The 142400-nt window shown below is 47.2% G+C and overlaps 3 protein-coding genes across 7 annotated transcripts in view; all 3 read right to left on the reverse strand.

Annotated features, from left to right (window-relative positions):
* Positions 1–346: 346 nt before the first annotated feature.
* TBC1D9B (TBC1 domain family member 9B) lies at positions 347–21612 on the reverse strand. 3 transcript variants are annotated; one of them, XM_075715939.1, is made up of 22 exons: positions 21495–21612; positions 18774–18884; positions 15600–15718; positions 14288–14516; positions 13387–13645; positions 12530–12737; positions 12199–12411; positions 11884–12045; positions 11124–11274; positions 10512–10726; positions 9634–9751; positions 8637–8922; positions 7705–7834; positions 6752–6850; positions 5854–5922; positions 4816–5056; positions 4391–4456; positions 4165–4236; positions 3704–3754; positions 2580–2627; positions 2029–2135; positions 347–1111 (listed from the first exon to the last, which is right to left on the reverse strand). In XM_075715939.1, exons 1-22 carry the CDS (start codon positions 21610–21612, stop codon positions 419–421), a joined length of 3765 nt encoding a protein of 1254 aa, XP_075572054.1. In that variant the 3' UTR covers positions 347–418. The 3 variants fall into 3 exon arrangements, with proteins under 3 accessions (XP_075572054.1, XP_075572053.1, XP_075572055.1); XM_075715938.1 differs by having other exon boundaries at positions 3704–3775; XM_075715940.1 differs by lacking the exon at positions 3704–3754.
* A 9069-nt stretch (positions 21613–30681) lies between these two features.
* On the reverse strand, positions 30682–79130 carry RNF130 (ring finger protein 130). Of its 3 annotated transcripts, none has more exons than XM_075715260.1 (9): positions 79058–79130; positions 78693–78983; positions 69086–69280; positions 55467–55717; positions 51740–51811; positions 49773–49855; positions 42843–42939; positions 41581–41785; positions 30682–30791 (listed from the first exon to the last, which is right to left on the reverse strand). In XM_075715260.1, exons 1-9 carry the CDS (start codon positions 79128–79130, stop codon positions 30682–30684), a joined length of 1377 nt encoding a protein of 458 aa, XP_075571375.1. The 3 variants fall into 3 exon arrangements, with proteins under 3 accessions (XP_075571375.1, XP_075571376.1, XP_075571377.1); XM_075715262.1 differs by lacking the exons at positions 30682–30791; positions 79058–79130 and adding exons at positions 36424–36479; positions 39424–39517 and having other exon boundaries at positions 78693–78960; XM_075715261.1 differs by lacking the exons at positions 30682–30791; positions 79058–79130 and adding an exon at positions 36307–36479 and having other exon boundaries at positions 78693–78960.
* Positions 79131–86630: 7500 nt separating this feature from the next.
* FLT4 (fms related receptor tyrosine kinase 4) overlaps positions 86631–142400 on the reverse strand; it is a 56447-nt gene continuing 677 nt past the window's right edge. Inside the window, exons 2-30 of the mRNA XM_075715042.1 lie at positions 120892–120988; positions 114213–114487; positions 109948–110060; positions 108899–109061; positions 108521–108660; positions 107647–107815; positions 106763–106880; positions 105977–106128; positions 105096–105258; positions 103126–103264; positions 100384–100492; positions 99016–99375; positions 98620–98766; positions 97822–97953; positions 97429–97535; positions 96991–97126; positions 96080–96184; positions 94479–94592; positions 94152–94240; positions 93708–93855; positions 93042–93136; positions 92573–92695; positions 92031–92142; positions 91559–91658; positions 90971–91076; positions 89908–90047; positions 89114–89234; positions 88247–88332; positions 86631–86850 (exon numbers count right to left, since the gene is read on the reverse strand). Coding sequence (XP_075571157.1) covers positions 86631–86850; positions 88247–88332; positions 89114–89234; positions 89908–90047; positions 90971–91076; positions 91559–91658; positions 92031–92142; positions 92573–92695; positions 93042–93136; positions 93708–93855; positions 94152–94240; positions 94479–94592; positions 96080–96184; positions 96991–97126; positions 97429–97535; positions 97822–97953; positions 98620–98766; positions 99016–99375; positions 100384–100492; positions 103126–103264; positions 105096–105258; positions 105977–106128; positions 106763–106880; positions 107647–107815; positions 108521–108660; positions 108899–109061; positions 109948–110060; positions 114213–114487; positions 120892–120988 — 4079 coding nt within the window. The remainder of the gene's footprint in view (positions 86851–88246; positions 88333–89113; positions 89235–89907; positions 90048–90970; positions 91077–91558; positions 91659–92030; positions 92143–92572; positions 92696–93041; positions 93137–93707; positions 93856–94151; positions 94241–94478; positions 94593–96079; positions 96185–96990; positions 97127–97428; positions 97536–97821; positions 97954–98619; positions 98767–99015; positions 99376–100383; positions 100493–103125; positions 103265–105095; positions 105259–105976; positions 106129–106762; positions 106881–107646; positions 107816–108520; positions 108661–108898; positions 109062–109947; positions 110061–114212; positions 114488–120891; positions 120989–142400) is intronic.

Below are 142400 nucleotides of genomic sequence, written 5' to 3' on the forward strand. Positions count from 1 at the left end.
TCAGATTGGCAGCCAGAGGTGAACGTCGTTTCAAGCCAGGCTGCGTCTGCTGTGCAAGTTACCCAGGAACCTACAGCAAACAAGAGCAGGCAAGCAGCAGCTACTGCCTGAAATAAAACTTCATTAAAATAAAAGATAGCAAAAGGCAGACATGCATAATTTATGGTGGTAATTCTATATGTCAGGGGCTATTAGGTCCTAATGGCTCTTGAGAATGTAAATCTAATTCTGTCAGCCAGAGTAGCCAAAGAAGCACCTACACAAAACAGTCACTGTCAGAAGCCCCTTATCGATTGGATTCTATTGTAATTGTGTAGTTACTGGTCTCTGATTAAACAAAAAAATACCAAACCATCCTGCCATCTGCCACGTTATCTCCCTGTTTCATCTCTCAAAGACAATTCCCACTTTCTTGAGTTCACCCTGACACAGAGGAAAGTTCATAGTCACTGGATGAACTGAACTGCCTCTCTACCTTCTTTTGATCTTTGATCTTCTGCAGAATGTTGACCTTCTTCTCAAAGTAGTTTACAAGGGCTGTTTCCGTCAGCATGGAAGCCAAGATCTGCTCAAAGGAGATAGACCAGTCAGTATCAATGGTACTGCCATACCTGGCAGCTGAACTACTGCCTTCACAACCAACCAGGACTGTGTCATCTGCAATGTCTTCACACTGCAGGGAGCCTGTGCTGACCATGGAGTAGGAAGACATGGACATATCATCTTTGGTTTCATCATCTGATAGCAGCTGTAAAGGAGAGCCTTGTCCTTCCCCTGACCCATCTCCTAGCATATGGTTCTCCTGCTGTGTTTTTTCAGGCTGAGCATCTCCACAGGTTTTGTCTTCATGGTCAGCTTGGGGTTGCTGCTCCACTGCTAAATTCTGACTCTGTTCAGATATTGGTGACTCCTCTTCACTCACAGGATCTTGGGTATTGTTTGCTTTGCAGTCCTCGGACTTCCTCATGGGCCTGTTGGAGAATTTTTTCCCAACCTCCCCAATTCGCAGAAGGAGACTTGCTACAGTGGCAATCGCATGGTACAGCTCTTGCTCCACCGGGTCCTCACTGAACATGTTGTAAAGGGTCTTGCATAACTCTATGAATTGTTCCTTTAAAAGACAAAGACCAAAAAAATCATACTTCAGGCTGAAAAAAGCTGACAGTGGCAGATCATCGAATCATAGAATATCTCAAGTCAGAAGGGACCCATAAGGATCATTGAATCCAACTCCCTGCTCTTCGCAGGGCTACCTAAACCAAAAACCATACGACTAAGAGCATCATCCAGATGCTTCTTGAGATGAAGCAACAGGCACCATCTTGACTGTTTATCTGCCTCCCCACGAAGTAAGTGGAAACTTACTGTACTGATTCAGAACAGTCCAATACGGGCAAACTCTTCTCTCTCTGCTGTAGCGGCTAAATTGAGACGCAGCTAGCAATTTAATAGCGGTGGGGTTTTTTGCTGACAGATGAACATAGTACTCACATATTCACGTCTGAGAAAACCTAAAATTTTACTTCTGTCCTGCTACTCTTTTGTGGACAGCTTTTAAGCATTTCCAAACTGGTTTAAATAGCACCTATCAAAGAAATTAGAGACAGAAAAGATCACACCAGTCATCAGACTCTCCTGTAACCACATTCTTCGCTCTCCACCAAGCAGCTGTAACTTGAGGCAATGCAAAACCAAGAGAGCCAAGTGAGTTTATATGACTGATGGCATAGTTGAAACATACTGCTCTGGAGGGAAAACACAGATCACAGTTCTTACAGGAAAAATTGGTCTGGGAGGCAGAGAGAATCAAATACATTTGATTGGTGGAAACAAAGCAGTTTGTCCATGTCCACTGAGGAATTCAACACAAACGTGTGGAATTAGAGGCTTCTAAAGCTCACCGGAGCAGAACAGCAGGGCAATCTACAGGCAAGGACTGAGTATGCTGGCAAAATGGCTGCACATACTGCTGAACTCCCCACTAAGCTGTGGGTCATCTAACTGGAAACCTTCACATTCACTTCTTACCTGGCTCATTTTGGGGAGATCTTTAATGGTTTCTTTCCTGGACTCTTTTTCCTTGGCCCACATTCTTAGGTAGTATCTATAGTCCTGTGGACTGGTACCCTTCTCCTCTGCAAGGCAAGACCAAGCCACTCCTGTCAGGTGGTTAATGGTTTCAGACTTAAAAAGTGAATGCTGTGCCAGCAGAAGTCATGCTGGAAGCAGGTTTTATTGACATTTCAGGAAAGCATCTACCAGGAAGGCTGCATTGTCTTCTGCTGGTTTATCTGATCCAGCTCAGTAGAGCAAACATTTTAACACTGCTGCATCAGCTTGACTTCTCATAAATGAGCTCTATGAGTTGACAACTTACCACAGATGATTTACAAATGTTATGATCTGGGTATGTAAAAGAGTCAGAGCAGTAAGGCATAAGAGAGATTTATTTCCCGGCTCACATCCCACTTTACTCTGTCCACACTTTGAAAGGTCTCCTTGATACAGCAAAGGACAATGAACGGTTCATAATATGAGAGAGACAAGACTAGAATGTGGTCTATTTATGATGAAATTACCTTTATCTGGACCATTCTCACTTGTCCTTCCTTTATCTTCTTGGGTTTCTAAAAAATTATGGAATTATAAAAGAATGGTTAATAGCTGATTTTCAGCAGTATGACACATGAATAACGTAAGAAAACTCACATACAAATTCAAATCATACAAGGATACATTTAATGAAAGTTAGATCTCACACTCCCACATCATGTTTGGAGGAGTGAACAGAACAGGATGGAAGCAAGAGGCTGATGGGATGAACTGGATAAAATGCCACACTGAAAAAGTGAGTTGAAGAGCTGAGGTAGAGGGCAGAACTCTTAAGAGAAAGGGTGAAACACAGATATGAAAGACAGGTAAGCAATGTGATGGCTTAAAGACAAAGAAGTTCAGTTATCCAAAGCAAGATAATGAATGGAAAAAACCAAACCACCACTGAGCACATATGTGACTAATATCTACACTCACCATTATTCATTGACCGAACTGACACTTTGGGAGTAATTTGCAGAGTCTAACTTCACAAACTTTGTTTCTGGTTCCCTATATTGTCATTAGACTTTACAGGAAATCTTGGCTCAACTCAGACTGTTAAGTTAGTCATCTAGCACCAAACAGCACAACTACTTACTCAAATTTTTTTTTTTTGAGCATTATTATATTTTGGTAAAAATTTAGCACAAATGACATATTTTGACCTCCTATTTGTCAATCCCTAAAATTATATTTTAAGAAATACAGTAAATTAGTCTACTAACAGTTTTACAATTCAATGGCATGCATCCTTATTCCTTTAAATTAGAAGACTGTGGAGGAGGCACAGGTATCATCTACCCAGGCCAGCAAGCCTAGCACCCCCCCCCACTCCGCTCTGAGCGTATTTCCCCCACCCCCCGCCACTTTCTAGGGCGAGATAAACTCCACTGAAAGAAGCCGGACAAAACCTATTTTGACCAAGGTTGAAACACAATAGGTAGAATATATCGAAAGGTATCTAATTACTTATAGCACTTTATTCATAGTGTCATGAGAGAGGAGCAGCAGCAGCAACTTCAGAGTATTTTAAATAGCACATTGGTGCTGGCAGATGGTATCAGCATTATAGCCATGCTCAATGCATGCATATAATCCATGGACTGACCTTGAGACTCACAGTGCAGGCAGAAATCCAGCTCTGAGACAAAAGGAGATACTTGAGCAGCAGAAAAAGGGGTTGAGGGGACAATATCCCAGATAAAACAGAAGAAAAGGCCAGGCATAGACAGACACAGAGAAGAAAACAAAAACAAGAAGAGAGACAATGAGACTTGCGTGATAACCTAAATCATGGTGGGAGACAGGGGCTGGTAAAAGCACACTGCTCCTCCTCAGCAGTCTGTAACTGTGCTTCAGAGGGGTCCTGCATGAAATGGGCACTGAGCAGTTTAAGCTCCAAACTTCTTTCCCATCATGCAACAAAGACAGCAAACTCAAACACACTGGCAATCTTAACATACTGCCACCATGAGACCATGCTTTGCAAAAAATCACTATTCATAGCACATGGATTTGTGCTGCAACTCCTGGCTAAACTGAGAGGTAAAGGCAGCAGCATTGTATTACCTTCTGTTGTAACATCCTCTGTGAAATAACTTGTGGCCTCCAAAGCAGACTCTGTCTCTTCTGGACTCAGAGCTGTATTTACAGAGAAGAAAATGTTAAGATCTCTAAGCTAATTTAACAGCAGTATCACCCACTTCATTATCAAAATTCATGAGGCATCCCTTTTCAATTGCATGTCAGAACAGATGGTGCTCAATAGTACCAATATATGAAAGCAATCACTCACCAGGAGGCAGATGCAGTTTGTAAAGTACTTTGAGTTTTTCAGTGAGGTCACCATGGTACATCCCACCTGCGAAGAAAAAAAACAACGGTTAAGAAAATAGCAATCAGGATAAAGAATCACCCTCTGCTCACAGGCTCAAACCAGAATGAGTTCACGTGCAATGAGGAAACGCTAACTGCACAAAGCCCTGTGCAGAAGCAGTAAAGAAATCTACAGCAAAGCTGCATCTTGTTGGTTTGCCACCTATCGTTTCCCAAAAAGGGAGACTGCCTAGCAGCAAAAAGGCATCTTTTGTTCTGTCCGAGGCTTCCTGTAAGGCTCTCACCCTCCCCTCATGATCACCATTATCTCCTTTTAGTTCTCTGCTTGGAAAAGGACACAAACAATTTTTGCAATATTCCATCATCTCCAAAAACACCACTTACTCATCCCTGTCACAAACTCCTTGAAGTTAATGAGAGAATCCTTGTTCTCATCCAGAAGCCGGAACAAACGCCCTGCTAGCACGGGCGTATGTGCGCCACAGGACCAGGGGGTCAAGCTGATGAACAGCTCTTTGAACTGCTCCATGTCTATGCGATACTGCTCCAGGTAGGGTAAACTCTGATCTCGGCGGGCAGCTGCAGCACGATTATTTCCCCAGTAACAGCTCATCAGATACTTTGCCTTTGGAGGGAAAGGATTAATAGGTCAGATTATACTACGCTACAACAATCCACAGGAATCAAGACTTTGTTATAGCACTGAGTAAGCATAAGCAAAGAGGAGACATTTCAGGACACACCATTTATCTCCCCCATTATTCCTAGTGTTACTTCACTACAAAATAATATGAAATGAAGGAGGCGACAGGGATTTCACAAAAAGCACAAAGAACAATTTTAAGTGAAAAATACAAACCCCATGGTTTCAGGTTTGAACAAAATGACACTCAGGTTTTACTGCAAAGGGAACATGCAGGTTTTAGAACTAAGCCTCTCCTTCCGAGTCTACAGCACAGTGTGACTGAGTTTGCAGTGACTTTGGTAAATGCAGCTGGGTAGTATCACTCTCTTAAAAACACATACATTGACAAATAGAGGTAAAACACTTAAGTAATTTTGTCACAGTTACAGAGCAAGTGAAAGGCAAACCCGAGAATAAAAAATACAGTCAATCCTAGCTTTCTCTAAGTGCTATGTGACACTCCTTTCCATTGACTCCACGATCTCTTTCTGAATAAGTATCATTCAAATACCGCAAATATGTTTTGGCCATCTTTGAAGGGGGGGCGGCGGGGGGAATCAGATAGTAATAGGGCCAGTTTCACTGGCACCGTGTATAACGATATGTAAAACAATGCAGTATCTGTTTCTGATAGGTTGGATTAAGAATCAAAGCAAAGTCATTGCCTCCCTTTCAGATTACTTTGATATTTGTTCTCTCTGTGTCAGAACACATTCTTCCTCACTCTAGCTTCTTACCTTGAACACTACATACAGCTCTTCTAGTTCTTCAATAGAGAAACCAATGTCACTAGACACAGCTCGGACCTATAGTTAGGAAGAAAATAGAATGAACAATTTATTTCAAAGCTAGAAAAATGAAGTATGACTCACTGAAAAATCCGTGTAACATAGAAGAGAACAAGTGCAAGGAAATATGACACAGGATGGGAGGGAAAACATAACCATTCCAATACCAATGGGAACTGCTATGGATTACAGGTCAGGAAGACAGTTTCTGGTCAAGCAGAAACTGCTGACATTTTGAGCAGCTAGAAAAAAAATTACTGCGCTTATTTCCTGTTTGTGCAGACCTGACTCTGCAGGCTGTGTGGCCCCTCCCTCTTGTTTTTATCTTCATATGTTTGACTGGGATGCGTTGAAAAACAACAGTGAAAGAAACAAGTGGATAAGGTTCTCCACCTAGGACATGAAGGATAATTGCAACAGATATGGATACTCCCCTTTGGCCATGAACCCTTCTGTAAAATTCCCTAACATGCTAGCATACTCTCTAAATGGCAGGAAAATAATTATCTGCTGGCTAGCTCTTCTCAAAGATTCCAGGCAAGTAGTTAAACAGAGCAGTGGAGACTACTACAAAACCTACAAGTGGTTTTTATCTCTCTCCATGCCAAATACCTCATCCAGTCATGCTCTAGCACTTCAATCCATTTTATTAGATTAACTAGAACCATGTGAAGAAAACAGAAAACCCATTATTCCAGTCAGTAAATCCATTTCTTTCACATTAAGTGTAATTCTTTAAGTCACTTAAAACTGGGTCTGCTACAGGGCAAACTTTCGAGATGCTTACAGCAAAACACATTCCATTAATATGCCATTTGGTAGCTCATTCAATCTGGGATTCACATACCACACTCTTCTTGGCTGTATCCTCCAGAGACTGGATCACTTTCAGCCTTTGTTTAAAACGCATTTGTTCAATGTCATCTGCCTTCAAATTGCTAAATTTCTACAAGAAAGGAAGCAGACCAGGTCAGCATCATCTCCTAAAGAAAGAACAATGCCCGTTCAATTACATGTTCTTTAACAAGTGTACTATCCCCTCAGAGATGATCTAAAAGCCCTAGAAACCTTGTACCAGCAGCAAAAAGATGAGGAAAAAACTTGAGCTCTATTCCCTATTCACCCTTGTCCTGCAAGAGGAGTAATTCAGAATTCATGAGAAATCCAACATCAGAGGTTTCTAAAGAACAGCTGAAAAAGCATCTGTCAGGACTGACAGAAATACAGATCTTGTACTGTGGCAGAGATAAGAGAACAGACAGGTGGTCATTCCTTCCAGTCCTGTTTTTTAATAGGACCCATATGAGATTTAGCTTGAAACACCAAAGTTAACAGGCTTTTCTGCTGACTAGGACACTCTTTTATAAAAGAAACCAAGAACAAACAGAGATGGCAGATTTGAAGAAACAAACAGAATACCCAGCAAAATGATAGCTTCCTGGCTGTAAGCAGCTGGAAGGGGACAGGATGAAGAAAAGGAGATAAAAGAGAAATGAATCCGCATTTACCACAGCGTAGCAGAGAAGAACTGTCAAACACCAGTTCTCTTGCCTGTGTTCTTTCCACCATTCATACAAATTTCTTACAAGTTTGTTCTCAGTATGAATAATGAGGTACTCCTCTACCAGTGCAGAGGTGCGTTTAGGGCCACAAAAATGATCCGAGGGCTGGAGTCCCTCTCCTACGAGGACATACTGAGGGAGTTGGGGTTGTTCAGCCTGGAGAAGAGAAGGCTGCGGGGAGACCTTATTGTGGCCTTTCAGTACTTACTCTTGGTCAAAAACTAAGCCAGAACCTTACCTCATAGGATGTTTTGATGAGTTCAAAGATGTCAATTTCAACTGGCGGATCATCTCCACTCGTCAGTAAGGCATGCAAGTGGGGAATAGGGGGAGAGACGCTCTGTCTGTTAACTACATTGTCCAAATATCTGTGGGGAAAAAACAGAACAGATGCAAGACTCCAGGATTAGTGTCCAGGAAAAGAAGTAATATCCTAAACACATCATTCCCAACTTCCTTTGTATCACTAATCTAAACACGTAGGAAAATTTAGTTTTTCCCAGCTAACGTGCAATGCTACCCTCAATGTAGCTGAAGTAAAGTTGATCTTCACCCTATTTTTGGGGTATCTACTCCTTTTAAAGCGGGCTTCAAGTAGTAAGCTGAAGATCTTGCTGCATGTAAAAAAGATTCACATTTCAAACAAGAAATTCCTACATTTACTAGACTTGGGAGATATCTGCTTGATAAAGTTTTATGTTTCTAGAATGCAATTCCTGCCAGGATCTGTTCTTAATAATAGATCAGAATTGTTCTGTGAATTTTGGATAAAGAACCCTTAGGAGTTCAAATTCAAACTGAGAAGCAGGAATGCATTATAGAATCATAGAATCATTTAGGTTGGAAAAGACTTTTAAGATCATCAAGTCCAACCATTAGCCTAGCACTACCAAGTTCACCACTAAACCAATTAAGGGTAGAGTAATAATTAATTTCATGTTTCCTGGCTTGGTGGCTGGATTATTTTCTAATGAAAGTAAAACTAGAATAGAATCACTAAGGTTGGAAAGGACCTCTAAGATCATCAGTCCAACCGTCAACCCAACACCACCATGCCTAAACAAAGCAAACAATTCCAGAAATACAGGATTCCTCCATACTTGAGCCAAAACTTAATTTCAGCTGTTGTGCTGTTACTATTCAGTTATAAATAAGAACAATGAATGGTACCTGCCCAGAATAGTCATGGCTTCACCTTCATCACAGCACTGTAACAACTTCTCCATGTTGGCATCCAGTATGGCCAATGACACCTGCAAGATAAACTTGATTCCCTCATAGAAAAAACAGTCGACAATGACCACAGCACTCTCGAAGGGCATGACACTGAGAAAGAGAGTAAGAAACCAGGAAAGGGATATGGTGGAAATCACTCCCAGGTCCTGCATCTTTTCTGACAGCTGTGGAAGGTACTCTCGTGTAAGTTCTTCAAAGATACCTTGGTCCACCAATGCACCTAGGAAAACAAACAGAAACAATGGTAGAACTCAAACTGGTGGTATCATAGTACTATACCCAAGCTAATCAATTATTAAACAAAATAGTGTAAGTTCACTTTAATTTCATAGAAGTCTCTTAACATTAGAACTAAAATTAACACATTTATTTAGATTTGTTCCTTGTTCTCAATAAAAACATATGTAGATAGAGACTATTCCTACATTGCAGAGCATGCAGAAACAGAATCTCTCATTGATCTATGCATTTTCCCTGAAAGGAGGGGTGGAGGATTACTGATATTATGGTATTTACATCAAACTATTCTCTTTTATACAGACCAACTTTAAAAGCCCATGAAGCAGTGCTTTCACTAACCTTTCCTGGGAGCCTATTCCAAAGATTTAATATATCATTCAGATGGGTCAAAAATAACCCAGTAATTTTCTTCTAGATATGCCTCCTTACTGCTAATGGTCCCTCCTGCTACCAATTTTTAGTGACTTCATCTTCCTTGTTACTACAAGGTAGTACTACTACCTTGGTAGCCTGTAGTGTCTCTTCCTACGTCTCCATCACACACCTGCAACTTTAAAGGGAACAGGGTTGTGCTTCATCGTCTTTAAAACGTACCACATTTAATTCATTCTGAACAACAAAATGTTCCTGAGAGATGCTGGTGCAACTGTAGCTGACAATCCAGGCTCCAGCATGAATTTGACAGACTTACCCACTACTCTTGTGTTGTAGTAATCCGGCAACATCCGCTCACATAAAGCCACTAGGAGCCAGAAAGCCTCTTCCTCATTGCAGTATAGCAACAGTACTGATGTCACAATGTTCATGGCCTATGAGCCGGCAGAGTTAAATATGCAGATATAGGAGAGAAACATGAAAATGTTCATGAAAGCTCTGTCATTACAGACCAGCTAAACTTAAAAAGCATGAATACAGCAAAACTGTCACCGAGACTCACATCTATTTCCACCTTTTAGTGATATCTGAGTCAATAGATGATCTTGAGACAGCTAACCTTCCTGTTTCAGTTCCTTTGTTTGCAAGGCAGCAAATAATATAACTACTTTTTGTCAAGCACTTCCATTAATCAATGTGACTAAGTAAAATTTTCAAAGTTTTCATAAAAAGTTTTGTTACAATTTGGTCATAACAGATAACATAATGAGAACTTCTAATACCAGAGCAATACACAAAATGAATCTGAATTTCTGAATTTCCACCGAGTTGTTTTGCAAACGACCAACTGGTTTCATTTTCAATATACCGCCCATGTGCATCATCATTTATACGATTTAATTGGTATTTTAAATGAAACTAGAAGATGTTTTTGCTGAACTAGGGAAAGCTCTAGCAGGAAAACTAGTAAAAGAGTCTGCCATTACACCTAACAGAAATGTGCAAAGTCTATTTAAATGCTGTATTCAAAGGACAGTTAAGAGATCTTGCAACATTACCACTTCTTTCCTACTCTCACACCATCACATGGACAGCATGAAGGAAAAGTTTGAAACTGAACAAAAAACCGCAGAAAAAGTCCAAGTCAGTCATGGTCACCGTGTAGGACTAACAAGTCTGAGACTTCTTTCTTACCTGACAGTACCCAATTGTTGGATTTCTGAATGCATAAGCAGTTAAGACTCTCCGGAGGGCAGCAATTCCCAACTCATTCTGGAAGGCGGGATGTTCTGGCATAGAACGGTGCAGATCTCTCTCAATTTCCTCTGTAGCAAGATTGTACTTTCCCATTGACTTTTCCACAAGATCTGCATAGTAACCAGGATGAGTCACCATCTCATTCCAAGCCCCTGTAACGACAAACAAATACTGCTTCACCTCTTGAGCTTTGGAATACAGATTTTATGCCCACAGTTTCAGAGAAGAGGCAGCCAGGAAGCACTACATGAACTACAAATAGATACGAAAGTATAGTAACAAACTCATTGTTAAATCATCATGTTAGAGTCTAGGTCCCCACACTGAAACGCAGATAAAGGAGGCCAAAGAGCTACTACGCTCATAAAATAAGTTATCTCAGGAATGCAATCACTGCCTTTTTGGCAAAAACACCACAAAGTATCATTCAGGTGGAGTTAACTTGCAACTAATTTCTTCTGAAATGAGCTAAGATGTGTACCTTTTCCTTTGAGATGTGCAGAAAGCTTATTCCTGCTAGCTGTCAAGGTATCCAGCAAAACCTCCTACCTGAGAAAAGGAGCCACAGCTCTCCACGAAGATTCTCTGGGATTCCTTTTTGCACCAGCTCCCTAGTCTTGGCAGTGCGATACATACACATCCCTCGCCCATATTCAAAGAAATGAATGTTCCAAGATTCTTCCTTCATCTTCTCCTTTGCCTTCACAGGAACAAATATGGCCATTTTAGGAGATTAATGCATTTTTATGTTTGTAGGACAGGTGATTTCTGGGTATACTCAGGCCTACACTTCACAAGAGAAATGCACTGTGACATTTAAAGCCTTTCTTCTTCCTGCTGAATAAAATGGTGTATGCTAATCTACACTGTTCTGAATCAGTCTGACCTTGCTTAAAGTCTTTACAACGCTAACATGGGCTGTGCAATGGCATTACACCTTGCAAATGTCTACATAAATGCAAGCAGAACCATAGTCTGAGACGATTAACTAGCAAGCAGAGATAACAGTTCCCTGCTTGCTTGATCTGAAGAAACGTAGTTCTTCACAGACATGAATTTACATCCCAGAAGCACAGTAACAGTAAATTCTCCCCCTCTAGTCAAGTATTTCAGGTATCTTAGTGCTGATAAAGTAAGCCAATGGTCAGGTTACATCTATGCAGCACTATCATTGTGACAGACACAGCAGTGATACTGCAGGACTGACCAGGGATAAAATGCATTTTCAGAGTCTCAGAACAGGACAGGAAATCTGCAACCTACTGCAAACTATTTAAAGTTAATTGTTTTAAGTTAAAATATTACTTACCCCTTTGGGTCCCATGAGCTCCTCGGAATTTCTTCTGAAGAGTTTGAGTAGTCCCTGCGAGGCTGTTGGCACTTCCCCCGCACAGAAGTTGACAGGTCGATTGCCGAGAGCAGATGTGGGGCTAACTGCAAGCGGGCTGCTGGAAGGCAACTCTGGAACTTCCTGAATAACAGTACATAAAAGCATCTTAGCTCAGGCAGCTTCTTCCCTCTGCTAATTGTCTAACAAAGAGACATTGTGAGCGCTGTTAACGCACTGTAAGGAGCATTACTCTGAAAAGTTGACAAACGCTCCTCCCAGCTATTTCCTTAGTACCTCGCAACCATGATCAGCCAAATTCCACTTCCATTCCCTGTCGCTGCTGCATGGTTTCTTGGATGGCGTTCTCTGCAAGAAGTCAGAGATTCTCTGTACCAAGAAATCTCGGTCTTTCAGATTGGCAAAGAAGAAGGTCATTTTACTTCTAGTGCTGATGGACAGAGGGCTGGGCAAGACACTGGAACTATCTGCTTTCTCAACTATTGTCACCTAGAAGACAAAGACAAGGGCCATTTGGATCTAGCAGATTCTCCATTATCTATAAAGTAGAAGCACACAAAAGACAAGAAGGGCCTGTAGTCTTAATATACAGCTAAGAGATCCCCACCTCCCTGAGAGGAATGATGAGATGACAGGCCTCCTCTGCCTTGCTGGCAAAACAGATGTAATTGTTGGAAACAAACATCTGGCCAGGAATATGCATCTTGTTGAATGGTGTCCACAAGGTACAGTCTGTGTGTCCATCCAGGCATTCATCCTTGGGCAACCGGAAAGTGGCACGGTAGCACTCATTTTTGGCTCGAGCATCCAGGTCTCTGGGGAAAAGTAAAGAGTAGCCCCCAGAGTTTTTTCCTCACTTGAAAAACCCACTCAAACACTAATGTTAAGTGTTTGTTCCAATCACAACCTTCAGACTGCGCTGTGTATTCTTAGTATTCATTTCTCTAACTGAGATGCCACCCCTTATCTGACTCCTCTTTCAGCCTTCAGACATGCTTCACTGACAAGGAATGTCCTGCAATACAAGACAAAATATGCAAGTGCATCTGCGAAACTTGAATGTTACATCAGATTCTGAAACTGCAGAGAACAGTCCCCAGTGGGAGGATTTATTACAATATAAACGTATGTTACTTTTTATAAATCTTGCAACTTCAGACAAAGGGGCTGATGTAATTTTCTTCTTTCACACTTTTTTTTTTAAAAACAGGATTTTCAACAGCCTCTAGTTGAAGATTCCTCCTGACAGTGCCTAGGCATGCATGAGAAAGACATGAGGGTGTGTGTGAATTCAGTACCAACTTGGGATGGAAAAAAAAGTAATAGGCAGAGGGCTAATGACTGAAATAAGTGATGCAGCCCCTAGAGTGAGAAAACCCCAGTGGCACCTGGGAGCTACACAGTAACACAGATTTATTATTACGATCCCCTGTTATCTGTCTTCTCACTGCTGGAAACATATACCTTTTTAATGCAGAGATGTTCTTAAGAGGCTTCCTGGGCTTTGGGAGGGACTTGTCCTGTAGGAAGCTCTCATTATCCAATAGCTGCCGCATAGCAATGTTAGCCAACTGCTCCATCAGCTTGAATGTCTCGTTGATGTTGAGAAACATGGAAAAATAAAGTTCACTGTCCCTTGTGCTTACTTTAATGCACTCGGGGAACAGCAGTGTAGCGTTTTTTTCTAGCTGGGTTACATCCACCCACTGGATCACCAGTGTCACTGGGAAAAAAAGTTTTAAACTATTACAATTTGAGGCAAAACAACAACCAAACAGAAATTAAACAAATTAAACTCAAGCAGCAAGCAAGCTCTCAATGTAGCAGCATTTTTCCCCTCTTACACGTGGACAATTCTTTTCTTCATACTTTTACTGGGTTCTCCAAAAATACTTGGAAATAATCTTTGGGATTAACTAGACTAGAAATAATGCAGTTCCAAAAGGACTATCTCCCATCCAGTAATGCTTTCAACCACAATTACTCAAGATTTCATTCCTTCTTTACAGGCAAATTAGCTTTGGACTCAGGAGTTCAAGCTTTGTAAATACTCGGTCCTGGCAGTGGTTCCAAATAAAACTCACCAAGGTAAAAATACTGCTTGGTTCTCTAATCCAGTTGAAGTAAAACTTCAGGTGTACTTGTACAGCTTGAGAAATGTTTTGAAAACTGACTCAGGCATTCAGTCTAAACATCACTGAAGTGCCTATGAGTGCAAGGACTGATCTATGCATTGAGCTAGAGCTCAAAGGATTCCTAAAAGGAAAAAAACTGTAAGCTTAAAAAGAAGTTCACACAAAATATCAATTGCATCGAAAAGATCATGGGAAACGGCAGAAAAACAACTAGCAAGGTTGTAACTCACCCTCTTTGCCCAGCAGGAAGGAGTAGAAACAGAGGTGATTGACGGTGAGGTACAGCCAACCCTGCCTGGGTACACGCCCCTTCCAATAGCTGCAGGAATAGTAATTGACCAACTTCTCCACCTCGGGCATCCCAAACTGCTTCCGCATCTTCAGTTCAGCCTCTTTGAATTTACCTGGATCCTCTTCGCTCTGGGGCTGCTCATTTTTGTTCTCTTCAGCAATAATTCCCTGAAAGGACATGGGAGGAGAGAGAGAAGAAATGGAAGGGAACATGCCTGCTGACAGACATAATATACAGCAGAAGGTCACAGCAGCAGTCCGGAAGACAGAAAGAAGAAACACAACACAGCAGTTATCGTTTCTCCTGTCACGTTAGAGAAATAGTAAAGACATGTAGAAAGAGCAGTCAGATAGTTGGGGAGTCTACGATCTGGGATCTGCTCCTGAGCGCATGCAGCAAGCATTCATGTTTAGCATTTGACCGAGTTTCTCGCAGCTGGCCTGCTAACACTCTGAACACCCTGCAGGAGAAATGAAGTCTATTTTCACTTGCAAATATGCTTCTTCAACAGGAAGAAGATCATCTGCCAGGAAGGGCAGAACTCCGCGGTCTGTCAGATCTTGACTGGCCAGAATTAAAAACAAATGACCACAATCTCTCTCACACACAAGACACACACAGAGAAAATACAAAGAATCTGACTGGAGTACTGGAAAAGACTCAAGCTGCTGCTGTTCAATAAAAAACTGTATTAATAAGTTTCTACTCCGGAGAATTTGTGGGCTGGGAATCTGAAGCGTGTTAACTGCACAACAAGCAGAGACCCCTGTCTGACTCAGAAGTCCGTGGAAGTTGGGGTGCAGTTCCTTTACAACCTAGACGCCTTTTAGAGCATCATGGCAGGGCAAGTACATTGCTTGCAAACTAGAATTCTCTCTCCCGTATTTGTTGCTAGATGAACCCTCATTAAACATTCTCTCTGCGTCAAAGGTATAATCGGCAAGTATTTTAAAGAGGTATTATATTTTAATTAGTAGGACCGTCCTAAGCAGGCTGTTCCTTGAGATCTAATGCTCATAACCTTTCCCCCCCAAAATATACTTGTCCAGTGTTGTGACTGTAACACGATGCTGATAATACTGTATGCATTCCATGACAATTCCAAATGTATGTATGTCTGAAAAGGGAGCAGAGAGAAGTTTTGCAATGGAGCTCTTACTCCCTCCCTCCCAAGGGTAAAAAAATTCTTAAAACCACCTCCCCACTCTTTCTCAGGATCTGGTAATCCTTCAGGGAAAAATGTCGCTTACATGTATCTTGCCCTTGACGAAGGTGGTGATATCCTCTTCATTATCAAAGATGGATAGGGTCTGCAGTAAGTTATTCTCCAGCCATTCCCAATGCTTTGTGATCTCTTTACGAGATGATCCTAATTGAAGGGGTGAAAGATGATGGGAATAGCAAAGAAAAAAGAAATTAGAACAAGGTCTTTTTTCCTCCAGGTTCACAGCAGGGAAGTAATAATTACCAGACAGCAATCAGGACAAATCAAACATATCAACTGTATATGTATCAAGGGTATTTTATATACACCAACATTATGTTTCTAATGAAACATCTCCACTGTCACCAAAGATAATCAGCACACTACCAACAGATCATCCTATTTGCTTGCGCACACCAAACACAGCTTTTTTCCACAGACAAAAAGCATTCTTACATTCCAGACAAGAAGTACTCTTTTAATTCCTGGTATTCTAGAACAAAAATAATGAACTTGCAGAAGAAACTTGACATTTCAGAACAACTGAAGTTTTTACACCTACAAAGAGGTTCCATTTTCCACAGGCAATGGTCAGCAGAGAGCATACAACACCAAAACAAAAAGCAACCAAACCATTCACATGTCAGAAAGCTCTTTGCTTTCTTAAATAAAAACGTCAGCAAAACTTCTGAGTTAGTTGTCTTTAACCATAAAGTCCACGAGAGTTCACAAAGGATAAGCTTCACTGTGTAACCCATTTAAAGAACTTTTCTATAGAAAGTTGCCTTAGTTAGTTGCCATTAATTACTTCAAAGATTTGTGTTTACTAAAAGATTTCTTCCTCTCTGTTAATGGCTATCACTATATTCTCTTGCAGACAGAAAAAAATGCAGAAATAAAACCAACAGTTCAACTTTTTTTAGCAAGATAAGAAACATCGTTAAATGCAGACAAAAAGAAATCTGTCTAAATGCAAATCAAAGACATTTGTAAGTTTCTCTTTGCCAAATTCCAGTAAATTTATCTTCTGAAGTTTCATACAAAAGCAGTGGGATATCTAAAAATGTTAACAGCATGACTCCCACTACTTGATTTCTCTGTGAGTGCGTTAGACCCCTCCATGTGGTTAATGATGGAAAGTAAGAAAGCAGCAGACAACACAAGCAGGTCCCTACAGCTATTGCTCTGCACGACTTTCTTTTTTAAGAGGCAGCTTCAGCAATGAAATAGTCTTCATGTATTTGTAGTTGGATACCTAACCACAAAACCCAACGCCAACTAATCTGTGGTTTCATAAGCAAAAATAACTCCAGGACCTGAAACCAAGAACTAAAAGCAAGTAAGCTGTCTTGTTTCAAAGGACTGCAGGGCTATGAATTTGAGTTTGTGTGTACAGCCCAATGGATTAGACAACAAATATTTTTAATTTTGCCTCTGTGTATAAGTTTACTTGACATCTCTCCTAGCCATCTGACAATGTTTTTAAAGCATAAATGATTTTGAGTAATAGGAAATGGCTTATTTTAAGGGCACAGAATTATCAATTATAGGATGCTTTGGTTGTGGAAAAAACCCACAGGTCCAGCAACAATGGCAGAGGAATAAAAGTCTGCGTTCTGTTTTGTTTCATGAGCTGCATCTCTCACCAAGTGACAGCAGACAAATTGCTAAAATAAGCCAGGCCTCAATAATTGATGTTTTTCTAAGAACAACATTAGAATGACGTACATGAAGGAGTAAAATTCTGCAATTCCTACAGAGAGAGTTGTACGAACAAAGTGCTGAAGGCCAAAGCTGCATGCATGACCAGAATGCTGCCCACTAGTATTTATACATGATAAATTGTAAATAAAATATATGCATTTTTCAACTAGAGAGCCATGTACATTTTATAACTTTAAGTGAATGCCAATACTCTAACTTAGATAGTAAAATGAGAACCAGATATGATGAAAAAAATGCTTTGGATGCTTTGGATGAAGACAATACATTTACTCCAGTATAATAATTTATCAAACTCCATCTGCTTGTTATATAGCCCATCTCATTTTACCATGCTGTAAAGTTACTTAAAGTTACTTACAAGTTACTTAAAAAAGTTACTTAAAAGTAACTGAGATATAGAGGATATCAGCTAAACACTTGTGAAATTGTACAAAAGTAACACACTCCTCGAGTGTCAAGATACTATAAAATTTCAGATTTGCACTGTATGCGGCCACTAAGTAGTCTGCTTTTTTCTGTGCAGTTTCTGGCCTGCCATTTTGTTTTCTGTCTTTCTTCCTCTCTGCCTCTGAGTGAGGCCACTCCTCAAAAGGGAAACTGAGTTTTTGTGAAACACAGCAACTTCTAAACCTTTCTTCCGCAGATTTTAAGTAGCTCTGCAAGGGAGAATATTGTGTTGGTTGCCTGTGGAGAAGATGGGAACTGGGAAAACATGACATCAACATCTGTGGGCTTAGCAAATGATTACTTCATGATCAGATTTTACGTCTCAACCACAAAATGAGAAGTGAAGATTCTTATTATAAACAACGTTGGTCTAACAAATATGTCTGAAGATATTTTCTCTTTAGCCACCAGCAGGACCTAAAGCCTTAATCAACATCCACCACCAGATATTAGAAGATTGTACCATGATATTCTAATACAGCAGTTACATTTCTCAAGTAAAAGAGGCTGAGGATCCTCGATGTTTTAAAAAAATATCATTATAATATATTTTACAGAGATAGTATATCTATATATCTATTACAGGCCAGAAATAGCAGAAAAAAATAAACTGGATCAAGACAATAAAGAGATTCCCCAAAGAGTGTTTGGCACCTTGAGTGACCTTACATGTTTCCATCTTGTACCGTGTCCCTGGTAAGCAGGTTTTGGCACAACACTCATTGTCCCTCAGCAATCTTATCATCATAGTTTTATTCTCTGAACAATCTCACTGTGACCTTGCAAACAGATACACCTTGGAAGAAGGAAAATTCTTAACATCTGCAGAAACAGAAGCTTTTACAGAGCCTTAAGTTCCTAAACTACAGTTTAAACAACACTGAGAAGTTTTGTCATTTCTGGCATCTTCCACTACCCCACCAGAAGCTCTAGAAAGTTTCCTGAGCAGTCACTGAATACTCCTATGCGGGATAACTGGTCACCTGAACCAAACAGACAACAGAGTAACACCAGTCCAGCCCCTGACAAGAGTCACATCAATACATACCACACGCCACTGCCCAATACACTTGAGAGTCCTGAGTCTGGTGCAGAATACGGTATGGGGCAACTCTAGCACTGGAATCCAAAACCACGTCTAATGTTCCCACAAGAAGACCTAGGAGGGAAAGAGAGAGGAATTAAAACAATGTGATACCAAAACGAAGAACTGGGTTAAGTAAAAATACGGGATCAACACTACAGAAAAATGCCAGTGTTCATATCATGTATGCTGTGATGGAAGAGCAGCGGCACTTGGTCAAGAAAATGAATATATACATCGAGTCACTGCAAGCAAATTACCTATAATCCAACTACAGCCAATCCCACTGGTAATGGATGAAGTTTAGACGGCAATTAAATGTCTACTAAACACCATTATAATCCTCCGCCTTCCTAGGAGAGTTTTCTAATAAAAGAGAAATGTGTGTTCCTCTGTGGGGTTTCTGTTGCTAATAGCAATTTTTAAGCCTACTAAACTAAAACACAGAAGAGTTTTCAACACTGTATCTTTCAGTGTCACCTATGCAAACAGTACGTAAGGTAACTCATCCAAAATGGAATCAAATAGCTCTAGAAAAACTGGTACTCACAGGTTTTAGTGATGTTTCTAAACTACTTTGATTAAACAAAGAAAGAAGGCAGAGAATCAAAATTTGGTAATACAGAAGTTAAAATGTGTTTATATAATGTTAAATAAAAAAGCAGGCATTTCCAGCATAAATGCTGACAGCCACCAGACTTTGTAAAGCAAGTCCATTTATCTCAATTAAGTCTATTTACTAGATAAATAGAAAATCTAAGATGATACTTTGCTTTGTTATTCTAGATAATGTACTATGAGCATCTTTAATGCAAATTAATTTTGCAACATCCTCATGATTACAAGTTTTGTAACATTAGAACTTGGACAGGGAGCACAGTTGCTCCTCTGGATTGCTAGTTTGGAGGCCGAGGCTCAATTTCCTGCTCTGATCCCTACGGTTTGGGTTAAGTCTGAGCAAACTGTACTCATCCATATCTCATTCGTTATCATGAAACATGCTACTTCCTCCCCTTTCTCTCTCTTGGCTATCCAAAAGCAAGTAATAGACTAGGAATATACCACTGATCATACTTCAAGAGAAACGCCATCCTTAGCAAGCTCATCTGGTAATCCTTAAAACAAATACCTATGTACCCAGCACAGCAGGGTCTCAGTTTTGGCTCCAGGTACAGTTTTAGGCAGAATACAGATTAAAAAGTAATTTTGAATACTTCCTGTAACAATACCAAGTGCGTCAAATATCAACATACAGACTGGTAACAAGACATGTTTAAGAACTTGAGTACGACAGCAACTCAAACACATTTCCAGCTTGGCTGAGTATCTACATTCTAACTCTAAAATGTCAACTTGCAGTTGTACAGCTCCTTAAGGAGGACACGTGGCTTTTAACACGTAGGAGCTCTGAAGACGACTCTCTCGCTGAGCTAAACTAGCTCAAGAAGTAAACTGGCTCAAAGATTCAACCATTTAAGAATAGATCAGTTTACATGTTTCCAGAATAGCACCAGGTGTCATTTCTTCTTGTAAAAACCTGGGAAATTCTAGAATACAATTATATGTCTACATGCAAAATCACACAAGTAAGTTATGTTACATAAAACAGAGTAATTCAAAATAATTTTGAACACTGCGAAAAGATGAAATAGCATGCTAAGACGTTTATCAGCTGCGTCATTTCTGTAGTCAGTGTATTTGGTTAAACAGGGCTAATACATGAAACTGGTTGTGCATAATTCACGAACGTAAAAAGCACGTTTTTGTTATTCACTTAACCGTGCAAGCGTTTTGCACGTAAATGGGGCGTTTTAAAAGTGAGGGGATTTTTTGTTATTGTTAACACCGTGCCTTGGTCACAGTCACGTTATTTCAAGTTTGCGCCACCGAACACGGCTATCGGGCGTAGCAGGGGCAGTTTTCCTTGGGCTGCACCCACACAACTTCACCTCCAGCCCCAGCGCAGCACGGTTTTCATACAGATATTAATTAAAAACTCCGTCTTACTTTCACCCCCTAAATCTTGAAAAAACACACCACAGGGCCAAAGAAAACACCTCAGTAATTCAAGGCAACGCGACTACGACGAAGCAGCCGTTTCTGGCAAGGGCAGAAGAGCACCCCCGCCGCCCCCGTTAGCTCCTCGGCCCCGCCGCGCAGCAGCAGGGCTCGGGGCGGCCTGCCCAGACCCCCCCGGCGCCAGGCGCTGCCCGGCCGCAGCCGGGGGGCAGAGGCACGGCCCGCCGCTCCCACCCGCTGCGGGGGCCAGCGGCGCCGGCCCGGAGGGCGGAGGGCCGGGGCACACCGGCGGCCGCCGCTTGTCGAGGGCGCCCCGCGGCCGGGCGCGGCTCCCCGGGGGTCTCACACAGCGGGGAGAAGCGAGGGGGAAGGCGGAGCGGGCTCACCCCAGCCGGCGGGGCCTGCATCCCCCCCCCCCCCCCCGATCGCCCCAGCCCCGCAGCCGCCGCCGTACCGAGGCGGGCAGCTCCCGCCCCGCCCTGACCGGACCCGCGACGCGGGCCTGGGGCGGCCCCTCAGCACCGCCACCCCCCCCGCGCCGGGCCGGGCCCCGCGGGGACACGGCAGCGGGGCGGGAGCGTCGTCCCCCCACCGCTGCCCGCCCAGCGCCAGCCCCGAGGCGGCCGGGCCGGGCCGGAGCCTTCCCTCAGCCCCGCCGCGCCTCACCCGTGAGGCCGCCCCCTTTGCCGTGTCCCCGCCGGCGCTGGAGCAAGAAGAAGGGGTTGGCCCGCTCCGTGACCCACAGCGCGCCGGCCAGCAGCACCTCCTCGGGCCCCAGCCACATCGCGGCGGAGCGGCTCGGCGGGGCCCGGCTGGGCCCGGCCGCAGCGGGGAGGCGGCGCGGGGGGCGCGGCCGGGCCGCGCCGGAGGCTCACGGGGCCGCGCCGGCGCCCGGCGGCCACGGCGCCCTCTAGCGGCCCGGCCCCCTCACGGCAGCGGGGCGGCGCCAACGCTGCCGCTGTGGCGCGGGAGCCAGGGCCGCGGCTCCGCAGCGGGGAGGCCGCGGGTTCGAGCCCCGCTCCCCGCAGTGGGGGGCCGGTGCCATCTCCCCATCTCCCCGTAGCGTCCTCGGTGGGCAGCCGGGGCTCACCTCCGCGCTCTGCAGAGAGGGTCCCCCCAGCACCTCTGCCTCTCGGTGCCTGGGGTGCTGCAGAAGGCTTTCGCTGGGCCCTCAGCCTCCACTGAAAGCTTTGTCAGGGCGGCTCAAATTTGACAAGAGCGATGCGCTTCTATAGTAAAAAATCGGGCGGATGATAAATCATCGAATCGTTTAGGTTGGAAAAGACCTTTAAGATCATCCAGTCCAACCATTAACCTAACACTACCAAGTCCACCACTAAAGCAATTAAGGGGAGAGTAATGATTTCATGTTTCCTGGCTTGGTGGCTGGATCATTTATAATGAAAGTAAAAACTAGGAATCATTAAGGTTGGAAAGGACCTCTAAGGTCATCAGTCCAACCATCAACCCAACACCACCATGCCCACTAAACCATGTCCCAAAGTGCCACGTCTACCCGTTTTTTGAACACTTCCAGGGATGGTGACTCCACCACGTCTCTGGGCAGCCTGTTCCAATGCTTGACCACCCTTTCCGTGAAGAAATTTTTCCTAATATCCAATCTAAACCTCCCCTGATGCAGCTTGAGCCCATTTCCTCTCATCCTATCGCTGACTGCTTGGGAGAAGAGCCCAACACCCACCTCACTACAGCCTCCTTTCAGGTAGTTGTAGAGAGCGATAAGGTCTCCCCTCAGCCTCCTCTTCTCCAGGCTAAACAACCCCAGTTCCCTCAGCCGCTCCTCATAAGACTTGTGCAACCCCGTGGGACCCACTGAAGCTGCCATTAACTAAGACCATTTAAATGCTCCTTCCCGTTGTACACGCTGTGATTCACTGGCAGGGAGCTCCCCGTGCAGCTTTGCAGGGGGCTACAGCCTCCTCTCCAAACTGCTGCCCCCAGCCCCCTGCACAGTGGGGACACGTCCAGCTCTTCTGCCGGGGCTGGCGGTGCTTTCACCGCCCCTCTGGGGAGATGGGAATTCATTTACCCTTTTTGCTGTGAAGCACATGCACTGCCGGGCACCAACAGCATCTCAGCCTTGGCAAGCCAGCCGGCGCCCCGCCGGGACGGGGTGCCCAGCATCCCCCTCCCGGCAGCCAGATTCATTTTGGTCCTCATTTGGTGGCTCTGGAACCCAAGTGGGGCTCGTGACCAAGTCCAAGGACGGTCAGCAAACAGGAGAGTGGGAGATGCGGTTCTTTCTCATCTCTTGGCCGCAGAGCAGCTTGCCAGTAATTTAGTGAACCACTGTTCGTGTTTTAATAACCATTAGAGCGTCTCCCTGCAAACTCTGAAAGCGTTACAACAGCAGAAAACGTTGACATCTACCGTCTCTGTGCTTATTGCCCAGCTCCCAGGAAGGCGGGAATGCCGTGTTTGCTTTAGGCTATAAATCCTTTAACCCTGCGATGATCTATCTTCTGTGTTAGTGCAGTGCCCTAATCCCAGCTGGAGCCTTTGTACACTACTGTAATATAAATATTTATTAGCTGGCTGAGCTTTCAAGGCTCTGCCTTCATCCTGATGGCATGGCTGTGTTTGGGAGCAGCACGGTGGTTTCCGAAGGCTGGATGTGTTGCGGGAAGGATTCGAGCGCTGGGAGAAGATGCTGAAGGATCCTTCTCTGTGTTACTACCTCTGTTCCTGCTCGCTACGTGCCATCTTTCAGGGGGAAAACGCTGTGGGAAGGTGGATTAGTGTCTCCTGTATATTCATAAGCCACTTTGAACCATGTGGCCTTTAATGGCCTGAGTTTTCTAGGCAGTAGTACACCAAAATAAAACAGTATTTACTGCAGAGTGGGAAAGATCCTCTCTGAATATGGATCTTTTGACAATGCTGTTCCACACTGTCCTCTAAGATAGATAGATAGATATAAAAAAGAAATACTGGAGGGACTGGAGTCACTGGGCAATGCTCTCATCCTCCTGTATTTTGAGAGACAACAAGCTCACAAACTCCATATTTTTAAATTGCTTTTTATTGAAATGTAGTACATTAGCAAACTCTAACTAATCGGTATACACTATTAACATATTGGCATATACCACGTAACTACGATACAGTGTTATACTTACATCAAAACATGTCAAGAAGTTCTGCTGCTGTCAAGCTACAATTTCACAAGGGCTGGAAAGATCTGATTGTCGGGAGGGCACCGCACCGCCCGCCGTGCCTGCGTCCCCGCAGAGGCCCCGTCGCTCGGCCAGACCCTGGTAGTTGCTGGCGTTTTTAGGTTATGTGGTCACACCGGTGCGGTCCACCTTGCAGCAAGCCAGTTGAAAGAGACTTTTTATTCTACACGCACGCAAATTGGGGTTTTTTTTGTTGTTTGCTGCAGTCTCCCAAACCCAAAGGCTGGGGTGTCCCCTCTCCGCTGGGATAAAATGATCCTGTTTCGGTGGATTCTGTGCATAGTTAGCCATAGCCTCGAGCAGGTGATCCCGAATAGGCACGGTCGTACAGAGAAGCTTTTAGTATTTAACATCTACTTGCAAACCACAGCAGGGCTGACTGGATAAGCAGAAGAGCGATGCCATCACTCAGGTGGCTCAGAAAGGTCATTTTCCCTTTTATAGGACTAGTGCAACAGATCTCACCAGCGCCAAGAGTTGAGTCTAGACATACGGGGTGGAAAAAGTCTACCTGCTGATGTGGTGGCAATCAAGAAAGCTTCTTTTTCACGTAGCACCTTCCAGTGCAAACACAAAGCGAGCCCAGTCAGGCGACAGGCTGGGACACTGCCTTGCTGGCTGCGATGCAGGAACCGCATGAATCTGCAGACAGGAGCTTTGCTTTAACAGCCCCAAATGCCCTATTAAACTTTCCTGGCTTGAGAACAGCAAAGAGCATCAACTTTATTTCCAAGCCCAGACTTTCCTGTGCTGGAGCACGGGAGGGCTGCTGAGCTGTTTTCCGTAAGATCCGCATAGTGCAGCCCAGGTGCGTGCAAAGGCTGCGGGCAGATACAGCCTTTACTGCCTGAGACAGCCAGAGGGTGTTACAGACACGGGCATCATAGGTCGAGAGCAAATCTAGCGATCCGATGCCGTTACCACAACCCAGTGGAGCTGCTCCGTTGGGAATTAATGGCTCTTGTGCCCCCAAGGGGTTTGGGCAGCTGAAGACCGAGTCAGAACCAAGCAAAGGCAAGCCTCGGAGCACATGGGAAGCAGCCAAAAAAAAAAAAAAAAAAAAAGGCAAACAATGCAGCAAACACACAGAGCTGAGCTCAGGGCAAAGATTAAAAAGCTTCTTGCTCCTGAGGGGCTCAGCTGCAGCGAGCTGCGGGTGGATGCGAGTGAAGGGAACAGCCCGTGCTCGGCAGGAGCGAGGGAGCCTCCACGTGTGCGTCCAGCACCTTAGTGGATTTTTGGGCTGCGAAACCCCAGTCCCAGCTGTATGACACTAGCTCGTGTTATACCTCAGCCTTGCAAAGAAATCACTCTAAATAGCTTCAACTTTCAGCAAAACTCTGTGTACTTCTTACTTTGCAGGAATATTAATACTTAATTATTAACTCTTTAGGGAAGGGACTATTTTTGGGCAACACTTTATACCACAGGGCCCCCACACCCAGAGACCCTGGACATTATCTCCATAAAAAGAATAAACATTCACGTTATTGCACAATCTATGCATCCATCTCTGTTCACCTGGGCATCTCCACGAGGCTAGCGGGCTGAGGAGTGAAAGGATTGCTCCGTGCGGGGATCCACAGAATGAGCATCCTGCAACAACAGCCCACGTCCCACCCAGCCTGCTTCGGCCGAGAACAACCCACCAGGAACCTCCGTGCTCCCACGGACCGTGATGCTGGTTCGGAGCGATGAATCCCCTTCGAGGGGCTGGCCAGCATGCTGACAGCATGGTGACGGGGAAGATGCTGGGGGCCGGGCAGGCGTCAGTGCCTGCGCAACGGGGACCTTCACCCGGCGCCCGGGAAGAGACCGAAACCCGTAGCAATTGGTGGGGTGGAAGGGCAGAGATTAACTGGGGAGAATTAAGAGTGTTTGGGAGTGTTACAGGCTTTTAAAAAGAGTAGGCGAATGAAAGGATCAAACAACTGACATCGATGAAAAGGTGTCGATTAGTGCTGCTTTGCAAAGGCTCACGCGAGCGTCTTTCACACCCTCAAAGCACTTCACAAGCACCAGGTAAACATGACGGGCCCCTGCCAGGTCAGGGTTTTGGCCAACAAGTCAGGACATCACTGATCGGAGGTTACGGAGCACCGCGGCCCTGTGCCGGGAGCAAAATCCCATCCAGAGCCCCGCTCTTGTCACTGCATCCCACGAGGAAAGGGTGGGGGGGGGTCACCACCTTTTCTCTTGATTATTTCAGAGACATTGAAAACAAAGTAGAAGTAAGTCCCAACCGGCAGAAGTACAGTCTAGCTTTCTCCCGATTTCCCCCCAGTCTGGTTAATTGGAACATCCTTCCCCCTCTTACGCCCTCCCCTGCTCAGCGGTTTCCACCCCGTGAGCCGGAGCGCAGGCTGCCCTTAGGGCAGCACCCTGCAGTGCAGCCAGTCTAGCAGGGAAGGGAAAAAAGGGCAGGTATCTTTAAATATAACAACACGTATGCAAGCTGTCACGGCACATCAGGCACTCTTCTGCGCGGCTCAGGTTGGAAAATTAGGTCACATACGGATGCGTAACACGGGGTGAAAAAGGAGCAGAAGCTTCGCCTGGGAAGTTCAAGGCGTTTCCTGGGGTCCCTGCGCTGAGCCCTCCTGCCCTTCCCTCCCCACCCCGCAGGGCCGGCAGCAGCCCTGCGGCTCTCGTGTTTGCCCCGCTGTGCCTTGGCGTGCGCGGCGCCGTGCTATTTTCTTTGTTGTAAAAACCAGATGACTGCTAGCTAGGCAAAAAAAAATAACATATTTTTAATAATTAAATCAACTCACTCCCCAGTAATCAGGCTACAGAGCTGCCTGAACTTCAGCTCAACCCTGGTGCCTTCACCCTTCAGCTCATGACCCAGACTGTGGCATTATCTCAAACCTAAACTGGGCTAAATGAGTCCTGGCGCCTCACCCTTGCCTCTTGCAGACCTCCCTCCGCTTTTCAGTAGCTGGTAAAGCTCCTGGCCCTCCCAAGCCTTTGCACTGCTTCACATGAGCATGTTTAAAGAAAACAGAAGATGTGTAAAAGTCTCATAATATAGTCCTAAACACATTTATTTAACTATTTTTTGGTCTTTCTTTGGCTTATATAGGATATCTGGCTATTCCTATAGCATCCTCAGGTGCCAAGGCAAGCATCCTAGAAGCAAGGGGACAGTGCAAACAGATACCAACACATGAGCTCACTGGAGGGAGGAATCGTGTCATTAAGTGAATTTTAACATGCTTCAAATTTAATACTTAATGTTAGTATTATAGGTAAAAAGCACACTTACAGTCTGTTTTTTTACTGGCAATTATCCTCTAAGAACACAAGCAAACCTTGATTTTACAAATGTCTTATGGGAACATGCAAAACTTTCATAGAACAGGGCATCTGGGGTAGGAAAAGAGAAGGTGGAGTACTAGGGTTAAATAGTTTAGAGAAACGCTTGGAGATAAAAGCTTTTTTAATATGTAGAACGCATAAAATTAATGTTTTCTGTTAAAAAGCACTTTTTTTTTAACCTTAAAATGATTTTCCGAGTTACTAGCACTTACAGCTTTTGGTAGATTACAGTGTATTTTACTTCTACGAAATGACTTAACCATACACAGCACCACTGCAGCAGAACAAGAACAACGATGCTCATCAAGCTTTTTTTATATATAAAAAAATGGTTGAGTCATTTCGTAGAAGTAAAATATCAAGCTTTTTTAATATATTGATTAATATTAAAAGGAAAACCTCAAACTTACCGGCACAGCTCAGAAAAATCACCCATGTTCCTGTGCTGCCTCCTCCCCATCCTAAATATGACTAAGTAGAAGAACGCCTGCTATGGCACGTCCCAGCACGCAGGTAGGGGTCAATTGTTTGAACCAGCTTTTAATTTTTCCAGTGCTGCAAGATTTTCCAAATCCAGGACATCAGTTATAATTGTCAGCTCCCTTATCCAAGATGCTACAGCACGAATCCATTTTTATATCACTATGCCAGACCCTGATCTCCACAATCAGAGGCAAACCTTCCCTCCTCGCCACTGAAACCAAGATGTTAGGTTAGAAATAAGGAGATTTAACAAAATATAAATTACATTATTTATTATTTTGTCTTTGGGGGCTTTGTACTTTCCAATGTTTCTTTTAATTGCTAATCGTTTTTGAGCTTTTCTGTATACTCTGGTACACAGCTGGTGCAAATGGTCTCAGCTGGAGCTGAGAAACTCAAATCTTTTTCGTGCCGAAACCGTGCCCCGGGTGATGTTCCCGGTGGCCTTAGGGCAAATCCCTGCGTTGGGCTGAGGCAGCCCCTACAAGAAGCATTTGCTCAGAGCATCCGCACCCCACGCAGTGCTACGATGGGCTCTCCTACCCAAAACCCCGCTGACGGGGCTCTGCACCGAGCTCGTGCTTTCGCCGCGGTGCCGGTGGCCAGGTTTGCGGCAGAGGGTAGGCTGTCGCATGCTTGTTGGAGGCACCCAGACATTTTTGCATTTAACCATGAACACGCAGGTGTTTGTTGGCTTACTGTAACCTGACTGCCCACCGTGGATCAAACCGAGCCCTATAACATCCTTGAGAGATGGTGATTTTCCTCTCTGGCATTTGTTTTCGGAAGTCCCCCGCTCTCACGTGTCTGCCTGCTGTGATCTCGCAGACGTAATTATGAAAACAGGGGTTGCTCAATCAGCCCTTCTGCCGCCCCCGAGCCCTGTACGGGCCTGAGCGCAGCTTTGCTAGGCTGGGTTTGGGTGCTCTGCCCGGGCTTGCCGGCGCTGTCGGGAGCCTTTGCACATCTGCAAGGAGAGGAAGGATGCTGACCACGACCTGCCGCCGCTCAAGCCACCGGCTGGCATTCTCTGCGACCTTCACTTCTGCTTTGTAGGAGAAAGTGGGTGTTAAAATCGTGCTCTTAAAAAGTTTGGGGTTTAAGCGTATTTCTAGAGTGAGCTGAATGACAATAAAAGTGCATTTCATAAATATAAATGTGGGTATTATGAGAAAAACCTCCCTACGCTTCACACCACCCACTCTTGTATTATCACATTAAATAAAGCTGACGCACAGCAACAAAAGTCAAAGCACGCTCAGCAAAGAGGATCATTTCCTCATTTTACAGAGCTGTGTTTTTCTCTTAACCATCTGTGTTAAAGACACAGCTGCACCACACTTCAGGTAAGGATATATGTCAAGCAAACTGCTATACAATTAAAAAACATAATAAAGGAGGGGAAATTCCCCTGCTTGTAGCAAAAGCAGATGAAAATAAAGCATGGCAGGGTATGTCTTACCTTTCTTTTTGGCTTAACTGATTTCTCAAGATTCCTATACAGAGGGTGAAGCTTTGTTTCACATTACAAGGACACAAATGCATTTCTACACCTACAGTAACTGAGACTGCAACGGAGAAAAATCCAAACATTCATTAAACAGCTATGCATTGTCCGGTAGGAAAGGTGGAGCAGAAGTGCTCACTCCTCCACGTCTGCTCATTTGAGGAATGCTGTGGACAACTTAACTCCAGAGGTTCCTCTCGCTCTCCATTTCTGCATTACTCTTTCAGAAGCTTGCAAACAATATTCATTTCCCCACCACTTTTGTCACATGCTGGTAAAAATTGATTTTTCCTGCAGAGTGTCAAAGTGGTTGCTGCTTTCCTTTCTTCTTCTGCTTTCTGCGTTCCTGTTATTGATGTCGGTGGGAAAGGGCACGACTTAGAGAATGTGTTTGTTACTTAGCTGTTGCAGATCTCAACAGGAGAATGGGATGAGAAGCTTACCTCTTTTCTTCTCTGCGTAATGCCAACATGCTGGCTTTTAAAAAACCTCAGTGAAAAATTTGGTGGATTTTTTAACCCCTCCCCCCCCCAAAAAAAGTTAAGTGACAAAGAAAGCTAATTAGACTCCTGCATATTTCAAAAAGTCTAACGGTTTTCAGGTAGATCAAGTGCTGGTTCTGTGAATGCCCTCTCTATTCAAAGAGACTCACTTGACTGGAGCACACGGAAGGACCAAAAGTATATTCTGTGTAGGCTGTTTTTCTCCCACTTCAATGGAATTGGAGAAAAAACCAGGCATCAAGTTCCTTGAAATCTTTCTGCAAATGCAGGTCCTCCCTGCAGCTTTAACGTCAGACTGGCTTGCTATTGTCCGGGGTTACGTGGGTTGTAGGAAACTCAACGCACTTATAAAGGTCCCTTTCAGAAGGGGCTATTTCACAGTAAGGTTATGGATTGACCAAGATATACGAGTGCTTTTACCAGCCACTGGCCATCTCCTCTGCAACCAGTTGCCTTTCTGACATTGCCCAACCATCCGGACAATTAAAAAAATGGAAACAGCAGACGCCTGTGTAAGAGACGCATTTGCAGTACAACACAAACTCTTAGGACCACCGTAAAACCTCTTCTGCATCGCCGCGGCTGGACCGACACAGCTCCCCATGCTGCTACTCAGCAATTTCCATCAGACAATCTTGCTTGCGCGCAACTCTTTGTCAGGTCAAAGATGCTACCCTCAGAAACCACCACAGCTGGTCTTCATCTTTGCAATCGAGAAGGCGGGTTCGTGTTCTGGAAAAAGCAGCTCTTCTTCAGACAAAGGAGATCCATGGAAAGAGTACACAACAATAGGAATGAGAAATGAAAAAAACGGAAAAAGGGCCAAGAAGGAGCATGGATTCCTTTCAGGTTTTGTTCTCGTCATACATGTCCAAGGCAGGCTCGATGGTTGAGAACTCGCTCTCGTAGACCAGGCTTCGAGGGGACAGAGAGTTACGATGAAAGAAGTGACTGCCTACAAGAGGTAGAACAAAACCTCGTTAGGAACACACGTGAACAACATAAGAACTAAGTAAAGCATCCTTGTACATGGATGCTGACCGCAAACACAGTATGCATGGAAAAAATAGCCACCCTTTAATGCAAACCAAGAACAGCCATATGAAACAGTTCACCTCGGTTCGTATGCTCCCCTGCCAGTTCAAAGCAACTGCTTTCCATATGCATGAACAACCCTACCTCAAATGGTTCTTTCTGATAAAACAGGTCAAGTCTGAGCATGGCTGGGGCAGGCCGGAGTTTCGCAGTCCGTGCTTGCTGTTGATTTACAGCCTTGTAAAGCAGGCACAGGCTTCCTCGAGAAACCCAGAAACCTTTTGTAGGCACCCAGTTCCCTATGCTGTGCACCAGCACCAAGCGCTCCGGCACGGGGTCCAAAGGAATGAGCAGGCTGAGCGAGGAGGTCTCTAAGGATCGTCCGACCGACGCTGCTGAAAGCCTGACCTCCTCCAGAGCTCAGCAACCTCCATCCCCACAGCGTCACCTTCTAGAAATAGGCACCTACGTATTTCCTTACACAGAACCAAAGGAGTCCCAACCCTCTTCTCCCACATTGGCGATACCCGAAACAAGCACCAAGTGGCTGTTGATAGAGTGGGGAATGGAAGTTCATTTTTTCTCTCTGTGGACTGGCATTCCTATGGCTCTCCAAACCCACAGATGTGTTTTGCAAGGAGCCCAGCCCTACTGCTGTACAAACGGTTCTCTCTGAAAGCATCTATCAGATCAGGACCTTGGCCAAAACATTTCATTACCCGGTTTCTCGATCCCAAGGGGGATTAGCTGGGAGCAAGGCTGCTTAGATTACAATATACCAGGCAGCCACATGAGCCAAATTCAAGGCAACTGAAAAGCTTCCAAGTTCATCAAGAAGGCACTCGGCAAACCAAGGTGCCTCCAGTTTCAGGCATCAGTGGAGCAAGACGCTGAGGGGATTGCAGTTTTAGCCCTGGCAGAATTTAGGTGCTTAAATCCTCCTTTCTTTGCCAAATTTTGAGTCCAGCCTATGCCCTTCTGAAATAAAGAGCTTAGAAAAGATATGAGGGAAGAAGAATTCAGCTGCTACTGTCCAAAACACCTTTTTTCCTTCACCACTCACCCAAAAGACAGAGACTCAGAAAAGAAAAAAAAAGAAGTCCTTATTAGGATTAATGAGAAAAAGCTAGAGTTATAATCAAATTTGTAGAATTGTTGAAAGAACAAAAGCGAAGATGAATTTTGCACTTGCAGAGGCCTGATAACACTGCTGGCTGGAAGAGCGAGGGACACTATGGGCTCCATGCAAACTCATTTTGCAAGCTGTGACAGCGAGCTGCCATCCTGATTTGCAGCAAACTCCGACCTGAGCTGCTCAGCAATTGTGTGCCTGGGTCAAAACCTTGTGAAGAACAGCACCAAACTGAAGCTGGGCAACGGATCTGCTGCCAGTTTCCTAAACCCCCTCCAAACCTCTCTTTTATCACCAAAAGCCAGTATACACGCTCACTCCACCATTTGTACTGAGAAGGGGAAGTTCTCATAAGCAAAGTAATTTCTTTTTCATCTTGTAGTGAACTGAAACGAGTGAAATTAGTAGTTACATTGCATAGGATTGAATTGCTCATTCTGCCAGGAGCATACATCAAGCTATTTGGAAGAAATGTACTGTGTTGGAATATACTTTGCAGAAGCAGTTGGTAGGGGATGTTGAACACCCACTTGCTAGATCTGAACCCTCTCCCAAATTTACAGGTTTCTAAAACTGGGCAATACTCAAAATAAAAAAAAAATTAAAAAATAAAAAAAAGGTTGAGTTTTTGAGGGAACATAAACTTGGAACTATGACTTCCAGCTGATCATAGTCTGTCTTCAAACAAAAAACCTGAACCTACTTTGAAATTATACCAGATAAAACTGATTTCAAGATTCTTCTTGAAATGTGTTACGGGTCAGGATCATTTGATTTTTGATGACTGAGTCTCAGCTTGCAGTTGAAATAAGCCGTGGATACTGGATGTTTCACCTCCCTTTCCTCCACCCGCTGAAATGTTACATACTGAACAGTCAATGCTGAAACGAAACAAAGGGGATTCTAAAAACTCAATGTTGCTTTTGTTTTTATTACACAAAAATCAAACAAGGGATTAGGAAGCAGACAGCCCAGGCAGCCATTTCCTCTGTGTGCGCCCAGACTTCCACTCTAGCAGATTCAAGGCTGAGATTTAATCAACACGCAGACGGGTCATCTGACAACAAGTATTTTAAATTAATCTGGGAAAAGGCACTGTATATCCAACACCTCTAAAATTCTCTACTGTGATGTTTTCTTGGTTCTTGGCAAAAGAAATTTAAGCCACCCACTTCCAGGGAGGCTGCATGTTTCCATACAGATACAAATCTCTTGGCTTTCGTACCACTTCTGGGACACATCATTCATTCTTTTCCTAAATGTGTCTCTCCTCTACCATTCAGCGCAGCCTGCCCAGTGCTGAAAATCCAGCTGCTGCTCAGTGCTTTTCAACACGTGATCGTCAGGTGCTCTAATAACCAGGTCTGTATCATTGCCCACAACTTAGGGCTAGAGAAACAGAGTCAGCAGGGCACAGTGACCCAGCTATGCTCATCTTAATGCAGAGAACTGCTAGTGTTTGTTTAAAAATGCGGCATTAGTCCAGCTGATAAATTTACAGAATATACGTATTTTAAGGACAAGTAGCAACATCCACTGTTCCAAATTCAGCTTATGAATCTGCGCTTCCTATTTTGCACTTACCAAGAAAGAGCCAGATTTATCCCTTAGGTATGGAAAACAAACGGGAAGTCTGCATTCACTTTCATTTCATACATGAAAATGAATCCTTCAGTGCTCTCTGCCACTATTCTTCGTTATACACTTACAAAGAACTTTTCAGGTGTCTTGTACAGTCTGAAAATAAACATGCTACCCTGGAGTTGATCTTTATACCTACCATAGGATGCTACAGAAGTGGGCACCACACCAAGACCAAAAATTCAAGAGACACAGTATTGCTGTAGCATTGCAGGTGCATCAGGATTAAGTACCACCTGGTGTTCCCTTTCCATCTGAAAGTATTTTAATGCCCTCAGTCATTAATCAGGGCCATCTTCTGCCACAAGCTGCAGTCCCTTCACAGCTCCTCCAGCACAACAACTTCTTAATGTGGAAATCCCATCAGAGCACTCCCTGTCTCAGACAATCTGGCTTAGACGCCCTCTCGCTTAGGGAACAACAGAGCAGGATTATTTCATAAAGCATCCTTTCCTCGAAGCCAGCTGTTTAGCAAGGTGCTGCTACTCCCTCTTGAACTATACCCTGTTATACCCTTTGTGCCAGCCCAGTCCTGCCATCTTCGCAACATCTGGAAAGAGGAACCAGCTCTTCTCCTTTCCTCTCACTACTATGATTATGCCTATGACAGTAACGTTACTCATCTTTTATGTGTGGATATCTAAAAGCATGGCAGGCAACAAAAACTTTGGGAATCCCCTTCTTGTGTTTGTCCAGAGTAAAAAAAATTGAGTTTCTGGGATGGTGCGGAGTTCATCTTTGAATATATTTATTTCATTAACAGGATAAACTTACATTATTAGCCTGACCTGTAATTAACCTAGCAGATACTGTCTGTATTTTTATTAACACTTTGTTGAGACAATCGTTAGAGGCTCAAAAGAAAGATAAAAAAGGAGGCCCTGGGTTATTTAAATCCTCTACAGAGGGAAATGTACTAGAAGCCCTGTCAACCATTTTGTTCCCAGTATCACTCAACTTCTGCTGCTGCTGTTCTGTAGAAGGAACACGAACAGGAACCATTTGTGGTGCCTGTTGCACCTGGGTCACCACACTGGTCAGGCGGTCCCTGCACATCCCTCCCAACAGCATTAAAAAGCACTTAGGGATTTTTGTTTCAGGAGACAAGCACAAACTTACCAATTTTACTATTGGTGTTGATAGATGGGTGAAAAAAAAAGTCACCCTTTTGTTTCACAGCCTGTACCCTAAATCATGCTCTAACCATGTTCCTCCATTTTTGGCAACAACACGCAGTTGACAAACGCTTTATTTTACAAGGAGACAGTCCTCAGACACAGTATGTTTAAGGGTTTTTTTTCTCTTCATGAGCAAATCCAATGGGGTTTTCCAGTCTTCAAGATGCACTTTACTGCTCTATTGATTGTTTTCATGTTTCCTTCAAAATTTCACAAGGACACACTGAAAAATAATTCTATTAAATGCACTGAAGCTATCACATACTTAATTTCTTATTATAAAAGCTGTCTTCTCAGCCGAAGCCTGCTGGACAGATAAGAATTAAGAAACTATTCTAATGTAGACTCTGGCTGTGTTCCTAAATTCTAAAAGTGCCTATACATAAAAATAAAATTAAATTAAATCCTCTATTTCCCAGTACATAAAAAAATTAAATCTTACAGTAAAATTGGTTATTTGTTCATTTAATTAAATTAGAAAGCATTAAGTTTCAAATGTCTACATCTCGATACAAGAACAACAAGAACAACCAAACGCAGAATAGGTTTTAACATCTATCAATTATATTTTCCTTACCAATTTGTTACCTTCATCTACCCATCTCATTAACTCAAGCATTAACATTTGGCTGTGAATCAGATCCACATGTTTTAACCGACTCTTGTGAAATTACTCATACACTGCTTGCATAAGTAAACTTGCTTGAAACAGCCTGAGTGAGGACAGCGATGAGAGATGTTTTCTCTCTGCCTCCTCACCAGCAAAAAAGCCATGGCAAGAAGGGACTTGTTTGCATAGAGTTTCTACATTACAGTAAAGACCATTATCAATCTTTCATGATCTGAATTTGAACAAAAACTAACCCCTGTCGCTAATATGAAAGGAGGCTTCACAGATGACAGTGGGGGAAAATGCTAATTTTTCACTTGGTATTAGGAAGGAAGAAGTGGTTTACAGTAGCTTCACTTTTATCAGAAGGGTGGGGTGAAAGCAAAAGACAGAAAAGGTTTATGATTTGTATATCAAGAAAACGGTGTTGCAAACCTTCAGCAATGCCTGACCTGAAGACAAAAATCATACTGCAGTCCTTCCAGTGCGACACAGGAGTGTTACAGGAGGAGAACTGGAGAAAACGTTCTTATTTCAAATTAATTCTCAGCTGAAGTCAAGGTAAGCCCCTTCTATACTAGAATGATTGGCCCAGCTTTTTTCGTTAACCAGTTGGTATGGAACAATTGCTAATAACACTCTTGTTAGTCATTCCAGTGCTGGGCGGCATCATAAGTATAGCATGGCATGAGAATTCCACTTGTTAGCTTGTGTGTCCCAAAATGAAAGGAGAATACAGATCTGCAAAGATGAAATTGTTCAAAGGAAATAAAGCACCTTATAAAACTTACAAAAGGCTGTCGGACTTAAGTACTAACACAGAAAGTCCAAGAAAAATAAAATTCTCACAGAGTAAGGTTCCATAATTAAAGGGTTTTTATTTTTCACCTTTTCCTTAATACAAAGCTTTGGCATCAGCAAATTTTATGAAAAAATAGAATGTACTAAATAATTGCTTGTGCTGCATGATCGATAAATGATGCATAAAAATAGGTGTCTCTCTCCAAGGCAATCGTCCGGAAAGCGTTTCTTCAATACCATTCTGCTCTGTGGGGCAGAAAAAAAAGGAACAAAATATTTCTATTAAAGTTTAATACTGCCAATACTCAAAGAAAAAATCATCCTGTAAAAGTAAGTTAGTGAGAAATCACTAATTACACAAGGCCAGAGCATTAAAAGAGCTCTGTACTCCTTACATCATTCTTACAGGAGCAGTAAAACAGACCAGGACAGCCAGAGGTTTGAGCACTTCTAAACTTTTGAGGAAACTCCATCTGCTACTGAAAACCTTTTCTAAGTGGTGCTATCCAACATCTGGGCTGTTTTGGACTTTAAAACACAGTTATACAGCAATTTCTGACCATTCCCTGAGAAGGAAAGCAAAATGTGCTGCTTTTGTTCCTTTAAATCACTACCTAAATCATTTAATGGTAATAGTGCATTAATATTATAAGACCAAGAGAAAGCAGCTGGTTCCTTATTTTCTTATCACTTAAGACAATGTTTACTTTTATCAGGAACTATTTAAAAATGCACATGTGTGTGTATAGATACATACACACAAACATTGTATATACACAGTTAGATATGTATATACACACAACTCCAGAACTTTTGCTCTAAATAAATGTTTAAGCTGTGGGAAAGACACAGGAAAAAAAAAGGATCAGGACATGTTTTTAGGTGAGCTTTAATGCAGAATATTTGGCATCTTTTACTTGCATCACCGTATTACACGGCCTCGATCTTGCTACTGTTGTTTTCTGATAAGAAAAAACCCTCAAGCTTCCTCTTGAAGCACTACCATAACAAATGTAGGGTATGCCAGCATTGCTTTTTGTATGGAGAACAGCATAAAAAGCAGGTATGCTGTTATGACATTTAATGGAAATTGCAGTGAGAGGGAGCTGCCATATATTTGGCATGATATTCAGCACAGGAAATGCTTTGTCTGGCACTGGGGAACATAAGTGTCAATGAAACAATAAATCAAAACATTCGTGTCATACATACACATTTTAAACTGTCTAAAATGAGTAGTTGAACCTAGCAGCACTTGCAGAAGCTGCTTAGATCCCAAGGGATTCAGTCAAAAAGCTGTTGAGGTTAAAGGCTACAGCTAGGTACCTCAGTTACCTAAATAAGTGATTTTTGACAGCTCTGGTTTCTGTGGTTGCTAATTTTCTTAAGTCTGCCTCTAAGTATACGCTTGTATATGGTCTCATTTTCATTCCTCCCACTGGGGAAAGGAGCTCTCCTTACATCAGCACGCCCTTTGTTTGTACTAAGGGAACATCACTGTGAAACACTTCGCTGGAGGCCGTAATACTGCCAATGTGAAGTTTGCCCTTTCAGTAAAAATAGACCCAGATCCGACTGAGCAAAAGATAACAAAAGGAAGAGTTGCAAGGCAAGGCAGAAATGCAACTGCTATCAGTGGCCACATCTGGATGATACTACATGGGCTACAGTTCCTTTGTGTTCTTCCTAATGATGTGGAAATGCCCAGAAATGCAGACATTCCTGTTTCACAACTCATCTTGCTCCATGCTTTCCCAAACTATTTTTCAGTGCAGATTAACCATGTTCAGCTACAGCTATCTTGCCAAGTTGTTGACTGACAGTTGCGATTTCAGGATTTTGACAAATGGGGGGGGAGGGGGTGTCAGGAGACTTGACAGGGCTATTTGATGTTCTAAAACTTTTCTTCACTAAGCTCTTTGGAATTAGCATCTGAAAAGAGGAGGAAAGGAAGATTTGCAAATTAGTGGTAATCATAGGTTCCTGATGACCAAAACCTCTAAGAACTTACTATAGCCCTCCTGAAGATGATTAGCTTGAGAGCGTCTAAAATTTTACGCTGGAGACTACTAGACATGTCTCCATCTTATTGAGAAGGACACCTTATGCTTTCCAGACAGCAGTAAAAGTAAAAAAAAAAAAAAAAAAAAAAAAGCACTTCTTTCTCTTATCTCAAAAAATAAAGATAAAAAGGAGGAAATTATGTTTATAAAGCTACATTCCCAGGCTGCACAGGATTCTGCCTTTGAATCTCACCCCACTTTTGGTAAGAGATCAGCATGTTAATGGAAACTCAGCTGCGTCAAGACGTTCAGAGACAAAGAAAGATGTTGACACTTTCCCTCCCCAAATAAATTGTGATCAAATATATATCATGAGCCCAGATGTTCCGTACACCTAAATGAAAATAGCTAGATGTACCTAGTTAATGTATCTGCAGAACAGATTTATACTTGCCCACACACAGAACTATAAAAAAAGACTGAAAGTCACATGCTAGAGTCATTTCTTGTCCAGCTTGTCTAAAGGGAGGCATTGGGGGTGTTTATAAAAATTAAGAAATCATGGATGTCTTTAAGCACTCCTTTGACTGCAGTTCTTAAGCATACTAAAATGAGAGGTCAGAAGACTGGTCTGCTCTCTTCACTTAGGAGAGAGGAAACAGTAGTTTCTTTCATCTCTCCCTCTCCTAAGAGCAAAAAAGTGGTTTTGTATTTAAATACCTTTTTTCTTAGCTGAAAGTGCGCCAACTAGGAATAAAGACTTTTTTTTTTTTTTTAAAATACAAAATTTGACTAAGAAATTGAGGTGAAAACCAGCAAAGGTAACTGATGATAGTAATTTTTGGCTCTGCCAGGCAAATTTTGAACATGGGCATTTAATGGTGGAAATCTAATGCTTACCTAGACCCTTGATCAAAAACTGAATATTCTCTTTTTTCCCCATTCCATGTCTCCACTCCGCAGAGATTTCCTCAGACAATCCAGCTAAATATAAATTAGGAGGGACTTTAGATGTTACCCTGGAACCTACTGTTTGTACAGAGAGGCTTACATTTGAGAAAAACAGAGCATTTGATCCTTTGAAAACTGCATTTTTCCCCTTCTCTATTCTCTTGGTATTTGTTCCCAATGTTGACCACAACACACACCCACCAGAAATATATAGAAACATCTGAATATTTACTTACTCATTAGCATTCAAGCTAGCTGTGGCTTTGATGATCATGTAGCAGAGTGTAAGGGCACTGAGGAGGCCAAAACTGGCAATAATAAACCATTCTTCTGTTGACAAAGGAAAGGGAGGAAATCACTCGTGGGAGAAGGCTTATGTCAAAGCGATGCCAATACTTCCTTCAAACACCACTGGCAGAAGGCAAGAGGCTTCTAAGCCATGACTGGCACCAGGAGGTGAAGCAGAAGGAGGTTAGCCACAGTTACTGATTGGAGAAGGCTAGCAAAGAAGAAGTGGAGAGAGGTGTGGAAAAAAAGCATGGCACAACAATATTTCCTGGCTGAGCCCAAGGGTTAGTGATAAAGAAAGATTACTTTACATTGTTAAGTGAAATGCAGGAACAAGGGAAAATGTAACGAAAACTCTGTCCACCCCCAAGTCAGAAAAGGTTGTCAGGGTTGGTTTAGATTTGCTGAGATGCAGCTCTTGACATAAGCTTATCCAATATACTTTCACATTTAATTTGTGTCTTCACCACCTCCCTCCTGAATAAATGCTATAGTGTTACTTTAAAAAAAAAAACACCAAAATAGGATAGCTTGTTCAACAGTAAAACATAGTTTTATGTTTTAAAACAGAGTTTTCCATTTAATAGACAGGAATACAACATGGAAAAATAATTTCAACGTTAGTGTATACATACAGACACATTAAAAAAATAAGAAGTAGTATAAAGAAGGCTATTAAAGAATGTTCACTATTCAAAGTTTTCCCTCCTCATGATCAATTTGGCACACAGTAACAGATCGGAATACAAACACTTTTGTTGAATATGGCTTTTGGTCTAACTCTCATGCATCAAAGAATGCATGTGTCATCCATAAAATCCAAACATTTGATCAGCCTTTTCTAAAGCTTTATTTTATAAACATTGTCAGAACGAACTGTTGCTGATTATTTCTTGTTTTACCCTGGCATCCCATCTGTGCAAGAGCAGTACTACAGTTGGGAACAGACAGCAAAAATACTTTCTGTAAAACCAAGTAGTGAAAAGTTTCAGTTAAACTACAGAGTTTTCCCACCCATGACAAGAAAAGCAGCACACCAACAGATTTGCTCTCTGTTCAACAGATCTGAATACAAGATGAATCAGATGTCAAACACTGCATGACAAAGTGACTTACTGGCTTTGTAAAGAATCTAGATTTTTGTATGTGGATTTTTCCTTCTCAGATCAGGACATTTCTGGATATGGACTATGTGTTTCATAAGATGAGATTTTTTTAATAAGACATTTACTTTGCTACAGCATCTAAAGAAACACTCTAATGGACTGTATCAATTACAGATACATATATCAGTGGCAAACAGTGTCACTAAGTTCAAAATCTAGATCATAGATGCACATAAGCAAAACAAGGAGAAAATTAGACTGTTGTACATGGATTCTGTTTTTGCAATTCAGCCAGAAAAACAACCATTCATGCATCAAATTGAGACTGTACAGCATATGGAAAAATGATGCAATTCCACACATATTATATTCATTATAGTGCTGTTATACATTAAAAACCCCAGGTAGAATCCAGTGAGTGGAAGTTTCCCACGCTATTCTTATGGTTAAGAGCTTGCAAGCAGTGCAGGAACAGTTTTCTGATGTCATGAAACACTTGGGCAATACTCAAATGTTGCTACATCAAATACTTTTCTTTAATTCACAGATTTTGGAAGAAAAAAACATCTGCTAAGAGATGTCAGAATTCCAGTAGTAATGTTCTCAGGAGAAAAAACGTCTGCAGAAATAGTAGTCAGCTAAAATATTTGTATAAATTATTGCATGTAAAGTATTCTCAAAAGGTAAATAATGGTTTTGGCAATCCAGCTTCTCATACTGGTTACCAAATTGAGGAGGGTTATTCTGTTGCCATTTTAGTTCATCCAGTGTACTTTGCATGCAGATCTAAACGGATATACCATTAATAATGAAAGCACTGGCACTGTTGTACCTAGAGTTATCGGTTTCAATATGGAGCGTATGCCCCTTACAGAGGCACTGAGGTCACCTTTGTCCCTGCAGCGAAATCTTTCACCATGGCCCCGCAGCACAGAGCTACAGCAAGTGCCACATACCAGCAAAACCACAGAACTGTACTGGAAGCCAAAGAAAACTTACTTGTCACAGCAATGTTGATCTCTCCTGACCTTGGTGTTAGCTCTCCATCCTGTGGAAGCTGTGACATCCCAGAGGTGCGCAGGGGCTCCAGGCTGAGAGAGGTGTCATTGGCAAAATCGCTGAGTGCTGATCGCCTGCTAGCTGGCTGGCCTCTGGTAAGCCTTTCCATGTCAAAGGCTACGTTATCTGTACATGGCACGTTTGGCTGGAAAAACAAGCGATTCCGCATTACAACAGTGAATATTCTACGTGTAACAAACCTATAAATTGAGTAAAGCCACACACACTATTCAGCGGCTGTGGCTGTCCTCAGATCGCACAGGAGAAAACCACACGAATTAGCGAGTTCTATCCGAAGTTGCTCCTTCAGTCCACCTTGAAGAGGTGGAGAAAGAAGCAGAAAAAAGGATTAAGAGTCAAGAAAGGGACTCAAATGTGCCTGTGTCATAGCCTATGCCTGTATGGTTTACTACCATGAGCAATGATGACATGTACTGAATTCTACTGTATCCTCCTCTAAAAATCCAGGTATGTTATTAATTGCAAAAATAGGTCATCCCCAATATATCTGCAACTATTTCTTAGAAAATGTGCAAATTTGCAACTGACACAGCTAAAAATTGAGGCCTCATTATACTCACTGGCTTCATTCAAAAGGTGCTTTAGACAGTATCTTCATACGCTCTTCTCTTTCTTCCTTATTTCTTTCTTCTGAAAAGAGCATCACCCCCCACCTTGTAATTTTTTCCTCATATGGGAAAGATGGAAAAAACCTCTTTGAGGTTTTTCACTTCTATCCCTTTGTGAACTGGTCAACAAAAGCAGTTCTCAGGGATCCCATAAGCCATGAGCTGCTTGAGGAAAACTCACTGGCCTCAGCTAAGGCATGGCTTTTAGTGTGTAAACAAATTTAAGAGTGTCTATGGGAGACCACAACAAGAACAAGAGATTTACAGAGTAAATTTAACAAAGAAGGGTTGAAAGAAGTTGAGAAAAGGTAATATTACAGAGAACCTAGTAAACTTCCAGTAGATAAGAAATTGTTTTAAATGGAAATATAACAATATATTCCCAATGACCAACCAGAGAAAGGAACAACAACAACAGCAGCAAATCAGCTTTATCAGCAGCAAAGAAATTGGTAAAAAAACCCAAACACTTTCTGACTAAGAGTACTGGAACACCTTTCTCCCCTGCAATTATTGCTCCTGTTCTGGGTCTCAGACATGGGAGGAAGAAGAGCTCACAACAATGCAACTTACCACAATTCCCAGTGCCTTCAAAATGTTCAGTTTACACATTGGACACGTACAGTGCTCACTAAGCCATGGATCCACACAGGCTTTGTGGAAAACATGCCTAGAACAGACAAGGCACATAAATAATTTGCAAACAATTCTATTTTATACAATCAGAACTACATTAACAAACTTTTAGATAGTTTCTTTTTTAATTAAGCCATCAGAACAAGTTCTAGCACTGCCAGCATTCTGTGCTGACTGCAATAAGGAAAAAAAAAAATCAAAACCTCTTGCTTGTTGTTGCCACCCTTTACTAACAGTTCAGCTAGGAAGAAACACTTAAAACAAGGATTTCATTTTTTTTTTCCCCTTTTATTGTGGATATGAGTACACACATGGGCAGAATAACTAGGGTAACAAAGTCCCCACCATAACTTTGTGTAAAGTCTTGTCTCAATTTCTATGTAGAACCTGGCCATAAATTGGGTAGGAAGAGCACAGATCCACCAGCAGTCAGTTTTATTCAAAAGTCAGTGCAACCAACTCAAACATGCTTATATTTGATTTTGAAAGGGCTTTTATAATTATCACATCTAAGGAAAAAGAAGGCTTTTCCTACAATCAGTATTTCTTGATACCAGGAAGGAAAACATGTCCATCATCATATGATGGTAATAAAGAAGAATCTTTCAAAGATGAAAAGGCAAACTGGGCTTCTACTTGCACAGCAGGGAACTCTGCAATAGAGAACAGTCTGAATTGCCACCTACATTGCATACAAAATCTTAGTCACATACGTGAATATAAATGTAACAGTGCTGGGATTGATACAAACCAATATAACAAGGAAGGGCTATGCAGAGACCAAAACAACATATCTAAATTAAAGGAATTAAAGGAAATGTCCTCTTGGCTTTTCAAAAGGCAAAGAACTTCTCAGAACGTACTCACGGCACAAATGGGTATCGCTAGACTTTGTACACGATACAGCTTTAGCAAATACTCGTAATAACCTAGTCTGAATAACTGCCTACGATAAGAACCCAGATCTTTCATTTCCAGTGGCACTGCCTGCAGAGCAAAAACCCAGCAAGAGCAGGCACACCCAAACACAACAGACTGGTGATCACAACAAAGATCAGCAATTACAAGGGCTGCTTAGCCAGCAAAGAGCACTGCTCGGAAACCAGCAGGCGAAGGAGCAGTGGCAGAACAAGGAGTTCTTCCCATCTATTTGAGGCATCAGCACGGTCTGTAAGAGATCATGCATGCCCCCAAGGCAGCATAAAGTTGTGATACTCTTCATCCTCTCCCTTCTCAGGTTATACTTGCTGCTCTGTGCCTCAGTAAGCTCATCACAGGCTTTGGGACTTCTCTGCTCCCTATCCCTTGGGACTTTAAAACCAGAGACCAAATGAGGCATGTTACCAGAGAATTCTCTTCTAAGTGTCTGGACAAAAAGGCCTCATGAATTTGTTAACGAACATGGAAAAAGACAGTGTGTTCTTGTTTTGTCTATGGCTACTAAGACTGATGGAGGGACTAAAACTTACCAACATAACTAGGTTCCAGTCAGCTACAACTATGCATCCTACCTGTACTAACTAAAGATGCATAGACCTACAGAGTGTAAGATGGCCAGGGAGCAAAAGAACTTTGCTTATCTATATCCCAGATATTGCAGGAATAGAAAGCTAAGAGAATCTCAGCTAGTCTGGACTGAGTCTTTTAGCAATATGGCAATCATGAAAAACAGGATATATACATAGCTTACTGTTCAAATAATTGCACAAAGTACAAACTCACTTCTATCTCTACTAGATCTTAACGCATTCTCGTTTTTACTCATAAAATTACAGGAATCAATGTTTAGAAATACTGGATGACCAAAAATAGTTTGAAATTTTCTGAAACATACAGAGATGCTCTTTTTCTATGTTAGGCAAATTACAGCTTTTAGTTGCTTATGTTTCCTTTTAAGATTCTGAAGTATGGGGGCTTTTTTTAGAGTAGGACAAACCTGAAAATCTAATATTTTGGGAAACAGCAGACATCAAGACTCCACAGAAGTATGAAACCAGCTTTAATATATCGTTATCGGCTAATCAGTGCTGTAGAAGCACTCGGATCAAGTGAAGCAGGCGACTGATATGGATGCCAACATGCATCCACTAAATATTATGAGTTATTTTAAAGAGTCATTAGCAGTTTGATATAGTTCAAATGCACCAAAACAGCTCAACTATTTTTGTGACCTCTTAATTCTTTGCTTTTAGTTCCTAAACCTTCAAGGATGTTTATTAATGTGTTTCAAAAAAGTGCAGTTCCCCAAAGGTTATTTATTGATTTAGAGCAGCATGGCTCTGCCTACTACTTAGGCAGTTTATCTATTCCTTAAAAAGCTTGCTGATACCATCACTGTAGCTCAGGCTCTGGCTGGATTTCTCTGCTCGCAAGAGTTAAAAAGCAGTTATACAGCAATGAAGATAGTAAACACATGAATTATTTTAAAAACTCGGTCTGACAAGGTAAGCCCTTGCATCTTCTGCTATCATAAACCTTCTCCATCTTCCTATTTCTGTCACTTGTTTTCCAAGACTGTTAAGTCTGAAGAGTTCCTAACGAGCTGCTCTAGGTCACAGCAGCTGACGACATTCTCCATGAGCCACACACCGGGGAGTCAGGTGTGACACAGCTTTTGCTGCTTCTCCAGCCTCGGGGCTGGAGGAAGCACGGCTGGCAGCCAGGCTGGTAGCACTGAAGGAGTCTCCCATGCGGGCATAACTCCAAACAGGTGACCTGCAGGTATTTTTCCACTCTGTCAGCATATCCAAGCAAGTTGCCCTCCAGCTTGTAACAAACACTGTAATGCCAGCTCTGTTGTACAACACAGCTTCTTCGCAGCATTTCACAGAGAAAAAGTGAGTTAGAAATCTCTTTCAGTGGCGTGATGCCTCCAAATTCGCACGTCACACAAGGAGAAGGGTTCGAACGGGTTTACAAGTGCTATTTCCCAAGAGCTCACTACGCTTCCCTGCTCACAGCGCAGCATCCCACCAAGGGGCCTGATCAACATGCTGCCTGCAAAGTAGCATCCTTTGGCTACTGCTGGAGGCAGCTGCTCCCCTTGCCCTGGCGTACAAACCTCCCAGCCGGGCCAGCAAGCAGCACACAGATCCTTCCTGCCCTGCTGCAGGCAGCCCGTCACAGCTAGCACAGCCGAGGAGAGACGGGCGGCCGGCTGCAGCGGGGAGGAAGGTGCCATGTCTGCACCCCCCAGCAGGCAATGCTGGGGAGAACCGTCTCAGTGCCTTCCACAAATGCGTAGTATTGCTGGGGGAAAGAGAGAGCGCCCTCGCAAGCAGGTAGCAGAGGAAATGGGGGTGGTGCAGAGGCACTGCAGTAAGCAGAAAGGATAGCATTGAGATATTGTGTTAATTTGCTCTTAAAAAAAACCCCAAAAGGTGCTATTTGCAGCAGCACAGAATCAAACTGATGGAAATCTGGCTTAGTTGCTTTTGCCACTTTCCCCCTTCTTGCCCAGTACAGGAAATATTAAGAATTTGACTCAAAAGCCATTTATTTTAACATATTCACTACTTTAATTCTCTTCCTACCTTGAAAATTCCTTCCTTCCCAGGCCATTTTTCTGCCCTTTCCAATGTCACTTTGTGCTTTTCTCTAACCTGTCACTTTGCTCTCCCCTTATCTCTCACTAGTCCTTCACACTACCCCCTCCTGATCACTTTTCACCCAGTGCCCCTTCATCTCCTAGACGCAGCGGTGTGATGGTAAAGTAAAACTATCTGAATAAAGAAAATCGTCCGTGAGGTTTGTCCTTTGCTAGAATCCTTCTGACATTTGCTTACACTACTTATTTTTAACTTACATAATTATATTTACAAAAGACAGAGACATTCCTCTAAGTCTAAGGCAGATGGCTGCCGTATCCCTCTGTGCACTAAAAGCTATAGGTATGTCCATAGGCTGCTGGTACTGAACATATTTCTCTCTCTGAAGCACAAAATGAATGACAGAAATTCAACTGCATTATTCACAATCATTTTTATTTTAGTTTATTTTTAAATTGGCCACAATTTCCCACCTGCCACAAAACTTTACATCACAAATACGGTGTTTCACTACCGAATTGTAGGTGCTGTGTGTCTGCCCAAACCAGACTCCTCTCTGCTGAGGCACAGAGTGACAGACCATACTTAACTGCAGAGAACAATTGTAGTACCAAAGCAAAATGCTACTTTTAAACTGATGAAAGCAGCAAGGAGGTCGTATGTCAGTGATTCCTACTGTCTAATGATTACAGCTTGCTCAACAGGCACAGTAAGAAAAACTTTTAGCCTTTCATTTACTTCCTCTTGGTCGAGCCATTTTCTCCATGGTTTTCTTGCAATTTGTTTTCTCATCTGGCTTAGAGACTCTGTTGTAGGGTTTTTTTTGTGTGTGTTTTTTTTTTTTTAAATTAACGTTGCATGTTGCGCTAAAATGAGAGGTTGAAGTATCATGAAGTAGAAAGGTATTAAACTTCCAAAACAAGATCTGGGGAGAAGCATCTCAGATGCTGAAGACTGAGAAGTCTTACATGCAACCAGAAATTTATTTGGCTCATCTCTACAGGTACTGGTTGGCCCTTCATCTACAAATGTAAAAACGTCTTGTGGAAAGCATTCATCTCAATGTTTCCGTCTAGCCAAGATGGTTTTGCACTCAACTCAAAGCTGAACTGCAGCAGATGAAAAGTGAGATTTTAAAAAAGAGAAGTAGAAAAAGTGAACATAAAAGTTGTCATACAGACTTTGGCAGGAATGTAATCTGGGCCTTCACTGACCCTATACTCTTGTGAAAAACAGACCAGAAAAGGATCTACACAAGAGCCTTGATCTCTCCTTTACACGGGAGATTGCATGGAGGAGGTTGTGCTGAGACGGCAGCCAGGTGCACCTTCACCCAGCTCCCTGAAGCAGCTGTAACTATCCCTGAGAGCAGGGAGCTTCCTGTCTGCAGGACTGTGGCTCACCAAAGGTGTCTGAAGGAAATGGACTTTAAAACTTTTTTTTTTTAAATTAAAAAACAAATACCAATGATCATCTTGGTTAAATGGTCTGATCACATCTGCTGATACTAGCAACATATCCATTGCTTGGACAGTGGCAGTTGTTTAACTAAGGAAGTTCACTTTTAGTCCCAATTTTGCATTGTCCTTATGGGAGAAGATGCTTTCCTACCAAATGAAGACTCATTCTCTTGCTGTTGGCAAGGACCTCCCTCTGACCTCTGTTCAGTATCAAAGAGAAAGGCACAGAGGAGCAGGACTTGTGAACCTCCATTCCACATCCTTAAGCCTCAACAGTACTACCGTGAACTACACAAGTAAAGCTTTCTTAAGAGGCAATTTTTTTAAATAAATCAGCTTAGTGGTCCAAAACTGGCGTGCAGTTTCCAGGAGCTCCTCCTCTAATTTCCAAATAATCTTCTACATAACACAAAGACCAGGGCTTAATTCACATACACAAGCTTTACTTGAGACTACAATATAGGACATAAACCTCTGGAATCTTTACTTAACACTTGGGAGTACATTTCTATGGGCAATAGGACATCATCTTTCAGTAAAAATGACCAAATTCTAGAAGAGAAATGCACACACATCCACATGACCAAAAGCTCCCAAATCTTTACAGATCTGAAACCAAGCTCTTCTATTCCCAAATATTTTAATGGGAGTTTCTAAACCAACATTTGTAGGGTACATTAACTAAACCACAACACTGAGAATCTCAAACAGTTCATTGTTTCCCCACAGTCCAAGAGGCAAAAGAACATAGAGGAAAGTAAACAGAATTAAACTTCTGGCTTCAGAAGTAGAATGCACACATATTTCGATCAGTAAGATATAAAATAATACTATTTTCCTTTTATGATGATAGAAATTCATTATGCATTAGAAGAAAAATATTCCAGCTCTTCAGAGCAGCCTGCAGGAGGATTCAGAAGACCAATAATGAGCTCTTTTGTGCTGCTGCATGACTGAAGCTCCAACACCATGATTTTTTTGCTTCTGGAGTATCATGCAGAACACTTTATATACCAAGCACAGGCCAAATTACTGCATCTTAGCTGCATATATACAACATAACCTGCATGTATTTTTTGTCTGGAGATAACGAGAAAGCTTTGCATTTCAAAAGACAAGGGAAAGATGTCCTTGGTAACGCTTAAGGCTATCAAAATGTACCAGTTCATCAAAACCAGTCATCAGGTGGAAAAGCCCTTAAAAGCATCTCTCAAAGAGCAAATATCCTGAACCAACTCAAGAATGGAAGTGGAATGGAAAGAAACTGAAAATCTCTAAGTGTCAAGAGAATGGCACACAAGGAGAAGGAAGTTGTTACATTTTAAGCACCAATGCAGAATATGTAGCAAGTACGAATCTTCAGGCACAAGCCAAGAATAAACTGCACTGGAGAGACCAAAGATAGATGACAGCACAGCGGCTGACTGATGTCAGAGGAGGTATGAAGGTTGGAAAGACTGCATTTCTGTTTCCTACACTGTTTCAGAAACCAGCAGCCAATGTTGCACATCTACTGTGCAGAATGCTGCAGCTGTACCTGGTTCACTGTACTTAAATTTTTTGTGTCTGCCCACCTTAAGTCTGCATCCCCCGCTTACAATCTTAATAGCTCTACTGCTGATATGTCCAAACTACCCATCTTCAAGATCATAATCTTTTGTTTAATGTCCACTGTCATAACAGTGCCAGCACCCACCTTCACACCTTCTGGTATCGTAGTCTGAAATAAAGTGGCTGTTACTAGGACTGGAAACATACAACAAACGTGTCTGTAAATTACAATGCACATACTACATGAAATGTAGCAAAGGAGCACAAAGAAAGAATAGTTTCCAAACAAAGCAACTTTACTAGCTTACTTGCATGGTAAAATGCGAACAACATCATTCTGCTTGTAACTCTCAATGCAGACAGCACAATGATCAAAGTCTGGGTCTGTTTCCTAAAATGAACAGAATTAAAATTCAGTCAAGAATTGAGGCTATGACAAATGTAAAAGTAGTTGTGACTAGTACATGAACTGCATTATGCCAAGTGGCTGTTACTAAAAAGATACAAAACCAATGACTGGGTTATTACTTTTCTTTCTCAAGTCACATTGGAATATATCTCATACATACAAAACTTTCCCCTCATTTGGAGCTGGTAAATGATCATCTGAAACATATGCTAAGGCCTAAGATGACTCTAATATTCGGTTGAATCAGTATAAAATATAGTGGCAATTTTCCTAGATTTACCTTCAGTGGGAGCTAAAACGTCTATTTTATTCAGGGTTTTTTTTTTGGCAGGATAAGAACCCTGGAATTCTCTTTTATAGCCGGAACTAGCAATTTTTACTTATTTCAGAGCAGTCCCATATTTTTGTCCACTGCTTACTTGCAGCATTATCATCATTGTTATCCAGACATGAGATGAGGATCACTGACTGGCTCCTCTCATTCTGTTTTCCAGCTTAAAAAAAAAAAATTTTTCCTTTTTTTACAACATGAGAATTTAAAATTTCTAATGAAAAAAGTCTGACTTCATTTGGATATAGATATGGCATCAGCAATACATATTTAAAATATTTTGGGCCTGTGACACAAAACCAGACTGTGCATTCTCTTGATTCAAGTTCATTACTCTTTTCGATGCCAGCAAGCTACTAGCAAGACACAGGGAGAGGAACCACAGCAAGACAAGAGCCACTCCCTGGTCAGCACCAGCCAGTGCTGCGTGCAGAGAATCCCGACGGGCTGCTCTGATGAAGGACAGGTTTTCTCCCACCCTCTGTTCACCTGCGTGTGCATCTCATGCTGTCTGTACTGCAACCTACACATCACTTGCCAGTTTTGAGTTTATGCTGTCGAGACGACAGCGTCTTTTCTTTTAATATGGAAAAGTTCCCGTTATCTATATGTACTCCCATACCTACAGAAAAGATTTAGTGTAGTAGGCTGTCTTGAAATAAAACTACACAAGGAGGGAGAAAAAGCAGAAAGACATTTTTTCTGCCTTTTCTCTGGAAGCAAACTCTTCCATCAGTCCCCAATCTTCCATTGCTGATAGTGTTGATAAGAAAAAGGAATTGCACTAAAAAGGCCCAAGGAAATAATCTTCTCTTAAAAAAAAAATCATAGCCAGAATTCCCTTGCCTTTTGCAAATTAAAGGGCAAAAATTAAGCACGATTAAGTGACTATTTTTTCCTTTCAGAATCAAAGACAAAGCAATACTGCTCATAAAAGTGGAAAAAGTTTAGGAATCTTTTACGACAGCATATATTTTATTTTTGTATACTGGCAAGAAATATTCTTGGAGTAACATTTACTATCTTTAATGAAATGCCTGTTCATACTCCCCCTCAGATTACTGGATATTCATATTTTACATAAGAGAATTGTCCTTCATTTGTCTTTGTTGTCACTGTTGTGCTCATTGTCAAATGTCCTTCACATGCCTTTTAAATTTATATTTACTTTACACAACTTACACATGGAATGATTCTAAGCTTACAGAATTCCACATAAAAAAAAGCTGACTCTATATACTCCTAGCAGCAACCCCCCCCGAGCCAGCTAGCGCACAAAACCACTCTCCATCACAGTTGCCAAATGGAGTGCAAGTACTATTTAAGCAAGAAAAACTTCTTTGAAATGTACAGACTTACACCATGCATTGATACTAAAAGTTACACAAAATACTGTGCCACAGGACAAAGTAAGCCTCCAACAAGGAGGGCAAGGTCATGTATCAGAAGCAGAAAGGAAAAACTGAGATTGTTTTCCCCCAGCAAAAATTAAACACGATGCTCAAGTTTACCACGTTGAAATCTTATTGTTATACCTTATCACCCTTCTTTACTGTCCTGGTTGTCAATTTACCGATGGCTTTCTTGGCAGCATCTCCAAGGCGACGCTAATAAAGTGACAAAGAAAAGAACACAAATTAACCCCGATAATCAAGCTTCATTACTGTCCTTTATAATGACTTATTTGGGCTCAATACTAACATTGCAATACATACTATGGCAGTAGGCCAACACATAAGACAAAAAGCATACACAGCAAAGCCCACAGTTAGAGATTTGTCAGGAAGAAAACGATCCAACAGCTGAGCCCGCAAATGCACTCAGTAAGCATGGGCATAAACCTCATAGACCATATAAAAGTCCACAAAAGTGATCCAACATTGGTGTGACAAAACTAATCAAACCAAGCCCATAGGATAAAAGCTGAAGCAACATGCCCTCCCGATGATTTGTTATATTCTGTTCATAGTGCTTTTTATTCAGTCTGCTGTAGTGTAGTATACCTTGCTTTTTATTCAGTGTGCTGTAGTGTAGTATACCCCTTGTTCTCAAGCTTGAATTATTACTTTTTTTCCCCCCCCCGAGCAGGCTGATCTTATTCTGAGGCATAAAAGATCCTCTCAGTGTAACCTACTTTCTTGCTTGCTATTATCTGAAACCACCAGGATCTCACAAAGAAAAAAAAAATTATGGGTCATGAAATCTAAATAAGCCAATACAGTCTTAAAGAAAGCCGAAATGAACACTGGTTCGAAGATTAACCTCAATCTGAATGCAGAGGCCAAGCTATTTTTTTGTTGTTTATGCTGGTTTTATGACCACCACTGTTGGATGGAAGGAGCCATTTCTGCAATTCAAGCGCCGATTCCTACTGCAACGCCCAGCTCCCAGCCAACGAAGAAGGGCTGTTTGCCAGCCGGTCCGTGGCATCCCAGGGACCGGGCACTGAGTGGAACAGAGCTCAAGCCGCCTCGTTTCAGGAACCCGAGGCATCAGATTGGGTTTACATTGGCTGGAACGAGGGAAGTTCATGCATTTCATCCTTCACCTCCATCTTGTACTAAAGTACTCTGCCTTTGAAATAGACGGGCTGTTCCCCAGAATGTAAACTGCACCTATCAAATCCTCCAATACAGCTTGAAACAAATGTGCATTTTTTTGTGCCCACCTCCTATACAGCTGAAAATCAAATCCTTCATAAGGTGTACCCCCCGTATCATACACTTTCTCTGCACATAAACTGAAACTAAGGCAGCTGCTTTTGAGAAACAAAGACCTCAGAAGGCCACCACAACTGTATTTGTTGTGTCAAGATCACTAACTGTACCACCATTATTCTAAAATTACATAAATACTTTTTTTTTTTTGTGGTTCTCACAGAAGAACAGCTCTTTATTTTATATTTTTTATATATATAGTGTATGGATTTGAAAAAAAAAAAATCAGATACCTAGTCCCAGCTACTGAAGCATGTACCCATGTAGGAAATGCAGCATCGGAAACAGAGCTGGGATAGGGAAACTATATGCTTCCTGAGTCAGAAATCTCACCCTAACTTCAACATGCAAGAAATTGGTCAATTTAAGCACATCTAAATTACACGTCCTGGAACAAGCATATCGGCCCAAGTACTTAACGACACAGAACAAACACTGGCACACTGCTGGACTAGATAATCATTGCATAGCCAGAAGTGGGATTTCTGAGGGAGGAACAAGGCTGAAAAGGCATTTAACTTAAATGCTCAACACTACCAACTAAGAAATTGTGGGTAGTATTTATATTTAGTTGTACTGCATATCATTGTATATGCACTACAAGAAATCTTAAAGAAAGATTATTTTCTTAGCAGGAGCATAATATTTCAGCAAAACTCTTCCATAATATATACATGTTCTCTTATGTAAATAAATTTGCTAAACAATAACTTTCATCTCTTCCATTTAAGAGATCCATCTCTTCCATTTTCTAATTTTAACAAATATTTTTTTTATGCTAACAGGGGAAATGCTCAGGATTTGCTATTTTAATAAGTTAGGGCACAGGCATACAGCATTATGCTTGCTTTTAAAACCCAGAACTGTCTTGACAGAAAAGGCCACCACCACACGCAAAAGTTTCATACCTCTGGCGGAAGTGCACAAGAGTAATGATGTGAAATACCAGTATCTACTTGCGTTATCTACAAAGCACAGCATGTTTTTGATTTTTTTTTTTTAAAAAAAAAGTGTGCCTCAACATAACTTAAAAACAAGATCATAGCCTAAACCAAGTTATTTCATCACTAACAGTACAGCCTTCTCTCTGTAAAAGCTCTCAAAGCTCTTTAGAAATAAGCAGTAGCTGTCGCCACCTTCTTATTAAAGTTTAATAAGTTCAGCGTTTTATACCACATAAAATTTTCATCAAGTTTCTCCTGACCTTTGTAAAAATCTAAAGAAAGAAAAAAGGTCGTAAGAACCCTTTCCCCATGGAGCAACTGTTTTGAAACACGGACATTTGGAAGAAGCCTAGAACCATGTAGGGGATGCAGTAGGCACAATTTAGTATTCCACAGACATTCATTGAGTAATAGTTATATTTAAACTTTCACCATCCCAAGGGACCACACTAAGTACCGGTTACAGTGTGGTCATTTAAGAATGACATCCTTAGAAAAATCTACAGGATGCCCATGCGACCTGCAGCATCAGACACTATTTATAGAAACTAAAAAGGAAATCCTTTGTCACAACCGAGGCTTTATAAGTTTGCATTTGTTTTAGGTTTGACAAAACATCTTTAAAGATCCAGAGCACTGCTTCACAGTGGGCTCCTGTGTATTAGCTCTAATTTAGGGGGAAAGGGGGCAGAGTGACTAGAGGTCAGCAGCTTTGTAACTTAGCCTTGACAGAGAGATACAAAGGCAAAGAGAGCACAGCAGATTTCCTGGGGTTTACCGACTCTTCTCAATAAAAGCCAAAGCACACTATGGAGGCAGTGGGTCATTAAGTCCACACTAGTAAAGCATTTACTTCTGAAGTTTAATCCATATTTGAGTTGATGACTTGATTTAGTTGAGATCTCTGAGTTTAGCCATACTTAATTCAGTTCTTAAACAAATCAGAGTTGAAAAAGAATGCAGAAAAGGCATATTGGACAAAATTTAACTTACAAATGTAAGACCAGGAGAATTAGGCAGTCCATACTAGGTGTGATCTTGAATAAAGCCGAAAATTCGTGCAGGTCACTAAGGAGCACTATACCTTAGTTTTCTTACCCTAACATTCATGACAGATTATAGTTTGGAAATACCTTTATACAACTTCTGAATTACCTTAACTATTACTAAAGCTGTCCTTAATAACACAGATAGAATTCATAACATCAGTTCTGTGTTTCCCTACACTATACAAGTTCATTTGGAATTTAACTTTCCTCCCGATTCCCAACATACATACGGCATGTATTACTCAGCCAACATAGATTCTGTCTTCCTCTTGGACTTATTAAAACCCAAATATTTTGCTTCAATTCTGTTCTTTCCTATCATGTAATACAATCTTGTACTGCTGCTGCTCACGATGAAAAGTCTTTGCTATATAAAAAATCCTTGTCCAGGAACATGTTCTGCCTTGGAACAAAGAGGTTCTGAACACTAGTGTGATGGACATCCCTTAGAAATTATTTGTTCTCTATTGACTCCTGTATACAGAAATATCACCTCCAGAACTTACAGAAGAGGAGAAAAAAAAAAAAAAAAAAAGAAAAAGAGTCCCTTACCTGATTCCTGTCACGTGCACTTGTGTACCTGATCTTCTGGATGAAGTAAAATATTAACCATGCTGAAGAAATTATCATCAAAACAATGAATGATATTGACACAAAGACTAGGGAGCCCCGACTGAAGTTTTTTGGAGGAACACGGGACCCCACTGCTATTGCCATCAGGACAGAGATATTCTTTTCCAAATAATTCAGGATCTCCTTAACCTTTGATTCTGTAATCATGACAGCAACAATGTCTCCAGTTCCTATAAAAACAGAAAAATATTTAAATTAAATTTAAAATTAACATGGCATGCTGCTCACAAGATTTTCCAAATGCAAAGCCATTTGACAACTTAGAGAATTTAATGTAAGCCATCTATGGCACCAGGAACATGCTACTGGGCATTCAACTCATGGCTTGTCCTTCAAACCCAGATTTTCAAATTAGGGCATTAACATGCAAACTGTGCAGCTCCACACAGTAACAGATCTCTACCAGTGGTTACACAGCACTTCCCACATTATAATTACTGTGTGCAGTCTGAACTAGCTTTAAAAAGTACATTTATTCCAGATTTGAAGCTGTGAATACCTAAATAGGTAACTCACAGAAAAACATTTAGAAGATGAGTTCAATGATACTGCTAGAGCGGTCTTGGTGGTGGTCTTACACAGTGCTGCGTACAAGTTGCTCTGGAGGGTTATGCAAGTTCCCCTGCATGGTTATGAGGCTTTCACATGCCACCAAGGTTGTCAAGGACCTGTAAATCACAATTTCTGCACAGAAGCAAAGCAGCCAAACTTCTACCTGCATCACTTCAGACAGAAGCAAAAGTAAAGCGAGTAAGCCTGGCTGCAAAGTAGAAGAGAAATTAAAAAAAAAAAACCTGGCAGAAATTTGAGTGCTGATTTTATCACCCATACAAGGACATGCTTGATAAGATCGCAAAGAGGCTGTCAGCTTCATCAGCTCCATTTTGAATGTGTAGCCCATCTGGTTTTCATAGTGTCCTGCCTCTAGACTACCTCCTGTCCCAAAGGGAAAATTCTTGGCACAAGGATAGTAAGAGAATTAAACCACGAGACTGCTGAAAAAGAACAAAATCACCTGCAGAAACAGAGAGCACACCTATGTTTTAAAAGCAGAGGACCCATAAAAAAAGAGCATCTTGAACTCAGGGCAATTCTGATCTAAGTTCAAAGAAAGCAAACTATAGGAAAGCCAAAGCCAGAAAGAAAAAAAGCCTTATGAGTGCCATTCTTATTAATCCAGATCTATTTGCTTCCTATACTAAAACCCCTTCCAAGACCTATTTTCAAAATGCTTGCAAAGTCTGCTCATCTGTTTGCTCCATCTGCTTGCTCCAATTCACATTCCCTCAGAGAGGAACTGTATAATGCAAGTGACTTCAGCACCAAGATTCTGGATTTAGAGTGGATTTAAGTTACAGAGAACCTAGTGCGACAGTGAAGAGAGAACACGAGGTCCTATTTTAACACAAGAAATTTGTTCAAAGTCTTTTAATCAAAATCTGATTTTTAAGAAGTTATTGTATCCACAAAATGATGTAGAAGACCCAAAAGAGCAGCACCTTTGAAACCCAGGGCACAATAAATCAGGGTGACAGACCCAGACAGCTACATAATTTTCCAAAATGGGGGCTTTAATAGAGTTGTTCAACAGTCTTAAAAGTTACCTCATTACTCTTTCCATTCACCATGCCAAATAGTAACTTTTACAGTCACTATCCTCAGTTTCCAGAGCAAATTCCCTATCATTGGTGGTGTTGATTGTGCTGACAGAACTACTCAGAAGAATAAAAGCTGATAATCTCAGAAATTAAGACTTGCACAATAATTTAAAAAAAATATTCCACAGCCCCAAAATTGTTTTCCCCAAGAAATTCCAACTTTTCTTTATTTAAAATTGAAATGGTAAAGACATTCATGCTTTGTCCTAGTAACATGGGTCTAAGTAGGAAAAGAATGTTCAGGGTTTCCTTCTGAATGAGTATTTTTGAAACAAGTGTCACAGTAGCTCAAAAGCTTTGAACAGCAACCAAAACCCAGCACAATTTATGGATACAACTTTTTTCATCACTAGTATACCACAGATTCACACAAGGTCCCCGTTAGTCCAGCTCTCCAGAGACACTTCAGTTCGAGATGTACTGAGTTTGGTTTCATGCAAACTAACCAAGATATTTAATAGGCAGCAAAGCTCAGAAACTGAGTAAAAATCCACCACTTGCTTTATTTTTCAGAGGAATTCTACTCAGATTTGTCCAGCTGGGAAGAGAGTCCCTGCCCAGACTTGCAGCACTTAATTACAGGACAAGAGCCACCCTTCCTGCAAGATTCTGTATGTAGATGCAGCACATGCTCCTGCAACCCCCAAACCCTGCAGCTCAGAGCAGATAATTTATACTGCTCGATATTTTCCCTAGGCTTCACTTCTGTTCTTCAAATCCAGTTTGGATAGTGAGGAAAGGTGGGGAAGGGTTCAGGGGGACTGTATTCCCCAGAGCACGTGTTCTGCTGAGCTTCCCCAGTAGGTATTTATTTGCACCGAGGAATTATGTTAGTATCAAAATATCAGTCAGAAGCACTCAATGTAGCATTCTGACATGATTTACAGTTATCTGCAAAGCAAAGCTGACTAAGATCTTCTGATACTAGTCCAGTTCTGTCTGAATCAAAAGCTGAAGCCTCTACCTATTACCTGCTGCCCAGGGAATGTGACAAAGCTGACAATCTCTTTTATATTAAGCCCAGCACAAAGGGAACCTCTGGCATCACTGCAAAGTGATTTGCATTCCAAATGACTCAACTGGGAACAGCCAAAGTGCCACTGCTGCTTCTGACCTAGCGAGAGCCAAGGAGAAATGCAGAAAAGAAAAATAAATTGTGCCTGTTTAACATACTGAAGCTCAGTGGAAACTGGGACTTGGTTCATCCGTATTTTTGTCAGGGGCATCACCCTAAATAATTTTAGCAAGAGCTCTCTGAGAGCAATTGGGGGCAGGAAGAGACAGTGACTCATTTATTTTAAGCACCTTGAAACCTTGCACTTCTGAAACTTAAGCAGAAAAAAAAATCCTCAGGTGAACACAGAAGGACTAACAGTGTTTGTAAAAGTTAGAATATAGTCTTACTACATAATCTTATGAAAAGCAATACTCTCCTCAGCCAAGAACACAGTGTCCAGAGAAAAGACACTGGAATGCTACTAAAGCCAATGAACTACACACTCAACCATAGATGACAAGCTAGGACAGATGGCAGGCATAAGAAATATTGATGCCTGCACATATAAATCATTTAATTGCTGTCATCCAAGCCCAGGCAGCTCTTCCTAGCTTGAAATTTTACCATGTGTGTGTTTAATTAGGATAGTTATACAACTCTGTGTACAGAAAGGGATGAAGTTACAATTAATCATTAAATCTGACTAAAATTACATTGGGAGAGGAGAAGAGAGAAGGACTTAAAAGTTGAGAAGACACTAAAAACAAGAAGATGGGAAAAACAGCAACATCCTGAAGTTTCCTGTAGAGCTCCTAAGGAAACTGCTTTGCTCTCTCACTGACCTATCCATATCTCCCAGCAATTCTAAAAAAGCACATTTAGAAAGTCAGTAGAAAGTCATCTCAAAGAAAAATTAACTAGTCTCATCACAAGCAAATAATTGCTTCCTTTTGCATTTGCTTTTTGATTCTTGACTACCAAATGTTTGTCTGAAGCTCAATATGGACAACTATGTCCAGGGTGCCAAGCGAAAGACAGGCATGGTTCAAAGAGCAGACTTCAGGCACCTTCCACCCATCTACTGTCCCTTGGAGGATGCAGGGAATGGCAGCCTGGCAAAATGCAACTGCCGAACAGCTGATTTTTTTTTTTTCTCCTTGGGCTTGTGAACAGCCCAAGCAGCTGTTTGGTCAATACTCGGGGAGAAGGACAGGTGAGACAATTCTTCCTGGGCATCTGAGCAACCTGGCACCAGAACTGCTGCTACTGCTGCGATGCTTCAACCACCTTCTCACAGATGGGAAGGGCAAAACCCAAGATCCCATCTCGAGCGTGACAAACGTTGGACCACCTGTAAGAGGCACTGAAGTATTTTGATTTGATGTAACAAGGTTTGCAGAGAAGTGAGAATTAAGTCAGATGCTCATAACAAAGGTTAGCACTTTTTTAATGGCTGATATTTTCAGTTGAAGCCCTTGTAACTTCTTAAGTATTTGATAGTGCCTGCTGATGCTGCAGACAGCATGAAGCAGATACACTGCACCCATCTCATGCTTGTGAAAGATCATTCCCTCTTTAAATAGCAGACAATATTTAATTGTAACTGAATCCTTTCATGACTTCATCTGGAAAACCTAAACTTAACATACATTTATCAGAATAATTCTGCTGGTGGAAATTTCAGGGTACTTCCTTAAAAAAGCAAACAAAATCCCCACCTTCCTAATAAAGGTAAAGAATGGCGCAGACAGTCACAGAATCCAGCAGGCTGGATTCAGGGCATGATTCAGACATTGAAATGCCACTATTTGACTGCCACAATCGGAACATCATAATGATAACGTAATTGGAAATAAAACTGCCCATCTTCACAAACCAGACTTCCCTATTCTTCTATTAAAATCCTGTAACTGTACGCTAAGTATTTCTGAACACGTTATATCAGAAATAAAAACACAGCAACACACACTATTCAGTGCCCAGAAACGGGATCAGTCCTATTACTGTGAGCGACAGATTTCTTGAAATAACATTAAGGAACACTGAAACCACTCCAGCAGGATTTGGGAGCCCACAAAACGTCAACAAAGAAAACAGGAAAGCACAAATGAAGTGCTACGGTTATATATATATGAAGTTTTGAGAGACCGATCACAAGTTCTGTGAGAACACCAGAAGACATCCGAGCTGTAAGGGAACAGAGGCAGAAGCAAGACTTACCCCTACAAGGTAAGGGATTTAGTCAGAGAATATAATCCTTGGAACCTACAAGGTGAAGCGAGGGAAAGGGAAAAGGCATACCGAGCTGTACGCAAAGCTGCACTGCTAGAAAAGGTGGGCTTGGGGAACACAACTTTTAAATATAAATTCCATAGTACTTAACAACATTGGGGAAAAATACACAAATTATTCAGATACCTTAAAATTTTAGTCTGATACGAAACAGAGAAATTCGTCGTGAAGAGAGCCTTGCATTCTAAAACAGGCTTTTGAAAAAGCAGACACCAACAGGAAGAGCCTTGGCATATCTTCAGAGTGATTAAAACAGGTCTAGCTGCACATATTTTTGTTTTGATCTAATCAGAAAGTAAACAAGAGCACATCCAAGCTGTCAACACACGAGTGCAATCTCAAGAGTAAAATATGTTGTTTGAGATGTCCCAAATCAAATACTTCTGAAAACAGAAAAAAACTGTAATATTTGTCAGTTATTTAGTTCTAAGCAAGGCAAGAATTTAATGCCAAGAATGTACATCAATTTTAAAATGAGACTGGATAGAATTTTAAAACATTTTTCTTCTTGTTGCCTTTATAACATTGAAAATGTTGAATTCTTGTCTGTACGTAAACATTTACTTTAGGATGCCTATTTTATATAGTGTCAGACACTAGAACAGATGTTGTAACACTACCATGAGAAAATTGTAAGGGACAGCAGTATATGAAACTGTTACCTAGAAGTTAGGCTTTCACAGGATGCATGTTAAACATAGCCAGTGGAACAACTAGCTATCCCAAAACACTGAGCAGATATATGCAGAAATCACAAGTCTCTTCCCCAGGTTGTTTTGCATAGGTTTGTGTAGCAAAGAAAAAAAAAAATCATTTGAGGCTAAAACTTGAATTCTGACTGTCTACTTAAGAGGACAAGGAAGTAGATATTCAGGTTCAGTGACGACCAGGCTTCTATGAATTACAACTGAAATACAGTCAGGTTATGCCTGAAGAACACTCAAACTTTTCTTTGATTGCAACAAAAAGAGCTTCAACAGATTTTACTCTGCCAGGCTAAGAAAGGGCACTGCACTATACCCTCTAAACATGCCTACACACACTTTCGTATTTTGAAATGTACCACACACCAATACGTGTACACATCAATGTATTGCTAATGGACATGTGACAGACATTCACAAAGTTCTGCTCCTTTAAGAAAAACAGGCATATGATTGAGGCGTATGATTAGAAAACTAGAAACAGCAAGAGCAGCTTTCCAAAGATGGGTGTGACACAATTAACTTCAAAACAAATATTAAAGCCTAATCAGATTCTTGTTGCCCTAGCCTGTATCACATTAAATTATTAAGTCCATAGGTGGTAAATAATAATCTTCCAAGCAGGAACCATCTTTCCAATGCCCGCCCTCCTTTACTAAACAAGAAAGGATGCTTCAGTATAATGTTCCTGCCATATTTTGCATCAGCTTTATAATTTACTATGGCCAAGAGGTCCTAAAAGAGAGCTAAATAGCAAAATCAGTTGAGGAAACTGTTGGGCCATATTTAGATTACAACTGCTGACGCATTATTTCATAACCAAATTGCTCTATTCTGACACTCAGAGATGTTTCTTAAGGAGAAATCTGCATAAGATCAAACCAGGTAGTCACGGCTAAATCCTCCTGCTTCATTCGCAGTCCAAATCACGCCGGTATAGGTGGGATGGGGGAGCTATGCCCCGCACTTCCTCAAGCCTGACAAGTCCCACTGTCTCTGCTACACCCAGCGTACCCCACTCAAGAAAACCGACACTTAGCAGTCTCTCAAAGATACGATACAGTATTAGCATGTAGAAGAGAGGCATTAGACTTTGGCCTCGCTGCAGATCATTTCCTCTCCATCAGCCTCGCCCAGAGAGCTCCTTTTTATCTTCTATCGTAAGTCATATGACACTAAGCACTGTAAGAAGAATTAAGAGCCTTTTTATTAAGCTACAAGATGCACCCACCTCTTAGCTCTAAGCCTCCCCCGAGTTCCTGAATGTCTGCCCCATCTTGATTTGTGAAAGCAAAAATATGCTACTTCAACGCTTCTGATGGACACCGGGAAGAGAGATTCATGGCTGGGCTGAGAAGGGGGAGCACCAGAAGGGAGAGTGTATACATCTCTGGTTCCAGAGATACAGCAGAGTTCACTGAAAATGGTAAGGACACTGGGTTTTTTCCCCCCTTTGCTTTTCATTGCCTTGACCATTCTACTTATATTGCATATTCCCTTTCTGTAGAAGGACTTTTATCTTGTGGAATTATATTTATGTGTATTTTTTAATGCATGTGACCTTTTGGGTTCTTTACACTAGGGAAAAACAAGCCTAGATAAGGGGAAAGCAGACAGATGTTGCAATGATTTTACAGACATTTCACACAACATTTTTCTTTTTAGCAATGCTTCTTTGCATCTACTTGCATTACACTTCTTTTTGAAAAGGAAACGGACATTCCATTTAAATAATGCCAGCAGAATACGAAAAAAACTTGGTACAAAGGAATTCATCATTCTATCATGCCCTTTCCACAATCTGTATGCAGATATTTTATTTCATTCACATAGTTTTACAAGGCATTTAACTATGTATTATGGCAAGTAAACAGCATTTGCAGTCCTATTTAATGAATACTTTTACTGTTAAGGTATTAGTATGATAACAAAGTAGACCAAATTTTATATTCAAACTTTGAACAAATGCAAATTAATAAAAACCAGAAGGGTCATGTTAAGTTTTGACTAGGGAAATGGCGTAATCCTAACACGACACACTACCGAAAAAAGGTTCCTCATGTCACAATTTCATGTATTTCCGAAATATGTAAATCTTTATCTTCAAAAGATATTTCTGCTTATTTGAAAACAACCTTTCTTCACATATACTTCTGAACAATGTACAAAACCTGTAACCTTAGATCTCGATTTAATACCCAATCACTGACTACAGTGTCACATTCTTGATTAATCAATAATATTCATGTAAAATTGATGAATGGACCAGTAGGGTCATATAAGACACACTTGGGTTTTGATAACTAAAAGTCTCCGTAATCTTGCATTCTGTAATGTGACCAGGTGCTAGTAGGTGGCTCCCATTTTGCTATTTCTGGACAGCAGTTTGTATTCCCACTAATGGAAGTTGGAGCTAAAAAACCCAGGGACTTCTCATAAAGGTAGCCTGTGATGCTCATAATTTCTTCTGTCTACAGACAACTTCCACATAGATTCATCAATCTGGACAGTCATTCCAAACAAATTCAGCAAAACCCAAAAGAGAAATGGCAAGAGAGCCTTACCCAAGGACACTACAAAATATTTTTAGAGATTCATAAATAGCATATTCATAGATTAATATAATAAATTTGATTCCACCAAATCCATAGATTTTGGGAATTACTCTGCTGCTGGAGCTCAGACTTTGGATAAGAAAAAGAATGTAATTACTTACAGTCACTAACAATCCCATGGGCCTTTTCACAGTCACAGAACTAATTACCCTTTCAGCTGGCTAAGGAAAAATGAGCCTAACTGCTGTTATTTCAGTTGTGGACGAGGCTTATACACTGGTAAGAAGTTCTGCAAGGCACTGAGGCTATGTTAGCCAGGGGTTTCCCTGGCTTATCTTGGAGACAAATGCTTCCTTATGGTCCAGAACCTGTACTTCAAACACATTCCTCTCCACATCTCGTTAAGCGTCAGACACCTCCATCTACCGTAGGACAGATTTTCCTGATGGACACACCTCCGAGAAAACGCAGTGGGAAACAGGATTAACTATAATGCTGTTGACACTTGTTCCCCACATTTTCAATTAGCAAATATAAACAATAAATGATATAAAATGATCAAAGATATGTAAGCCATGGTTAGACTATTGATTGTTTTGCCTTTTTTGAAGCTTCAACTCTCATGACTCATCCCTCCTTCCTTCTCACTAATATTCCAGGGTAAATTATTAATAATAAGTTATAACAACAGTATTGTAATATACAATAAAATTAGTTTTGATCTGTGGATTAAAAGTAGGTCTCTAATCCAGGGAAAGTCTTGCACTGGATTTGGTATAGAGCTGAAATATTTGTCAGCACACATTTGTGCAAAATAATCTGGAATGCACCCTGCCATAGCTTTCACGCATCAGTTCAGCTTGCAGTTACATAAAGAGACATTTGTGAGAAAAAGGCAAGCAGCAGAGGAAGAGCTGTGCTGCACGCAGCGAGAGTGCCGCAACAGCGGAGAGCGGCGTTTTGACTGCGGGATCTCTGCAGCCTGCTCTACCCACTCCGAATTCGGGCAAGAACACAGAATAGCCATTAGATGGCAACAACTCCAGATTACTTCCTGTCCCTCCTGCCTCTGACCCAGTGACCTAAAATAATCCGCATAAAATACGTTCAAGCTTTATCACAGTTCAAAGCAAGAACAGACCTTGCTTCCTGTGCTAGCGTGCTTTTTAAGCAGAGAGAGGGCCATCAGAAGCCCTCCCTTTGAAAGGAAACCGTTTCTGGGAGCCAGCGTTGGGCACCTCTCCCACAGTACTACAGCAGGGGAACGTCATCTGTGCACATCACTGAACAGAAACACCTTCCCGCAGAAAACGAACGTGTTGTTTCTTTATAAGTGCAATCAAGATTGATCCCGATAAGATGTCTGCAGCTTCTTCTAAAGACTAAAAGATTTACGTGTATCAGGTAAATCCTCCGAAAAAGGTGTTATATTAGGAGTTGTTTAAATACTTCACGAAATTTCTTCAGCACTGATGAACAGTAGTTACTGGAATCCAGCAGCTTCATTTTGACACTCTCTTCTATACTTCCTTATATTTTTTCTGCTTATATTTGTTCCATAAATTCTGAGTATGAAATTTTAACTTTAGAGGCTTCTTTGGCTTATATTCTTTTCAATAAATCCAAATAAAAGTCTAGATTTTAACAGAGAAATTCAACATGAAATTTAACTATTTTGTACTTGACAGGACTGTCTGCATCACACACAAACAACAAAAGAATTAAAATGCTATTTTACCTGCACTTCCTTCCTATTCCCATAATTGATTATAAAGGAGACATCTACTACATATTTTCTCTACCACATAGGCTCTTTTTTACATTAGACAATATTTGTTCTGCTTTAACAGAAGTAGCAAGCAAAACCACTCATAAAACTGCCTTCCTGCCAGTGATATCATAGTCTAACATAACCTATGCTGGGAAAGATGTCCTTCACTTAGGTTGATAAAGGACATTTACAAGAATGTGTAAAATAAACTTGTTTTACATGCACACAGTAATACATACGAGAATATACAGAGAGAAAAGAAAATAATGTGCAAATAACATTAACAAAATTTTTTTTTTTTTAAAAAAAGTTCACCAGCTCCTTAAGGTCAATACCTACTTTAAAACTCAACTTGAAGGGGCAGAGCCTTAGTGGACTATCACACAAGAACAAGCAAATTCTGACAGTAGCAACAGAAACTGTCCATTTGACATGGTGATGATAGACTGATTCAAGAGTGACAGCTGTTATCTTGGCACCAGAAGGAATTTATATTCTGCTAAGTAATATGTTGAGTATGAACAAATTTCCACAAGATTAAAATTCTCAAATGTGTGCTCAAGCATAAAATAACCTGGATAAAATATTAATCCCATAGGTGAGAACTGCCTACTGAGCTCTTTTCATAGGGAATCACCTCTCTGCAGGTGGGCAACATACATAAATCTATATAATATTTTACTTACTTTTAGCACAGACATTGCCTAAGCTGGTGATTGGGATTCAAGCAAATATCAAAGCAGGAAAGCATGCAGTTCACAGAGTGTGCGTTATCAGCAGTTGCCGCTTTCCCCTCTGCTTCACCAGGAAGACAGAATGTTCTTAAGGCTTGGTACGCAGCAGTATAAAAATTATGTTACAGTGATATAAAATGACACAAGTTCTATTTTCACCTGTCTATGGAAAGAAAATGTAGAGCCATGAACCTGGTCATCATAATACAGTTGCAAAATTGTCTTGTGAAGAATGCATTTTTAAAAGGATAGAGGAATACTGCACCACCCGAGACATCATATGAATAAGACCAACTGGTGGCTCACCTTCATTTTCACTTTATATCAACTCTATTTAAGACGTATTTAATCAAATCGGCAGCAGAACAGCTATCAAATGCACAGGGTCAACTCCTCCTGGCCTTTAGGGATAGAAAATATTAAAAAGAGATGTAGCATACTGCAATATCTAATTAGCGGATGATGTGGTCGGTCACCACCTAAAAAGCATGCAAACAGTGATATGGCTGAAACGGTAGAAAAAAAAAAGACCAGAGAGCGCCTTGAACATGTGTAAGACTGCTTTACACACAACATTTGTTTGAATAGGCTCATCATGATAGCACAGGTTCATGAATCTATATCCCGCTTGGAGAGGGGAATGCTGGATCCCAAACCCTCCCTGTGCTGAGGCTAACACCAAAGGGCTAGTTTACATCTCAGTTACACACACTTGCAGCTCTTACATCAAGCAAACAGGAAGTTATTTATAGGAAGCTCTGCAAAGCGCAGACTGCTAAGGAGATCCCTTACATGACCATAATGCAATCAAGACAAAAGCTGTGGAGCGACTTTCCTCTTCATTACGGTGTGGTGCGAAGGTGGTACTTCAGTTCTAGATAATTACTTTTAGTCTGTCGTGTAGTTCGAACACTTCGACTCCAATATTGGGATAGTGCTTACAGCCCAAATCAGTGACAGAGATTCCAGTATACCAGGGACTGAGTACACGCAGCTAAAACCCAGTATGTCAAATACTCAAAGATAAAATACGCATCGTCTCTAGTAATTACATTTTTTTTTTAAAGCTTGCCATGAGTAAGAGTAAATATTTGGAAGTCAACATGCTGAAGACAGTATTAGCTTTTTTCCAAGTATCAAGTATCCAGTTTCCTGCCTAGCTTACAAGACACCATTTTACCCACAGCAGCTCTCGCGTTTCATTATTTCAACCTACCAGAACCACTGTACCTATTGATATAGTTTCAAAGGCAACAAACACAATGGTCTTCAGAGCTGAAGCACTGAGTGAACTAGGATTTCCTAATAAAGACAGACACCGTCCCATTGCTATGAAAGCACCTGCCAAATCTAAAAGCATTAGAAGAAAGAAGGTATTAAAGTTATAACCAAACCCATTATGATTTAACACGTAACAGAGCAAACAATGCTAGAGCTGTATTGTTATTGGTAGGGTTTTTTTCTGACACAGTAAGGTATTCCAGGCCACAGGAGGAGTCACAAATCATTGCTAAACAGAGACTGCAGACCTTACAGTCCTACAGGTATTTCAAAGAGAGACCAGAGCTGAAGCTTTAGGAGGGTACTCTATCAGCAGAGAGAGAAGTGGCAAAAAACCACAAAAGGAAGGTGGTAAAAAGCATTTCACTAGAATATGGGACTTTTTACTTGCACATTAGTTGCAAAAACGTCTAAGGAAGGTACCTAAGATAAAAACAGATTGTCAATGGGCTTTGAATTGCTACACAGAGGTCAAAATCTCCCTGGAAAATTCCTGTGGAACTGGGAAGGTCAAACCCCACTAAACCAGAAGAAGCCACAAGACATTTCCCTTGTGTAAAAGAGAAAGAAGCAACCATAGCACTTTAGTAAAAGAATTCAATTCTAATTGTGTGACAATATACAGAGCAATAATTAGGAAATTCCAGTATCCAAGCAACCCCCTATGCGTAAAGAAAAAGGACTGAAAATATTCGGGGGGTGTGGAAACAACATCAGCCAGCAGTCAGTACAGCCATCAAATATAGAAATATGCCTTTTCTGATTAAGCTAAGTAACACCAAACAGAGAAAACTAACTGGGAAAATAAAAAATGTAGTTATCAGAATTGTGAAAATAATTTTTAACCAAGGAAAGTTTTTATGTATGAGGCTCTCACCAGTTAAAGTAACTCACTAGTATCAGCAAAATTTTACACATAGATAGCCCTAAAAAAGTAGAAATCCAGAATTTCATCATTACTCTAGACCAGCAATAGTCTAATTCTAGACAACTCACAGAGGCAACTGCTCTCCAAATCACTAAGTTTTGTGGATTCCTGTATGGCACTCAAAGACACATCGTAGAAAGAGGACCCTCTGTAAACTGTCATTAAAAAAAGCATGCAAGCTCAGATCCTGATATAACTGTTAACATTTGAAAGTCCCCACCATAACAGCCAGTTGAAGGCATGCTACTATAAAAATTCTTCAGGTACAGATGCTTTGTAAAATTCTAGACCTTCTATTATGTTCGCTTTTCTTCTTCAGCAAGGTTTGAAACAGATTACTCCTAAGATCTTATAGATATTTCCTCACTCCAAAACGCCCATATCCCCACTGCAGAGGAAAGTGTTCCTCATTAGCTAAAACGTACACTAAAGGAAAATAACTTTTCAGAATTATTGGCTTATTTCGCTATATTGCATACCTGTAGACATCATTAGAGAACAGGCTATTTCAAATAGCATCATCTGTGCACTGCCAAGAGCTCTTTAGCAATAGTTTGTATGGCAAAAGAGTACTCAGGCAAAAAAGAATTATAGTGAAAAAGATTCCATTTTATGTACCTTGATGAGTCATTGTGACAGGCTCTTCACTGGATATATTGTTGTAAATGACCACAGCTGTGGCATTATGTGAAGCTGCTCGCAGTATTTTCTCTCTAAATGTACAGTTTCCTCGCTGCAGTAAAGCAATCCACTGCTTGGTGTTTGGTGGAACTTGGAAACGTGTTCGAGGGTCACAGCCCAGGCGATCTGCAACTGAAATGGGAAATACATTTACACAGATGGCAATTTGTTCAAACAGACAAAAAAAAGAAAAAAGCTAACTCCAAGTTTTGCTGAATTACTTAATCGTTATGCACTAGGAAGCCACTATCCTCTTGTTAATAAAGCCTAAAACTAATTGTATTCTTATGAAAAAAAGTCTTTACATGTCTTGCACATTGAAAGCTGTGACTATGTGCCCGAGAATTAGGCTCACTAACACAAGCTATTTTTAACTCCAGTGCAGCTAGAACAATGAATTTACATTTGAATCAATACCTGCCTACAGGCTGAAAAACATTAGAATATGGTTCATATACCATAGGCATTTACGAAACAGCTGTTTATCAGTCATTCTGGGGAGTATAACTTGTTTTTCTTTCTCATGCACTCATAAATATCACTGCAGTGGGAGGTGTAACTAAACAAAGCAGGTTGTGAAAACAAGATTTCAGAGTTATCTGCCACGTGCAGGCTACTGTAAAAAAAGGACGATATTAAAAGCTGACGTTGTAAAACCCCAGCAGCCAACATCAGCTTTTTATGTATGCATGTTTTGTCTACAAGGAAGTGCATTCAAATTCAGAGAGAAACAAATGGTTTTGCAAACACGATGCACTCAAGTTGTCAGCTAAACAGGTATTGATGGTATAAAGAGTAACAGAAATGGCAAATGCCAGATGCCTGAATTCAACAGTATGCAAAGCTGCTCTTTTGTCCTTTCTGATGCTGTAATGTATCCTGAAACAACCCAAACCCACACAGAGCTATGTACAAAAGGCACAAAATGCAACACAGAAGATAACTCCACCGCAGCTGAAACCGATGAAAGACATTTCTGTTTACACAACTGGAAACATCCAGCTTGGTCTGGTACACTGGTCATATCATTAAAGGATTTTAGAAATGTAGAGTCAACAGTAACTTACAATACAAATATATTTACCCTTTCAAAGGCCAAGAGTATAAGAATCTTTGGCTACTAAAAATGGTTGGGATAAACAGTGATTTTTCAAGACATAAACGCAAAATCTATTTGCATAATAGCTCTGAAAACATTACAGATCCTAAGAGCAATTCAAATGAAGTGTCCCATAAAATTTTCCTTTTAAAGAAGTGAGTTCTTCAGCACAGACTATGGGATTTCAGCAAAAAGTCTACCACAAAAAAAAAATACCTAATTTAACATATCAGCTGGAAACAAAACAAAAGATCTTTTTAAGCATTCTCAGCTTAACATAGCTCAGGTTAAAACCTCTAACAAAGGAGATTCAAACAGCTAAAGGACCTTTTCTGAAACAAGAAAGAAAATCTTTTGCTTGCCTGAAGAAAACCAGTGCCGATGAATCTATATTGTGGCAGTCGTACAGGAAGTCGTTGCACCTCTTAATTTGGACAAGAAGTGCCTCTCCCTGTTCCCCTGGAAGGAGGGCGGGCAGCCAGATGTAAGCACATCCTTTTCACAATTGTTTCCTCCAGGCTGTATTAGACATTTCAGACAGGGAGGGCTATTTGCTGTAGTTTTGTATTTGTGCTTTTGTTTTATACAGGGAGCAGGGAAAATCTGAAATATAGATGCCTGAAGCTGAATTTTTACAGAGTGTTTTCTTCCACTGCCCTGACATTATTACTCGAATCCCTTTGGAAATTGCTAGCCAGCACTGATGCACACGCATTGTTTTGGAGCACTTCTGATGGCCATCACAAACAGCAACGATCCTAGGAGTGCACTTGCATATCGACTGCACTTTTGTAGCTTGTTTTTGTAGTCTTAAATTTAAGAGAACAGTACGTTTTTTTAAAGGAATTACAGTCCTTTTTAAAATGTGACAGAACCGTAACATGGCACACGTGCAACCCGTCTTGATGTCCTCTATTAAGATAAAAGCAGTTCACTGTTTAATGCACGCTTCCCCCCTTGTTCAGAACATTTCCACTTAAAAATGCAGGAGGGGGAAAGCATCAGCAGACTGCGATAGGAAGTTTCTCAAGCCTTGAAAGCAAAAAATCCCATCCTTCTCCAGTGAAATCAGATTCAAGAATCTCAGGTGTGATACATCCTTTGGAAAATACCATTCAATAAATGGCCACAATTCCACAGAATCTCCTCAAACTGCCAAAATTAATTCCAAAAGTAGACACTACGGCCAACATAAATTTACTTAAAATATATGGGATAAAGAGCAGTAATCCTATGGATTATGTACAGTTTGCTTCAGTCCAATCATGCTCAAAAGTAAAATACCAAGTGAAAACAAAAATGGCCATAAAAATAGGGTGATGGGCTATTAGAATGAAAAAATCATAAAAGCAATAAAAGGCAAAAGGCACCTTGAAAAGGAAAGCAGCATTCTCAAAAGTCTGTTATATAGTTCAGTTTTACAAAAATTTATGTAGGCACCTTTAAATTTGCATGGCTTGAAATTTTTAGCTTAAAAACTGACAGAGAAAGTAAGAGATAACAGAAACTGCATGTGTGGGAAAAGTAGTACAAAATTTTCTACCATGGTAGAGATCAAAGTCTCTTTCAGCTGTGGACAGAGCTATGAAACATTACTGATTGAGCAACAGGATTAGGAAACAAGATATTAAGAGATAAAAGCTTTCCAGATATAGACCAACAAACACCACTCAAATACATACAGCACGTTATTCCTGATGAAGTGGATTCGGTATGGCCCGATGAAAAAACAACAGCTGAGAATCTTATTTTGGCACTATTTAAGCAATACAAAGACATTAAGGAAAATCTGGATGGTTTAGATTAACCTGAACTGACTAACTGCAAATCAGTTCAGATTTAATAAAAAGTCACAACCCACTTTTCTTTACATTAGTATCCTATTTAGACCACACAAATGTTAAGTAATCTTTTCACTTTTAGCTAAATAAAATTCAGGAACAAAAGTGGAAAGTCCGAGTTTTTCTGCCCATCTTTTCAATAGACTTAATACACTCAGAAAAGAGCGAAAGCTTTATAATCATGGTCACCCTTCAAGCACAGAGAGCTGGCTCAAATAAAACATCTGCTATACACCTAACGTGCCAGGCACATCAGTTGGCATTGTAAAGGACACAGACAAACGAACAGTGTCAGCAAGAATCACCATCGATAGCACTCCATTATCATGCCATCTATGCTCCATTGTCCAAAGTCCAATTAGGATCTAAAAGACCAGGGCTTGCAAGCATTACCTGGATGATGTCCATGCCAGAATGAAAAGCAACTTCAGATTAAATTAAAGTTATTCTAAAACAAATCACTTGCACATAAAAAGATATGATCAGAAGTCACTCATGTAATTTCATAATTTCAGAAGATACAAGCATACAGAAAGCCATCTGTTTCCTTGTAGGTGTGCTACTCTTGTGGCTTATTTGAAATAGAAGTTATTTACTCTGCCTTTCCTTTCTCCATGTCTACCTATGTACCGTGAATGTGTTGGCAAAAAACCAATTTTCCGTTAGAAGTGGCAGCCTGCTGGGTTAGAGCGCTACGTACAATGTCGTTGTAGGTATCTCCTTTTCTACTGCAAGCCCCAACACCACAGAAGAGCCTCTCTACAGAAGGATCAGCTGCGATTTAAGTACCCACAGTTAGGCTGCATGTCTGTTCTCAACTTCGGGAGCGCTTCACTTTCCTCTTGCAGAACACACAGGACTGCTCAACTTGCACGTAACTGTTTCTCCTTAAGCATTTTTTTAAATTCAAGACCCCTTCCTGCTGAAAGACTAATGTTTGTGACAACGTTTTAGGGATTCATGTGAAAGAAATAGTTAATAATGCAACAGATCCAACCAGGCTTCCTCAACTACTGAAGAAGTACTGGCAAGCTTACATTAGAACACCAACAGTGCTTTCCTCCTCATCTTTTCCCACTGCTTGACCAGGTCCTTTAGCCTTCCCCCTATGAAAGGGATACCCATTTTGTAGGAGCAAAAATGAAATTAATAGGTCAGCTCTCAGAGGCTTTGTCAGAAGTAAGCACACACCTGCCTGAATGCAGACTGTCTCCTTCTACTTCTGAACTGCGACTGGGTTTGCCTTCTCTCATATACCGGGTGGTTATGTTGCTCTGGCATTGCTTAAAACGTAGCTGTGACATCCCACTTCAGCCAAGGTTGCTGCATTGACTGTTACCAGACTTTGTCCCCTTTTCACAGAAAAAGGCCAGTGCCATGATCCCACACCCTGGGCATTAACTATTTTATTCCATAGCTTGTTTGGTTTTTTCCTTTTTTTCTTTCTTTTTTTTTTAAAAAAAAAAAAAGGTCAGGTATCTTGATACTGATTGCATCTCAGCTAATACTCCACTCTGAGGCCAGCACCAGTTGCCAGAGCTGGTCTGTCTCAGCTACACATACAGAAATAACTTTAAATCCTGACCTTCAGTCATTGTGATACAATAGGTGGAGAGACACCATCAACATTTTGAGGGGCAGCAGATCAAGAGACTCGTTGGGAAGGAAAACAGCACACGGGAAGATGCAGTCCGTGCCCCAAAGCATTCCCTCCCTCCAGCAGGCACTGCCCAGCACACCTGACTGGCAAAACAGCCAGCCTTGTGCAACACATTAATTATAATCCTGTGATAAAATTTCCAGAAAAGGAATTGAGCTGGGAAATTCACAGAAGCAACACAGCAGCACTGTTTCTTTCTTCTTTCAAGGAAGGCTATTTGCTATCCCATTAGGGTTTGATATGTGTAATATATATCTTTTCTTTCAACGTATTACTACTTGTGTTATTATCAATATAGTCCTTATTCAAGCCAGTTATAATTTCCACTTTTTAAAAGTTGTGTCAATGAACTATGTACTATAAGAGCTATTTCAGGTAATTGCTTTGACTAAAGCTGGCTTTAACACTAAAAGAAACTCTTTGAACAAGAGATAATCTTGTTTCAGGGAAGAAGTTAAACAAAAGAAAATCACTGAAGCTTAGAAGAGTCCTCTAATAGTTCAGATTTAATCTTGTTAGCTCAGTAAGTATACTACAATTATGGCTATAAACTCCAACATATTACCTCCACTTTTGTTATCAATTAATGACTACTAATTAAGCTAGATAAATGGAAAAGGATGGATGGAAAAGGATGGATGCATGCACAAGATTTTTCTTCTACTACTCTATATTTATTGATACATTCACTTGTTGCATTTTCCTAAAGCTTATTACTTTGGATTTTGGGCCAGAAAGAAACACAAAATTCTGTCTGAATGTTACCTAAAGCTCTGCAGTTACCAGGAAACTGTCGTTTTAAGCCTTCTGGAGCTAAAACTCGTTCACACAACATGTTTATGAAGTGTCAGATGCTACAGAATGCTATAGTTACAGTACCACGCACAAGAAATACCTCCATTCCTAACATTGTGCCAATATTGTTTCTTCCCCACTTCCACCTTTTCCTAACATATGTTTTTCCTCAAACTCTCAGTCTCCTTGCCCAGCCACATCCCTACCACCCCTTCAGCAGAGATCTCCCCTTTCTACAAGTTCTTCCTCTAATGCAGCTTTCATACAACCATCACCTCCCCACAAGCCCTTTAGACTCCAGTCCCTTTCCATCCCCCCTCGTCCCTGACCTGTTGGCTCAGTGAGTCTTAATATTTTCAAGTTTAGCTTTGAGCCTGCTGCTATTTCACTTCCTATCAGTCCCAACTCCAGTCCTAATCACCCTGCCTGCCACCCAAGCCAGCCAAGGTACACAAAACCTCGCCTCCCAGCAAGGTCCGACCATCTGCGAGGGGACTCTGAGAGCACACGGGACTGACATTTCCAGTCCTCAACTGTCTCCAAACCCAGGATGACATGCAATAACCCAGACTCAACAGTTACAGAAAAGTCCTGTTCAGCATGGAGAACATTTTTGAGGGAACTAAGCCACAAAGCGTTGCAGTTTCTACCAAGAATCATTAAAGTGAGTTTTCGGTGGCTTCTAGCTTGGTTTGTCATAGCAAGAGGAATATGCCTGACACCTAAAAGTCGGCACCACAACTGGTGTCAGGCACGTAATACCAAAGATGCTCAAAAGCAGAGGTCACTGGAGTAGCGCAGGGCTGAATGCTTACACGGTGCATGTACAGACACCGCCACCAGCACCTACTGGGAGGAGTTTGGGCTGAAGCGGCTGGTTCCACAAAGGCACAAGTAACAGAGTAAGGGACTGAATGAGAAGTGCTCAGTAACCTCACCGAAGAGATAATATAAACCTGAACTAAACTATCAGAAAAGCTACATCAGGCTGTGAAGATGCATTTCACTATTATCCTTCCATGCAGAACGAGAGAAGCATTTTTTGCTCATCTGTAAACATTCATATGCAGAAGCTGTTTAAAAACACTCTTCGAGCAGGAAATTATTTAAACTATGATAAAAGATTAACAAGTTAGAGGAAGTAAGAAAAGGAACTAGAAGTGGAAGAACAGAAGAGAGATTAATAGAGAAACTCTGCTGCTAGTGTGCATTTAACGCACTTGGAAAGATATGCGCACACAGGTGCTGTATTTACACCCAGCAGCCAACTGTGACCAACAGCTCGCTGGAGCTACACCTTCAGAAGTCACATTCACAAGCGGTCATGCAAATTACTGCCATATCACTTCCACGGGAACATTGCTTTTGAAAGCCAGTATCAATTTCATACAAGGGTCTATAAAAAGAACAGGGGAAGGGTTTTAATACATGCATTAACATGACAAGATTGAATTTGATTAAAGAAATTCTGCTAAAGAAACAGAAGTGATTGAATATATTATTCTGCACCGAGATTTAAAGCATGTGTAATCACATGGGACTGGCAACTTCAAAGAGCAGTATATAAAATATCGGGCATATTCAAGAACGCAAGTTAACAAAAACACATCACAGAGCACAACAGTTAAAAATCACAGGCTGTGCTGTTACAAACGGTGTACGTTCAGCAGTAGATCATTGGCCCTAAATCTTGAATTCGTAAATTCATTTATTTCCCTGCAGGCAATGAATAAGGCATCTTAATGCAGCATGGAAAAACGTGACATTAAGGACATTAGAGCTCTAAAGCAATGATGCCTCAGTCTACCCCATCAAGATCACCCACGTCCATGGAAATTTCAAGGGATAGCCCATGAATGGGTGAATGTTTGACATCAAAGCAGTCTCAGAGTCAAGGTACCTTCAAACACAGTTGCCAACAGTTGTAGAGTCCTTTTCTTCTTAGGATACGTGAGAACTGGGGTAGAGCATTTTCTGCTCTAACAGCAGAGGCTGGTGCTAGCTACTCATGTTAAGAGCTATTAAAAAAAAGTATTTTGCAAACGAGTTCTACAGCAGTATGAACAAGCTGATAAAAAGGCATTAGAACAATTACTTTCAGCAAGACAGCATCGTCTTTTATCAAATCTAGATATAAAGAAAGTGGAAGAATATAAACATAAGACCCTTAAGCATTCAAGAACATCTTAACTAAAAGCATAAAGTATTCCAATCTTTCCTACTACATGAAATATTTTTAAGCCACATGAAGCATGCCTTGGCAAAAGTAAAATAAAACATATACTATACAACAACCTACACAAACAATCCAGAAGAATTTCAAGTAAGACAACTGCTGCAATGTCTGCTTTAACAGTCTTCTGTTGACAAACAGGGCAGAACTGAATCTCCCCAACTCATGGCAAAGTTTTAATGACTGCAGCATGTCAAAACTGCAGAAATTGAGGTCTGCAATTTCATGATTCCTGATGTGCTTTCTCACTGAAGTTATTCATCATACAATACTTCACAGCAAGGTATAAAAATGCTGTTTATGGATGGCTCAGAATTTTATTCTTCTCTCATTATTAGCTTCCAGTGAAAATGCTGTCAGCCCCCCTCAATGTTTTAATCACACTTTTAGTAAAGACCATATCAAGAAGATAGTAGAAAAAGTTACAGAAGCAGGTAAAAAAGTAATTAATATCAAAAGTTCTTCTCGGCAAATAATGCAGCTACTAAACAAATCAAGTGTTTTGACACTGTGCATAGATTAAAAGGCAGCAATTTTAAAAACCTTAAAAATACTACTTCCAGTAACAGTGTTTACGTGCCTAACACTTTCAGGACAGCCTCCTGATTTCATATGGCAGCTGGTGTGTGTGTAAGTGAGGAATACCGGCAAGCAGAAGGAAACACTGAGCGTATTTGATGATAGCTGACTCCGAAAGCACAGTGAAGGTAGGATTTGAAGTACAAATGGAAATCATTTTACAGTAGACTGGCTCAACAATTTCTGCTTCCTCACCCTTCTACCCAAAATATGCTATATTAATATAGTCTGCTTAACATTTTGTAGAGCTAATGAAACCAGTAAGCATCTACTGATGCACAGTCTGCTTCATACATACTAGAAGCTTACAGCAGGCTGCCTAGCAGGATGCATTTCATTCTGAAGAAGCATCAAAGTATTCTCCTGATCTTAAGGTTTGGTAAATTCTCAAAAGCTTTTAATAACACAGTAGTTCTGCGTTATCAATTCTTTCATAAAAACCTCTTAATATTCACCACTTAAGAAGTCTAGTTTTAACGGACTACATTATTTCACTTAACGCATTATTCAGAGGTTTACTGTTCAGGAGACAGGCTGGGACCACCGTGATCCATGAAGTAGTCCATTTCTTAAAGATGGCAGTTTAGATAACGTCAAGAAGGATTTTCAAAATAAGATACTACTAACACCGCATCATTATGACTGAAGCAATTGGTTTCATTTCAGGCAAAAATCAAGACGATACTCCCACTTGTTTAAATTAGCCTTCTCTATAAAACCCAACATTTGTCAAAAAAAAACATTTGATGGACAACAGCTTCACTTAATTAAAAGAAAACTTATTTGGAAGCACTACACAGCGTTCAGTACCGCAAACAAGCGCATTTTGGACTGGCCATGAGAGTAACAGCTTGATGGCTTCAGTCCTGCCAAGTCTTGATGGACAGCTTAAACAGTATTTTTAAGATATGTACGCCGAACAATCATGACTTCATGCAGCTGCAAAAGCCATCCAGATGCATACCTATCACAGCAAGATAGCCATGCAGCTGCTCCGAGATTCATGGCAAGGCTGTCACCAAATACTCTTAACTATCCCTGCCGACTCTGTAATTAGTTTAGAAATAACACCTTCATCGCTTAATACGACTGGCCTACTGGGATCCATGCTGGAAAACACATTATGCTTTGCAGAGCCGTTACTAAAGCCAGCGCTCTCAGGCCACGGATTATTTTTTTATGATCCCCCCCCCCCCCCCCCCCCCCCCCCCGGGCAAGTTCTTCCTCCTCTTCTGTCAGAGCTCTCTAGGAAAAGTCTGCAAAGCCCAGACACAGGCCATGCACCGCTAAAGGAGGCCCCGAGAGCAAGCGACCGACGGCGGGGAAGGAAGCGTTACCTCCGTTGATGGGGACGGGAGCCACCAGCAAGCCCTTGACCTCCACCTTGGGGGAATCCTGCCCGTAGCGGCCGCGGTCGATCCTCAGCAGCGTGGGGCCGCCCCGCTCGGGGCTCAGCACCGTCACGTTGATGAGGGCGGTGTAGTACGCCTGGCTGGCGTTGTCGGCGCCGGCCGGCCGGACCCAGCAGTGCCAGAGCAGCAGCAGCAGCAGCAGCAGGACGGAGCAGCCGCCGTTCCCGTGCTGGCGAGCCCACCGCCAGCTCATCTTCGACTCCGGGCGAGCCGACGGCCGTCACCGGTTGCCTCCGCCGCTCCCCTCGCTCCCTCGCGGCAGCGCCGAGCCCCACACGCCCGGGTGTATTTTATCCCATCTGACGGCCCGGGAGCGGAGAACGACCAAAAGCAGGCGGAGGGGGGAGGAGAGCACGGGCTCATGCCATGGGAGGAGCCAGGGGAGTCATGGCAGGCCCCAGCCGAGTCCGATCCGCCGGCCGCGGCCCCCGCGGGAGGCTGCTCCGGGCGAGCCGCGCTCCGCCGGCCCCTCAGGGCGCCGCGCTCATGCCGCCCGCCCGCCGCCGCGGGGGAGCCCCGGCCGCCGCCTCTGCCCGTGCCGGGCGGGGGGAGGAGGCGGGGGCGGCGCCGCGGCCCCCTCCCCGCAGAACCCCGCGCCGGCACCGAGAGAGGCCGCCGGGAGGAGCCGCCGCCGCCGCCGCCGCCTCAGCCGCGCTCACACACGACCGCGGGGCTCGCCTCGGGCTCTCCGCACCGCCTCGCCTCGGGGCTCGCCGCGGCCCTAGTGCGGCGGGCGACGCACACCGCTGCCCAGACCGGCGGCCGCAGCCGGTGCCCGCCGCTCCATGCTCGGCTCGTCCCGGAGGGCGGCGGGGCCCCCGCACCTTCCCGCAGCCGCGCCGCGCTCCGCGCCCGGCGCCTCGACTGCAGCCCGCCGCTCCCCACACTGCGCAGGCGCGCCCCGCCCCGCGCCACGCGGGTGGGAGGCGGGGCCGGGGCGAGAGCCACGCCCGCGGGGAGGCGGGGCTAGCGAGGGGGCGGGGCTCTCGTGGTGACGTCACCAGGGGCGGGGCGGGGCGGCGGAGCGCGGCCATGGCGGCGGCGGGAGCGGCGGTGGCAGGGCCGGGCCGCGCCTGCTGCTGCACCGGCCTCGGTGCGGGACGCTTGGCTCCGGCCCCCCGCAGCTCTTCAAGGACTTGTAGGGACGCGTGCAGGCTGCCATGGCTCCTCAGCGCCTTTAATTTCCGGATCAGGAGCGCTGACTGTCAAAAAGGCAGCGGAGGTGGTTCAGAAGCGTGTCTGAAATGGGGAGAGAAAGGGCTGTGTGTGCGAAAGAGGTGGGGTGCGTTCTGTCTGCCCAGCTAACGCCCAGAGGGCTGCTGGGCAGGGACGGCACAGCCCCCGTGCCAGGATCTGGTCGCTCCTTCCCAAGTTGGCGTTACCGCTGGTGTACTAAACTGGGAACTCTTACAAACACTCATGTTAATAAACATTAATACCATGAAATATTGTAAAACAGGACTTGATGCATTACTCTATCCAACGTAACAGTTTTAAGGATTTCAGCCTCTTCAGAGATTGAACAAAACTTAGAATCATAGAATCGTTTAGGTTGGAAAAGACCTTTAAGATCATCCAGTCCAACCATTAAGCTAACACTACCAAGTCCACCACTAAGCCAATTAAGGGTAGAGTAATAATTTCATGTTTCCTGGCTTGGTGGCTGGATTATCTTTTAATGAAAGTAAAAACTTAATGGCCTTCTCAGATTTTGAAAGGCAAACTATCTGAAAATTATTCCTGGCAAAGAAAACAAGTACTGCAGGGCTGTGGGTTAGGATATTTTTTTAAATTTCCGAACAAATAGCCATGCTGCTATCGTTTTGAGATACGGTCCCCTTGGTGATTTCCCCAGCTGCTCCAGAAGGCCCTCCGATAAGCCTGGTGTTTAACCTAAGCATCTTATTAAACTGTTCCCTTTTGGAAGGTTTTGTAGTTTGTCCATTTGTGATGCACCTGGTCACACGGGCCTGTAAGATAACACTGTCAAAGCACAGCCTATTTATTTCGTTGAGATGCAAGTGGTGGGTCCAATCCTGCCCTTGGAGAGACCTATGCCATTCCCAGGGAAAGCAGCAGGCTTGCAAAGCTGCATCTCGGAGCAGAATGGACCTATGGGCTCTGCTAAAGGCATGTAGCGTGTGGTTCTGTAAAATCCTCTGAGACGCTGTTTGTGAAAACCTCTATAGAAATGTCAGTAGAACCCAGGAAACGTTTCTGAAGCAGCAGCTGAATGTTCTGCTTCCAGTCTAATTTTTTTTTTAAATTTTACCCTTCTTGGTAAATGCTGGGTGAGGAACCACATGCCATTAATGGCCCCTCAGCATTTTACCCAACCTTTCACCCCAGCTGGAGGGTGAGCGTCGTGGCAAACGCGCTAATACTGCACTGTGCAGGACATGTTTCAGGGCAGTCATTCTTATAGTGCAGATAGTAGTTTGATTCTTCAGCACTAAGAGCTCTGCATCGTTTTGATGCAAAAAGGGGCCCGGGTGTACTCAGAGCCTGAAGGATTCCTTGCTATTACTGGATCAGAGAAGGATCTCAAAGCACCTTTGAAAAGCATTGAGAAAACATTTGCTGGACATCTTAGAAGCAAAACAAGCCGAAGGGCCCAGCCAGCGACTTCTCAGTTCCCTTTTCTAACCAGAAGAACAGGCAGCTTTTCATTTTGCCCTGCCCGGCTTCCTGTGGGCTGCGTTTCTGCCGGAGGTAGGCGGTCTGCCGTGCTCGACTCCGTGTGTGAGGGCTGCCAGCTTGGCCACATCCCTCCTCACCGAGCAAGAGGCGGGAGGTTGCTCTGTGCCACATGCAGGGCCACCAGCGCTCGGCTGCTCCTCTCCTGGCTCCCAGCCCGTCCCAAAGGACGGGCTGGGAGCCAGGAGAGGAGCAGCCGAGCGCTGGTGGCCCCAGGAGAGGAGCCCCAGGAGAGGAGCAGCCGAGCGTTGCTCCAGGGTGCACAAAAATGGGGTATTTCACCAGCAGAGCAGCTTCAATCTCTTCATTCCCCAGACGGGCAGGTCCCTGGGCGGGGAGAGGAGTGTTAAAAGGGCCTTTTGGCTGCCTTCATCCGGTGGTGGAGCTGGATGAAGGGATGGCGGCGGAGAGGCTCGGAGCTGAGGGGATGTCCCCACATCTCCCCACACCACACACGATAGACATGTCTCTGCTGGCAGCCGCTCCTCAGGGGACCTTATTTTGGCAGACAAATGGTACTGAGGTCTTCGCAGGTCACCTCATACATGAGGAGAGAGCCGCGCTTCAGGTTTCTCGTCAGCTCCTGGAGTTTTTTTGGGGGGAAATGGTCATAAGTCCACTCGTGTTCCATCTCCAGGGCTCCCTGGGTGCGGAACGTTTCCTTTAGCCCGTGACTCACCCCCGCCCTTCGCTTTCCTGTCATATTTTACACTGCCAAAGGCCCGCGGCGATCCCCGCCGCCATCTTCCCGCCCGGCCTCTGGCCCGGGGCCCGCGGCCGCCGCCGGGATGAGGGCGCCCCCTGCGGGGCGCCGCGGCACCTCCCTCCGCCCGCTGAGGGGCTGGCCCCGGCCTTTGGCGAGCGGGCCCCGGCCTTTGGCGAGCGGGCCCCGGCCTTTGGCGAGCGGGCCCCGGCCTTTGGCGAGCGGCCCCCGTGCTGCCGGGAAGGAAGGGGATGTCCCGGAGGGCTCCTCCGCCGCCGGTCCCTCCCGTCACCGCTGTGTGGTGAAGGAGGGCAAGAGGGGCCGAGGCGGCAAGGAAGGGTGGCGGATCTGGGGGAGATGGCGGCAGGGCAAAGGGCTGGGCCGCCGGCTTCTGTCAGCAAGCTTAACCAAAGCATATCCGGCTTCATCATGAGAAAAGACCGAGTTTCATCCTGGATGGAAATGCCACAAAGGCCAGCTGTTTCCTAGAGGATGCGGGGAAATGCAAAGGGAGGCGAATGTAAAAATAATAAAACCAAAATGTGCTAAGTGCTTGGGCCAGAGTCGGGCTGCCCGGTGCTGCGTGGGGAGGGAGCCGAATGCTGCAGCACCCGTGGGCAGCGGTGGCCTCCAGGAACCAGAGAGCAGCTGCCAGTTATGACTTTATTCATTTTCACATTTAGATATTACAACAAAACTCTTAATGACAAAGGATAACAAGTACTACAGGAGGAGAGGAAAGAAAGCAGTGTTCTAACTGGTTTGATACATAACCGTGAACTTCCAGAGACAAGACTCAACGTGAGTTATAAACACTCACATACGCTCACTGGTAGGAAAACTTCACACGTGCAAACACCCAAACGCTCACCCACAAAACACTCACTCACACACACAGACCACACTTTGTACTCGCACATAACCCATGTTGTAACCTACTTGCTTCAAAGGCAGCCCACTGAAACATTGAATGCTGCTGTAGCAACAACAGGTACCAGGTTAAAATATTGCAATATAAATGAAGTGTTACTTGATACACAGGTTTTTCTTCAGAGACACGCGTGTATTTGCAAGTAGGGGACCCAACGCTTTGTTTTCATGAGGGGAGGAATGTCCTCTCAATACCAACACTTTGTAAGGAAAAATGAGACTGTGCGTAGACTGGGAACAGTCATTTTAAAGGAGGATGATAAATAGCTTAGCTTCAATGTTGAGTTCCAGTAAAAAGCCCAAACAAAATGCAACAGAGAGTGCATTGTGAACGGAGCAGGCACAATTATCGAACCCTGGGTTTTAGAAGTTGAAATACTCCCTTGTCACTGTGGAAAGACAGAAAACACTGTTGCCTCACATCTTAAAACCAAAACAGACCAGCTTCATTTCATGCTCATGCTTATCTGGAGACTGTAAAAAAAAAAAAGGCCAGAAATAATGCAAGAGTGTGGGGAAGGGCATCAGGTTTGTACACTCTAATTTTAGTATACTTTCAAGAGAGCAAAAGTACAACTGTCTCAACACCTCTTCAATATCCCACACTACAATTGTTCTTCATCAGCAGGAGTGTTTGAAGAGGAGCCAGTGTTTGCTCGTATCATGGCTGCATTGTTCATGCAATGCTGTTGACACAGATACAATAGGATCTGATTCCACCCCCCCATCAAGATGGTGCAAAAGAGAGAAAATAAACTTCTGTGGAGTCGAATGAGTTGAATGTTCAAAAATCAGATGTCGCACCAGTGCTTTCCCCAGAGTGAAGCAGGGGATCATTAACAATGGCTCTGATGAAGTAACCTTTCTCCACAAGGATGCTCGTGAGCAATTTACAGCTGAACCTAGAGATGAAGTGCAGCTGTCCTGGCTGGTTGGGAGTGCTGACAGCCAGCCAGGGTGCTCAGACGCTTCTGTCCCCTTTCTGCTGAGGAATCCTGCCAGTGCCCTGCAGGTCGGGCTTTGCTAGTACGTTTCTATCCCTCACATATGGACAAGGACTTGCAGCTACTTTGGAATTCTGTTTTTCAACTATTATTTAATTTACAGGCCTCTTTCTTGGGCCCCCTCTCACATGGGGCTGTTTCCAGGCAGAGAACTGTTTGTGAAGCACTGGAAACAAGAGAGCCTGGGTCCTGTGGTTGCACATCACCAAGCGAGCAGCCTGAATTTAGCTTAGCCCTCTGTCACCTTCCACCCACGTAAATGCCAGTGGAGACCCCCAGCAGCACGGGGCACATGCAGCCTTCCTTCTGTCAAGGGAACTACCGGTTCAAAAGCCAGGGCAAGATGAGGGCAGGAGAATTTGGTCTGGCCTACACCCCGCTGGCTGTCCTACTTCCTTGGCCTGGCTCTCCAGCATCTCCTGCCAGAGGATTCTTACTGAGTCATAACAATTACTTAAAGATGCTTAAATTCCTGGCAACTTCAGGGGACACCAGTAGAAGTCAGGGAATTCATTGTCACATGCAGTTTCCAATTCCACGTCCTGAGCCAGTTTGGCTCAAGCTGGTCTGGTTTTGCGCCTCTTTTCACCATGGAAATCACAGCCATGTCATCCTGCTGACAAAAAAATGGAGGGGAATGTTGGGCGCTCTGCACAGGCTTAGAGAATCTTAATGATAGGCATGCTTTTCCCATATGCTAAATAAATCTCCCCATTACACTTGTGAGGAGAACTATAATTAAGACTTGGGAAAGTCATCCGTAAGGACTCACAGGCTCATGTCAGGAAACGCATAAAACCCTCTGCTGGAAAAGAAATACAGTTTGGGAAAGCAGTACATCTGACAGGAAACACAATTTTAGAAGTCCAAACCAAACCCTTGGCTCTGTGCACAGAGGTGTGGCCCACAAGCAGAAACTCCCCGGTGCTGAGATGCCCGGTGCAAAGAGCTCTGCCAGCCACGGCCATGTGGGAGAAGAGATGATGACAAGCTGTTCAGACCAGCCTCTTCACCCAGACTCCTCTGACGGTGACGTAATCGTGCTCTGTGGCTGAGCTCTTGGATTGTGAGCAGGAGGCAACGAAGTAGGCGGGAAGTGGTGAGGCAGCAGGACAGAAATCTGTAGAGAGGGGCTGTGGAGGTTCCCCAGCGCTCTGAATTCACGTGATATCTTTCAGAAACAAAAGGCCCAAGTGACGAGATGTTTCCTCAGCAAATAAATGTTTCTCCATCCCCCAGAGACATGTACACTGTACTGGCAGCTCTGCAACAGAAACTGGAGAGGAGCCCGTTGGGCAGAGAGTGCCTCCTTAGAGCCAGGGAACTAGGGTGGCAGGGAGGTCATGGTGCAGAACTGTCCGTCCAGGAGAACTGGGGCTTGAGCCCTGGCCAGCTGCTGCCCTCCATGTGCTCAGTGATGCCAACACACAAGGGGATGCAGACCAGGGCACCTCATTGCTGGAGCTCTGTTCCTTCCATTGTTTCCAAAACCCTTGCAGCAACTTGAAAATAAACATTTCACTCCCTACCACTTTGATCCTTTTCCTCCCAGCAAACAACCCATTTTCGCTCTATGTTTAGAAGCCAGCTGAAATTAACACAGCTTTGCTTTAATTTCTCACTCGAGCAACAAATGATCTCAGCACTGCTCTGGGAGAAGGGGAAGGCAAGAGCAGCAGACCTGTGAGTAACCTGCTCCCAGTACAGAGTATATAAAACCCTGTTTTGCACAGGGCCTGTAAAAAGAGTTGCTATTTATCTCACTGGGAGGACTCTAGCCATCAGCTGATGACCCACTCAGCACTAGCTGTGCTGAGATGGCTAAAATAATCCTGGTGATAAGGCAGATTGACAGGTTTCCCCCCAGCAGAGATGAGAGGGGTGTGGGTGTTGCCTGCAGAGGAGATGGAGAGGCTGGCACCCACCCAGAATGAACAGTGTGCATGAACATTTACAAAGATCCCTCGGGATCTCTCCATACACCTCTTTAAAATGTCCTGCTCTTGCTGCTAATACCACTGGGGATTTCTTCCCTTTGATTCTGCTCTGCAGCTCAGCAGCTGACATCATGAGGAGAGGAGGAGGAAGCAATCCAAGGAAAAACACTCAGGCTGCACACCAGGAAGAAACTCAAGACTGAGACAGATCTATTTATATCTGACCTGAAATGGGCTTTCTGAATGGGAAGCTGATCTGAGTGGAGGCTGGATGCTAGGCAGAAGGTACTGTAGTGCTGAACACAGGCACCCACTCGCTGGCAGAATGCATCTGTCTGAGCCACAGGAAGAAAAGAAACGCGAGGAATCAGCGAGGCGCTCTCTCCAGTCCCAGCACGGGGAAGCTGCAGCTGGAGCTGCTGCGTGGGCCACCGTGCTGCGGTTCCAAGGACATTGGTGTTCCCCATCCGTTCGGGGTAGGTTCCCTGCTGGGGTTGGGCATAGGTTGAAGGAGAAGCTCTGAGTGACCCTGATGATGCGCCTGGAGGGTGAGAGGGGATGCCTTGGCAGGCGCCTCCGCGGCCTGATGCCATTAGTACTGCTCGGAGAAGAAGGAAGCGTGGAGAGTGGGGGGGCTGGCCCCTTCTCCGGGCGGGGTGCAGCTGCCGTCCTCAGAGTGTTCTGACAGCTCCCCGTATTCACTGTTGTAAAAAGTCTGGCCTCCGACTTGGGACCCGTACAACGGCCGACATCTGCCCCGCAGGTCCGACTGTTCCCCTGGCAGCTCCGCAGTTCGGCTGGGCCCTTTACTGCTGTGAGGGAGAGAGACACAGATCAATCTGAGCACTCCTGGAAAGCCTCTGTCCTGCTTAGAGAGATCCCAGCTTCAGGAAACATCCTCTGCTAATGCACGGGGCAGAGGCAGGGTCAGGAATGGACCTACACCTCCATTTCAAAGCACAACACCAGGCCGTGCTCTAAACCTAAGCACAGCCTGTGTATTTTATGAAAGATCTGCACATAACTCAGCGATAGAGTTATTTCAGCTCTTCTAGATACCTTTGGGAAGCCCAGGGAAGGGTTGGGCCCCCAATGAGCAGGGAGAAACATTGCCTCAATTGCTCCTAGACCTGGCAGGAGTAACAGAAACTGATACAAACCAACAGCCAGGATGGGGGAAAGGAAACAAAGGAAGATGACAAAGAAGATGCGGGAGGAAATCAGCAACCCCACCTCAGTGCCTGCCAATACTGGCTGACTAGCCAGAAGTCACAAGAGCGAGGGCAGGGACACATTCAAGGAGAGGTTTAAGGGCAGAGTTTTTCAGGAGATGGGACGCCAGGTAGCCCATGGTGTAGCAGACAACGGGAACGTGCCTTAGGGAAAAGAGGACAAGGACAAGAAGCAGGAGACAGTCTGATACAACAGCAGAGAGGCCACAGGGCTATGGCTAAGGGAGAAGACAATGACCAGTCTGATCTGATGTTGGGAGGCAGAGGAGGTGAGGAAGAGGCTTGGCATTGGCTTTGTCTACATGTGAGCTGACATGGCTCACTCAATACACTGTCACGGAGACAAGGTCCCAGCCTGCTCTGGCACCAAGCAGAGATGAGCTAGACAGGTTCTCACCCAGTTTCCAAGCCAGGGGCAAGGACATAACCATCCATAACATCCTCAGCCCCGCGAGTGCCAGCTCAACCTGCCAGGCACAGTACCGGCATGTGGGAAGTCCTAAGGCCTGTACCATCCCTGCAATGCCTCGTCGGGGCCCTTTACCACATGGGTCAGGGCTGGGGGAGGGAGATGGCAGCCGCATAGTTTCCATCCATCCCACCTGCTACTGCTTGAACAAGCCCTGACACGTTTCACCAGAAAATGTCAATAAGCATTAAGAGTCCTATTAACACCGTCACTCCACTGTGCCTCATTATCTTAAGGGGCACATTCTCATACCCCGTGGAACATGTTTTGATCAGTTGAATGGGCACAGTTTATATTTTTAAAGCCTAGGAAGCAGCAGGCAAGTCTCTTCTTCGTGCGTTTTGCTTCTCGTTAATGTGTGCGTAGACTTATCTGGTTCAGGGCCCACAGCCCTGCTGCTGCTGAGAGCCCCAGGAGGCATACCCTACGGGGAGACACCGAGAGCTGCCTCCTGGTCTCACTGCGTTTGGCAGCAGGGAGGTCTGAGTGGCTAGACTTAAGGAGTACCTGAATCCACCTTCTTTTCTGTGTCGGTTTTCTATCCTCTCAAATTCCTCAGATGCCAGAACCATCCCACTGTCTGTTTGATTGTCCTGGAAGGAAGCAACAGGAGTTATCAGTAACATCCCTGTCGGCTGATCAGAGTGGGAAGGGAGGAGGAATCAGTCAGGAGATGAGATCATGTCTATCTGTGATGGGAAAAAAGGAGTAGGGGCACTTTACCAGCATGCTCCATGGTCTTGCTGGAACTGGTTTTCTTAGGTGCCTTCTTAAAAGCAGTAAGGTAAAGGTAGGATTTGTGTGTGCAGTTCAGTGCCACTTTTGGGGAAGAAAAGAGTGCTCCCTGCATGGAAGATGTATTACCATCAAATCTGTGAGAGGTGAGATTTTCCTCTGAGACTAAGGTGATGACTTAAGTTTTGCCACTATAGAAGATATAAGTACCAGCCTGGTTTAGAGAGGCCAGGAGGGCTCCTACTGCACACTGCTGTGGGGTCAAGATAGGGGAGGTGCAGACAAACACTCTGGATTTACCTAGTCCTGGCTGGATTTCAGTATGCTTAACCAGGCCATGTTTACACATACGAGACAGGTGAAGAGCAGTCTCTTCTCTGAGGTCCTTTATCATCCTTGCTTGTAGATCTAACATCCCTATTTCACATTCAGGCAGTATGAGCTGTGCTGTAGAGAAACCCCTGTGTGCCAGGTGGAGAAATGAATGTGCATAGGACTGGACGGACTGAACAGGAATGACACAGACAGACTGACATTAGATAGGAGTGATCTTCCTTCCATGGTCTTAACAGCAAAGGTGTCAGGAAACAGCTGAACATTTCTTTGCCCCCTGCTCAACCCCACTCAGATGCTACTCACCGGGTGTGCCTTGTACATTGTATGTGTCATGGGAAACTCTTCAAAAGTCTTTATCCTGGATGGACACCTGATCTGATTTCCTCCCGTCAAACAACCAGGGAATGAAACACAGTTGTAGTATCTGCCGACAGAAGCATACTGTATTCAGTAAAACCAACAGAGTCAGCATCCTGATTAAACAGGACCTGAACCCAACCTCCTCTCCAAGCAACCAAAGTATGCAGGGAGGCGGATGACCCAAATGGTGGATTTTGGGAGGGGAACAGGGTCACCGTAGGCTTCTTAACCCCATACCTCTTCTGCAGTGGGGAGCACTCAGATTTCCTGATCGAATCAGACCCTGATTACCTCTCCACTCTGGATAAGCAGAGTAATGCCATATAGATCCCAGGCATCACACTATCACAGCTCCCCAGAGATGAGAAGCCTAGGCCTAATTGTTTTGGTTAGTTAGGAACAGATAGGATGAAGCTCCTGCACTAGCAGAAGGGCAGCTGACACCTTCTTTCCTCACGTGCCTGATGAGCCATGATGCCTTTAGTGGGACATGACGCTCTGGCAGTATAGTTGGAGGGAGGAGAAGGAATGCCATAGGCTCTTTCTCATCAGCAAAGGAAAGTGATTTTGCTTTTATAAGCAAGATGCTGTGGCCTAAATGCTTGGATCACACCTGATCACCTGTGATTTTTCCAACCTCTTGCTACCGGGTTCACCCTATATTCTTCAGGCTCCCTTACAGCTCAGGCTGCCGGCTGCCTGCTGGGCTCTCTCTGCCCTTTTCAGAGGGGATTCACCTTGCTGCTAGACTGTGGCAGCGTATCCTCATGTCAAAGTCCTCTTCATCTGAGTTTTGCTGGGCGGAGGAAGGCACCTGGGAGAAACCATCATCTTCTGAGCTGTGAGAGTCGTTCAGCGGGATGTAATCCTTCCCTTCCTGGTAGGAAGAACAGTGAGTGGCCTTACAAGAAGGGGAGGGCTTTTCCACAAGAAGGGGCTCTACAAGCAGAAGCTGTCAGAGCTGGGGAGGAAAGTTTCTGGTTTGTCTTTTGTTTGTCTGGGACAAAATACCTGGCTGGAGATTTCTGCGCCCTCTGCGTTAAGTAGCTGTGAGTGTTGCGGGTGCATGAAGGTGTGTATGAGCAGGAAAACAGCCCAGTCCTATGGCACGTACAGTTCTCTAGCCTACATGGACTCTAGCCTACATGTGCTCTGGGGGCACGTCACCGTGGTTTAGTCATGCCTCTGCTGGGATCCAGTGTTGAAAGGTTAAAATCAGGGACGTCAGGATGAGACAGTACTCATATTTAAGCATGTAGCTATCATCTTATGAAATGGGACATCAAGACGCAGTTAACAGTTCTGGTGAGTTACTGCATGGCAGTGATTAGTAAATTTCAGAGAAATTTGTATGTCTGACTGCTGTAATGGAACAGTTATTTGGTTCACATGGCCCTGACATTTAGATCTGAGGATAGAGTTTCAGAAACCCTTGTGAAATCCTGGTTTTCATTATGCGGGTGTGTGGGAGGCAGGAGTGCCAGGGCCTTGACTCAGCTGAAAAATTTCAAATAAGCATCTGGGGATTAGGATGGAAATACTGGAATGACGACTGAGAGGGTATGCGCCCTGCAAGGAGTGGAGCTATATTAGGATGCAGTGAGAGGGCTACTGCAGAAATGAGCTCCCCAGTAGCTCTGGGAAACAGACCTCTCTGATCCAGGAAACACTGTGTTATCCCTTGGTCTACACAAAGGTATTGCATTGGCCAGGGAGTCAGAGGAGGGCACAGCAAGGGAGCTAGCAGTGGGAGAAGAAAGAGCTGTCTGGAGCTGAGCAGGGACACAGAGAGATTTTCACCTGCTGGACATTTTCCTGAAGAAGGTTCCCCAGTATCTCCACCAGGTCAGAGAAAGTTGGTCTCTCCTTGGGATCACCGTGCCAGCAGCTCAGCATTATACGGTAACTGCCAAGAAGAGATGCTGGTTTTATGCCACAGAAACCGCCTCCTACCCCACTCTGCAGCTCCCACCCACGTGGCGCCCACTGGGACAGCATGTACCCCCACTGTGAAGGAAAGCTCGGCACCCCCCAGCACACTGGCTCTGTGGACCTACTGGAAGGGGGTTGGTTCACTGTGCACTGAATATAACAGTGCACAAGGAGCTAGTTCTGACACCTCTGATAACCTTCAGAGCGGGCAAGCACTCTGGCCACTTACAGAATGCAAGGGTACCTAGGTAGCTCTTATTCGAACCCATCTGGCTTGCCCTCCAGGCAGCTGCCTGGAGTGAAGGATGTGTTGGCTCATCCCCCACCCTGGCTGAAAGGTCTTTGCAACCCACAGAGGGGCCTGTCCTGCCTTGTGCTGGGATCTGGGAGGCTTCTACCACCCCACAGAGGGCTCTGCTCTGACCAGTGCTGGGGTCTGAAGGGTTTCTGACTCACATTTCTGCTGTGGCGTACTCTGGGGCTCTCATCCGGGTACCGTCTTTGAGCCTCTGGCAGAACTCCTCGTTGATCTGGACTCCAGGGTATGGAGAGGCCCCTAAAAGAAGTTTGAAGAGGGGTGGGAATGTGAAATGTGCCATTAGAAACCAGTCCTTCTGAGACTTCCCTTCCTCCCAAAACACTGGGAGATGTGGTCACTTCTTATACACAGTCCAAGTCCTTGGTGCTGCCTGAGACAGGTCCCTCTGCCTCAGTGAGCTGGAGGCCACCTCTGCATGGCTGTCTCCCCATCACTGTGTTTGTGGGTGGATATGGCCTCCCTATTTTTTTTGCCTACACCAACATCTCTTCCCATCACTCCTTAGATGTGCTTCAGAGTGTCAGGGCCTCCTGCACAGACTTACCCACCAAGCTGCTTCACGGGAAGAGAGGTCTCCCTCAGCAGCATGTGACCCTCATTAGCACTCACCTAATGAGAAGATTTCCCAGAGGAGGACCCCAAAGGACCAGACGTCACTCTGGGTAGTGTAGACCTTGTCGAAGATGCTCTCTGGAGCCATCCACTTCAGTGGGAGACGGGCCTGCAGGAGGGAGAGGCAAGGCACAAGTGTTCAGTTCGGGACATGTCCCAGGACAGCCCTTCTTGTAGCAATGGGATGAAAGGGATGAAAGTAAATCAGAGCTGATAGCCCTGCTCCTCTCTCCATGGAGGAATGGAGGTTTGGTTAGGCCAGAGGGAGGGATGGAGACACTGAAAAGGGGAGGAAAGAGTATAAAGGAAGAAGAGTAAGTTAATGACAGGCTGAGAGGCAGAAGGAAGGAGACAGAGGTCTACTGGTGGAGGAGGAGGACAGCACATACATCATTGGGCCAAAGGTTCCTGGTCCCAGCCACACAAGTGGTTCCACTCCTCCTTTTTCATCTTTTCCACAGTTTAATCCATCCCCAGAGTAGTTCATGAACACCTCAAGGGGGCCTAATCTGTACAGGGTTTGAGAAGATGGCACTCACACTGCCTTTCCTGACATAGTCGGGGTCCTTGTAGATGTCCCGGGCCAGGCCGAAGTCACAGATCTTTACCACGTTGTTCTGTGACAGCAGGATATTGCGAGCCGCCAGGTCTCTGTGGATGCACTGAGGGCACATGAAGAGGAAGGGGCAAAATCAGAGGGACAGGAACCACCATCAGAAAGTGCAGAGCACCCCCCTCCCCTTGCGAACCTGAGCTGTGATGGGGGAACAGTGGAAGTGGGAAGGAGCTAAAGATAAAAATTTCAAAAGGAGATGGTTAAGGAGAGGATGAAATGCAAGAGGACTAATTTCCCATCTTTGTGTACACAGGGCTACCTCAGACTTCCTCAGAAGTGTGAGGCAGATCACTGAATTTCTCTGTGTGTCACCTGTAAAGTGGCTGTAGGCAGGCCTTCTGCGGTCAGGCATGTACAAAAGAAGAGGGGAGCGAAGGAAAGGGCGAACTCACCTTTCGGGATGCCAAGAACTCCATGCCACGTGCTACCTGGAAGCTGTAGCAGATCAGGTCTTCCATGGTCAAGGGACTTTGCCACAAGTCATCCACTGTCCAGGAGTACAAGAAAATGATTAGACAGTGAGCGGTCTCTTGTCCGCCTGGCCTCTCTCCAGGACTGCGGGATACAACCAGCCTCTTGGTGAGATACAGCTAGTCCTCAGTGCTAACTGGAGTAACCAGCTCCCCTCTAGGGTTTTCTGCTTAGATGGCAGAAGCACACAGCAGGAACCTGCTCAAGTGTGAGGAGAATGAGTCCAGCCTCCAGCACATGTCAGTCAGAGTTGTGGGGAACAGGGCTGGAAGGGACTTTGAAGGTGAGCTTATCATTCCTGTCCTAGGGGGGACCCACTGAAATCCTCCTCAATTCTGCTTTCTTTAGGCTAAAAAAAATCCGAAGGGATTTAATCGTCCCTTCTGGGTTTCGAGAGTCTATTACAAGTGACAAGAGATGATTGTAATAGCCCTGTTCAGGGAACTGCCATGCAACAGTGGAGTGATCAGCGTCAAGGCTGTGACCCAGCTCCCCACTGTCATGCCCTACCCATTTCCCAAGTTAGCCAAGTCGGGCATTTCTTTGGTGAGCCAGGTGAGGAGCCGCTGCCAAGGCTGGAGTATTACCTTCCTGGATCAGCTGTGCTGTCTGGCTCTTGTGCATCAGAAAGCGGTTGAAGATAGCGCTGTCGCTAGTCCCAGAACGACTCCTCCTGTCTGCTCTCACTGCCTCCACGATGGACTGGACCTGAATACGCAGCCTGGGAGACTTCTCCTGGCAAGGAGACCAAAACAAAACCCTCAGCAGGCAACACACACTGTAACCCCTGCACCCACGAGCTGCACAGTCTTTTCCTGTTCTTAGACTGTAATTCTGGCCTGGAAGCACCTATCTTCCATTGCAGAAAGAAATTACTTCCCTGATGTGCACATGAACCAAGATCACTGTGTAAAGTTGATCTGCTGCTAGACAGATGGTGTCTTTGTCCCATTGTCAGATCATGTTTCAGGCTACACATCTTCCTTCCCGAGACATGGGACAGGTCCCTAGGGGCAAAGGAAGCTACTTACCCTGTAAGGACTGAATCCTTCCCGCTTGGTCCGCAGGTAGTTGGAGAGGTTTCCATACTTGCAGAACTCAACAATAACCATGAGTGGACCTGGCAAGAAGACACCAAAGGTCAAGGGAAGAGGTGAAGGCTTGGGATGGTCAGAATTTGCCCCGACTTATGTTATGTGCAGCCCCGCTGAGCTGTGGCACGTGCCCTAAGTGCACACAGGCACACCGATAACATCCCCACATGTCCCTGCAGTCACACACATGGCCAGTAGAAAGGGCACAGGGGACGAGCACTGATCTCTTGGAGCTGGCACAGCCTGTTGCCCTGGGGTATTTACCATTGGGTTTCGTACAGGCACCCAGCAAATTCACCACGTTGAGGTGATTCCCGATGTGAATGAGGATCTTCAGCTCTGACATCAGCGCCTTGTGCTCGCTTGCGGTTGCTCCCTCTGAAACACACAGACCATGTCATGATGCCTCCTCACAGCTTTTCACTCCCCCTTGCCACGTTTCTCTTAGCAGAGTGTTAACGTGAGTCTTGCTGAGGAGGCTGTGACCCCAAAGCCTTGGTACATTTTGTTATTGCATGTTTCCATATGAAATGTCAGCGCCTTGTCTGGAGCTCCCAGGATCCCTGCTGTAACATGTCGGGTGCTCCCTGCAGGTGCAGGGACCCAGAGCAAAGGACAACACAGCCTGTGCCCAACAGATCTTTCCTTGTGATAGTTGTGCAGGGAAGAAGATCACTTGAGGCTTACATACATGTTTGAATCTCTGCCCTTTCAGCCTCCAAACAGAGATAACGAGCCATAAAACAATTTGAAGGAAAATTAGAAACAAAAGGCATCTGAGTCTTTTGATCATAACTGAAGACAGGAGCTGTCTCAGTTCAAACCCAGGATATCTTTTTATGATTCCTCTCCAATAGCAAACACAGCATTGTGCCCCTGCTGGCGCTCTCTACTGCATTTTCCTGAGTGCCTAATTCGCACCAACTCTTGATCCTCTGCTTTACCCTCAGGGTTTGTTCTATGGTTTTGTGTGCCTTTTTCTTACTTCTTTGCTTCCCCATTTTGCCTAACTTGGGAGTTTGTAAATTTAGTCTGAGAGAGAGAAGCATCCTCTCAAAAGGCAGCTGATGGGCCACAACATTGCAACATTGCACAGCCAGGCTTCCCTCTGCAATTGCCGTGCAGATCATCTGTACACTTGCAGTGGTAAGTGCTGCCTAGATGAGCCGTGACTCGGTTTCCACATACAGGCCACTGCTGGCCAGAGACTGCCTTGGTATTTTGTTGGGTGCAAATTACAGAATAATGTTCTGGATGCCTGTTTGAAAGCACAGCTATAAAAGCTTAAAATCTCACTCTGGATTGACCAGGCTTTGGGTGCAAAGCCAATTTAGTCCTCAGAGCTGGGTAAGAGCTGCAGCCTGCTTCCTTACCCAGCTCTGAACCTGACCCGTAAACACAAAATACAGGCACGTTTGGAAGAAGGCAATTGGGAGCAACACTTCCTTTAGTGATCTGCCAAAGAGGGGCTCTGGATTCTTGTTTGTCCTTTGAGACAGATTTCATTCTTTGCCTTTGCAGACAGCTAAATTTCCTTGAAAGCTGAGTTCCCCAAGTTCCTGCTTTCTGCTCTGCCATTTGCCTGCCAGTGCAGCTGAATGGGGCTAAAGTATCCATGAGGAGAGCCCAAGAGGATCAACTGTGTTGAGGCCAAGAAGCCATAAATTAAAAGGCTGGCTCCAGCTCCTCTCCCCTAGTTCAGGGCTGACTCAAGCAGAAGCACCCAGGAGTGCTTGTGGGAGAGAAAACATTTTCCAGGGCATTGACAAATGCCTTATGCAAAAGACAGGGTGGACATCCCCTCACAGATGCCTCATTCTTTGCTTTCCACACAGACTGCATATTCTGCTTCGCTGTCCACATACCTTTCAGCATTTTGACTGCCACGGTCTCACAGCTGTTACTTTTATTGATCCCAAATGCTGACGCTTCCACCACCTTCCCAAAGGCACCATGACCCAGGACTTTACCTATGGGCAAGGAGAGAGGCAGTGTGAAGGAAGACAGGTGTGGCACAGGCAGAATGGAATGAAAAAACAAAAATCCCAACAGGAAACCATGGGAAGAAGAAAGAAAAAACATCATAAAGGAAAAGGAAGGAGTGGAACGTGTGCCCTTCCCAGGTGGCTGCTTGCTCTGTCAGTGAGAATAAGAGAAAGGATGATGGGAGGAACTGAGACAGAGCTGGCATGGACAAAGCAGAGGAAGGAAATGGCCCTGCAGAAGTGAGGGGCTGTTTGTTGCCCTCGAGCAGAGCGTGTGGGAAAGGTAAATGTGACACCTTGCAGCAGAGCAGCCAGGGCTAATGTCACTGCTCTGTGCTTCAAAGGTAGTCTGCAGCCCTTTTAACCCTCCCAGACAGAGGGAAGAGACTGCAGGTGGGTGTCTCAGCATGAGGAGGATAATGGACGAAATCCTGGTCCTGAACTCCGGATACCTGCCGTGGACTGGGCTGTTCTGTCCAGATTGCCACTTGGAGAATATGGGGATGTGTTTTAAAGCATGCCCAGAGGTCTTCTGGTCTCAGTGATGCCTGTGTGGGTACACTGGGAGAGTCTGGGCTTACAGTTGTCTCAGACCTGTCCATAGTCAGACCCAAAGAGATTTCCCAGGCACAGCTGGGCTTTAGGGACAATCTGGGGAAGAAGATGGGAAGCCTGAGACAGAGAGAAGGCATTAAATACAGAGGTGTGTGAGAAACCTGAAGGGTGAGTTTGAAGGGCTGTTGGGAAGCCCTGGCTGCAGCGCACCGTGGCAGAGAGGGGGTCCGGCTCACCTAGGCGCAGGCGGTCTCGTGGGAACTCCCACTTGCTGGAATCATAGGGCAGGTACTCGCACTGCTCCTCCAAGGGCACCTCGCCAGGGTCCATGATGATGGAGAGGTAGCCCGTCTTGATGTCTGCGTGGGCAGGCTGCAGGAATCAGCCAACACAAAGGGTGAGGAGATGCCCTCCCTGTGCTGAGTGCTGACTCCCAGAGGGGATTTGGTTCCTTTGCCTGCCTTGACCTGCTTCCCCCTGGCAAAGGCCATTCCCTGACACCTCCTTTACCACAGCCCTTCTGCACCCTGTCCTTGGCAGTGAGAGCGCTTGAAGCAACACTCAATGACCTCCTTTTAGTGGGTGCTGTCATGCAGCCCCACATCACAGCAACGGTGTTGCCCAAAGCCCCACAAAGCCACCTCCCCTGCCCTGGGACAGAGACAGTCACATACCCTTTTGATGTTACAGAAGATGAGGATAAGGAGGATCCAGAAGAAAACAGCGATAACCCCAGTCCCAATCAGGATGACAATCTCCACATTGGTCCTGTCATCAGAGCCTGTGGGATAGGAGGGAAACCGTAGCTTCAGAGATTCCCATTCTGTGCCCCAGCTCAGCCATCCCTTGAAGCAGGCTTCAGGGTGTGGGGAGACTGGGGAGGTATGTTTGCCTGAACTAAACGTGCTCTGGACTACAGATCCTCCTGTGAGAGCACCATGCCACCAGCAAGGCCTATGAGCTTTCACTGCCTCCCGCTGCCTGGTGTCACAGGGAAGAAGCATGGGACCTTGGCCACACTCCTACTCCCCACCCTTCATCCCCAGGGGTGTTGTGGCTGCTGGTACCTTCCACGGAGACACTGGCCGAGGAGTTCACACAGCCCTTAGCGTTGCAGACGCTGCACAGGTAGAGCCCAGCATCCTCTTCCCTCACCCTCTGAATGCTCAGCCTCTGGTTGAAGTCTGCCAGGTCGATCCCTGTAAGGCACAGAGGGTTGCGGTGGTCACTCACAGGGAGGGGGGATTAGTATACTGGACTCATTCAGGCTCAAAATAAGGCTCTTATTTTTTGGCTGGTTCATTTTAGATGGCAGAATGAAATTGCACCAGCTGGTAGAGGCTGTCTTCTGTGGCCTGATGGCCCCAGAAGAACCCTGGAGGGGCCTTCCCCAGGCAGTGTATGGAGGCAATGAAACCCCCGCAGACAATGCTGGATGGGGTCGGTGCCCAGGCAGCCCAACTGGTGTGCCAGGCTCTGCTTCAGCTCCAGGACCTGTTCCTTTCCCTCTGCAATGTGCCTGGATCCTTCCCATGTTCCTTCCGTGGGATCTCGGTTGGTCCCTGCCTGAGCAGAGATGCCAGGCACTGGGCTGGGAGTAAGAAGATGAATGATTTCTGTCTTTCTCTCTGCTCTCCAGCTGAGTGTGCACATGTACAGGCAGTGCAGAGCCAGGCCCTAGGGCACAGACTTGGCTGGTGAGACTGCATCACACTGCGATAGAACATGATTAAAACCAGAGTTCAGCCAATTCAGAGAATGGGTGCCTTTGCCTGGGCACAGCAACTCCCAGAACCTAGCAGTGTTCAGCTCTCCAGCCGCCGGATATGATGTCCTGCCCTTGATTCACCCCCAGGCCACTGTACCTGACACTTCTTCCACCAGTTTCTCGTCTTTGTACCAGCTGATTTCAGGTACGTGGTTGCCATCCACCTTACAGCGCATCTCTATGGAGTCGCTGATGTTCACCCAAATGTCTGTCAGGTTCTGCTTGAGGCGGGGGATCTCCAAGGCTGGAGGAGCAGCACAGAGAGGAGGAGGGGAAAATGAGAAACTGATTGATCAAAAGAATATCTGTGTTCCTGGGGGGCTTTGGGTCTCTGACCCCTGCTGAAGGGTGTCTTGAGAACCCAGGTGCCCTGCCTTTGCCACCTTGAGTTTAGCTTGCTTGTGTGGCTTCCCTTGGGGACGGACTGGGAAGCTGATGGCAGCAAGAGCACCAGCTCTCCTCCATCACTCCCGCCTGCCCTGCAGACCCTCACCCTGCACAGAGATGTATTTCTTGTGGCAGTGCTTCTCCCGCGTCTTCCGGTTCTGCACCTCACACACGTAGTCTCCCTCCTCGCCCAGGGAGATGTTGGGGATGGTGAGCAGCAAGGTTGCATCATTGGAGTCGGGCTGGAAGCGCAGCTCCCCCTGCATCTTGGTGGCATAGTGGTGGACGTTCTTGCAGTCTAGCACGAGGGGGTTGCCCTCCTCGTCATGGAGCTTGGAGAGGTTCAGCCGATACCACTGCAGGTTCTCGTAGGTGTAGTTGTCCGCATTACAGCTCAGCTGTAGGTCCTGCCCCTCTATGGGCTCTTCCGAGGGCTGGGACTCAATCTCGAACCCGTCTGGAATGGCTTTCAGGAAGGAAATGAACATGTGAATGAGTTTTCATGGCTGAGCTGCCAGACACAATTAAATTGTCTCCTTGGGCTCAGCTCTCTGCGACCCCCCTGTCCTCAGCCAGGGTAAAGGAAACCAATCTAGAGCAGAACTGTGACATGCAAACTGCTAGCAACCAGCAGCTGAAGCGCAGTGAGTGCTAAGGGATATGCTGAAGTCCCAGGTTCAAATTAAGACAGGGTCACAAGTGAAACAAGTCTGGGAGGTCTGAATTAGGCTGTTACTGCTCTCAGCTCAGCTGCAGCATTCTGGATTGCACACGTGCCTGCTTTTACACGTGCAGGCAGTTACACAGCCAGGCTGGACAACTGCACACGCAGAGCATTACTGGAGCAGTGACTGAAGGTGTTCATCTGCCTCCACAAAAGCTGGTGGCTCTGACAGCACAGGTACTACCTATGAAGTACCACGAGCCCAGGCGTCTGGGCTCTGTCCGGAGAGGCACGAGGCTAAGCCTCTGCTGTGCCCTTGCCGGGCTCCCTGTCCCCAGCAGACAGGGACAGACTCCCGCCAGCACGGGGTTCGGCAGGCGGGAAGCTTGTGCAGCCCCATATGGGCCGTGACTCCAGCCCACACTGCTGGGCTCTCTCAGCTTCCTCCCACCACCAAAATCCCGTGGGGACCCTGCCCGGGCGTGGGTCGGGCAGTGCCACTAGAGGATGCTCTTGGACCAGGCACAGCCCCAGCCCTGGACCTGCCAGGGCTGCTCCAGGACCCAGGCACAGCCAGGGCCGGCTCATCCCCACGTCTGCCTGCCAAACTCTGCCGGTGCTATCTGCTGCCAGGGCTCCAGGCTTTTGCCACTCAGCAGAGCTCTGGGGTAGCCCTGCTTTCTTGCTGGCTTCTCGGTCACTGTTTAAGGTGCTAACTGTGAATGACAGGACCTGGCAGGTCTAGGGACCTGCCTATTTCAAGAAGAGAGCTTGGCTGATGCAGGCAGAGGGGATGTCCGCAGTACTTACTGGTCACATAGAAGTAGATCAGCCGCTCGTCTCGACCCACTTTGTTGGAGGCAATGCACTTGTACATGACTGAGACGTTGGCCTCCTGGATGGCCAGTTTGCTGACTGTCTGATGGGGGAAGAGAGCATAAGAAGGAGTTAGGAAGAGCAAGAGGGAAGAGAAGTTGGATTGGTGCTGCTCTCTGGCAGACAGCAAAGTACACAGCAAGCCTGGTCCCAGGCGGCAACTGTACCTGGGAAAGGGTTATACAAAAATAGCCCCTTGTTCAATAACCCTTTGTGCATTTCAAGCCTCATCTGCTGGCCCCATCAACAACAACATGGTTTTATTCCTGATCTCTGCTCCTTGTTACGGAGCCCAGTCAGCACAGATGCCTCTCCATGGGAGCAAACTTCTTGCTAAGCCCCTTGGCTCACAACGGGGACAGGCCTGTGCCCAGCAAGGGGGACATGAACATGATGCAGGGCTGAGGGGATGGCTAAGCTCCTGCCGAGCTTTGTAACAGTGGGGAGAAGGGGAAAGGACACCAAGGCTTTGATTCCCTGAGCCCTCTGCAGTGAAGTGACTGCTTAGTGTCCCACAGTGTTCAGTGGACTTTACAGGTACTTACAAACCTGCAAGCACTCCTTTTATCCATAAGGGGAAATCAAACCTGTGAAAGCATCCCAGCTCTCACCAGTTCAGGAAGATCTGTCATCTTCTCCCTTTAAATTCCAAGTGTACATAGACACAGTCCTAAAAGCTTCCTCCCCGCTCCGTCTGGCAAGACATGACTGACTAAGATCGGGCAAACAGCCAGGCTGCTGTCCTGGGAGCATGAACCCAGGAGATGCTGCCTCCAAATAAGCCGGGAAAGGCAGCTGGGGAGTAAGGCTGCTCTCCTCCTCCTGGCTCACGCTGCACACATGTGAGCTGCCAAATGTGTTACAAGCACTCCCCTTAGAGGAGATCTGCAGTTTGAAGCACAGGTTTCTCCTCCCTCCCAGTTTAAATGACAAGGTAATCACATGCAAATATCCCTCTAATAAGACAATGTTTAAAATGAAAAAAAATTATGTTCCTACAGGGAAACTACTTTGCCTTTATTATTCATCCATAGACTTTGGGAAGCATTTCCGTTCTAAGTGGCAATGTATTAGCTTGCGTTAATCAGAAGGAACAGTCATTCATTCAGTGCATATTCAATACAGCTGAAGTGACCTTATTACTAGTACTTTTGTGTGTTGCCTTTTCCGTTTCTTGGGGTTATTCAGTACAGCTGAAGTGACCCTATTACTGGCACTTTTGTGTGTTGCCTTTCCTGTTTCTTGGGAATTTTCCTTCTCATCTGCACTGTTATGTTTGAGTTGGGGTTTCTGGATTTGACATCATCCTGCTGTCTGCAGTGCATGGCTGTGCGCTGCACACCCATGGCTCATTCTGGTCTTTCCAGACAGAATAAAAAAGAGGAGGATGGTAAGAGAAGACAGGCAGAAAGAAGGAGAGGGAGAGAAAGCAGATTTGAGGACATAGCATCCCACCCAAGTGGAATAGCTCCCTTCTCCCAGAGCTCTTGCACGTCCCTGGGCTGTACAACATAAGTTGGACCTCCAGGACAGTTACAACCAAATAGATGGAATGAGAAGGACACAGCTGAGGAATAGGAGGAAGAAAATAAGGAAAAAAGGGAAAAGTCAAAAGGGACCAAGACGTGAGTCATATCTGGAGGGGGACACAAGGGCTTCTCACCCAGGAGCTCCCATCACCCCTGCTCGCCTCCCTGGGGGACACCAATCCCTGCCTCCTCCCTTCGGCTGTTCTGGGAGGAGCAGCATCTGCCCCTGCCACCCTTTTGGCAGAGTGATGAACTCCCAGCCAGGCCAGGAGACGGGAAGTGCCTTTGGAGGTGTGTAGGAAAACAGGAAGTGACTTTCGGAAACGGGGGCCCGTTTGTTTGTTCTGCATCCCTCTGCGAGCGGCTGGTGCCCGACACCAGCGGGAACAGGAACCCTGTCATGGCGCAGACCTGACACTTGTGGCTACCAGAGAGACAGAAAGAAACAGGCAGCAAGCAGTGTCTGGCTGTTTGCAGGTCACACACTGCAAGGAGGGAGAGATGTTCCTTCCCGAGAGGAAGCGCTGTGTTGGAGAAGTGGGCTCTGTGGGGCACACGTGCTCTCACTCACAAACCTGCAGCGGATGGACACCAGCATCTCCATACCACCCTCGCCCCACCGTGATGGGGACAGCTGGATGAAGTGCCCCGCCACACACATGCACATTCCCAAGGCCAGAAATTTCCTGGTCAGTCAGACTCCTGCTCTCCCTTCCCAGCTGCCCAGACTGCTCTGCGGGGTTTGGCTCTCCCAAAACAGCTCAAGCAGGAATGCTCAGAAATGGCCCCAGGAGCTCCCACAGCACACGTCCCCCATGCCCTCCCTAGCTGGGTGCCCTGCATTCGACAGCAATCAGTGTAAACCCTCCTGCGCGGTCAGCCCCAGCGGGAGCCTCTCTGAATGCAGGGTAATTTCTCAAAGATGACAGCTCTCCCTCGCCCTGGGGCTGTCTGGTACTGTGGAGCCCCAGGGCTGGGAACGGCCGCCGATGGTTTACTTTAGAAGCAGAGGTGTGAAGCCCTCCCCAAATCTGTCTCTGCCAGGCTTGTTTCCAGGCCACTTCTGCTGGCTGATCGCAACGGACCCCTCCAAGGGTGTCTGTCTCCGGCTCCCTGCTCCGGGATGGGCTTGGGGCTACAGCCTCACCTTGTTCCGCCCCTCCACGAACTCCACCCAGGTGTCAATGCTCTCAATGGGGTTCACCGCGTCCTGCTGCGACACATCTTTCCAGTCCTTGCATTCGGGCATTCGGTCCCGTTGATGGCGCCTTGCTGCCCGGTGCCTGCTATTGCTAATCCAGCAGCCGGGGAGGAGCAGGAGAAAGAGGAGAGAGATGGAAAGAAGGTCAGCTGGGAAAAAGGCAGCAAAAATAGCTTTGTGTCTGAGAATTGATGCCCCTGTCCTCTAACTCTGCAAAATTTCCTGGGTCTTTCAGTTACACAGTTCTAATGTGCTTTATAAGGGTGCTCCACAATCACTGGTGAGGCAAACATCTGTAGATGTGAAAATTTGAGGCAGGGAACAGATACTGGTGTCCCAGGCAGTGTCTTCACCCCCAGACCTGTGGTTTCACCCTTCCCTGCTAAGGGGGGAGAAAGGCAGGGGTGAAATCGGTTCATATGTGCCTGGGGCAGTCCTTGATGTCACTTTGCTCAGCAACAAGGCCTTAAACCCCTGCTGGGACTGTGAGTCAGGGATGTCACAGACTGGCTGGGTGCTGGCCTGGAGAGCAGATGGTGCACCACCCAAGGGTGCTCCTGCTGCCCCTGATTCAAACAAATACCAGCAGGAAAACATCCCAAGTAGAGATGCTGCTAGTGTCTCACAGGGGCATGGCGGTACCTCTTTGGGCTGAGACAGGGAGCGGGGAGAAGTGCCCAAATCTGCCAGGGACCTGGGATGCTGCAGTGTGCAGGGTGCTTCTGAAATGCAGGTGGGGCAGGGAGATGGGAGGATCCGCCCAAAATCCAGGGTGGGAAGTGTGGAGGCAGAAGGCTTGCGGTGACAGGGAAGCAGGGGGGGAGCTGAGTGCCCAAGAGCAGTGGCAAGGGTGCGTGCTGGCAGTGCGGGGCAGAGCGCTTGGCGGGGCAAGCACACTGGCGAGCTGTGTAAACAACAGGAAGCTAGAAAGAAGCCTCCTGCATCCTCTGGAGCTATGCTAGGCAGAAATACGGTGGCCTTGGGAGACAGTGCTCATAATTCATGGGCCCCTCTGCTTCCTGACAGGGCCACAGTGCACTCACATGCGATGGAGAGCTCTCTGACGTCTCTGGCTCTGCAACAGCCTGCACAGGGCTGCGGGACCTGGCTTCCTCCAGGCACCCTGATGTCATCCGTCCTGACTGCTCTGGACAACTCCCCAGCATCCCTTTTCCTTCTTCCTGCAAGACTGCTGCTAAAAAACGCCACTGCAGCCCTGCCTGGTGCTGCCCCAGCTTCCCAGAGCACAGACAGTGGGCACGCACCCTTCCTGCCTACCTATTGGTGCTGCCTGCACAAACACCCTCCTGGCAAACCATCCCGGCAACTGGCAGAGATCCGGTGCTTTCCCTGGATTCTCCTCCCTGCATGTAGCAGCTCTGCTCCCCTGCCTGTGAGCACTTTTGCTTCCATCATTACCCAGCAGAAGATCAAGGACCAAAAAAACCACAGAAACCTTAGGGCAGGAATGGGCTGAGCCCCAGCTGCTGTCTCAGGGCCTCACCCAAGGGCTGTGACAATTTCTTCTGCAATCTGCCTCAGTTTCCCCATTAGCACAGTGGTCAGTGGTTTTATTGCAAGTGCTGTGAGGTGTGGCTGGGCCATGGACATCCCCAGCCAGATGCAGATGGCTGAGGATGCAGGGGAAGCTGTGGAAGCCCTTGGTGTCTGGGACTAGCCAGGCTGGGCGAAACTCCCACACGGAGCACAAATGTCTCTGGTGGGCTCCACTCTTCCCTCCACAGGGTGAGTGTGTGTACGGTGCTCTGAGCTATCAGTCAGTGCTGTCCTCTTGCCATGTTGTAGCTGGGAGAGCAAAAGCAAGATGGGGTCTGGGACGCAGCCACGGTCACAAGGAGCCCGTAACACCATGCTAGTGGCCTGGTAAGACGGGTGTTGGAAGAAATGGCACTTACAGGCTGCGTCGGGAGAACATCCGACAGGGCATCCACGGCCTCCACTGCCACTGGATCACCTCCGGTGCTGGGATGCCATAGACCGTGCAGGTGAGGGCCTGGGGGCTCCTCCGGGAGTAGATGCTCGGGGAAGAGGCTTCCTTCTCATGGATGCGTGGAGGAACTGCAAGGATTGGAGTGATACTGTGAGCGGCCGCAGGCTTAGCCGCTGCATCCCCAGGCCAGGCACAGCCCTCCCCAGGCACTAAAGCACTGTGGCTCCCAGAGCAGCTCCTGGGGAGCTCAGGCCTGCAAGGCAGAGCAGGTTATACTTAGGCAGATTCAAGTGATGTCATTTCTCCTTCCTCTGCAGAGCTGCAGGGCTCAGAGCACTGTCTGGCAGCCCCCAGCACAGGGCTGCAGAGCCTGCTCGAGACAAATCTCCAAGCAGCAGTGCCCTTCCAGCACTTTTTGTGTTAGCATCTAGTTCCTGTACGACAGGGACCAGTTTCCGCCAGGGGAAAACTCGCTAGGAGCTTCCCATCCAGAGGAACTGCTCCAACTCCAGGCTTCATGGGTGTTGCGGCTGCCCTGCCTTCAAGTCTGCATCAGTCAGGGTCACCCTCAGCAGCACCTCCAGCTGCAGTTGGGAAATGGCCCCCGAGCAATGACATGTCCTGCCCAGAGTGATGGAGCCAGGAACAAAACTGTGCCGTATTGCCCAGGCCACAAGGAACCAGCCTCTGTAACCAGAGCATCCCTCAGCAACGGGGGAGAAGGAGATGATGTAGGTACCAACTGCTTTAGGACAGCAATGGGGACTTGGTCTTGGAGCAGCCCAAAGGCTGGGGCCATGGGCTCAGCAATCTCCCCCCGGCTCCAGCCCTGGCCCCCTCCCTTACCATTGACGATTAACTGGAGGCTGATGCGCTTCTCCAGCCCCGCCAGCCTGTTCCGCAGAACCAGCGTGTATGTCCCAGCGTGCTGCTCTGACACATCCTTGATCTGCATTGAAGATTGAGATTGCTTGGGAATTAGCTTCCCGTCCTTGTACCTGCAGGGAGGCAGAAAGAAAATGCAGCCATGGGGAGGAAGTGTCCCAGTGGCAGCTGGGCAGGGGTTTGCTGGTCGCCAGTAGAGCGCAATCAGGGTGCTCCTTGCTAGCGCTGGGGACCTCTCTGGAGATACCCCTGGGCTTTCCCTGGGCCTGAGTTACAGGTCTGCGCATTGTCTTGTGTGGATGCGTGTGGGGTTGGGGACACTGTAGCTCTGCCCTGAGCAGTGTGCCGCTGCAAAGCTCCCAGCCAGCTCTGGTGGAAGTGCAGCACGATGCGGTGCACAACCTGGCCACTCTCTTGCTCTTCTGGGCAGCCGTGATCCCCACTGCAGGACAGTGAGAGGGGCAGCTCCTGTGGGAGCTCCACTTGTCCCCTCCAGACAGTGCAGAGCTGCCAAGCCAGACCAGGACCTTTGCTGCTTCTCCCCCAGACCTCACCTCCTCCCATCCCAAGCTGTGCAGCTGAGAGCCAGGGAAGGTGGGAGAAATGACCCCCATGGGTGGAAAAAAGTGACATCTGGGACAATCTTGGCCACAGAGGGACTTAGCAAGGAGGCCAGGGTAGGCTTCCCTACTTGGCAGAGGGAAGGAGGAGAGGAGAAGGTGGCTCAGGCTAAGAAAGGTGCGTTACCACTGGAAGTCTGGTGGGGGGTAAGCCACGACTTTCACTGGCAGCTTCACGGCTTCATCTCCCGCAGTGGCTTCTATCACCGGGCCCTTCCTCCACTCCACGTTGATGAAGGGCTTTTCTGCAAGAAAAAAGGTGAGCATGGAGGAGAGGAGAGCATAAAGGCACAGGTTGTCACCAAGCTCTGCTGCTCTCCCCAGGGCCCGACAGTGAGGACCAAGGACAGGTGGGGTGTTGTGGCAGTGCATTTGAAAACGACTACTTCTCTGCAACGATGAAGTCAAAATAACCAAAATCCACTATTGTCTCGTCTGCCCATACAACCCCCAACCCCTCTTCCACATCCCTGTTCGCAGCAGGGCCCCCTCCCTGGAGCAGAAGGGAGTGGGTGCCAGGCAGGGCCGGGCAGGCCAGCACAGCGCTGCAACTTCGGCAGCCTCTGCCTCACTGCTGGGAGCCATCGGGGATGCAGGGAGGCTGTGCTGCCCTGTGAATTTCTGCTGACAGGAGACAGTTGCCCAGTGCTGACGGTGCCCTGTGCACCCGCAGCTGGGTGCTGCCCAGACCAGCCATGCCACATCTGCCGCAGGGCCACGAGACCTGTGTGTCCTGCCACCCCACTAGCATTTGGGCCAATTTGGTGTTTGCATCTCTCTCTCGTCATCTTGGCACCTTGCTGAATGTGATTGTGCTCCCAGTGTGGTGCTGGGGCGCAGAAGGGCTGAGGGACTGGAGGAAGGCTGGGTCTCACTAAAGCAGAGTGGGATGGAGGTGCGGGAGCCCCTCTACTGAGCCTTGGGCCAAGCGCTGCCTAAGCAGTCTGGGGATTGCTCTGCTTGCAGCTCGGCTCTGGCTGTGGCTCTGCGAGGGAGTGGAAGGCGCCGTACCGTGCACGATGACGTCGGTGCTCTCCTCCAGCATCTGGGCGCCGTTGGTGGCGGTGCACGTGTACCTGCCCAGGTCCTGCTGGCTGACGTTGTGGAGGGTCAGGATATTGGAGAGCTCCGTGTGTGTCTGCAGGGACCGGCGCTCAGGCTCCATCACTGCCCTCTGCGTCTGCGGGAGATGACAGAGAGAAGGGGATGAAAGACATCAGCGGGATGGGGCTGTGCAGATGGGCTCCTCACATCTGTGCTTCTTGCTGCCCAGTGCTTGCCTCTCCCTGGACAGGTGTCTCCACCACTGACTGCCATCCTCAGGGATGGAAAGGCAACGAGCCCTGCATGACTGAGTGCCTGAGGCTGGGCTCAGAGTTTAGCACAGGTTTTGCTCTGATCTGCAGCCCAGTAAACCAGGCTGGGAGCCCTATAGGTACGTAAACAGAATGATGCCCGCAGGGGACTCCTCTGGCTCACTGTTCACAAGAGCCAGAGGCTACAACAGGGGGAAAACACAGTGGGAAGGGACCCCCTCACAGGATCTCGGTAACCAGGGCTGTCTGACTAGAATAGCTCCTTTTAAGCCAACAATATTTGCTCTGGATTTGCACTGGTGGAAGTGAAGCCAGTGTTTGCCCAGGAGAGCCCCAGAGCAATAACACCTCGGCAAGGAGGGTGCTTTCTGCCAGGAAAAGGGGTTTTCCCTCTGCCTGCCTTCTGCTGCAGGAGAGAAAAATGGGAAAGCACTCTTGACTGAGATGTCCAGAGCACAGCACGGTTAGGATCACTGGCCCTGCCAGTGATGCCAAGGAGAACAGTGAAGGGGCAGGAGAGGACGACTCAAAGGGAAGTGGTTCAGTGGGGAGCCGCTGTTTGCTGGTACCTGCTTGCCAGGGTAAGTCCACTGGAAGCGGACACCGGAGTTGAACTCGGCCCACACTGTGCAGTTCAAGACCAGCTTCTCTCCTACTAGCAGCTCCATGGCTTTCTTGGGGTACAGCTGGATGTCGTACAGCTCGCTCCCTGATGCGGAAGACAAAAAGACATTTCTGATCTATTAACTCTTTGACTCAGACTCTGTAGTTACAGGAGGCTTGGGTATGACCTCCTGCTGCTTGGTGTATCTCTGGCACACAGCAGAGGAGGTATAAGCACCATGCAGAGTCTGTGTAGCTAGAGAGGACCATAACAACCCCATAACCCACACTGATGGACTTCAGAGCCATACAGACTGCCCCCCTGCACCTTCCCAAATCTTCACCTGCTATATGGATGATGAAGAAATTGGATTTGAAGACCTTCTTGTCAATGACAGTCTCACACTGGACGAACAAGGAGTCCCTGATCAAGTGTGTGGGTACCTGCACCCCCTTCTTGTTGTCCCAGAAAGTGCTTTTCCCATCAGGGTGGATGAGGGAATTTTGCTGGAAAAATCAACATTTTGCCAACTGAAATAAGAGGGTAACAACGTTCCCACCCACCCCACCCCTTCCAAGCTTTGTGCTGGCTAACACATCCCTTTTGTGGGAAGAAACGATGCAGCATCATGCTGTGCTGGCCTCCCGCCCTCTCCCCCTGAGTGTTTGTCATCTAGGAATTGCGGCCTCCCCTATACCCCAAGCAGTCGAGCAGCCGTATCCTGCACCACAAGCCTCCCCATCTGTAGAGTGGGCCAGAGATTTCCAGGAATGGAAACTTATAGAGATAGCTAAGGAAATTGATGCTGGTGTCCCAAACATCAGCTTCACTGGGATGAGTGCTGACCTTGGGTAGTGTCCTTCCTGGGCAAGGGAAAGGCCCCTGGCCCCCAGAGTGTCCCTGGAGGCCTTTGTACAATAGTAACACTCATCCTGGAAGGATGTATTTGCATTGTAAAAAAAAAAAAAAAAAAAAAAAAGCACAAGCAAACTGATAACAGAGTTGTTTTAAGCATCAGCCCCAGGGCTGCAGCCTCCTCCCTTGTGGGGTTGCCCGCCACCTAGGTGGTTTGTAGATCACACAGACCAGAGCAAAGAGGGGATGCTGTGGGGAAATGGGATTAAAACAAAGTCTTGTTTTGTTTCATAGAGCTCCAGGGAAGAGAAGCAAGGTTGGCAGGAAACCCGTGGGGTCTGCCCAAGGGAACTGGACAGCACAGCTTCAACCAGCAAATAAAACAAGGAAGCCAGTGGCTTGTACTTTCCATGGAAAATGTATCCCATGCATTTTCCATTCCTGGCAGTGCCTGTCCCACTTCCACTCAGGCAATTACAAATGCAGAACAAATGCAATACATTTCGGTCCAGAGTCTCCCACTGGCCAAGCTCTCACCAATGTCAGTGTGACGTTAAGATCTGGGATGGACACGAGGCACGGTACCCAAGTGTTCTCTTTCTTGCTGATGAGGAGGGTCTCTGGCTTGTTGATAAATGGCTGTTCAAAATCTGAAGAAAAGATATAAGGAGAACAACTAAACAGAGGCAAGAAAAGAACTGGGAAGAGGGACAAACCAGAAGAAAAGGAGGCTTTCTGGCTTTCTTTAACACAGCATGAGCTTGCCAGAGGGAGTGGTGTTGAGCTGGATGGCCTCATCTGCAATGTACAACAGTCAGAGGAGACACCTGGAGCTCAGGAATGCAAAGGGAGCAGCTTAGGCGGGTGCCTGGGCCAGCCGGCTCCTCCGCACCCAGCACCGTACCGGTGGAGCGGCACTTGTGTGACATTTGGGCAGTGCTGGAAATGACCTCCCCTTTCCTGACCCCCTCAGGGTCTCTGCCTGGGTTTGACTCTTTGTGAAACCGGCATGTCTCGTCCTGGGCTCAGCGCCTGCCCAGCTGGTGACTGCGCATGGCCCCACGTCAGGGACGGTGTGGGGCTGTGCCGCCCTGGTGCAGCGGCAGGCAGCGCGACCTTCCAGGGCGAGGAAGTGATCCGCAGCGGAATGGTATGCAGATGTCATCCTGCAGCCATCCCGGCCGGCAGATAAACAGATGAGCTGAGCTTTCCAGGGCTGCCACCCCATTGCCTCCCAACTGCTGCAAGCACAAATATTGACAGGAACAGCAAAACCACCCAAAATTAATCAGTGAAATAACTTAGCAAGGCCGGGGCGTTACACTAAAGTCCCTGTGGAGCTAGCACCAAGAAGCAAAGTGTTTGCAGAAGGGGCTGCCCCATCCTGCTCAGTGCGTTGCCTGTGTCAAACAAGAAAAGCCCGAGCAGGGCTCCACGGTGGAAGGGAGTTGATGGCAGCGTATAAAGGAGATGTGTTGTGGCCCTGACCCATCATGCCAGGCACCGTCCAGACACAAAAGACCAATCTGATCCCAAAGAGATGGCAAGCTGACAGGGCAGCATGGACCCCATTTCTGGTTCTTTCTCAGATACACTGGGAAGAGCTGGTGAGACCAAGATGCAAAATACACTTGTACCCCAAGGCATGGCTGGCCAGAGGGTAGGAAGGTGAAGTTTGTCTCGCAGTGCCTCATACGCTGCCATCAACTCCCTTCCACCGTGGCTGCTTGGTGTCCTCTGGCAGTAGTGCCTCACTGATAGATAATTTCTTCTGTAGAAGAATTTCTTCTGTAGAAGAAATAATTTCTTCTGTAGAAGAAATCCCCTGCCTGCCCATTTCCACAGGGACACATGCCTCACAGGATGATCTGAATAGAGACTGGTCCCTAGTGTCTCCGATGCCTGGTGTTGCCAGCATCTTTCCTCTGTAAGAGTCATGTCTCAGGAAACGTCCACCCAGCACATCGTCATGACTGGCTTTGTTCATGGAAATTGTTCCCTGGGTGAAGGGGGCTCCACGAGAAGGTGGTGGGTCCCATCTGGGAGATGTGGGGCTGCCAGGGACCTGCTAGGGGAGATTTTATGGCTTCTGGTATGCTGGAATCAAACCAAATGGTCCCAGTGGCCTTAAAAGTTACTCTTTATTCACCTGGATTGCAGCTAAACCATTGCTTTCAAGGGACTGTAGCATGAGGACATATGTTTGTCCAACTTTAGACTCTTTCCGTCTGCTACCCCACCACTATAGCTGCCCGTCTAAAATGACAAGTCAAAGATGAATTTGGTAATGACCCCCATTTGGGGATCCTGCTGTTCAAATCACATTGGGCCCAACCCAATCCAACCCAGTGCTCCCACTGTTAAGTGAATAAGGGAATTCCTTTCATTTTTGACCTAAAAAGCTGTTGCTTCAGTCATGCCACAAAGACCTACTCTGGGTGAAGCATTTTCTTCTACAGCTTAGGTGAAACAAGCCATGCACAGGAAACATGTTGGTCAGCTCTTATAAAAATACGGATTGCCCAGAGAATTCTTATCTTCATTTCCTGGGGTTTTGTGCTGCCACAGGATTGCTGTCTTCTGAAATCACAGATTTGTTTCCGAGTGTGGACATGTTCCTCATTTTCCTCCCGAGCCCTGGGCATGTGAGAGGGAGGAGGTGCACAACTGCCAGAGGTAGGAGACTGTGAGGTCCCCTCCAAGCTCAGATGGCAGCCAAGAACTAACTGATTTACTGGGCTGGTCCTGCTGCCAATGAGCTTGTGATTCATGCACTAACTCCCCCTCTGACCACATCACATATTTTCTGTAAGGATGTCTTAATGGGTCGGATGGGAATAATTTAGCATCTTCTTCATTAATATATGCTAAGCCTTATTGAGATGGGGGCTGTATATATCCTATTCCACCCTGATGAGGCATTCTGTATGTTTACAGCACTATCTGTAGCTGTGATAAAATACACACCTAACCAGACACATGGGAAATAAGACATATGTGTGGAGAGTTCATTTGAGAACTGAGCTGCAGGTAAAATACAGAAGAACCCATTTTTCTGGCCAAGCACAGATTATTTTGTTCCTGGCAATTCCACCAAGCTTTTAACATGAGAAATGAGGCTGATGGATAAATCTGTGGTCTGATCATGCTGTCTCCAAACATCCCCGACACTTACATCAGCCCTTCCAAGCTCTCGAGGGATGGTTTCACATTGCAGCCCAGTTCAGCAGGAACAGGCAGGGCTTTATCTGGATGTTCTGCAATGGCTACGGTTACCGTATGCCTGGGTTTTCCTGACATGTCCCTTCTCCTGCCTGAAAGCCTGTCCTGTCTGGAAAGGCAGATTCTGAGGTTTCCTGGATGTTTGATAGCCATAACAGGGCACAGTCTGATTGGAATGCGTATGAACGTGTGCTGTGTAGCCAGCCATGTGCACAGCAAGACTGCGAGGTGTTGGCTGGATCTATTGCACACACGCTGTCCACAGGCAGTGTGAGTCCCATGGGCCCTGACAGTGTGGGATTTATTGCGCCTAAGCTACACAGCACGTGCACACTTGCTGCTCTCTGGTAAACAGGAGAGCCATTACTGAGCTGCAGCTGAGGCTGGAGGTGAGAGAAGGTGGACAAGGGGGCAACAGAAGTGGCATTTGCTGGATCACATGGAAAATCAGGCTCTTGCAAATGCATTCCCTGCATATAAGCCTGTTAGGTTGTACTTATTTTCAGCATATGTAAGAAGCTCTCTGCCTCCATCCCGATACAACACCCCAGAATGAACACCCCTTTCCAACACATCTGGGATCCAGAGAAGCTCTGTCCTGTTTTAGGATGGGCAGCAGAGCCCACGGGAAGAGGAGGCAATTGCCCAAACAGACCCCAGTTCCTCTCCAGCAGCTGCCCAGCTTTTCTGATTTGTCCCTGCATTTTTCTCTGCATAGTTGCAGAGGCAAATTTGGCTTTGCCCTGGGACTTCTGAAAAATGCATCTTGTAATGTCATGACCCGCTTGGCTCGTGACAACTGCACCAACTAATAAATGGGGGCGGAAAGAGAAATAGCTCAGCCAACTGTTTCCAGGGGACAGCGCTCGTTTATCTTGCTGGAGCGTGCTGCGAGCAGTGGGGGAGACAGCAGAGGAGGAGCCCCTGGGGCATGGAGAAGCTGAGTATTGGCCCCGCAGCTACTTGCTGAGCTGAGGTTCCAGCTCCAAGCCTGGTGGACTGCCCTCTTCCTCCAAAACGTCTTAAAACCCTGCCTGCGTGGGCAGCCCCTGCACAGACTGTGTGGAGAGGAGCATCTGGGTCTGCCATGGTGGAGCGGCTCCAGGGCATCCAGCCTGGGGACAGGAGGAGGCTGCACGTGGCATTTTTGTACCACTCCTCCTCTCCCTCTCTCAGTCTCAGCTTTACAAAACATTATCATCCCTAGCTGCTAGCATCTCAGAGAGCCCCCAGCTGCCCAGAAGCTAACTCTTGTGGTTTTTTTAGCAGTGGAGCATCTCTGAGGCCCGGCTCTCACTCCTTAAATTCCTGCATTCCAGCCCGGCTGGAGCAATGCCCCCAGGCCGGGACGTAATTGAATCCCAGGCGCTGCCGCCATCCCCCAGAAGTGGACGGATATTGGTTCCTTCGAAGTGCAGGGAGCCAGCCTTGCCCCCCTCCCTGAGCCTGCAGCAGCCATGCTCTGCCCTGGGAGGCCGGGGGGCATGTCGGGCTTTTTAATCTTTCTGATATTGCGCTGGTGCTTGGGCTGCCCCTGAGCTGCCCGAGCCTGAAGGCGCACGTTGCTGGATGGCTCTTACCTCTCACAAACACGTAGACGCTGACTGCTGTGGTGCCCTCGATTTTGGCATCAATGTACTTGTAATAGCAGCGGTAGTAACCCGTGTCGTTTGCCTGGGTCTCCGTCAGCACCAGGACTTTGCAGTATGGCTTCGTGCCAGTCCCCTCGCAGTCTTCCTCTCGGATTGCCCGGCCGCCGCTGGGAGCCGCTGAGGCCACGAACTCGGTCTCCTTCTCCTTCCCAGCAGGGTCCACCTTGCCCCCGGGCCACGACCACTCCAAGGGGTGCTGGCCTCTGGACATGGGCAAAGACGAGAGTTAGCTTTGGGCCGAGCAGGGCAAACGCGGTGGGGATTTAACTGCCCGGTGCGGCTCTGCGCACATCTGCACGTGGCCCAGCTAGCCACAGCTCTCGGGCTGCGGCATGGAGGAATGGCCATCCTCCAAGGAGAACAACAGGCTCGAGGAGATGGCAAGCAGCTTTACTAATCCCTGGGCAAGCACAGGCTCGTTCCCTTCCCTGGGCCACCTCTCCAGCCATGCCAGGCTGTAAGGTATCGGCCCACTCACAAGCAGGTCTCCCCCTCCCATGACTTTGTCCTACTGGTATTGATGCCAAGACAGGGAGCCATATAGGGCCCTGAGGGAAAGGCTCCATTTATTCTCTATTCCCTCTCATTATTAAAAGGGTCCAGAGCTATTAAGAAAACACATGGATGTGTTGAGTTCCCTTGGCTCAGCGCAGCTGCTGGCTGGGGCTCGTGGTCTGATGAATGGAGTGGGAAGGAGAATGAGGGAAGGAGAGCAGACTGGAAAGAAAACAAGAAAAGAGAAAAGCAGGAGGGAGTCAGGGATAAAAGACAGCGAGAAGAAAACAAGGGGAGGCTCAGCTGACCGCCTTCTGTCCAGCTGCCAGCTGTCTCCTTCCCCACTGCTGTGGGAGGGGGTTCCTTGCTCTGCACAGCACCCTGCAGCCCCTCTGACCCCCCCAAGCCCCCGGCTGGCCCAGGGCTGCCGCCTCTTCCCACCTCTGCAGAGACACGGAGCTACAGACACCCCTCCAAGGGCACGACCACAGAGCCTGTTCACCAGTGGCCCAAAGACAACCGGAAAAGTCCAGGAACTGCAAGAAACCCCCAGACAGAGCATGCACGTGTGTATTTATATATAGCCGAGGATCTGCAGAGCGGGAGGCTTGCATATGCATGTGTACGCACACGCATGCGCCGCTATAGCTTGTGCTTGTTTACTACAAACAAAACAAGCTTTTATTCCATGCTGGAAGTTTCCTTCTGTGAAATCAGAGCCCTTTTCAGAGGAAGGCCTAGTCCCCACTTGAAAGTTCGCCAGTGTAGCTGAGAGTCACTTAAGAATGTGCAAAAAAAACAAATGGGAGAAAAGAAGACATCGCAAGAGACAGCTGTGGGGGTAAAAATGGACTTTTGTCAGCACCGTTTGCTCTGTCAGGGGAAACTGGGTTCATCTATTATGCAAGTTGGGAATAGGCGTGTTGGCACACGCGGCTCCTCTGCCAGGGCAGCTTTGCGGGCAGATGCTTTTAAGCGCAGCCAGACCATGACCGTCACCAATAGCTGGATCCAGACAGCAAGGGACAGCAAGGAGGAAGCGAGATAAGGTGCCATCCGAGGGCACAATGGCTCAGACGCACTGAGGACAGGATTTCTGTCTGAGCGTGGGGGAAAGACCTGCCCCTTTGTGTTTGTCTTCGGAGCTGATTTGTCTTCCTGCAGACTTTGCTCTCTTCCAGATTCCGCTGCCCAGCTCACTGCAGATGAGTTCGGAGACAGTGTGCTGCACTCTCCCCGTGTCACCAAGCACAAGGGCTCTGGAGGCAGTGCCATGCCCCTGGGGACAGCCATGCAGCCCCTCTGACCCAGCTCAAACTTCTGCATTCACTAAAAATGCCATCACGGCCTGAGGCAGGACTGGAAGCACAGCTCCAGCAGCTTGTATCCATGAATCACGGCAGGCTTTTCCAAAGGATCAGAGTCTCACGAACACTTCAATAAAAATAAAACACTTGAATTTTGAGTTTTTCCCATCCTATGCATGCACAAGGAAAAGTAATAGTAAATCTGATCACCAGACCAGTAACACTCAGTGGCCTCTGCCGTGCCCATTGCTCTGCTGCACTGGGCACAGACCGTGAGGCTGACTCCGCTCTCAACCCGGAGCCGAGAGCTTCAGACCCCGACTGCGCAAAGGAACCCCAAAGCCCTTTGCATTTGCGCAGGCATTTTTGGCACTCCACGTGGAGCAGGGTAATTGTACAAGTCTCCAGCGTTTCCGCTTTCTGTTTGTTTACCCACTGGGATTTTCACGCATTATCAGATCCACTTGTTTTATTAACCATCAAGGCTAGCAGTAGCTGAGTGACACATATTTATATAAACACGGATGGGCCAGTACAAACAGACCTGCTGACCAGCCTGCGGGCAGCTCTAAACTAAGTCATTCCTTGCATCATGTGCTGCTCGACCAGATTCAGTGGGGACACAGGAGGTGGAGGCATTAGTGTGAGCCCAAATTAGCGTCACTGGTGGGTTAAGAGGACCAGAAGGCGGCAGGGATGAGGGCAGACCAGAGTCATTTGGGTTTATTTCTGAATCTACCCTCTTCTGCATTTGGGGAAAGGTTCAGGCAGCAGTTTTGGATGGTTCCCTCCCTCCTATCTGTCACTTTCGAAGATTTGTTCCCAAGTTGTTTTCTTTCAGTTCTGTGATAATGTGCCTCTAGGCGATGGAGCCTGCTGATGCCAGCTGGAAACAGAAGCACCGTAGGCTTCTCCACAGCTGTTTCCCTAAGTCTTTTCAGGACAGATGCTCTTCAAGGGAGACGCTGCAATTGGCACCACTTTTCTTCAATCCTCTTTGAAGCTCCCAAGAGTGGTATGACGGGCAAAGCTGGCTGTGGCTTTGTGGCTTAGCTGGGATAAGACAGATCCCTCCTCAGCACCACAGAGGATGTTCACAGCAGTCACACGTGTAGGAAAGAGCAGCAGGTGTTGTGTGTCCCCGGACACTGCTCTGGAGCAGCCATGGCGGGGCACTGCCTTGTCCTCGGGCTCCTTCAGCCCTGCCGCAGTGCTCATTTCCTCCACGGGAGCCAAGAGGGCTCCAGGGTCAAATACTTCCTCTCTGCCAGAGCAGGGTTTGTACATCCGCAAGCATCTGCGAGTCAGCTCTATTAACAAGCCACTGGGCAGCAAAAGACAACCTTGCCCTTCTTTTTCTAAATACCACTGCTGGGTGACGCGCCCTCTCCACCTGACTGGCCAGCACCTGCAGGATGGGATGGGATGGCTGGGGCCAGGCTGGCACAGCCAGGACCAAGTCGATCCCTCCGGAGGTTTCTGCTGTTGTGCAGCTGGCTCCTGTGGGCTCTGCTCCAATATTCATGAGCTGGAACAGCAGAAGCTCTCTCCTTTCCCCCAGCACAGGCTGCCGAGGGCATGAATGCAGAGATTCACAATATTCTTTCCTTCCTTCTTGGGATGGAAGCTAATAAAAGATGCACTGTCCATGTGGGCATCGGCCCCTTTGCCCTTCTCTGCCACATGCTTAGATCAAAACATCACTGGGGCTCTCATCCAGCCCTGGCATGATCTGTATTTTGGGGAATGCTCCTAAACTGGCCCCTCGCTCTGTCTGGACCTCTCAAGGGTGCATTGCACTGGGTGACGGGGGGAATGTGCCTGTATGCGACGCCATTTGCAAAAGCAGAACCCCAGCATCTGGTCGCTCCTTGCGGGTGTGCTGTGTGTTTGGGTCTCTGTTAAGCATGCCCAGCTCCAGAGGCATCACTTATCCCACGCCCATCCCCTGGCATGGACTCTGGTCACCGATGAGGCTCGGTGGGCTGCGGAGCAGGAGCGGGGCTGCAGAACTGCGGGTGTGTGAGATCCAGGCTGCTGCAAGGCAGCCTGAGAGCGCAGCTGGCTGTGGGACTCTCAAGCTCGGTGGGTGAAGCTTGAAAGGTCTCCAGGGAGTCTCATGCGGTGGGTTTTGAGCTCAGCTTTCTGCTGCAGCATTGCTTCAAGTATGGACTCCTGGCTCCAGGGCAGCTCAAAGAGCAGCCAGAGGACATTGTCCTCAAGGGAAGATCAGGGTCAAACTGAAGCCACCTCCAACACGATGCTCAGCAGGGAATCCCTGGATCCTGGATTTGATTTTGTATTTGTTTCTGCCCTACCCTGCCCCATCACCCTCTCCTTTGCCTGTTCTCTTGGTGGTCTGCATGTTTTTCCCTTCAGCTCCCATTAACACAAGCCAGGTCTTTGCAGGGTGGGCCATGGTCCAGAGAAGAGGTTGGACAAGCAGCTGGGAGTAATTAGAGATCCAGGGACCAGGAAAGATTTACTTTTCATTCAAATGAAGTAATAGTGTCCCACAGTCAAAATCCTTTCCTCAAGACATTAGACAAACACAGGCTTGAGAGCTCAGAGGGAGAATGGGAACCTCTGAGCCATGCAGGAGATGCTGAGACTTGTCTACCTGTGGATGGTGTGAAGGACACTGCACAATCCCGGAGGAGCACATCTAGGATAGCAGGATGCAGAGGCGGGGAGCAGCCATGGAGCACATGAACAGAGGGTCCTGCTGCTCTTCCGCTGGCCAGTTCAGTCTTGCACAGCACCTGGGAGCCAGGGATAGGGATGTTCCTTATCTCAGCTGTGTCTCATGCCAGCACGCTGTATGGATACCGCATAGTGAGCCTGAAAGATGAGCCTTGGCACTGCAGCAGGGAACAGGGAGCTTGCTGCCTCTTGGAGAGACTCTGTAGCATGTACGATGCTCCCTGTAAGGGCAGGCCATGCAGTGTCTGCTCTGGAAATAAGATTTTTTTCCACTTCATGTGATTTTCCTTCATACTAATCGATACCTAACAAGTGCACAAGAAAAGGGCAATCTTGTCCTTCCCAGTCCAGGAGGGTTACCAGAAAAGAAAGGCTTTCCGCTTCATGGTGCTAAACAGGTATGTTCATGCTTGACTGCAGAACACACTTTCTTTAACCACACCTCTAACTTCAGTATGTCCTTTAGCCTTGGCTCAATCTGCAAGCAATACAGGGCTGTCTCTACATGTCCCAGTTACCTATCAGCTCCCCTGCCTTAAGCTGCTGCAAGAATGCTGGTCTCTTCCATCGCATGTAGCACTCTCAGGCACCCTGCCCCATAGCAATCACCCAGGGAAGGGGAAGTGGCAGCATGGGAGAAGTCCCACAGCAGCCAGCCCCGGATTCTGGGCTACAGCTGCAGTGTTGTCGGATGCAGAGTCCTTGGGGTGCCTGCGCAGGGCTCGCTGTGGGCACTGGCAGTGCACACCTCTCCAAAGCTCTTGAAACCACTTTCTGCATCCCTCCCTGGGCCACTGCTGAGGAAGGGGCTGGCCTGATTATAAGCTCATTTGGAATAACAACACTGCATCTCCCCTCTTCCAAGGTTTCAACAGAAAGTGTCAGCTCCTGTGTCCCCCTGTGGAGAGAACTGCCATGGCAGAGCACTGGAGCCCCCAGACTCCTCCATCTTCCTCTATGCCCCCCACAGCAGCTGACCACAGTTCTCCAACTCATGCGTTTCCTACAACCTAGCACACACCATGGCTCCTCAGGTCACCATATGAACAAACTCACAACCGCTTAGCTTCCCAGACCGAGTGAAATCAGTTCAGTACGGCCATCAACAATCTCTGCTCTGTCCCTATCCCCTGGCTATGAACTGATTCACAAAGTAAAAGCAATGCCATCTGTTCCAGGAAAAGTTAAATATGTTTGTGACAAGACATGAACACAATGCCAGCCAAGTGTTTGCAGTAATTGCTCCATGGTTATATATAACACCGAGGAACACCCATTTGAGGCTCACGCTGAATTTATATCCCCAGTGGGCCCTAGCACTCAGATCCCAAGCATGGATCTGCTTTCAGCTGCTGAAGGGAAACTCCAGCTTTGTCAGGAAAATTGACCTTGGTCAATTGTCCCACTTTTTTTTTTTTTCCTGTCCAAGATAGGGGTAGTGCTGAGAACATGTACAGCCAAATGTCCCAGCATGGGACAAATCAGCTCAGGCACGTCACCGTCTCAGAGCCACAGTCTCCAAAATGACCAGAGATTCTCCAGCTCCTCTCACAGAATTATTCACCTGGCCTGGCCGGGGCTTCTCTTCACCCCCACATGTACAAGGCAGAGCATTAAATCCCAGCTTCCTAGAAAAGCTGGAAGCCTCTCACAGCCACCACTAAGTGCAGCTTTGCCTTCTCCCATGGATCTTTCTCAACATCCCCCAAAATGACCTGCCAGATTTCGAAACCAGAACTACAACCCTAGCAGCCCCTGATGAGATGAGAATAAGCAACGTCAGAGAAAGACAAGGAGAGTTAGGAAGGCCAGTTTCCCTAAAGAGCTTACAAGGAAGCTATCAGATCACGCAAATGTTTCTCTGTCTTCCTTTTGCCTCCAAGACTACAGCAGAGGTTATCGCCATCTCCACTGAGATGTCTTCAGCTTCTTTTTCAATTAATTAATTAGATGAATTCACACTTGCTGAATGTGGCAGATTTCCAGTCAGACGTGCTAATTTGCAGGTGTACCGCAGCCAAGGTGTCCCTGGTGGGCTCTCCTTGCCTGGTCCTCCAACACTTACCAGGTAAGAGCAGTCTAGGCAGAGCCGTGTGCCTTACCTGCAGGTGATGGTCAGCGTATCCTTGGCGTTGATGACGTGTTCCTCCTCGGTGATGCTAAGAGTGGGGGGGGTCATAGAATAGCTGCTCACCAGATCTGTGGGGAGAAAGGAGAGAGGGGATGATGCAGACATCTGCTACTCTGGACCCACCGCTGTGGGCAGCAGCTAGCTTGGCATCACGAGCCCGGAGAGGGGCAAAGCCTCTTGAAGGAAACATCTCATAGGAGTCTGCTCCTCAGCAATGGCTCTAGGGCTAGACCCAGAGAACCCCTGGGCTCAGACAGACAGACAAGCACAGATGAGGGCCAGAAAAAGAAAAGAAAAGACCAGAAATCAGGGAATCCAGGTGTGGCCATTCCTCACCAAGTGACTGAGATTGAGCTCACTTGGACTACTGCTCTGAAATGATCTTATCTGATAACCAGAGGGAGTCTGGCTGGAGATTTTTCTATACACATGTAGTTTGCTGTAATCAAGGAATAAAAACCCATCTGCCCAGATACCACAAATGCAAAACTCTTGCATTTGTACAGAGGTGCTCTCAGGAGCCAGCAGGCATTCACTGAATGGCCTTCTCTTGCCAGGCACTCTCGGGTACAGGCAGTCACCTGAACAGGACCAAACCTTTGGGATTACAGCAGCCCCGTTCCCTGCACCACAGCCGGGCAGGCATTCCAGAAGTGAAATTATCCAGGCTCAAGGAGGGGCAGTTAAACACATTATCATGCACTTCTCCCAGCTTTTGTCTGGGAGAGTCCCACTTCTTGTGTGCTTGCACCTCCGGTATGCCAGACGTGCACCCTAAGTGATCCTCATGGACAAAACATCTCGAAGTACCGGTTACCGTCAGAGATGTACCCGTTGTTTTTCATTAGCACGGTGTTGCTGACTGTCATTACTTTGTGATCTTTATCTTAAAACTTCAGCTTCTGGAGACATGAGATAATTCAAAAGAAAAGTCTCGGTGACTGCAAAAACAAGCAGACAAACTAACTAGAAATAGAAGAAAAAAAAAAGTTGTGAAATGTGAAGCTGTGACTCAGGTAGATGCTAAATGCTAAGGAAAAAAAGAAGGCAAAAATATGTTGCTAGCTCAGTTTTCTGCAGAAACGTGAGGTTTTTGCAGCCGCATTCTGTGCATGTCTGTGCAAACCCATGTATCAGAGATATCTGGCACGGAGGGAGAGGTCTCGAGGACGTGGTGTTCCACGAGTTTCACAAGCCGCATGACGCCTCTCTTCCAAAACTGTGGCCTGAGGACTGCGGGCCTTGGAAGCCCCTTGGTAGAGCCACACCATGAATGTTGGGAAGCCCCTAAACCTGCCCTGGGAGACACCAAATGGCCACCAGCCCCTCTGACACAAGGCCTCTGAAGCGCGGCATGAGGAGCCAGGCCTGTGGGGAAGCCGGGGTGCCCCAGCTCCACCACCACCAGGAAAGGCCGGCGAGGGGGACGCGGCGGTGGAGGGACGTGCCGAGCGGCACCGCCGGTGCGGCCAGGCCAGGGCTGCCGGCCTTGTTCTCCCCGATTGTTCTCCACTTCCTTCCCGCCTGCGCGCGGCTCCGAGGTGGCCGTCCCCGCGGCTGCCCCCATGGCAACGGCAGGGCGCCGGCCATCTCCCCCTGCCACCTTCCCTCGCCGGTGTGAGGCGGCGTCAGCCCCAGGGCCGCCCTGGTCTGCCTACGCGGGAGTCCTGCTCCCCGTGCTCCGTCCTACAGACCCCCCTCTCTCGGTGACAACAACAACAACAACAACAGCCATCGTTCGTCATTCAACACGCGGGTCAGGTCGGCGTCACCACGGCCCCTGGGACTGGGCGGCGCTTGGTGCCCATGGAGGACACCCTGCCTCGCGCCTCCAAACTCCCCTCCCGCAGGGAAGGGGACGTCAGATGTCATGCACAAAAATGTGCCCTGGGGCTGTGAAAATAAATGAGCGCATTTTTGGTAAAATCCCTTCATAATGTAACGAGGTTTATTGAAAAAAAAAAAAGCAGGGGGAAGGAATCTGACCGCTAAGCTGCATTTCCTATTAACGCCGGACAAGCTTATCCCAGTGCAAACACCACTCTCCAGATGGCCACAGCCTGCCAGTCCATCGTCCTGGCAAGCGGCCAGGGGTGCCCGCTGCCCCCATGGCGCTCAGCCCAAAATATGAAAGATACAGCTCGCCATAGGGCTGGCTGGGGACAGCAGACCCTCTTATGCTGGTGCTCCAGGCAACGAGCAGAAAGCTAATCCCCAAAACCCTGGCACGGCAATCCCCGGGGCTGGCTGTGGCAGGCACCAAAGTGGGTCTCAAAACTGGGATGGTCCCCCTTGCTTGAACCACTAAAAAAAGCAGTCCAGGGCAGCGGGAGCCTCTCGGCCAATGCTATACACCACATCTGCCCCACCGCCGGGCTCGGGGGGAGCAGGACAGCCGCAGAAATAACCCCCTGCCTCCCTTGACGTGCTGCTTGGTGACCTGTTAGCAAACAACGCCGGGGGGTGGAGGGGAAGAAAGAAAAAGTACGATCTGTGCAGGTTGAGGCTGTGGGATTCCTGCAGATGCATCCTGTACACAGCCCTCCGCGAGTACAACAGGAAAAGGAACCACTGCTCCCTCCGAAAGCACCGCAGCGCGGGGCTGGGGACGCTCCCGCTGCTGGCAGCCAGCGCTGGGCCGGCCCTCGCGGCCGTCCAGCCTCCTCGCCGGCCCCGGACTGCCGGGAGCTTCAGGGACTCCCCACGTCAGGCACTGGCTCACGCTGGGGACCCACTACTCACCCCGACACCCCACAGCAGGGCTGGCATCTTGGGATGCCAATGCCCACAGCCACCCATGGCATCCAGGACAGGCAAAGGGATGCACAGAGCCATTCCCAGCCTGCAAAAGCATCTTCAAGGCCATCAGGTTTCCCCTGAAAAATTCTACGTCTCTCTCTGTGCTTGCCAGACGGATCCACCCCATTGCTGCCCTTGCCCTTTCCCTCCCCGGGGGAGCATGTGCCCTGCTACGGCTCTCCTGTGTCTCAGTCTCCCCAGCACTGAACTTGGTGCTGGGTTTGGCCATTAAATCTCTGCTAACCGACATACAGATGGTTTGTGTCTCCGTCAAATCCCAGGGTGCGAGGGAGATGTCTCCAGAGCGTGGAGTGTCTCCTCTCCTCCGAGTCCCTCCTTCCCCACCTCCAACCCCGGCGATGCTTTATCTCCTTGTCCCTCCGAGCAGACCCTGCTCTCTCGTGCACACCAAATCGCGCCCTTGCGCGGGGAGAGCATTAATGTAATTAAAAAGGCATGCAGCAGCCCCGGCGAGCTTTGTTTTTTCAAGATGGTTTCCAAGCAAGTTGGCAGCTGGATATGAAAATAAACAGAGGGGGATTGATGGGATGCGGGGAGAGGAAGCAGGATCCCACAGCCACTCACACCTTGTCTATTTTCGGAGAAGTGTGTTTCCCCGTGGTTTTCCTAGCCTTGATCTCTCAGCGCGTGGCTCTGAAAGGCGCCTTCTTATCGCCAATGGCTCCTTCATTTTCTCCAGCCCTCTCCACCTCTTTCTGCACCCTGAAATCACTGCTGCTCTCAGCATGGCAGGCCTGCCTGCTGGGGTCCTACATTCCAGGGCTCTCCCTACCTGATGGGGAAGCTACGCTCGCCCTGGAAAGTGCTACCCACCCCAGGGTGTCTCGCAGAGACCGAGCAGCCCGCAGGCTCCAGCCTTGTGCCTGACCTTGAGCATGTTGTGGGAAAGCCTTGTCAGGGGCCTGGTTTTCCCTTGCGACGGCTGCAGACGGCTAAATCGCTGCAGAGCAACGCCTGTGCCAGAGCCAGCACTGCCGCAGCGAGCGATGGCTTTGGAAACCCGTGCAAAGGCTGTGCGTGGGTGGAGGTGCAAGCATGGCACAGCATGGTATGGGCATGACATGGCTCCTGCTCTCCCTCTGCTTCCACTCGCAGGAAGCCCTGCACCGGATCCTTCCTCCGAGCCCCCGCATACCACCTCAGCCCCTCTCTGCTTCCCCTTCCCTCCCTCTCTGCTGAGTCGGCCCTGCTGACTGATTAACGGGGCACCTTTCCGGAGAGGGATTTTGTTCATGCTCTGTCCTTCTCACTGACTTCCTTCCCCGGCACTAGACTGGATCGCTCTGGCCACAGCCGCTGTGTGTCCCCAGCTAACCGACACAGCTCATGCTCCTGCCACCACACTGACTGCTTCGGGGTTTTGTGACCAGAGCTGCAAAATAACATGCACGGAGCAAAGCTGGTCCAGATGAGGCTGTGTGTTCCCACTTGTCTCCCTGCACCTCGCGTACCCAGCCCAACCCAGCCTGCCCACCCCAGCGCTGTACTGGGGCAAAAGATAGGCTGGAAAGGAAAAAAAAGAGTGTCCTTTCCCCCAGCCAAGCTACCCTGACCCTGCTACTGCCTCCCAAAAGACTTTGCTGTATTCAGGCAAAAATTCCCAGTCAATGAGCATCCCAACAAAGCAAGGCAGAAACTCGAGACCTTTCTACAAAAAGGATTTCTGGCAGATTGATATTGAGCAACCGAATCCCCAGACCAAGGCTCCAGGATGGAGCCCCTGAATTTACCCTGCATCCTGCATCTGCAATGCAAAGCACCACGGATGAGCCTCTTCCGACTCTTCAGGCAGCTGCTCTGGCCTGTCAGGGCTGGGGCTCAACAGCACTCTGAAGGCCCTGGGATTGCTCAGTGCCCAGTGCTACCAGATAGCCCAGTGTGGCTCCTCTTGCAAAGCATTTCCCATTTTTCTTGGGTTTTAACCCCAGCCTGAAGCCTTGGCTTTGCAGGCTGCAAAGCTGGTGGTGAGGCTCTTCCCTTGCAAGCAGGGCAAGGCATACACTTAGACACGCAATCACACACCATAGTTACTATGTGAGCAAAGACGTGCTCTTGGACAGCCAACAATAAAATTCCGGTACCTTGCTGGCAATTGGGGAAACAGGCACTGAACCACCCTTTCTGATGCAGAAGAGCAGCAATAGCTGGCACTGGGGGAGAGGGAGGAGAAACCTTGCTCTGCCCTTTCTGCAGACCTCTTCTCCGGGTTTCCAGGCTGGGCTTGTTAGCAGCATTTGCTGGTGAAACTGCCTGAGTACCATTTCCCCCTGCCCCGCAGGAACTAACCCCAGCACTGCATCTTCCAGTGCCACCTTCCCCCTCTGCTCCAGGTGCCTCTTCCTCACCTGCCCCGTGCTGGTGTAACCGACTGCCCCAGTGCCTGGTGCGGGAGGACCCACGGCCACTCACAGACACACAGGAAGTCCATGTGCCAGAGGCAGAGCTGGGCCAACTTCCCACCTACATGGCTGAAGTTCCCTCACGGAACAACCCCTCCTCATGCACGGGGCAAGCGTCCAGCTGTGGGTTGCAGCGGCAGAGCGTGATTATCACATCACGCAAGGAGCAGGCAGCTGGCAGAGCAGCAGGGGGAATTTGGACGTAGGGCTGTCAGCTCCTCCTCTTCCTCCTCCCGGTGCTCGCCAGCATGGAGGAAGGCTTGTTTTGCAGAGAGGTGAGATATCGCATGAGGCTGAGAAATGAATGGCAGGCTCCAGCCAACATGGGGATGAAACACCAGGTGTTTTCTCTCCAGCCTCACAGCAGGCAGGGCGAGCCCCAAACCACGGCGGGATTTCACACCAAAACGGAGCAGGTTCTGCCCAGCAGCCTGTGCCCAGGGGCTGCGAGGGCAGGGTGACAGCCATCCATGCCCATGGTGAGGCAGGGGGAAAAACGGAGAGGTGGCGTGCTAAAGGGCTCTGCGGGCAAGATAGAAACAGCCTGAGGTGTAAGCGATGGATAAATTAAAAATGATAATGACAGAAAACTGGAAATCCCCCCCCAAACTATGTATTTGCAGAAGAGCAAAGGAAGCACATCCCTCTTTTATGTGGTTCATGAACGATGTTCCTTTTTCTGCAACCCAAGGTTGACCATCGCTTCAGACCTGTCCCAGAAGGGGTTAAACACAGAGGCTGTGCTCCTCCGTGCAGGATCAGCCCCTCTGCACCCTGTGTTGTGCTACGGCAGCATCGCTGTCCCAGCCACACCACTGACCCCGTGCACCAAGAGCTCATTCAAGCCTGGGGCAACACCTTTCCCCTTCTCACGGCGGGCAAAGCCAACGGCGAGACAACACTCCTCTGGTCTAGAGAGTTTCATCCATGGACCTCAAAGCCCTGAAACGTCATCAAATCAAAGTGTGGTGGATCTGTATCCTCACCATTTTGTGAGGATATTCCCAAAGCATCAGATGTTCCTTTGCTCCAACCGGGGCAGGCTGTCCTCTTTCAGGGGACTAATAATTTTAGGAACTCAGTCAATACTCACAAACACAGAGGTGATCATCATTATTGGGTGTCTGATCCCTCCTGTCCAACACCAAAAGCATAATGAGACATTAACTTTGCCCCAAGACCTCTGTGGGTGAGTGGGTGTATGGAGGCAGGACCCAGCCAAGCAGCGACCAATATGAGGGCTGAGGAAGGGGCCACTGGAGCTGGTGGAAATACTTTTTTCCTGGCACCAGCCTCAGAGACGCCCCAAGCACCACGGGTCTACAGCAATACCAGGTGAGGAGAAAGGACATGTGTCCAAACGGACAGGGCATTTGAGGGATGCAAAAAATCAGGGCTTTCCTCCAGCTCAGCACCTATGGCCAGGGGAGACCCCAGCCAAAGCATCCCCCTGCCTGCCAGCCAAGCGGGGAGCGGGATGGCGTGGGCAGGGACACGAGCAGTGCATCCTGCAGCAGCAGCAGCATGGGACCGACACAAGTGGAAGAAGCAACAGCCAGACCAGCAGCACCACGAGGCCGGGCATTCCGTTCCCCCAGCCCCTAGCACTCCACGGCAGCACGGCCGCACACCCAGCACCCGCTGGTCTGGTCAAACAGCCCCGCGGCCTCAGTCCAAAGGGCTGCTCTGGCCTCAATGCATGCACCCCAACAGATCCGTTTAGCCTCTTAGTGCTTATAAACTTTAATTAACTGGTCCTTTCCTGGCAAGGCACAAAAATCTCATAACCACCCACACGGATGGAGAACAAGTCAAAGGAAGTCAAGAGCTCTCTGGGTTCCTTCTTTTGGACCTCCAAGCTGGCAGCCTCGTCAGGGGACAGAAACAGAGGAGCTCAAAAGCAGAAGCCACTTTCAAGAGAGCTGGGCTGTCCTGAGGAGCGAAGTTACCTTTGTAACCTTCAGTCCCGGTCCCTTGGTGCCTGCAGGCAGGGATTTAAATTGGGATATGTCACAAGCCAGCTGCCCCGATGGCTACACCCAGTGCCCCACCGTGCTCTCACCTGCTTTCAGGACTCTGGTCTGCACGGGCACAGCCACCCTTGGGACCTGCCACCGCGTCATCCCAGAGCATCCCAAAGAGGGGTCAGCGAGCGCCTGTCTGGGAGTGTTTATCTGTCTGCCTTTCTCCCTCCGCAGGAAGCACTATCTCACCATCGCCCTGCCTCGCTCCAGCCCGGTTTCCTGCTCCATCCTGCCAGGTTTACCCTGCTTTTTCCTCCTCCCCTCCCCCTGCCCCACGGCTGTCAGGCCATGTTTGCATTTCTGTCTCCTGCTGTCTTTCCTCTCCCTACACCCCCCCGCACTCGCTCCCTACTCCATCCTCCCCGAGAGGCTACGTCCTGAGCCAAAGTTAGCCTCTGTCAGGTAGCCACATGTCCGGCCTGGGGCAGCGGGTCAGCCGGGGCCACCCTGCAGACCTCCTCCAGGATCTCTGCTGTCAGCAGCCTCCCCGGGCCCCGGGGGAGCCGGCTGTTTGCTGCTCTCACCCGGGCGAGGGATGCTCCCGCACATCAGAGAGCTCGCTTCCCCTCGACGAGCCACTGGCCCACCCCTTCTGCTGCTGGCCAGGGGCTGGCCAGACGCCGCTTTGTTTGGTCCCCCATTCCCTGAATCGGTCCGGCTTTGTTGGCTGCCTGCTCCTGCCCAGAGAATCCTTTTCCTGCCTTTGAGATAGAGGATGCTCGAGCCATCTGTGCGTTTTATTTCCTTGTAGAAACTAACAAGCTGAGGATTGCTTCCTCTCCCTGACATTTTGGAGGGCAGCTCCTGCTCAGCGGGATGCGCAGGGAGGGGAGGGGGAGCCCAGCACCTTCAGACAGGAACAGGACCTATTCTGTCCACAGGATTCACTCCCCAAGGGGCAGAAATCCTCAGACCTGCCAAAATGCCTGTGGCAGCTCCCACCCTGCTGCTGCCACGGCTCTGCAGGAGCCCAAGGCGAGCCGCCCTGCTTAGCATACATAGCCACCCCTCTTCCAGTGGCCCCTATTAACTGCATGGCTAAACCCTTGCAAAACTCAATTAAAATTATCCTCCCACATCTTAAGGACTGTCAGGTTGCTTCTCTTCCTGTTTTAATTTACTTCTTTCAAAATCTTGCCCTGCTCACATTCTCTGCCCCCGCAGGATGTGATTAACGTGGCATAGAAAGAGCAGAGGGATTGGATGACTTTAGGGGACCGGTAACAGAAATTTGCACTGTTCCTTATGTCTCTAACCTGAAGGGACACAATGGATGGTCCACAGCTCGTGTGAAATGAGTGTGGGTCCAAATCTGGTACCTGGCAGACAGGCATTTCCAGCACGAACGGATGGCCAGGATGGGCTGGGGACATCCCCCGGTGGGCCCCGGGGGTCTGGGATCTCTGGGCAAGTGGTTTGGGAAAAGCTTGTACTGCTGCTACCTCCAGTTAACCTATTTGGGACTGCTCAGGAGTTGCCTGACCGTTGCAGGATTCAGAGTTTAATTCCACCCCGTGTCTATCCAGGTGTAACCCTGGGGGCTGAAGTACCTCTGGCAGCAGTGGGTACAAACCCCTGGGACACTAAAGAGACACCTGTGGCCAGTGAGAAGAAATGGTAGCCTGTACAGTGACAAAGGGTAAATGACTAAAGGAAATTATTATCCGCTGCTTCTCACACCGTACCTGATGAAGTTACAAGGCAGATGACAAAGGACCTTTTCACGCAACTCAGCTAAACTGTGGATTTTGCCACTGTGGGATGACACCCACGGAAAGGTTCCCAAAGAGAGGGATAAGGTCTCAGAGGACAAGTCACCACCAGCTCTTACACACAGTGATCCAGGTGAGACACCCAGGTCTAGATGTCTCTAAACCGCCCATTGCCAAAACAGAGCGGGTGCCTCAGGGCAGGATCCCCCTGCCCATGCCAGGGCATCATCCCCTTTCCCAGAGCCCCAGCTGCCCACGCTGAGGCTGGTGATGGCCCGGGCAGAGCCAGGACCAGCTCCAGTGCCTGGCAGGGGCTTCCACCCACAGCACCAGGGCTTCGCTGCATGGACACAGAGGAAGGGAAAAGCCTGAGAAGCAGCGTAGAGGAGACCCTCAGTTCGGACATCATTAACTACAGGTCCATCATGAGCCATTCCCAGAGGCTCAGGTGAAGCTCCTGTCAAAGCAAGCCGCAGATGTGCCATTGGGGGAAGATCGAGTTCAAGCTAAGCGAGGCCTCGGCATCCAACTCTCGCTGGGAGATGAGGAGGCAGAGGCAGCTGACCGGGAAGTCAGACAGAGCCCGAGGGTTGGCACTGAGCACGGAGAGAAAAGGGCAGCAGCATTTGGAAAGAAAAAAGCAAATCACAGGTTTGTTTTTTTCTTGATGTGTGTGGGCTTAATTGCTGGCCTTTGAAGTTTAGCTCTTCCCAAGACTGTTGGCTTGTGAACAGGCTGAGCAGGATGCTGAAGAAACCCCTGTATCCCACTCAGAGCAGGTTTCCCCCACATGAGCAAAGCCTGCTGCAGCCAGGCTGACCATGCTGGCCTTTTTCAGGGGTCTGTGAGCCATGCAGCTGGACTGGGAGGCACTATGCCAAGCAGAAAAGACCTGCTCCTCTGTCTTTGTGTCCCTGGCATTTGCATCCAGATGTTTGCTACTTAGCTGTGAATTGAAATCAGCCTGGAGCCCTCAAATGAAACAGCTGCCCTGGAGCTGGCAGTGTCTGTTCTCCTCTGCAGCACAACCCATCCTCAAGTTGTTCTCTAGCTGCTGAGTGCAAGAGAAGCTGATGAACAGGGTAAGTGGGAAAAAACAGGTTTGCAATTAGGTGATTATCTTGGCCTTGGAAAACCTGGATTCAATTCCCCATCTGCTCCAGGCTCCCTGCAAGCCTGTCATGCAGCTTCTTTGTACCTCCATCCCTGCCTGAGCCAGAGGGTAGGGCAGCAGGAACTGGGCTGCTTTGGCTTGGAAAAAAAGATACTCGAGCAAGAAAGGAGGAATTCTTACTCCTTCTAATGAATGATTACAGGGAACAAAGAAAACGGATTTATCCCAGAGCCAATGCAACATGAAAAAGCTACATCAGATGTGGATGGGTCCAGAAAGTAGGAAGCACAAGCAAAGTGCAGGAGGAATTTAAACTTCCTGATAATCAAAGCAGGGTTCTCAAGCATCAAGTATAATCTAAAAATAATAATAATAAAAAAGCAAAGGGAAGAGCGGTCACAGGCACGAGAGCGCGCTGCTGCCTGGGGAGCAGGAGAGCACAAACCCTCCTCCACGGTGCAGCTTCTTGCATGCACACCCGCACGTGTGCGCACGTGCATCTGCACAACCCCTTCTGCCGCCTCCGACGGGGTGGGCACGAGGGGAGGCAGGAAGATCACAGGCACACGCTCTTCAAAGAAGAATTAGTCATCAGAGGTAGCGGCAGAGGAAGGAAACCTCAGGTACGAGGTCAGACGTGCACAAGCAGAGAGGGCTGCTAGAAGAGCTCTGAGCGCTCGCTGCAGATCTAAGAGCCCTCCTGGCATCCACGTGAGCAGGACGGGAGGTGCAGTTCCATGGGTAAATGCATCTACGGTGTTTTCCTCCTGGAAAACACCGCACAGCTCGGCTTTCTGCCCTCCTTGAAAGCAGCCGGAGCTGGCCAAACCTGGAGTCTTCCCTGATGTGGTTAATAAAAATCTTACTCTGCTCTCTGCAGGATGCCCAAGAGGGACAGGGTCTAGAGAGCACCGCAAAGCTCTCTCCCCACACAGGGCTTTGCTGGGTTGCTCCTCACCCCTGGGTCAGTGATCCCGTCTGCTCCCTGCTGGGCAAAGAGACTTGAAGATGGAGAGACTTGGGGCACTGGGAGGAAAGCTGGCCCCGCGGGGCCACCCGGGGCATTGATGGCAAGTTACAAATGCGTGTGCTCTCAGTTTCTCTTGGTGCAGAGCTGTGACCGCAAGCCAGGACCCCCTGCAGCAGGAGATGATAATCATCATCTCCAAGAGCCGAAGTGTATTGGGGCATTCACGTCACTTGAGATTAGCTGGCCGTTTAACATCTGCACAAATTTCTCTCTCCACCTCCACATAACACCCCTCACACAGCTATGAAACTCATTTAATTCCCTTCCAAGAAAGGCTGAGTTGGAAATGTCACACTTTGTATATCATAGCACAATTCCTACGATGAAACACCCAGCCTAAATGGCAGTATCGGACTCTGGTGCTATTTGAAGGCCAGCAAGCTAAAAGACCTTATGCTGCTTTTTAAAAATAGGTTACAAGAGGGTTACCAAGTTTCATAAACACCCAGTTACTCTCTTGTTAATACTCAGAGGTTGACTGTTGTTTTCCCGTTCAAAGGTGCTTCCCTTGCCACGCAGCTCAGCGGGGAGAGCACGCAAGCAGACGCAATGGGAAGGAAGCGTTTACACATGCTAATGACTTCCACCAAAGGAGCACAAGTACTAACAGGGAAATTGTGCTAAAGAGACAACACGCCACTTCCTTGGCTGTCCCTATTTGGTCACCACAAGGTGCTTGGTGCTCAGAGCCATGGGGTGAGGCTGGGCATGGCCTTCCCAGCCCCACGGGAAAGCCAAGGCGTGAACAAAGGGAAGACACGCTGGCTTGGACCACAAAGGCAGGAGAAGCCATTTGGTAGCGGGGCCGTTTCGGCACCACACTGGACCAAGGGGCTGAGGACAGGCATGGGCCCTTTCCCATTCCCAGCAATGTGGGTCTGGGGGCCAGAGACCCTCCAGGTGCTGCTCAGACCATTTTGCCATGTGCATCTCTCCACGCCAGCACAGGTTTCCTAAGCTCATATAGGGCCCTGTTTATTTTTCTTTTTCTTTTTTTTTTTTTTTTTTTAAATCTACTATTGTATTAAGAAGTGTTTTTCTTTTGGCAAAGGTTACTGCGGGGCCAACGCCGTGCAGAGTCTCCTGCCTTCCATCACCGCTATAACCTCTGAGCAGGAGCTTAGCCTGGCCAACACCACTTATCTTCAACGAAGGCAGGCTTGTATTTCCACCACCATATAAAAGCTAGATCCCAGTGCTCCCCCTCTCCCCCAGTGCATTCTTTGAAATGCCACCCAGGCCTTGTTATTGCTGGGAGGCTGGAGAGACAGGGATTAACTGCCTCAGGCTGCATTAGGCTTTATTTGTCTAAGCAGCCAAGGGTGAGGAGCGGCCATAAATATTGTGAAATGCCGAGCGTTGCGGAGGGGCAACATTGGGCAATGCAGGCACCATGGCAGCAGGCATCGTCTCTCGGCCTGGGTGCAATTCTGGTGTGACCGATGTTGGACAGGTTCCTGCCTCCCTACAGCACAGGAGGTTTGGGGGACATCCAAACCCATCCTCAAGTGTTCAAACTGGGCACGTCAAGCTACCACCCGTGCCTTCTGGTTCCCTCGTTAGTCCTCGTAGCATATGAGCAAGCAAGCGTGGTGGGTCTACCCGACCAAGTGGGAAAATCCCACCACAACACTGTCACCCGAGCGGGCACACAGTGGGGTCTGAGCCCGTCTGCCCACAACAGGGCTGTACGGGGTACACAGTGGCTCCCCTTCACTTGCGCACTGCGACGTCCCAGCACAGGGAGGAGGTGAAGAACAGGGCATGCCCCGATCCCATCCCAGCACCAGTGGTACTGCCAGAGCCGGCACTACAGACAGCAGCCCAGGACCTGCTGAATCTGGTAGTTGGGCAACAACCAACAAACCAAATGAGGAGTCATCAGGCCCAGATGCACACCACATTAGCTAAATTGCTCTACAAAGGCGTCACTGGGTAACTGTTTGCAGGCAAGGTGGTTGCTTCCCACGTGTTTCATCCCAGCACAAGGGCCGCGCGCTGCCTGCCCAGCGGCACAGGGAATTCCTTGGTGTGAACACATGCATCGCCCGCAGGAGCATCCCACGCCGCAGCTGACTGCCACGCTTTCGGGACGTGCCGTTAAACTTCTGCCCTTTGCCTCCCGAGGGCCAAGCACTGCAGCGTGGTGAAGCGATGATGGGCACTTAGACCAAATTACGCCTCACTGGGGACTCTGCTCAGGCTGGGACAATGCAACACATGAGTGATGGATTTCTGTGGGCGCTGGATGCTGTCACCTCTGCAGGATGCGATTCTGCTTGCTGCCATCACTCTGAGCTGGCAGTTTCCAAATCTGAGTATAAACCACAATTCATGCCCAACCTTCTTGCCTCAGTAAATATCAAGATTTACTGTCGTCCACAGAAATTACTGACTTGACCCTTACTTTTGTCAGTACTTATTTTTTTAGGTCACTATATCTAACATCCATCTCAGCAGACGCCAGTATTTCAGAAGTGGGGAAAACGAGTCACAGAGGGAGAGCGAAGCCCAGAGCTGAACCTCACTGTCAGCACACGCACGTGTGTCTGCTCCGACACATACATGCTTCCCCCGGCCGATGCAGGACCTTCAACACATGGGGAAACCAATGGAGAGTTTTCCAGGCTCTGCTACGCAGCCCTGCGCTTTTTGTAGCTTTTTGGGGGGAACATATGAAACCAGTAAACCTTTTGCAGTCTTCCCTGGTGCATGAAGAGCCCATGTGCCTCCATAACTCAGAAAGCTGATGGAGGACCCCAAAACCCTCCTCAGGTCTGCTGGGACTTGTGAACGTGCAGTCAGACCTTCACAAACCTATGGAGCCACTACCCAACCCGGTCCACCTGGCTGGGCCCTGCGGGGTCTGCCAAGCGCCATGAAGCCCCACCAGCGACCAAAATGGTGAACCCGCTGCAGGATGGGCACTTTGTGTCCCCAGAGAGGAAGGGGACGGTGACCCAGGCAGGAGGCCTGGCTGCCACAGGCGCTGCTCGCTGGCTAGCACTGGCCGCTCAGGAAAGCCATCATGAGCTTGCAAATTCTTTGTAAGCTTCCCACGTGACACAATTACCGAGGGGCCAGATCCTGAAGCCTTTCTTCTCTCTTTACTCAGACTGGTCTCCACTGAAGTCATTGAGGCATTGGCCTAAATACAACTGAAGGACTTCAGGATTTGGCCCAGTAATAAAAACTTCCTTCCTTTGTCTACCGCTCACTCTGCACGATCTCACTACCTCCTGGCCTCCTCCTGGCCACGTCTCCTGAGACTGGGGCCATCAGTTGTTTTGGTTGATACTGCTCTTCTCTTTCATTTTGCCCTCCACCAGACCATGCCTGTCCCCTCGTGCAGCTGCAAGCTGCTGAGGTGGAGGGAGCCGGAGCGGCCGGTGAGGAAGGTGGATCCTGGGGTGAAATGCAACCTGGCAGAGGGGCAGTGCCGGTCCTGGGGACGCACCTGTGTCTAGACACCACGCAGGCTGGGAGCAGTCTCAGCCATCACCTCCCCAAAGGCAATTCCTTCAACCCCTCTTTGAGGATGGGATGGAGTGCCTCCAAAAAAGCCTTTCTCCCCACCGCTGACTGTCGAGCAAGTGCCTTAGGCTATACACTAAACTTTTATGTGACGGGGACTGGGTGAGATGACTCCTGCCCAGGAAGGTATAGCAGGAAGTTAACTCATCTGGCTGCAATGGCAACTATGCATCACGCTAGGAAGTGACACCATAAGAAACACGTATAATTTTAAACAAATAACTTGCGATATGAATTTTGCTGCTTTTTCTGCCTCAAAATAGCCAGGAGGATGCAAAGCCCTATTATCCCCCATGGGTACTTCATCCCCAGCACGGCCATCCGAAACATGCACTGGGATTTGGGGCAGGAGACAGGAGCTCCTGCTTCCTTCCCATGTCTACCAGCCTTGCACACACCTGTGGCACTGATAGAGCAACATATGAACACAAATAGACTGATACAGCAATCCCCTCGCACCAATCTCCCTGCCTGTGCTGCTTGATGACAGTAAGCAAACACAAAAGCAATTTGAACTTAGCTGAAGTGAGAAGCATTTGGTCCTGAGGTACCAGCGCAGTTTGATGACCTAAACCTCAATCCTGCAACTCACAGATGGTCAGGTAGGTGACCTGGTCATATTGCTCAGAGAGCACAGAAACAACTCCTGCAAGTTCCTGCTGAGCTCTTCAGTCTTGCAGGGAAGTTTTTAATATTGCTCAGCTAAAACTGAAACAGTCAGACGCGCACCTTGGAGCATGCAGCTCTAACCACCCCAGGGAACACAAAACTCTCTGAGCAGCAGAGGACCGGTGATTCCAGGGCTGCACAGGTCTGCATGAGCCCCGTGCCACCCAGCCCAACTGAGGCAGCTCACCGTGCCCTGCATCCCAACGCGGAGCACTGCGACGCCGATCTGCGCATTGCACAGACTAAGAGTCCAGCGTCCAGTCCAGCGGCAAGAGCTGCCTTGCATAAGGCTTGCTCTTTAAAAAATACAGTCTCGCTGTACATTCTGCCCTTTTTAAATACATTAATTGCCATGGAAACAATGCTCTTATTGGTATGGGAGCAGCCTGGTGGCCTCCACAGATGCAAGATAAAAATCAATGGATACATTGAAATACAGGCTGTATTTCAGGACCTTTTGTGGTTTTGGGGCTGGTCACCATGGGCACATATGAGAGAATGGCTCAGATGCTAGTAAGATGCCATCTTCTATGGAGAGCAAGCTGGGGACAATAAAACATGCAGCAACATCTCCTTTGCAGTGTTTATCTGCTTGGTCAGAGCACCCTTGTATGGCAGCCCATCCCAGTACTGATGTGTGTGCTCAACTCCTGGCGCTGGTTGTCATTCCCAGCTCCTGCTGAAGCATCCCAGCCCTGGCTGCCCTTCACATCCTCACTGCCAGTAAGTGGAAAGCCTCACCTGGTCTCAGACCTTGGCAGGGTGGCTTTGCTCCATGCTTTCCCACTCCCCATCCACAGCCCTTTCCACCATCTCAGATGCCTCACCAAAAAGAAAAAAAATGCCAATATAATATATATATGCCATTGCTTCTTGGCCTTGAGAGTCTTTAAAATAGCACCGAGGGGGCTTGTACACAAACCAGCACAAAGGGAAGGGCTGCGAGTGCCCTTCCCTCCCTACCCGCAGCCACCCCCAAAAACCCGGTGCAAAGGGCAGCCCTGGCCGCCCGGCTCTCCCCTCCAGGCGAGGAGGAGCGCTGCCCTGTTCCCTGCCGTGCCGCCCATCATAAAGGGGTCCCTGAGCTGTTATCAGGCAGTGACAGTTTCCGCCATCAGATTCCTCCTGTCCGTCAGGAAAGCTAAATAAGGAACATCGTTCAGGCGGCTGCAGGAAGAGGGGAAATGCAGGGACATCCGGCCCAGCTGCCAATTTTTCCTTTCCCATGAACCACCGCTGACCTCCGCCAAGGGAGAACCTGGACACGCAGCCTGGCATCGGCACCGCTCGTCTTCGCTTAACCCTTCCCCAGGGGGCTGCCCCGGCCCCCGGAGCCTGCCCGGGCGGGCGGCCTGGCCACGCCGTGCAACGCGGCCGTGGTGGGATGGCACACGGGTGCCGCGTCACCGGCGCTAGCGCCGCAGACCGAGGCGGGCGGACTCGGCGCACCGGCTGGCGTTCGCCCAGCCAACTGGAGCCACGGCCGGGAGAAGGCTTAACCCCTCCGCACCTGCATGCGAGTGGGTGGCTACACCTCGCGCGGCAGCAACGGGTCCCGAAAGCATCATTGAGCCGCTCTGACTCGCTTCCCTCTTCGCATGCGCTGAGACTGGGAGCAGGGCCAAGCTTATTCTGTCGCTAAGCCCTCTGCGTCCGCACTGGGGTTTTCCAGGCTCTGCTGAGAGTTGTAACCAGCTCTGGACTGGCTGCTACAGGCAGGTAAAATCTCATCTCCTCTTTCTCTCTGCTCACTCCAGGGCTCTGCCCATCACTAATTGGGGATGAAGAGCAGGAAGGTCTGCAGCCCACCCAGCTTTTTCTCATGGTCCTTCCTGGGGATAGCCCTGGGGTCCTTGCTGCCTTTCACTGCACAGAAGCAGAGCAGGGGAGCAGCAGCCGCCTGGTTATTACATGCTCAGAGAAGGGCAGACCACAGCACTTTCTCAGAGTATCTCTTGCCTTTCCCCACCACCTCATTCTCTACGCTTCCTCAATTTGGAGTCTTTTCTTGACGCCCTAAACCGATCCTCTGTCATTAGCAAATGACGTCCGTCCCACGGCACCTCCAGGTTTGGCCCGCAAAGCCTGTGCTGGAGATCCTTGCCCTGGAAGGAGGGGGCAGAAACGCAGCAAGAAAAACAATTCACACGTGGGAGAAGCTGTAAGGTGAAATACAAGTCACTGGCTGAAACCTGTTTCTGCTCCCTCAGCAGGGAAATGACTCCAGGAGAGACTCCCCACTTAATATTCTCAGCTTATAAAACTTAGCAGGATTTTCGCCACCGGCTGCCACGGGGCCAGGTTTTCACCCTCCTTCTGCTGAACTTGCACCTAGAGACAGAGCAACTTGCCCACAGCCGCTCAACAAAACGAGCGGTCACACTGGACTCAAGGGCTCATGCCTCCTTGCCGACTTGACCACAGGCCATCTCCGCTTCCACTATTTTGCGTTAACAATGAGGCACCGCAGATGGGCAATAATACTGTGTGCCGAAAACATCAGAACTATTTTGACCAGAGAGAAAAAGCCCCCCTGGGACCTGGCTAATCCTCCCTTTTAACAACGTGAAACAAGAAACAAAGGTCTGGGATAGCCAGAGGCAATAAAAACCCTGGAATTAATTTAACCAGTCACTAGATGCCAGTGCAGCTGCAGCAGTATTTCTTCTCCCAACGAAGGACAAAAGATAATTCCACCCCTGGCCCAGGGCAAGGCTCGGCGCTGGCCTCCCCAGCAGACGCTGGCACGCACCGGGGCGGTCACGGTCCCCGCCACGGCACCCAGCTGGCGTGGGACCCTCTGGGGCTGTGAGCCCAGCTCCCTGCTGCCCCTTGCCCAGGTGGAGATTTGCAGGAGCTGCCTGGGGCAGGTCAAGGCGAAACGTGGTGCTGGGCACCTCTGGCTCACAGTCCGGGGTGGGAAACTGGGCTTTCAGCTTTAACTAACCACCTGCGGATTTCCTCCTTGCAAAGCTACGTATTTTTCCATGCACGACTGCCTTTGGGCCCAGGCAAATGTCTAACACCCACAGGGCCCCGTGGTGATGAGCTCCACCTCTGCACACTGGCATGCAACAAGCCACCGGCCCCCTGCCACGCTCCTCATCCTCCCACCACAGGAACCTGCCAGGAACTGCCTTCTCCAGGCGAGCCGTGATTTTGCAGCCCTCTGTTGCAATGCCCCGGCCCATCTTTCCCAGCGGAAGGGCCCTGCGACGTTTAGTCATTCCTCACACGGAAACCACCATGACCGCTGCTCCTCCGCTCCAGCTCCCCACCCTCCGTGGGCAGCGCAGCCCGCGGGGTCCGGCCATCACAGGGTTTTCTGCTTCTCCCCACACCTGCAGGATCCCCCGGGATCCCCATCACCCCGGGCTTATTGCAGCTTTCCCCCGCCACTGGGTTTAAATACACAGCCCCCCCAAACTGGGGGTGAGGGAGCCCTGCACCTTGCCCCCATTGCTTGGGGCTGTTTCAGTCCAGCAGGCTGAATTCAAAGACGCCACGTTCATTTGGAAACGCCTCTGCTGTGCCAGCTTAAGTGTTTGGGGAGAAGGTGGGTGAGCTGGGTGCTATCTCCAGGGCTCACGTTGCTCCCCAAAGCTGCTGAGAGCCGGTCAGAGCTGGGGACCCATCAAGAGCCCCCTCCTGCTCAGCAGCCATTCTGCAAAGCAACCTCCCGAGCGCTGCAGATGCCCCGTATGGCATTGGAGAAACTGCTGCCTGGCCACAGCCCCCTCCTGCTGCTGTTCCCGTGGGATCCCGCTCTCCCTTTCCCTCCCCAGGAACTGCCCTGGGACGCCGGGAACAGCCTGTTCCCTCCTGGCCAGCCAGGAGCACCTGCCCTTCCCACGCCTGCCCTGGGAAACACCGCACCAACGCGGGGCCAAGAGACACCCCGGGGACAGCGATCCCGCATGGAACGTGCCACGGGAGTGAGGCAGCGGAGTGGGGTGGGACATGCGGGAGGAAGCCCCCTCCCGCCCCGCCTGCACTGGCCAGGGACATTGTGCTGCCGGGGGAGTGTCCCCCAAACCAGACGTCAAATTGAGCTCAGCAACAAACACCCTTGTGCAGGCAGCGAGCCACGGGCTTGCGTGCCCAAGCCAAATCCCAGAGCGGTAGTTGCAGCTCATTCATCCAAAATCGCCCGTAAGCAGACGGCGGGGCACAAGGGCCGTGGGCTGCCCCCTCCCTGGCAGCCCCCGCGGACCACGGGCTGCATCCCTCCCATCACTCACCTCCTCCTCGGAGGCCCTGGCTCTGTTTCATCACTGACAAGCGGCTGGGTTAAGCCAGAGCGGGGTTTGTTGCGCGCTCGTGGGCTTTTGCATGAAAGGGTGTTGCTGGAATGGCCCATGTTTATTACTTGCAATGAAGCAACCGCTTCAAATCCCAGCTGCGAAGGCGAATGTTGCTGCTGGCACGGTCAGCGCAGGACTGTCCGAGCACCCGGCCAGGGAGGTCTGCGTGATCTTAGAGGAGGGCAGGCAGCAGCAGCTAAGGCGATCGGCTCAGGTCCTACACAAGCACTGGCCCTTCCCTCATGCAAAGGGCATACGCTCCTGAAAGCAGCAAGGCAGAGTCTCCAACAGGATTATTTGGCTGTGGGGTGGTCAGCGCTGCTCTGCGCCCAGAGCATCGCAGCTCAGGCAGCGCACGCTCTCATCGCCATCCACAAAGGGTTACCCCAAGATGCCCAGGGATGCTGGGGCTGAACCTCTGCCTGTTCCCCCCATCACACCACCTGCAAAGGGCAGCACCCCGACTCCACTCCATCCTGGGAGCACCGCAGAGCTGGGACACAGGGAGAGCCTGTGTGCACGCACACGGCATCCCCGCCTGGCACTGGCCTGTTTAACCAGGTACCGGGGTGCAGGAACAAGCAGGATGCAGGACCCAGAGCCAGAACAGAACTTTCATGATCGCGAGATGAATATTTCACCCTTCCCAGGTGGAACAGTCTCACATCCCTGTCCCTGCTCCCAAAGGGAGCAAATATTTGCACCCACTTGGGATAATGGTTAATGAGGAATTTGTGGGTCCTTTACACGCTGACAAATTGGTCTCAGGTAGAACTGAAGAAGAGGCAGCAAATCCCCAGGGTACGGTCCCCTGCTTGAGCCCCGCATCGCCCTCCGTCGCTGCACTAATCAGGCAGCGCCAGAGAGCTTCAAAGCTCTGCGCAGCCCTGCGCTGACGAGGCCCACACATCGTGCAGCCGCGCTGGCCAGAGCCTCCCAGGCACCGCTCCCTGCACCTCTGGGAGATGAAAGAACCTGAAAACAGCTACAGGATGCTTTACAAATTGCTGACAAGAGAGCTCTGAACAGCTGCAGCTCCCGCCGCCATGCCACCGGCAGCAGGTCCCTTTCTGCCCTGCCTCCAGGAGCAACCCCTGAGCTCTGGCAGCCTGGGGGGTCCTTCAGCCCCGCGGCACCGGAGCCGCCGGCAGCATTTTGGGCAGAGCAGGTTCGCAGTGCCACTGCTGGCGATGCTGTCCGTACCGCACCTCTGCACCGCTGCAGCCAGACCTGCAGCCCTCCCGTGAGCTCGCTTCAACAACGGCAGCAAACGCCACCGGTGACCGTGAGTCACTGAGCTAGGGCTACAGAAAATCCTATTTATGATCCCAAAATTCATCTCCCCACATTGCAAGCTTCCAGCGTTACTAACTTTCTGTCGGTTTCGCTCTAATCCGGGCTGTAAATGCTTTACCTGTACGAGCAGGAGGTTTCCTGGGGGAAGCTGGTGGGATGGGTGCCCCGTCCCCGCTGCCCCGGCAGCGCCCACCCAGCTCCGCTCTGCCCCACGGCCTCTGCTCTCTGGAAGGGCGTTGCAGCCCCAGCTCTGCTGTGGTTCCACATCCACCTGACCCAAGCTGCGGCCAGGGGGTTCAACTCGCTGCCCAACAGCCTTTTGCCCCAGAAGCGCTAATGGGAAGAAAAAGCATTTCACCGGGATCTGCCTTGGGTGACTTCCCAGGCGGACCAGAGCTGCCAGCGAGAGGCTGGGAGAGGCAGGCTGGACGGCATCGCGTGGACCACCGCCTCCTCGCGCCTTCCTCCCCAACACGCTGCCCGCGCTCGCAAATTAATGACTCTGTGCATGAAAAAATAAATAAACAGAGCAGGGAGCCGGCCTCCAGGCTGCCCTCCCGGCCGGGCGCTTCCCCGCG

This window comes from Pelecanus crispus, chromosome 8 (genome assembly GCF_030463565.1).
Source record: "Pelecanus crispus isolate bPelCri1 chromosome 8, bPelCri1.pri, whole genome shotgun sequence".
NCBI lineage: Eukaryota > Metazoa > Chordata > Aves > Pelecaniformes > Pelecanidae > Pelecanus > Pelecanus crispus.

Excerpts from the sequence above, each read along its gene's own strand:
- TBC1D9B (XM_075715938.1), bottom strand. The coding sequence starts at position 21,612 with ATGTGGCTGGGGCCCGAGGAGGTGCTGCTGGCCGGCGCGCTGTGGGTC. Across the intron at positions 11,275-11,883 it reads AGCTCATGGGACCCAAAGGG|GCAAAGGAGAAGATGAAGGA; the intron begins GTAAGTAATATT and ends GTTCCTGTGAAG. Across the intron at positions 10,727-11,123 it reads GCTGTGGCTCCTTTTCTCAG|GGGCTTGGAATGAGATGGTG; the intron begins GTAGGAGGTTTT and ends TTGTCGTTACAG.
- RNF130 (XM_075715260.1), bottom strand. The coding sequence starts at position 79,130 with ATGAGCCCGTGCTCTCCTCCCCCCTCCGCCTGCTTTTGGTCGTTCTCC. Across the intron at positions 41,786-42,842 it reads TGAAGGCACTGGGAATTGTG|CCAAACGTGCCATGTACAGA; the intron begins GTAAGTTGCATT and ends TTGTTTTTCCAG. Across the intron at positions 30,792-41,580 it reads GATCAACATTGCTGTGACAA|GCAGTCACTTCTTTCATCGT; the intron begins GTAAGTTTTCTT and ends TACCTCTTGTAG.